We start from the raw sequence: 132,547 nt of genomic DNA, 5'->3' as shown, positions 1-132,547 counted from the left end.
AGCTACAATAAACCAATTGTACTCGGAGCAAAATAGTCACACTGTTGAGGCACAAAAGTTCAACAGTCTCTGATGATCCTTCCCAATTCACTGGCATTACTGCATACAGTGCTCTCCCAACAATAACGCGTCTGCTAAAATGGATATCCTAATCTGAGCTATCAGACAAATCAAAGTGGGAGGATGGATGTGAAAGTCACAGATTTTATTTTTTCTTCCGTTTTTGAAATGCCAGGTCCAGTTAGTTGATGCGTGGAAAGAGAGGCGAGGCAGCCTCACTGAGGGCCATGCTTCCCAGCATCCCTCCCTCTCCCTGTTCCCGCCTCGGCGTCCAAGTGCTCGGGCCTCCGGCTGTGTAGCCATGACAACCAAATGAGGTAAATGGTTGCAGGAGAATCCTCATCACGACCACCACCCTCACAGGCCTCTTCACATGTGGTGCACTTACACAGCATGTGCAAGTCTTTCTCATAATGCTGTTCACCGTCCAAATGTGGCAATTCCTGTTTGGAATCTCAAACATCTTCATTTATGATTCTATGCTTATTGTTCTCTGCCCTGACTGCTTTTTTATTTTTCGATACCCTGAGGGTGAAGTTTGGTTTCATCCTGTGATTCTTTTGATATCAGACTTCTGCAGAAAAGCACACCATCACGTTAGACCGCCTCATGTGGAGAAATGAATCATTAGCAGGAGGGAAGAATAAAGAAGCGCAGACCTCTGTCCACCGAAGAAGTGAATCCTCAGAGCAGCACCTCGTGTGAGCTGAAGAACATGACGCTGCAACAAAAACATAAAGAGACACTGGAGGCAGCCAGGAAACAAATATCCATGTGCTGAGGGATAGAATTGCGTGCCAATTCATTTAATGCAGATTGTCCTAATGCACACAACTCTTATTGTAAGACGATGTCCGTGAACAGGCCGGATAATTGTAATGCAGGCGGATAACTTTTAGATTTTTAAGTCTAATTTCTCCAACACCCCTTCCAAAAATAGTGCAGCCATTTGAATACCCGCAGTGTGATTAACAGTGTCGTGTGAAATGACACACTGAGCCGTGTTTACTGAAGAGCCTGCTCTCATTTGCTGCTGTGTCGAGACAAAAATCTGTCAGCTCCAGGAAACGAGAGGAAGAGATTCTGAATTATTATTGAGTCATTATTAACACTAAGCAGTAGATATGAAGGTATGAGAATCACATTCCCACTGTTACTGTTTCTGTCACAGTCTCTGCATGTAGGGCAGCCCTTTATTTAAATATGACTTCCAGCAGGTTGGTGTGTATCACAGGTACGTATGTGCAGGATGTATGCTGACATATCACGTTAATAATAAATGATCACGCTGCCTATTAGACACACTGATACAAGTTCAGACCAGAAGACAGAAACAAAGGATTTTATTGTAATTCTTTTTTACCAAACATCAATATATACAGCTACACATTATGGTCTGTTTGACATTTGGAAATGCATTCAGCTGCAGCAAGAACGTCACGCTCGTCTCTGTCACTTCATTTAGATTTGAGCCATTCTGACATTTATCTGACAAAACGTACGGTAACATGGATTTTGGTATTTTATTAAGCAATGTCGAGACAAGCTGCTTTCTCAGGGTGTGCAATGCCAGAACATGACTTTGGGGACTGACAGAGTAAATAAATTCTTCATTCTGAAAGGTTTAATAGAAAAATAGACATAAATCTGAAGTTGATACTGTAGATAGCTCAACAGTGCATGCTCTAATGTGCTGATATTTGTTACTTAATAAAATGAGTAAGAGAAAGAAAAAAGTGTCATGCTAACATATGCTTCAAGCTAACAGCTAAGCTGACATAACAATGTGTTGTTATACAGTAACTACACAGTAGTTGGACATGATAATGATATGTATAAAAACTTCCCCTCTGATTCCTTGACTGAAGTCTGCACCCCCAGATATCCGTTAAGAAAGCAGTTTCTCACCTGCGGAGGGGGAAACCAATACATTTCATGAATTCCCTTTAGCTATTGTTGTGGTATTTAGATTTCAAATGGTTTTCTTTTTCCAAAAATGGGAACCTGCTCCCTCTAATGCAACAACATCAATAATGGTTTTGTACCTTTTAATTGGGAGTGGAGCTGCTAAACGTCCCATCCACACCTTCATTCGCTCCATGTGCATTTCTAGGTTATTTGTCGTCATAAGAAATACTGAATGGCGGAAATGAAATTCATTAGCATCAGCCTTTAGGACTGCACTTAATTTGATGTTCAAATGTACCATTAGCTTAGCCCATAAATGTGCCTTCAAATAGATTTGTCTTCAAATCAGTAGCCGTTTGAATTCTGGCAGATCCCAAACATTCATACAGTACAACTCTTGTTTATAGGATGCGGCATTTTCAAAACAGCATGTGACGATACACATTAAAACAAACGGTGACAATACAGGAGGATGGTACCAATATGTGACGTGTCACTTAATTTAAAAGAGTGTATTAGAATCACATTAGTGTTCTGTGAAATCTTTGTGCTTTCTTGATGCTGATGCAAATGAAAAATAACAAAAATAAATATTTATTTCTCGTCATTGATGCAAAATGTGCTTCTTGATGCTACACGTTGAGTGTTATGAATTGTTCTTAACCGACACGGGCATTTGGAATTCCTTTTTATCTTTTGTTAACCACACATGAATTAGAACTCTTTTCCTGTCTTCTTGTTTGCATTTAAGGGCTTGACATTCCTTCTGGTTCATATCTCAATTTCGGTGAATTATTCATGCCTTACAAGAATGTGGGAAGTAATACAACATACCCTTTTTAAAGCTTTGAGCCTTCCAAATCCTAATGGAGGATTTAAACATACAGGATGCAAATGACAAACCGGAACCCATAATGTTCAGGGCGCAGCTTTATTTAATCTAGATTGCGCTGTACTGCCGCTCTTGTGAATGCTGATGCTGTTGATACAGATTTTTATGACACTTTTCCAGGACATCAAATCTGCATCTTCACCACAAGATATTGGAAGATATTTTCTTAAAAGGAGAAAAAGCTGACTGAGAGTCCACGATGTATCAATTCTGGATATCTTAAATTATATATTCCAAAAAGTGACAAACCTTGGATTTGCTCTGAAGTCCCTGTTGAAGGTGAAGACTCCACATGTGTGAAGCAAAGTAATACAGCTGGTTCTAGAAGGAAACGCTAATCTTTGGAGACCATGACTGTTTGAGTATAATATGTGTATACAAAGCGTGATTTGGCTATAGTGCCGCCTTCCCTACCTCACTACAATCACAGATCCACAACAAAGTCCTCGTATGCAATCTCTCCCTCACCTAAACCTACTCTTTGACAGATGAAGACAAAACCAGTCTACATAGTGTAATTAGGGGCTTGCCAATATTAGGTTCACCATATAAAGTGCGCTATTTGACGCTATATTTCTACGTAAATTCTATTTTAATACCGTATTTGCCGTAATTTAAGATTATACTTTTATTTTATCTTTCTACACAGGTCACAGATATCAATCTAAGGAACATACAGTAAATCCTTTTGATTTAAATGTTTGGTTTGAGTGTACATCGTTTTCTTTTGTACATATATTTGTGATTATATAATGAATATACTGCTGAACGAATGTGTAGACCCACTAGAAACTCTTCCTGCCTACAATATATCAGCTACCTGCAGTAACATCTTACCGACATCCAAATCCTTCTTCGACTGACACCTCTGCCCTCGTTTAATTTCACATGCAGAAGGAACAACAGTATTTGCCAACAGTAGAGTGGAATTTGAGTGAGGCTCCGAAAATAAAAAGACACTGTAAATGGCAGGATATGCCAGCATATCATGGTATAGGCAGTTAATTACTGAGGTCATTGGTCGGTATGACATCCTTTTTTTACGGGGTTACGGGTTCTGCCCCACGCAGAAAAATCTCCATGAAAATCATCTAAAACTTTGCCCTAAAACTTTGACGTCACTTTACAGGATTTCAATCTAATGTGATTACATGTTGAGAAGTTATCACCTTGTCTAATACTAATGTGAAAGCACTGCAGCAACATTTCTTTTTTTTTTGTGATCCTTCACTGTTCTATTATAAAGGTGTTGTTCTCACTATATCTATGTAGACCTACAACATTGAGCCAAGAGCCAGCAGCCATAAAAGACGACTACAGGCTGTCACAGCCAAAAATACGATCTCTATAATATCATTTTGCAAGTGGAGCAGGGCACCTGCTAATTTTTATTGGGACTTTGGCTCATGTCCTGTGTTACCATATTTCATGTGCAAAGGAAACAACTGCAACCGTACCAGGGCGAGATCCTACCGTTGAACAGTGCTGGATATGCACCAGGGAGGAGACAGCATGAAACTTGTCGCACAGTCTGCGTTGTCCTCTCATTGTTTGAAGTACCAGGACCACGCGGGGCCCTTAAAGTTCAACCCTCCTCACTCTCCTCCTCGTCACCCTTGGTGCCTTTGCTCCAGCGCTGGAAGCAATGAACGGTTGAAGCCAGGAAGAAGCTTGTCATGATGGCCACCACGGACACGGAGATGCCAGAGAAAATGATGATGAGCAGGTCTGTCAGAGTCAGTGTGGCCTGGCACTCGCGGAAGCTGTCCTTGGAGAGCTGGGTCAGGGAAACACGTCTGCCATCCATGGGGAGGGAGCACTCCATGCCCTCCACCCCTGCATTGAAACCGGAAATGCGATTAGACAGATTTACTAGACGTGCAGCGAATAATGTCACATTTATGGACATTTTAGATAAATGTGTTTGCACGGCAGCCACTCAGAAATGACATCATACAAGCACACAGTGCTGCTGCATATATGTGCTCCACAAATGTACGAAGACATTTATTTCCCTCAAGATAATTTAATGTGATGCATATGCATATATGCTCATCAGAGACGCAGCTCGCACCTGATCAGAGCTCTGGTGATTGGAGATAGAGTGCGTATTTTGTAAGGCATCTTGTTTGCGCTCAAGTATTTAATTCAGAAAGTGTTGTGTTGTAAAAGATGTGAATTCAACACGACAATGCAGTTGTTTGTCCTAAGAGTGGGAGCTGATTTAATAACGGTAAGGTCAATCAGAAGTCTTCACTTACGAGATGGAGTTGCACTGTGTATACGATACACCCACCCACAGCATGACTGCAGGTTATGTGGAAATTAAGTTGAACTACTAAGAAACTCTGAAGCGCAGTGAAACTGTAAATGTATAGTCTATTGCCAAGTACATATCTATATACAGAATATTTTAAATCACGTCATTTGTACTGTTAGAGAGGCTTTATTTGTGCCCTTATATGTCTGTAGTGCAGTGTGAGCTGCCCTGGGAGTTATTGTTTCTTTGAGAACAAGACTAATTTTTTTGCATGTTTTGTTCATAGTTTGGAAAATGGAATGAACAACCATTTAATTAATTTTAAGTTCAGCCGCACAAGGCACATCTTTGAGAATTCACTTCCCAATCAACTCCTGGTTGCATCTCAGAAATGTACTGACATATCAGTTAAAAGTCTGAGACAGGGGCACCTTGACCAGAGTCATCTCACAATGAAAGTACAATAAATCACAGAGTGCTGTTCTCCGTGTCCCGGTCACTTTCACCTAGTTTTTTGTTCGGTGATCATTTTAATGGGAGAGGATGGTGGACCTTTTGTACTTCAAGGGTGCAAGTCTTCCAGTGTGTCTTCTCCTCCAACTCATGACTACAAATGAGATGGAGCCTGGATCATTAGGTAGTTTGAACACTGCTACATGTTATAGTCTGGTCACTGATACCACCGCTGAAGCTGCAGTTGACGGAGTTCACTTTCACAAGCTTACAGACTCTTTGATTCAACTTGTTTAACTGACAATTTTGTTAACCTTCGAGTTTGATTTAAAGAGCTCATTAGAGACGCAACACCAATCTATGACGCTTACTGCACTGCAAGCACTTCACACCATAATCCATGCAGCCAGTAACTTCCTTCATATTTGCACTGACTGTATGGAAAAACTAGATATATTGATGTGAATGTTCGGTTATAGGTGGGTAGAGATGAATGTGGGTGGCTGCTTCCACTGATACTGCACATGCAAATGCACACGCTTGGCAGTACATCAATTCTGAGTCTTTGCTCAACAGTCAGCACAATTCGCAACATGCTTTGTTATAATACAAAAATGTTATGGCTTCTCTTCTCTTATTTGATTTGCTACAAAACATTCTGAATTGAAACTGTGTTTAAATGAGTCATCAGTTATTACAGCAAAGAGAATAATAGAAATATATTATGATAAATAAACTCCAAGAATAAAATAACAATGAAATAATGTGCTTGCAGTCCCTTGATATGTAAAGAAAAAAGCCTGAACCAGCTTCAAAAGTTTTAAGTGACAATGGAAAAAGAAATAATGGACATTAGTGAAGGCATGGAATTGGTTTCCATGCTCCTCCGTTTGACTCTCTACAGTATTAATTAGGGTTGTAACTGAACTCTTTAAGAGCTTGATAAAAGTGACACTAATCCCTTAATACAAGATACAGATTCTCACATTTCCTAAAACATCCAATTAGTGGACACGAGATACACACACACACACACACACACACACACACACACACACACACGCCCACATCAAAAAGCCAATTCAAGTTGTTTTTATTATATCACATTTGATCTTAACATATATCATTTTGAAATGATTCTGCCTGTTTTGTAGACTTATTTCTGATGAAGGTCTGTGTGACCAAAAGCTTTGACAATAAACTATTTGTGTATTATTACAGTAAGTATTTGCAATGGAGCGCGGGGATGTTTTGATCTCTTTTGATTCTCAATTCTTTGCATCCAGCACCTTCTTGACTTGTGGCTGTGTGCGTTGGCTCTGAACATTCGTTGCGAGACTTCAATTTCAACCATGATAAATTGCTCAGTCGAGCGTTTCAACAGAATTGCATTGCCAGGCAACAGCTTGGGTCAATGTTGTCTTCCTGTCATCAGATGTCATTCACCATAGAAATAGAATGGGAGTAGAACGGGCAGTCCCATTCAAATCAACGTAGCAAGATCGCCAGAGCGGCGGCCATGTTCATGCGTACCTTTGAGACTGTTGTAGCAGGCTAACTTCCGTATAAACTAAACCAATGTGCAGCAAGTCGTGAACTTACTGAGGTGAGGTTTTGCCAGTAATACCTGAAATAAGCAGTGGAGTAACTTTACGAAGCAGAGAGAGCCAGAGTAAATGAGTCAATAGATAGATGGTACTGATGGGGGGCCATTGTACACATTTCCTTTAACAATGTGTTCAATTCCCAAGTCATCTTCACAATTTTTGACACGAGCTGAGCTTTTGAATAAAGCAACTGCATGCTGTAAATGCTCCGCAGAAAACTCAGGCAACTTGGACTTTTCCAGAGACAAAAGCTAAAACTGGCCGCTTCAGATAGGTCAATACAGGTTTATTCAGACAGAGAGTATAAGAAGATGATGTGTTAAAACCAAAATGTAAGTATGACCCTAAATATTAGCATGTCCCTTTATACGAGATGGTTAATCTGTGACAGTTATAAAGCGAAAATGTTTTGTTTCAAATCTAATATTCAGAGAATGGTGTTGCTTACTAACCATATGGCTCACACTTTGTAGACAGCAGTGCAGTTTCCAAATCACATTTTGACTCAGCAGGGTGTTTAGGGAGAGAGTTGTTTTGTTATTTTGTTGTTTTTTTCTGCGACACTTGCAACTTCTCTCACAGCATTTTGTGGATGGTGGTTGTTGGACCTTGGGCTTTATATAAAAAAGCAACGTGTGATTATTGTTCTACTGGTTGCTATATACGGTAACTCCAGAGATATACGAGATATATCCCTCGAGAAAGTAATTCAAGTTGCAAATAGGTTATTCAGAAAGTGGCAGAAACTGACAGAATGCACTGACCTCGTTGTAATCAATTCCAGTTAGCAGTTTACGTGGAAAAAAACACAAATTTCATCTTTAGTGTCACATAATGACAAAGAAAACGTTGAATACAATATACTGGAGCTCCTATCCTGTCTTTCTGTGCCTGTGATGAATAGATGATTCATATTCACAGTCAGAGATCAGAGACAGTCCTGTCTGGTCTTGCCTGTCCGACATGCTTGATTAATAGCATCTGCGACTAAAACTATCCCGGTGAACTAAAGGATACAGGATAATTACATATATTATAATCAATACGGCGTTAGTGGTCAGGACAATGGTGGACAAAGGTTTGATTCTTTTTATTGGTAATAGTAACACAATTAGCTCGATATGAGCACACCATCCCAGAAGTTGCACTTTGGGTATCTGAAATATATATGCACATATATATTTTGTCATATATTTGTCATTTATTTGAATACAATTACACATTGACTGTACCCTATAGTAAAATACACAGGGTTTGCAGGAAGAGATAGTGGCTTTTTACTGTTGCAGTTATGAACTCAAACTGCACAATAGGGCACACCGGCTTATTACACTGCCTGACAAAAGGGGGATTACTGAACAGCTGTGGTATTTGTCCCAAAGTGGAATCCTCTGGAACAAACAGCATGATTATAGTTTCTCGGTATTACAGCTTGTCGGGGACAAGATATGCACATCTTTCACTGAGGGAGGGCATCCAGACTTAACGAATGTGACCTCAGATTAGAGACATAGGACACTAAAACTTATGGAAGTGCTTCCTTGTTTTTCTGACTGTTGGCTGCTTTTTGTCCAACAAAAATCTGTATTTAAACACAGCCTAACCTACTACAGCTCTGAAAACGCTTATGCCAGGTCAGCCTGGTATTTTTGACACTTATATCTTCCACTTAGCAAACACAATTATCAGAATGGCAACAAACTGGCAACAAAATGACTGCAGTCAAATCCATTACTGTACAATCAATTCAGCCTATTAAAAATGAGCTATTTTGATGGTTTTACAAATCACTACAAAAATATCAAACAATACAAATAGCAAATTTACGCACACTTTCCATTAACCTTGTGTAACTACAAGGCTAACAAACTGCTACTGTATCATATAATAATGTGCTCCCAAATCCAAATAAAGGGAGGTTAAACTAGTTTCCCCATCCTGCCAGTACTGTGTGAGTTAAGTATTACCATACTAAATGGCTAAAAGCCACAAAGTATATATTGACAAGTTACTTAAATGTTTCAATACATCATCTTCTGCTAATTCTAGCTCTACAACATGTGTTTTTAGTCATATGCTATTCCTCGTTCCAACTTGTGTCTTCAATACACACTGGACTTAAAGCTGCCAGTAGGACTCAAGAAATAGCAGCCCAAAGTAAGATAATAAATGTAAGCTGACTGACACATGTTAGTTTGCTAAAATGTACATCTACGACCCTCAAACACACACGTTTTTGGCGCCAACAGTTTGGGAATTTTGGCAAGGCATCCATCTCTTTTAATATTGTCAGCTGTTTACACTCAGAGAACGTTTGGTATTATAAAACGGATATAAAAGGATGGACATTTTGGTTGACTTTGAACATTTATGTAACGTGATATAGAAATAGTTTAATAGAGCAAGCTTAAGAGAGACAGGGACAACAGAAAGAGAGTTGACAGCAGTCTATAAGGTAGGAGAGACACTAACCTTGTTTGCTGCTTATACCTGTAACTTTATTTGCTACCGATTTCCTTCAATGTAATTCTGTGTGTGGAACTACAGCTGCAGGCTTGGCTCTGTGTAATGTGATGTCCAGGGATTTTATGAATGGGTCAAATGCAGGTTGAGCATGTGCTTGTAGGTTTCCTGCAAGTCCAAGTCTCTTCAGCAAAAAACCTTTAATGAAAGCTGTTAATTTGAATAATTTAGACCTCATCCCACTGACTGTGGCAGAGACAACCTTGATGCATAAACTTCAAAAAACAGAAACAGAAAATAAAACCCACTGGATAAAACATAAATAAATAAAATAAAAATAATAACAATACAAATAATTATATTTATATTAATATTAATAATGTTGTTATTATTATAATAACAATCAGCACCCACATTTTCAGCACACACATATACACGAATAAATACCACAGCTAAAAAGGACTTTATAGTTTCGTGCTCATAAAGTATCTCCGTGGACGGCAGTTTTTAATAAAAGCCAGATGTCAATATTTCGGAGTTCATAAACACCCCCAAACACCACTGTGATCACCAAAGTGTGGCCAGAGCAGCCACTGTGATGTAACACAAATCATGCCCTCACACTCTCAGGTATGTCGGCCCACACAGCTATGTTACATTCCTGGCGCGCGGGGCAGTTGATGGATTACATTCAGGATTACAGCCAGCCGAGGGGATAGGCTATCTGCCGTCTCAGCCGTGATTGATCTACCTCGCTGTGACAGTCTGATATTGGAGGCTTGTATCTCCTCCCTCCCTCAACACCACACATGTCTGTCCAGATTGATCTCTGGACCAAGGCAGAATCTCCACAATCTCACATCTGCCGACTCCTGCAGGAGTCGGCATTCATGCTTAAAGTCTTCTCTTGTTCCCAAAAACCACCAGTGTCTAGACACTAAATAATCCAGTTGGGATAATGACTCGCAGAGCTGTCCCCTCTCTGTGCCACTCAGGTCCAATTCTAAAGAACCAGGCGGACATAATTACAGAGAGATAGAAGAATTATTCAGTTTGCGATCACAGAGGAAGAAAGAGTCTGAGGGGAAATCTGAAGGGAAAATGATGTGAGATTCATACAAGAAGAGGGCAAGAGTAGGAGTCGGAGAGGAACAGAATGTGTGTTGCGAATGCACAGAATGACAAGCATCCGTGTGACAGTGAGGCGAGGGTGAATCATTCAGGAGGGAATTCCTTCTGTGTGGAGACTCACTGACATCCACGCACCATGTGGGCATGCTCAGAACGTCTCATCACCAAAGCAACAAATTCACACATATGAGCTAATTCCCAAACATGAGAGAGACATGTTAAAACGTGAATAGGTGTATATTTCACATTTTTAATCAATAAAAAACACTTAACTATTCATTATGATGAAAGTGCTAAATATGCATGTCTAAGCAAGTTGGGCCTCGCACTCGACTACACACTGGCAGAGAGGAGAGTATCCATCATCCACGACGCTGCACACTGCCTGTGAAATAAACCCTATTGGCTTTTCACCTTTTATTTCTGACACTGGCAGATTATCCCTCTCTGCTTCTGTACACGCAGCAGCTGATACTATCACACTGTGTAATTCCGTCCACCTATCCACACTCTGCTCAACCTTGCCAGCTCTCGCTCTCTCTCTCTCATCCCAACTTTAAATAAGCATCAAATTAGGTCAAGATAAAATAAGCCGTCAGCCTGTGTTAATGAAACAAAGTTTCTCATCACGCACTCGTAAAGATAGAGCAAGTAATATTACGTGGGGCTGCGTGGCATCACGTGTGTGACATGTAGTGCTGCTTGTATTTTCAGAGGCGCCCCTGCTGTGCGCTAACAGGTCTCTGGGGAGAAACTCAATAGGCTGCAAGGGTAAAAAAAAAAAAATCAGACTTTGACCCCGTCACATGAACTGCCACGTTGTAGTGACACTGTGCAGGTCATGGCAAGTGTTGATGGAAATGCCAAGCTGGGCTTCAGTCTGAGTCTCTCATGGGAGTTGGCCTGCCTTGCCCTGTAGGCAGGTCTGGCTCCAATTACCCCGGCCAGTGTGCCACAGAACTGTGTCTCTCTGAATTATGCATGGCCTTTGTTCATCCTTAACCCAAGAGCACTGGAGACAGCAGTGGATCATGTTTACACTCATTCCGCAATTGAAACATTTATGAGCCTGATTAGTGGTTTAAAAACCTATACGTCTGTCTGATCCTTCGCAGCTCAAAATAAATACCTGACGCGCAGAGGTAGATAGATATGTTCTTTCTTTACTGTCCAGAATTTTAAAGAGTTTTCCACCCACTCATCATGCTGACCTGCAGTAATCAAACTCATGCAAACAGAAGAGTGTGCAGCTTTGCGAACTTGAAATCACAGGGGAAATCAGGGAGTGAAAAATGGAATGGGAATTGGGTTTACAGCACGGGCTCTGCAGCTGCTATAATATGCAGGCCATCGCAGAGGGAACCATGGATGTGTATCTCAGGAGGACTTCTAAAATAGCAGTACAGTTCTGTCTGTGTTTTATTGACTATTTTTTAAATTAGTTTAAGATTCTGTTTAATTATTCTGCTGGTCACTGAAAGTTCTGAAATCCTGACGTCAGACAGATGAACGCTATGTTGAGGAAATCTATGTGCACCCCTTCTTTTAGCTGGTTAGATGATTCCCAATGCCTGTACTTTGTCCTAATGATGCTTTAATGGTCAAATGAAACCTGTGTCCCAAATCCATTCTACATTCATAATAAACATTTGTTACAAAGAGTATAGAAGACATGAATATAGTATTTAGTACTAAAAGGAAATGATGAAAGACGTAGGCCATACATCAGATGCTGCTTTGGAACACTACTGTCTTTTAGGTTTAATTTAACGACAGCAAAAGTTGTTGTTTTTTAAAGATTTGATTCTTACTTCTTTCGTTTTCTAAATTGCTTTTAGAGTTTATAATTATTATATACAATGTTTCCTTAGTTTTTATGTTCTTTCAACAGACATCACCAGTTTAAACGCACCGCATCCAGAATCATATTTGAATAAGCACGGAGTTAGCAGGAATACAGGGATCGTTTGTAGCAGCTTCAGCCGCTCTGTGTTTTGAAGTTAAGTGGAGCTCTTGGCTTTCAGAGAGGACACATTCACTGAATATTTAAAATGTCATTTTCTGGCGCGATCAATGATTTGTTGTATGATGAATCAGACATGAGGATGCAACACCCACACGGACGGAAAAAGCACACTGATGTACATTTTAAAGAGTAATTCATGTTTCTCCGATTGATTGCTTCTATGATGAATGAGATATTAAGCTGAAGCACCCACACTCATGGTGTCGGTTGGAGTCGATACATATTGAAAAGCTTATCAAGTCGACCCCATTCACTAATGAGTGCCCATCTGTTATTTTGTAACCACTTCCAACACAGCGTTCCAGGGAATAGGTCAACGCATTTTTCCACGATGGAGAGCTCAGTCATTCTGTTAATGAGGTCTGGCAGTACGACGCCTGAATGTGTGAACCAGCCGTGTTTGTAAGTTTGCACTTAGGGGGACGAAGGCAACGGTAGCATGCGACTTGCTCTAATCCTCCCTGATACCTTGTGTTTATTTAACAGCGGCCTGTGCAACACTACAGCACAAATGTCCCTGCAGAACTCAAAATAGTAGTGGAAGAGTCGAGTCAAAACCGCTATTTGAGAGTTGGTTAGGACGTCTTACATTTTGATCATTTTGTTTACAAACTAGAAGTCGACCGGCGGCGACAGATTGTAATATTAGCAAACAGAGATGCACCATATTCCATTGTCGATAGCTTGTTGTCATACTTTGCCTGACTGTAAAAATAGAGCAACTATTCTATATATAGTACACAAAAACTTGTTTTAAAAGATCATTTTCGGTTCATTGGTATGTTTTTGTCCTCTCTGACCTGTTACAGAACAAAGTTTCATTACCTTCGAAGAGAAGAATAATCATTATTCCTTTTGCTAAAATGTTGTTTGTCATCCAATTCCCCTGCATCATTAGCACCACAAAGTACATTCCAGACACCTTTTTTAATGGCCAATGAAAATGATACAATAACACAAAAGACTTAATGTAGACTGCTTCAGATGTCCCATACACTTCAGATGTCCCGTACAAATACGTGTGCTCTGTCAAAGCCGGTGGACTCGTCTCTGGGGTCGTAAAGCAAACGCCACTGATGGGGATGTAAGAGCTGCATATGAAGTGAGATACACATTACTGACTCAATTTCAGAATGTGTGATCGCTGGGGCCAGTTGGTAGCCGCGCCAGCAGCTTGGCCAGGCCTTTTCGGCTTCTTCTTTGTTGTTGTCTGCCTGGCCAGCGCTGCTGATGCAATTCATTATGCCTAACAGTTTGACGACACTTAGAACCTGTGATTAATGCATTTGCAGCACGTTACCAGGGGGAATTAGGTGTTCTTGCCAGTTTATCAACTTTGCTTCCTCACAGGCCCAAACTTGTCTGCTTTCGGGGGAAATGGAGGAAGCCCGTAGAGGAAAGCAGAAGCAGCATCAGTGGCATAGAACACCATGACCTAAATGTGTATAGGAAGTTTGCTTTGGAGTTGTCAGCAAAAGCTAAACAGTTTTAAAGAGAGTTGAAGTAAAGCTTTTGTGACGCAGAGTAAGATTTTAATTTAAATTTGCAAATTGGAAAAATCTTTTGCATAATGTCAATACAATAGTTTACTCCACTGCTTTTCATGCTTTGGACAAAAACTGTTCTTTGTACATACAGGTCAACATCTCACACCCCCAACAACCTTGGAACACTGTCAGATATAAACGTGCCCACTCCTAATCTGTACACCTTTATACACAACACCCGAACATTGTGTACTGTATTTACAAACTGATGCACCTTGAACAGCCATGGGCATATGTCCACAATCATATCAAATTCTCAGATTACAATAAATCACGTCATACGTCAAATCTGCACTCTGGTCTGAATATGATAACAGCACAAGCTACTCGTCATGTGTGGCTGAACCGTCCAATCTGTTTATGTGTCCTTACTCTGCTCCCACATGCTGGCTTGCACTTGAGATAAGTGCTGTCTGTGTCCTTCTGTAAGGGCACTCATGGTAATATACATATGGCTGACCTTCAGTCAAACCATGTATGGTCTCCTCTGGAAAAAACACTATAATGATTTGTGAATACATTGCTAAATAAGGTGTCTAAGATTCTCAACATGAATAATATTTGCAGAGAGTGTGAGGGTTTGTGTTTTATATCTCGCAACCTTTTTAGAATTCAACAGCTTGTGATGTTGAGACCAATCAGCTCCATGTAAGCAGATCGTACCCGCAGAAGAATACTTCTACATGGACATGGCGATCCCCTTTGTCTTGTGTTGTTCCTCAGATAAACATGCACACGTTCACTTGAGCACACCAAAACTTCAGCCCTGTTATCTAACTCTACCCTCAGGCCGAATCACAGTCTTTAGTATGGGCCTAAAAATTCACATGGATAGAGTGGAGAAGGGGTTGGATTTCCATTGGTGTAGGAAGAAAATAATTGATGATATTGCTGAATTATAGCGTCGACCAAATGGCTGATATTACATAAATACGTATTATATAAATATAAGCCGCAAATGGATCGATACAACGCAGGATAGAGGTCAATGTTTATATGCATGGTGAAACGTGGTACCAGAGAAACTGCAAGCAAAGATGCCCTAATTAATATGAGTTGATTTGTTTCTTGTTCCAGTTTAGACGACACATTTTGAATTTCCCTGCTCTGTATTTTGAAATAAATCAAATTCAAAAACAAAGCATCCTTTCACTTTAAAACCAGTGATATTGTCTCATATTACATAGTCAGTCTCACACATTATATGAGAAGGCAGGGGAGGAAGAAAGAGACAAAATTAGAACAAGGGAGGGGGAGGGGGGTTCCCTCTCCTACAGGGCAAACATAAATAGACCGGAGCAGTGTTTTTGCATTGGATTTGTAATAATACCGTTGTATGTTGTGCTCAGATACGCATTATTTGGGTTAAGCACATGGAAAGCAAATGCTTCTTAGATGCTGCTACTTACCGTTTGGAAGCTTGTGACTGTTCTCCATCAGCCATGCGAACAGGTTGGCAAAGTTGCAATTGCACACCCAGGGGTTGCCCTCTAGCCTCACCGCCCGCAGGGAGGGCAACTGACTCAGTGCCCCCACCTGTAGCGTAGACAGTGCATTACGCTCCAGTTCCAGCTCTCTCAGAGAGGTGAGGCCAAGGAAGGCATCCTCGTTCACCATGCTCAGATACGGGTTGTTGCCCAGCCGTAGTTTGATCAGGCTCCGAGACTCCCCAAAAGTCCCCTTGGGGATTTCAGTCAGGTTGTTGCTGCCCAGGTCCAGGAAGACCAGCCTGGAGGAGGTGCTGAGAGTCCCCGGTTCTATGTGGGAGAGGGAGTTGTTCCGGAGGTCCAGGTAGACCAGGTCGCTGTACAGAACCAGGAAGTCCGAGGGGATGCGGGGTATCCAGTTGTCGGCCAGCAACAGCCTGCGCACATCCAAGGGGATCTCATTGGGTAGCCGGGTCAGCCCGCGGCCGCTGCAGTCGACAGTGTGAGGATCTGGGCACTTGCAGTTTGCTGGGCAGTTTTCCCCCCGGGTCCATAAGACAGAGGACAGCAAGATGAGGATAAGTTGGAGCCAGCGGACACATGGCAACATGGTCGAGGGGGTGAAATGAATTAAGGGGGAAAGAGGCTTGGGGTAAGGGTGAATAGGAGAGGGAGGGCGGGGGTAGAGAACAAGAGGGTGAGGGTCAGAGGGCAGGAGATCAGGACAAGGGAGGGGAAGGGGAAAGTGAAGAGGGGTTGATGGGGATCAATCCTCGCGAAGGAACATCCTGCCGTTGTAGAGATGGAAATCTGGAAGGGCTCAGGAACTGTGAGGAGGCAGAGCAGCGGCAAAAACTGTTTTCCGGGAGGTCATGTAACAAGCTGCTTGGATGGAACGGCAGACTGCCCTCTTTGAAGGAGCAAAGAGAGGGAGATAGTAAGCAGTGGGGAGCGGGAGAGCAAGAAAGACGGAGCTCAACAGAGAGGGGAGGGCTCGAGAGAGGTAAATAGACACGAGCGAGCCGGGAGTGATGAGAAGCCAGGGGCACAGACAAGGGAGAGGGGGGTTGAGGAGGGGGCTCTGTCCGCCACGCTACCCCACAGTTGATCTGGCAGCAGTGACTGACGAAGACAATGAGGTCTCCGACACAAAAGGATATATGAAGCTGTGATTCAAGCATGACAAGCGAAGAGCAACATCATTGCATCCCTCCATTAGTCCCAGGTCCCTGTGCAGACGGTCTGAAACGAGAGAGAGAGAAGCTCACGCAACATCGTTCAAGTGTGCGGTAAGGTTACCCCCCCCCCCCCCCCCCTATTATTCCCTCTCTATCTCCCCAATGCCCTGCAACATGCTGTGAGAGCACAGCACGGCTCGACGTCGCTCTGTCCAGCGCCGTATCAAGGCTGTGTTGCCGTGCAGAGGGAATGCAAATGTCCAGGCAGGAGCCTCGTGGATGTAGATCGCAGTGCTGAGCTGCACACAGCCATGCCAGTCCAACGAATGCCTCCGAATGTACCACGGTTTATCTCATGCCCTCTCCCCTCTCCTTATTTCCAGGGAGGCGTGCCTGAACCATGCTGTCAACATGTGATGTCACTTCCCACAGTGTGAAGAAATGACGATTGGTTGTATCTGGAAAGATCTGAACGATGGAAGACATTTCTGATGCTGTCACTTTATTATGTCCTTAGACTACTACTTTAAGAACTGCATTCTATTCTCCTTCCATACATTTATTTTTAATCTATTCACCTGCTTGTAATCTATTGACAATAGCAAGCCGTTGCTAGTACGCCTCACTGGTTTGAGCCTGCCCTTTGGAGAAGCTTCATTAGTGTCTTCAAATGGAAAACTGTTAACTGTTAAATACGCACCATTAGCTTTTATCCCTCTGTGTTTATTTTGTATCTGCAAACCAATCATTAGCACTGTGAGGTTTGGTGTGGGGTAAAAATGCCATAACAGATCACCAGCCTGCTTCCTCTTAATATTAATTGATCTGCCTTTCCATTTATGTATTTTTATGACCTGAATATGTTAGATAGAAAAACAGCGGTGCAATTAGACTCAATCCATAATGGAGGGAAGACGATTAATTCAGAATGTGTATTAAGTTTCCCAGATGGGATTTGCTCCAACAAGTAAATGCAATTAGACCGAGGTTGTTGCAGGGGGACGGCGAATTAGACCCGTGAAGACGAAGGGAAGCGTGAAATTTCGGAGAAAGTCGCGCTGCCGTGGATGGTAATTGTGGATTTCCCCGGAAGATAACATATTCACGATGCAAATTTAATGCATTAAAAAACAAGTTTGCACACATGTTGAAGTGCACATGCGGATGAAACTGAACGCACCTGCAGCTCATAACGACCAGGCAGATGGAAACATCTAACTCACTTCATCACAGGTAATCTAATAATACCACTTCTTCCTCGAGGCGTCCACTCCAGTCCGATAAGTCTGCAGCTTCTGTGATGTTTACTTTGTGCCACAGAGAGGAGAGCAGCTCTTTAATCAGAGTCAGCATATATCATCTAAACAATGTCTTCAATTGTTTCCTGCAAACACAGATTACATCCTATTATAATAATTCAATATTGAGCTGCTGTTTTACAAATAACATTTGAATATTTGCTGTCTCATGGACGGTTTGATGTTTTTCTAAAAATAAAAACCATCCTTTTCATGCAGTTTGGTTTGGTGTAACTGATCTCTAGAGAATGTTTTCTGATGTGCCGATGTGAAGGAGAGTCTCTTACTTTATAAAACAGAAGACAATAAATCATTTTCAGAGCCCACTTGAATCTCTGCCCGTCCTGGCATCACTGCTGCAATATAGATTCATCTCTGATCAACCTTTTTCTGTGGTGATTGGCAAAGATGTCAGTGTATTTACAATAAAGATATGGGATTATTTATTTACTTGTTTCATGTGTGTTTGCTTGGTTGAACTTATTGTATCTGCTCTGTGTATCAACTACAATATAATGCTTATAAATGCTAAGCAGGGGGGTTATAATGAAGCGTTACCATTTGTTTCTTTAAAACCCTTTTTTATTTTTGACACAGAAAATATTTTAGCAAATATAGTGGTCTTCAATCAGTTACGATTGTAAATGTGGATTACTATTGCGACCTATCATATGGTGACAAGTATCTCAGTGTTTTTCCCCTTTATGTCTTTATGTGATTAACGTTTGTTGTGCATACAAACCACTTATTAATTCAGACATGCACACCTGCCCACCAGGCGTCAGTACCGAGTTTCCCGCCTCATTCACCTGACCCAGGTCATCTACAAAAGCCGCTTCTCATTTACAACCGGCACAACCATATTGTGTTCTCTCCGTCTGTACCTGGTCTGATTACCATTACACCTCCTCATTATTACCCCTTCTGATTCATTTGTCTGGTCAGACTCCTTTCTTGTTGCTCGATGTTGCCAAGTAAACACACCTGTCCCGCCTCCCGAGTCTGCTTCTGGGTACCAGATCTATGATCCAGTGTTACAACACTGTAAGATGAGATGTCCATCCTACATCCTACTGCAGCAGACTGAGTCATGCTAAGGTGTAAACAGAACTGTTTTAAACGACACAGCAACATAGATCGTTGTTGAAATAAGGGACGTGAAGGTGGGCATGCAAAATGTACAGTTCAGGTCCCGTTGTCATTGTAGATCTGGTTCAGTCACTAATGTCACTCAGTTAATTCGTCATTCAGCCGAAAGTTTTTTTCCCTTGTTGTATTTATACCTCACAGCTGCAAGGCCAGAACAACAGGGAAATATTTTCTTGGAAAAAAAGGGTACATTTCCTCTGCCCTGTTTCTGTCAGCTGATTAACCGCTAAGCAGCTCGGATGAAATGGACTTAGAGATGCTTAAAATGGAGATGCCTCACATTGAAATGCAACTAGAGCAGTGCCACTGGCGCACATAATGGCCACTTTGTTGCTAAGGGTAGTCATGCAGATGTCCAATCCCCAAATGTGATCCGGAAAAAGTCTCTTGACAGCAAATCTGTCAGCGTAAAAAGCCCTAAAAAATGTGTTTGTATGGGGGTAGTAGACCTTTTAGTCTGCCGGCTAGTTAGTCATCCAGGCATATCAGAGCTGCATTGACAAATACTTGGAAATAAAACTCTACCCTGTAGGATGTTTAGCCTTTGTACATTCTTAATCATGACATCGTGCACAATCAAAACAGGATGAATTCAGAGACGTTTGATTATTTCTGATGACACATTGTTCCATCATTATTTAACCAATATTTGCACATTGCACATTTTCTTTTTATGTGAAGTTTTGCCCAAAAATGAACCTCTCACATCAGAAAATGTTTTTACAAGCTGTGACTGTTTTTTAGTAATTATCAGTTCTACTTTCATTACAAACAACTTTAACATTGCGTTGAAAGCTAGTTAACCAGATACTCTCCAACTTAACCAGAATGTAACCTTAGGTGTTGAACTTGTTTGACTGTTCTCTAACCTCTTCAGGTGATGCTGGTGAAAAGAGGTCACTATTTGGTTGTTTCAAACATTTAAATTGATTTAAAAAAAGGTTTTCTAGAATATCTATACAGAGAATTAAGGTGAAATTGACTCAACTGATTTATGAAGCCATTGAAGAACAGGATGGACTGTGTATGTTGTGCACTGTGTGGCTGAGCAAAAAGTAAACCAGGATGTCCAACCCGGCTGGCTTGAACCCAATGTCTGTTTTTCAGCTACAGAGCTTCAGGGCAAAGAAAAACCTATTCTGAAAGCAACATCACCCTCCTGTTTTACCCAGGTTTTACAAATAACGTGTGGCCCCAAAGTGTCCGGAGATGAGAAGACTGAGAATTCCTTGTTTTCCTTCAGTTTGTTGTCTATCTTGAAAGCCAGGGGAAAACAACTTTACAGTACAACAGGAACAGAGTATTGCTCTCTCAACAGTCGCTTGCACAAATCGATTTTTCTAGTCTTTGCAGCAATGGCATGTCACTGAAGCGTTAAAAGTGTTGTAAATGTGCAATGAGGGGGAAACAAGCCAGTGCTGGAGGGTTTAGTCACCTTGTCAGTGGGGACACAGCATCAATTTAGGTTTACCCAACTGATGTGTCCTCAGGATATCATCTGGGTTCAGCAACAATCAGAGCAGCCTGAGATGCTGCCTCATTTATTACTGAAACTTGCAAATCGTGGTTTACATCTTAAAACAGATAAACTATTTTTATCTAATCTTTATTTTATCTTCTATGCGGCGAAGAAATGGAGAGTAGGTTTTAGACAGTGTGAGAGTTCATAGAATCAATATACTCAACACACAGCTGGTTCTACAGAATCTTGATATATTTTGTGACAAAAGCAGTTAGCAGATTCACAAGTGAGATGCCATCATTCTAATGGGGACTTGTTTACTTCCTCACATTTCCAAGGATAAGTAAAAGAAGTTGCACACATGAACATACAGTATACATACAGTATAGGCCTTTTACCTGTGCCATGCCATGTATCCCTGTAAGAAAGCATTTCATTGACGTCACAGGAAAATGTTAGATTTTCATTAGAAATGGTGACCATCACAGCTCAATCACTGCCCTCTTTCAGCTCAAATTAACCAGCTGCAGCTGCATATGGAGGCAAATTAATCCCATGCCAGATTCAGATTATATGAGAACGGGGATATAGTCCTGTGTGAGTGGTTGCAGGATGAAACACATGAAGGGATTTGTTTAGGTTTACAAGACAGGGTTCAGACTATTTTGATGAGTTATGTTTAAATGCACAACAAACGTGGATAAACAAACTGTGGTTTCACTGCATTTCCCTTCCCATAACACATCTCTGTATAGTAGATTTGTTGCAGTCAGCTGCATATTCCGGTTAAGAAGCTCTGATGAGCTCTCTTTCACTCCCTTTATGAGCTCTCTTTCACTCCGCTTCCATTATTTTATTTCTGCCTCTAGAGCAAGAATGGAAGAAGAAGTGTAAGCAGAGAGTGAAATGCTCACAAAATGGAAAGAGGACTAAAAAAAAACACCCTGCAAGTTATTCTTTGTGTGTCACAACCATTATAAGTCAACAGCGGTGCACCCAGCACGCCGAGTAAATGTGGGCCCTCAGTGGGAGAGCCCTCCCCATGGATCAGCCAGTGTGAGAGCAGAGAAGCCAAGCACTCTCCCGCTGCAAATGAAGAGCAGCCAATCAATAAATGATGAATGTCAAACACAGCATGATGTTTGGCCTGGTAAGCAGACTAGTATCCTATGTAGATTCATGGGCACAGCAGGGCAGGAAACATGGCATGGTGGAAACACAGTGGGTGGAGACAAGAGGATGTTCAGAGAACCTTGCTGCAAATGTCACTTCGTCCTTTTCAACACTTCTCGGAATGTGGCGGCGGACATTCAAGATGCAGCGGCAGCTGTCATTTCTTAAGCCATCCGCTGACATTTGGGATTCTAAGCAGCCGGCACAGGAAGCAGGATGGAGGACAGGGGGTGTCCTTTATCAGCCAAGGGCACAGTGGAAGGTATAGGGCTCGGCACGATCGCTGCGGCCACATCGTCGCAGTAACACCAGACCGTATTACTGTAACTTAACACAGTGTTTTCCGCATTAAGGTAGGACTTGAACTCTCGCAACCTTCTCATGACCTAACCTCAAAGGTTAAATGAAAGGGCAGAACACCTGAGAACAATCTGACAAAGCCACACTTTATATTCCCTCTCCTCATCTGACATGTGCCACCATGTCAGCCACATAACTGTGTTTTAGCTCTGTTTACAATTGTGCTACACTGCCAAATATCAGCAATATTGGTATCACTATTGCATGACTAACTGGCCCTCTCAAGGCTGTGGGAAGGGTTCCTTTTCCTGCCAATTTTACCAGCTGGAGCTGAGTGAGAGTGAGTCAGAGTTATTATTGTTTCAGAAGCTCTCTGAGTGTAGTCAAAGCCCACAGTGGTCCGCGCTCACTGGGTAGTGTTACTTCCTGCTCGGTCCAACAATCAAAACACTCTGTCCACTTAGATTACACAGTCAGCGTGCACATCACTGCACACACGCAGTCTTTAATATCAGCTTTTCATGAACCTCAAACCACATTGATACGGGGGTACCTATGGTTCATTATATTTAGTCCCCCGAACCCTATCACTCCCATTAAAAGTGCCCTTGGCCCCATGACCGTTAACATAAAGTCCACTGCCAGAACCTTAGTACTGTACAACTTTTGGGATTTGTGGTTTGAAGCTTAAATTTGAATCAAAAACTACTCCTGTTTTCTTCAAATAAGAACCATCGCCAAAATCGAAAGAATGCTCTCTCCCCCCGACCTGGAAAAAGTCATTCATGCATTCATCTTTTTTAAGACTCGACTACTGTAACTCCCTTCTTTCTGGCATCAACCAAAAGTCCCTCTCTCGCCTCCAACTAGTTCAGAATGCAGCAGCTCGGCTTCTCACTGGTTTTAACAGACGACGTCACATCGCTCCAATCCTGGCTTCTCTTCACAGGCTCCCCGTAGAATTGATTGTACTGATCACTTTTAAAGCACGTATGGGTCAGGCCCCAACATATATAGAGGAAATGTTGACCCCCTGTGAGCCAGCTCACAGCCTTAGATCCTCAGGTGGGGCCCTTCTGGCTGTTCCAAAGTCGAAGCTGAAAACTAAAGGTGACCGTGCTTTTTCCATCAGGGCCCCTCGGCTTTGGAACGACCTGCCTGAGGAGATAAGGCTCGCAGAATCAGTAATCTCTTCTGGACCCTAGCCCTATTTTTAGGCCTCTGCTCGAAAATTGCATACCCATACTAAAAAGAGTGTATTTCTGCAACTACAAGATCGATTTTAATAATTATGATGTTATAATAAAGGTAACACTTGTGAGATTTGTTTGAATGTGTAAATATCAGTGTATATGTTACTGGTTAAGAGTAAATGAAGATGGCACACAGCTCAAATTGAAAAGTTTCAGGTTCGCCTGAAAAAAAGCACTTTTATTGTTATTATTTCTTTGGAAAAAAATGGAGGTGGTCATTTGACTAGTACAAAAAAGAAAATGTTGATTGTTGTTAGTTGTTATGGTGACAACACATGTCAGTGGGGCTGTATACTGTTGTTGCAGCTCACCGGGATGAGGAGACGGATGGCTGGCTAGGTAGCGTGTCCTTCTCTGGAGCAGCGGGGAGTAAGGTGAAGGGACTGTTAGACCCAGCGCTGCTGCAGGCCACCAGCCCGTTGTTTGGCACATTTTTTTGTACCCGGGGTAACATTTAAAACATGGCGGAATTCGTAAGCTAGCTAACTGAGAGACACCAGACCCAACAATGCAGACAAGCTGAAGGCCCCTATCAAAGCAACCTGGGCTTCCATAACTCCTCAGCAGTGCCACAGTCTCATCTCCTCCGTGCCACGCCGCATTGATGCAGTAATTCATGCAAAAGGAGCCCCGACCAAGTGTTGAGTGCATACTGTATACTGTACATGGACATACTTTTCAGTAGGCCAACATAGTTTGAGTGTAATCCACACCTTGGGTGACTCATCAGTCATGTCTCATCTTGCACTGAGGAAAGTCCAACATGGACCGAAACGTTTGCACTCTATGCACTTTTGCACATTTTTCCACTGTCTTGAAAGCCCTGTAATGAATCAAATATGAAATATATAAAATCCAGACTCTAGTCCGACTCTCTTTTCTGTTCTCTGTGTGCGAGTCCTTACTTGCTGCACCCGATGGTAACATAATTACCATCCGTAATGACAGTGTGTGGCTGGTGTTGTTTTCACCCTGTGTGTGAGTCATCAGGGCAAAAAGTGGTCCTAGAGTCACCTACTGTTGCAGGAACTACAATACAGGCGGTTTTGAGTACTTTGTCAGGTGTTTATACGTCGGTCTGTGGATAGATCTTGTCAACGTGATAGCGTCACAGCTGATGGCTTCTTCCCCACTTAAATATGCACTGAATACAAGTGAAACTTTATAAATAATTTTTTTACTGTGAAAATTGAATTTCAAGTCAGATAAAACTCCCTCTTCAAAGTGTTTTTTAATGCTGTGATTAGAATGCTAAAACGGTGGCAGTGCATAAAACTCAGCAGGTATTAAGAAGGTGAAAGTGTTTTCCACCCTAACTGCAGATACATTTAATATTTAATATGTATAAAAACACTCACCATTTGGTTCATTGTGCCGCTTTGCCATTTGTTGCTGCACCATTGGGTGTTTGGCTGGAAATTTACTGTCAGATCAACTTTGACATTATCGCTCTCTGATGTCTCTAATAATTTAAATTGAAAAGTGGCATGATCTCATTCCCCTTAGACAAAGCCATGAGGCTTCAGTTCATATTGTGCATTGTATAAAAGTGAAATCAGTCAGAGCACCATTTCAAGTGTTGTTGCCCTTATCAAGATAGAAGCAACTATCTTTAGAAACACGGTGAAGTAGCAGACAGACAGAAACTATTTTCAGTAAGGCCCCGCCTCTGGTGTTTGTCATATCCATGTTCAAGCACAAAGTTAGTAGTCAAAGTAAGTTAAGAACTGGTCAATTAAAATGTTGGTCCTAAAAGATAAACAAGGTCCTTTGAGCTGTCATTCACAAACAGCTGCAGCTGAGGGACAAAAACAATGACATGTCTTATGTCATTCTGTTTGTCCCAAAGTCCTAAATCTTGCAACATCCACAGTGTCATAGATCTAGAATATCAGTACCAGCTGTAAGCTTTTGGGCCATTAAAAAAATAGAGGTCATACATAAAACACTGCATTTACTATTATAACATGTCAGGGTAAAAATTGTGGCTCTGAAATATTCATTATGCAGTGTTTTACGCTAGGAGCACTATGGAACATGGAATATCTTATGCATATGGGCAATGCAACATGAGGAATGATTCCATAACTTTGTTTACAAAAATAAACCGTCCTAACACATATTTCTGGTAAATCAATAAAGCTATCAAATACTTCCTCATTTTGGAGACCCTGCAGAGCCCCTCCAGTGATGGGCCCCAAGCCCATTGCTGAAGAACCAGCTGTTACCATGTGTGCCTGTGGGTCTATTGACAGGGGTGTTATGAAACAGCAATGTGAGATTTAAGATGTCACTGTTGCTTCATCCACTGTGTCCCTGTCAGCTGTCAGTGGTTCAGGGGGAACAGAACCATGACTGAAGACTAACAAACTGAATCAAAGCTCTGTGCGCTGGATTGACCGACAGCTTTAAACACCCTCGAGCAACAACTCTGGGGTGTGACGTGCATGCAAGCTCGATAGACACAAAACCACTGCCAGTTCACTCTAAGTTACCAGTGAAGTGTGCTGATTTGGGACACTAGAAGAGTTTTTAAAAAGTTTTCAAAAAATAATTACACCCTATCGATGTCTTTACAAATGCATATGCAATAGCTGCATAAACTTGCCTTTTGATTATGTACTTTCTACGGACACCGGTGGGACCCAAACGCAGGACAAGGACATGGGTGGTGGTTAGAAAAGAGGTTTTATTTTGCAGATGATGAGTGAAATGACCCAGAAGCATCTAAGTGGCAGATGAATGCTGTTTGAGTTCCCTAATGCTAAGGAAAGCATTAGCATAGCACATTTAGCATAGACAACACTGGACCATCCTTTACTAAAGGAGAAAATACCGTTCCACAATTCAATTTCTATGTGGGATAAATAGTTATTAAGTAGATAAAACTTGCTTTGAATAAAATAAAACATCCGTTCGCTGTCGTGTAAGCACAGAGAATTAGTAAGGACTTAGGAAAAGACATCCACAGTGCTAAGAGAATCAGACTGTCACAAATGTCTTTGGCCTCATGATGATGTTTTCCATCGAGGTCGAGGAAAAGTGGTTTGGAAAAGACATGGGACGTACATTTTTTGACTGTTTGTTGTGTGTCGCCCACGCCGGCACACACTAACAAACATAAACACAGAGGGAGACAGACAGGGAAAGACAAGGAAACACTATGGCTCTTAAGGGGACACAGCCACAGCCATAACACCTTGTTATAAATCTTAGGCGTGAAATGTCATATCGTGTGGGATGATGGAGCTACATTATTAACTGCAGGCTGTTTTTCAATATGTAATCTGTAAAAAAGTTAATTGAACCCAACCCTGGCGGCACACCCGATGACTTATTACTCTCCATCAACTCATCAAAGGGTCTCCATCCCTCATGGCTATTTCAGAACGAGTCCAGCGCTGCAGAAATCCAAGACGGTGTATGAAACCATATAAACCAGGCAGCTATCCTTCCTCCCCCGAAGATAAGCTCTGATTAACCACGGCCTCCGAAGAGTGTCATCTCTCAGCACGAGGGAAAGCAGGTGAGAATAAAAGGAAAACAAAGCACAAAGAGAGAGGGAATCCTAAATATGTCTGTAGCGCCACATAATGGAGAATAAAACCATAGACGCACAACTTTGAGACAACTTTCCCTCGCTTTTTCCACTCACGTTGTTTGCCATTGGACGAGGAGTGTGCCCCGTCAACCCAGGACTCTCCCCTGACTTGTCAACTGCCAACACACACACACACACACACACCTCCCTAGCCTTGCCAACTGCCACGGCAAATGAGATGGTCGGTTGATCTCGAGGAGGGTTTGTATTACCCTCATGCAACTGAGAAGCTCACTCTGCGCTGCGCTATTGAGGGAAGTGTTAATGTGACGATCAGGGTTTAACTGTGCCCTCAGATGCCTGAATTCGTGTAACTCTCTCGCCACCAGATGTAGCTGCCATCCGTATGGCTCAGTTGGGACTTTTTCTGCCGTGTCATTGTTAACAGTGGCAGCCTAGGAAGTTTATCCAGGCATCTGGGCATGTGTAAAAGGTAACTAGAATGGTCAGTTACACAGAAGCCCCTTAAATTGCTTACTGGCCAATCATTTAGGCCTTTGGCTTTTTGGAAAAGCTAAGCCTTGACTAGTCAATTTCCTGCTTCCACATCTTCTCTGCAGTGTGTCGTTGATCCTTCCGACTAGTGCTTTTGCTGGATAGGCCCTCCACGTCTCGTGGGCTCATCTGCCCTTGTATGACACCAGCTGCAGACATGCACGCAGTTGGAAAATACTTTGTGAATGAAGAGGAAACCGGTGGCTCAATATGTTCAAATGATAAACTGTGGTTAAACACTGCTCTGTAGAACATTGAACTGTCGTTTGTCTCATGATTCAGTTTTTTTGCAAATTAGTTTCTTCTGGTCATATAAAATGTCTTAAAACATAAAATACACTGTTGTAGCCTGTTACGCTAACCTTTCTCTAGTTATGCTGTCAATTGGCAGCCATATAACCTAGTTACTGAAACATTATATCGCTGTCAAGTGACAACAGCTAGGGGAAAGCAGCAATTAATAGTTGTAGATTGCAGATACATATGTGGTTATGACGTAACTGTAACTTGATCAGAACCTTTTTTTTTGTTCTCCTGTCATTAGGTATGCTAGAGGGCCCATGGGGGTGAACATGCCTTGGCTCTATGATGCCACGGGTCTGTAAAGCAGGCAGCACTGCTACAATCTGCACCAATCACTGCTTGCTTTTGGTGCTGGCCTGCAAGCAACAGACCGGGCACACATGTCAATCATCCTTGTCATCTTACTGGCACCCAAACTACAGCAAGAGAAGATGCAGATGAAATGTTTTTACTTCTGGAACTGTGCAATTAAAATACAACTGTACCAGCAAAGAGGAGTGCTTGAAGACCCCTTCAACAATTGCACAATAAATGGTGAAAAAATGTCAATAAACAGCCCAATCTTTGATCGTGCTTTCCACGTCTGTGCTTAGCTTGGCAACTTGGCTAAAGAATTATAATTTAGTAGAAGTCGCTCACTTTTTGGTTCTTGCCGTCATTTCCATTTTCTCAATTCACTTTAGTGGAAAGTCACAATTCCCCTGAGTTGATTGGAGGGTTATTCCGATGGCCTGTTGTGCAGGGTGTGGAGACGGCTCCTAGTTAAGAATTGAGAGCAGCTTGGTGCATTTCCCCTCTTGGCCAATCAGGGTGTGACGACGCCCTTTCTTTAGGGCTTTATAGAGGCCGGGGACTGCACACCCAGGGCTTTCTGATCCTTCCTTGACTTAATGCAGACCTCATTTTAGCATATGCAGCCAGACACTCTGGTCTTTAAGCCCTTTTGAGAATTATTTTCCGTCTTTTTATTTTCTGATTGAGGTTGATTTTGACCGTTCTGAAACACAGCTTGAGTGAATACTAAAGAACACTTTTCCATAGGTTACCTGCATCAGGGCAGATCTTGGTGCTATTTTGTAAGAGCGTGTGCTTGCTTAATGCCGGCAGGCTTTGTTTGTTTATTTTACCTAAACCCCCCTTTATACACTCACTTCTATTAAAAAGGCATTCAATGATTAAAGGATTTTTTTCTTCATTATTAAGGAGGCATTTTTGTCATTGTGATTAGAGCTGGGGAATCATATCTAATTGGCAACAGCAATAGGGCGCAAGGCCTAATCTTTTAAAATAAAGAGAATTAGTGTCCCATCTTATGTTGAGGATTAAAAAGCAGTGGACTGGCAGTGTGAATGGCTGTTTGCAAAGGGCATACGTATCGATGAGGCTCTCAGTGAAATGGCAAATGTGGTGGAGATAACCAACTGACCTTTTTTAATAATTACTGTAGAGATAAAGATAGATGGTGTACCCATCACTTAAGTCTCTAGTAAACGGGTTTTAGTGTTCTTGTAGACGAAGAGCTTAGTTGGACATTGCAACATTTAGACTGAGAATCTCTCTTTTATTTATTTATTTATATATATATATCTATATATATATAGATATATATATCTATATATATTTATTTATATATATTTATTTATATATCTATATCTATATCTATATATATCTATATCTATATATATATCTATATCTATATCTATATCTATCTATCTATCTATCTATCTATCTATCTATCTATCTATCTATCTATCTATATATATATATATATATATATATATATATATATATATATAGATATATATATATAGATATAGATATAGATATATATATCTTTCCTATTGTCTTGGCCAACGCTTATCGGGTTCATCAAGCCACTCTTGGAAAAACAACTCATGAATCCGAAGATTTTTAGTTTTTTTTTTCAAAATAGTACATTTTTCTATTCGTTGTGGGGTACCCGTGATTAGGCTTATGGCCACCCTTGCATATTTTCTTTTCTTTAATTTGCTTTTACATTGACTAAATAAAATGTGAAAAAACCTGTGCTGAGATGGAGTCTCCGGAGAGCGAAACTGTCATGACAGTGACACTAGTGATCAGGATGAATTTTTTTTTTTTCTTTTCTTTTTTGACATGGTGTAAAAACTAGGATATGTGTAAAACACCAACTCTATTATATGGGGGGCAGAGTATAGCAGTCCCTTTTTCTACTTGCTGTGCTGGGTGGGGGGACTAGCTCCTAATTTTAAGTGAGAGCAAATTGGTGTCCTCTCTCTGGTCTTTTTGGCCCTTTTTTGAGAATTTTTGCCGATCTTTTGTTTTTCTGATTGAGGGTGTTTTTTCTTGTTTTTTTGTGCTTCATGTTGTGACACCTTACCAGGTTTATGTAGTAACCCTTCTAAAAAAAAAAAAAAGGCAATAAGCCACTTGAGGCTGTGATTTATTTTTTTCATCTTCTGGAGATCATAACTGTCCGCACAAAATATCATGGCAATCCATCCAGTAGTTGTCGAGACATTTCACGGTCAGCTCATGGTGATGCCAGAGGGAAGTGGTGACCGAGCAAAAGTGCTTTTTCTAACGGGGCCACACCGGGCGTTAGTGGCTTAGTGGTAGAGCAGGGTCGTCCCGATTGGGTATGAATGTTGGATAGTTCTGATGGGCAGGTGGCATCTTGCATGGTAGCCCCTGCCATCAGTGTATGAATGAGTGAATGATGACATGTACACGCTTTCCCCAGTCTCATCTCATTTAGCAATGGTGCAATCCCTTTTTAATTTTGGGACACAAATATGAGTGCCCTAGCAGTGTTCCACCCATTTTCTCTCCCTCCCGCACTACACACTCTCACTCAGAGACGTACACAAACGCACAATGGATTTGCAGAGGAACAGAAACCAAGGACAGCCTCTTGCACCCAGCAGCCCTCGGGCTCTGTGGAGCAGTGCTAGTGGAAGCGTAGTCTCTGCCGTTCTGCCCTCGGTCTGGCTACTGTGAGCATGTTGGAAACAAAAAAAGAAAAGTGCCGCTCATGACGGAGGACAATACTACAGGAGGCACAGATGGAGCCGTGAGGCTAAGATTAAGTGAGCATCTGTTTGTCATGTAACTATTTGCCTGGAAACAACACAACTACTGCAAAGCTGACCTTCCAACATTATGTAGTGGTTGTACATTTTTACAGGAATGCAGGCGTTCGAACATAATGTCTGATATAATTGTTTTTGCCAATAATTTAACTGCTTTTAAAGGAAATGCATTTCAATCTCAATTTAAGTATTTCACTTTCATCAAATGTCTGTCAGCTGTCCCTCTCTGTCATACATATCCATACATTGTCATTATGAAGGCTGTCAAATTTAAATCAAGTTGTTTTTTTTTCTTTTGTTTTGTTTTTTACTGCTGCAAAAACGTCTCAAGTAGGAGGTAAGTGGCTTTAACAGCAGAGACTCCGGTCTGCATCTCATCAGTCAGTAAAACACTCAACATACAGATTGTCACAGGTTGCTTTGACAAGCGGCCTATTTTTTTCATTTAGGTTTGGGGATTTATTGTTTCTCGTGCTATTGCAGCAGAACATAAAAATCTAACTGTCAGAGGTGTGTGTGTGTGTGTGTGTGTGTGTGTGTGTGTGTGTGTGTGTGAAATTAATCTTACTGGAAATGCTGCCTTGCATGCGTTGAGGGAGCTAAATCTGAACAGAATTGACATGCATTTTGAAAATGGTCCTCCGTTGAATTATTTGAAAGCACGGCATGTCTCCATTATGAATAATGAAGTTCATATTGATGCATTGAGATCAGTTTAGCACAAGGTTCATCTGTTTTACTCCGACTGAGGATCTGCTGGGAAAGTGGGTCTAAAATCCTCAGCGGATTGGCCACGTAATACAAGAAGGGATTTCCATCATATTTAAGAAGGAGCTCGCCCTGTGAATGGCTGGTTTACCTTTTCATGATGGTATAAAGTGAGGCGGAAACGGCAGTAAAAACAGTCGGGAATGTTAATTTACTCACAAATTTGCAGTGATTTTATAGATAAAGCCTACTGTGAATTTGGTCACAATGGTTTGTCATTTTTAAAAAGCGGGTCCCCAGAGAATAAAGTTTGGGAAACACTCCTCTACAGCATGTACAGCTCTTACAAGACAAACAGTCAGTGCAGCTGTATCCCACAGAGTTTATGAGGATACGTAAACATGGGGAGTAATCCGTAGATGGAAGTCACGTGACACCCAATGACCTTGTCAGTTGCCACAGGGACAGGTTGATTGACGGTCGTTTCTCTCTTGACGGCCAAAACCTAGCAGCAGGAGCAAAAATAATGTCTCTCCTGGATCGGAACGAGAAATGTCCCGGCGTATTTCATCATCACAAAAGGGTGTTTTTGAGGATGTGAGGGGACAGCCCACAAGATGTTGCTGTGGACCAGTCACCACTCGCATCACAGGAAACCGCCACGCTTTTGTGTTGTGTCAAGCCAAAGACAAATCACAGCTATTACATCAAAGGTCAGCTCCTCCTGGCCATATCCGCTACGTCTGAGGCCAGGGAGTAAGTTGTGTTTTAACCCAGCTATACATCATCAGCTATGTTTTGATTTGTGTCTCAGGCGGCAAATATGAAGCCCTTTCCCCCTGAGCTCGGAGCAGACCAATGCTTAAGTTTTTCAGTTTTTGTCAAAAAGCCTCCACGGCAAGCGGTTCCAACGTCGATCATGACGACTATACTCCACTCTTATTTTGCAGGGATTCTCCAACATCTCCACAGCTGCCCACCACACATCATCACTAATGCATCCCTGGCACAAGCTCGTGGGGTCAAGAGGTCCAGCTGAGAAGATGGCTTGAAATGATGACATCATTAGCTCAGTGCCACTGGGCAGCGTGATGGCAGTGAGAGGGCACTGCAGGGTGGAGGGCCAAAAATAACAGCAGTGTGAATTTCTGCCTCCTCCTCTCGGCCAACGGAAACACGCTCTCGCTCCGTCTAGCACTTCGCCATCACGTCTTGTCTGGCCCGATCCCGCCAAACGCATTCGGTTATGTCCAAGGGGGATGTTGTTGAAATCCAAGGTTGCCAGTGTTTGCTGCTTCATGAGTTCTGTGCTTCTGTTTTTAAAGTCTGTCCAAAAGGAAGATGAAATTAAGACGGGCACTCAGACAGAATGCATCATTTCATTCAAAGGCATATTAACTTTGAGAAAGCTAATGAAAGAGACGAAAACATGGAGATGGAGACCATTTCAATTGAAGGCGGAGATAGTTGCCAAGGAGATAAGTCCTGTGAGCATGAGGTGTGACTTCTGCGTCACGGCCTGTGTTTTTTTTTTTTTTTCATTTAGTATCCCTCCCTCCTCTCCTCCAATGCATCTCAGTCCTTCATTCCTGTAACGTCAGACATCATGTTTCAGCACCCCCACCATCACAGAGGAGACGTAGGTGAGGGGGGGGGGGGGGGCCTCGCCTGTTTTCCCTTTTTTTCAAGGTCACCGTCAAAGTCACGGCTTCACTGACGAGTGGAGGAAAATATTTCTGACTGTCACCAAAGACATCTCCCTCTTGTTCACAGCTAGTCAGCAAGTGTAAGGACATTCTGTCAGCACATGTCACTGTGAACACAACACACACACACACACACACACACACACACACACACACACACACACTGGAGGAGAGTGATGACATTTGAGCTTTGTGTGGCATGTCACCGTTTCCCTAAATCAGCCAAGGAAGCCATATTTTGTGGCAATGGATGGATTCGGAGTGACATTTAGAGACGCTACTTCATTTGGTAGATGGGTGTTGCACGCACACACACACACACACACATGCTCTAACCGGACTGTGTCCTCCCCCGCTGACTGGTGCTGCAGAGTTACACAATAAAGGACACAAACTTATTTGACCCTATAGATCAGTCATTGTATCCATGAAATGACTTGTAACTGAATGGACAGATTCTAGAAAAACAACCTGCACATTAATATCTACCTCGTCATATTTTTGCCACGTGATTGACTTTGCGATACGGTTTACGTGGTGACACGTTGTCAAAGCGGTAGCGACAAGAATTGGGCAACAAAACAACTTCAATAAAATGTTTACGCTTGTAATGTAACCTGAGCTACGGAAGTAGGTGATCGGGTGACTCTGTGGCGTAGCGTCACATGACATACATCCTGTAACATCACTCCGGACATGAACCCTGTCTCCTGAGATTGCTCGACCAGCCCTTAGAGCAACGGACTAACACTATGTTGGGCGTGAGAAGTCCTCTGAGCGTCTAGTAATGATGCACATGGGTTTGTGTTGGAGTTCCTTGAAAGTCTGGTGCATCTCATCCAGACACTAAAGGGTGCCTTGTGCATCGGTGTCAGGACGGTCACTGCGTCTGTATCTAACGGCCTGAGGAGTGAGACCGGGTTGCTAGAGGCAGATCCACCACATTATAATATCCCGGCCACTTGACCTTGTATGTTATGATTCATTTTCTTATAGATATATAATTTGATAATCACAACACATTGACATGTAGGCTGTTAATGTTGTGGGGATAGACCTGTCTGACCGGAGTAGACATCGATATTGACTTTATTAAGCAGATGATATAATTGGCCACAGGTGACCGTTTCTCTTTTTTCACTTGCCGTGGTGAGCTAATGCTAATGCTAATGCAGTGAGCCTCCACTGCTGTGTATGCTCCACAATAAATGCATTTTACCACAAAGGCAGGTAGTTCAGTGTTGACAATGCCATTCAAACACTAATATTACGAAAGATTTAGTCCATTTATTTATTTTTTATTTAGCATTTTGGGGGCATATTTAAACATGAAATATCCAGATTTTAATCCATGTTTAACAAAGCTTGACAGAGCAGAAAACAATGACTGACATTACATCATCTTATTAATGTCAAACGTATCTTAAGAAAACAGTGCTACAGATTTAAACAAACTTATTATCTAATCAGTAATGGCAGACACTCTTGTGGATATAAACGTTTATATCCAAACTGCAGAAGAGGCACATTTATGTCAAGACGTTACATCCTACAAGGACAGGGCAGGAAACCAAGGACACAGGACAGGAAGAGACTCAGCAGAGAGCCTCCTTAAGAGATAAGTCGGTGAACTACACGGGCTGAGATGCTGCACACACAGGACAGGACATGTCTAACCCCTGCTGCTCTCTCCTCTGAAAGTCCACATGATTTGAGCTCCAACAAAGAAAAACCTCAGTTCAGAAAGACAAATGTCCCCATCAATTCTCCTCCAATCTAATGGATGTCTCCGAGGGAGCCACAGTAAGGCGTTTTGCAATCACTCCTGCCTCCCTCCCTTATCATTCACAACAACCTTCCTGCCTGGCAAATGTCAGCGTGTCATAGCCTAAACAGACGCTGCAGTGTGTGTGTGTGTGTGTGTGTGTGTGTGTGTGTGTGTGTGTGTGTGTGTGTGTGTGTGTGTGTGTGTGTGTGTGTGTGTGTGTGTGTGTGTGTGTGTGTGTGTGTGTGTGTGTGTGTGTGTGTGTGTGTGTGAATAGGGGGCATTGAGACATCTGAGTGTGAGATGGATTGAAGCGGTGATTTGGAGGCAGCAGGATGGCGATGGTGGAGAGGACGGCCACCGTGAAACGTGTCCCTCTGCCCGTATTAGTCAAAGCAATTCAATCTGTCATCCTCCTCGCCCCCTCCACTCAGTATGCCATTCTGCCCTCAAGAGTGTGATGGATGGACTCCACTTGCTGTTTATTCCTACTCCATGAAAGACGCAGTCCTGAGTGGAAACGTGGAGTACCAGGAGGGCGGGGTTTAGCCCAGCAGCACATTCCAGAGAATAATTCAAACAGAATTATTTGCAAATACTTAAATAAAGGTGCTCAATATGAAATTCATAGCATGTCTATTGCCTCCGCACGGCTCTCAGCTAACGGTAACAGTGCTACCGTATGAGCGGCGGCCGTTAACTAGCCAGTGGTGCACGCTCACGTGCACTACAAAGGAAGCACGGAGAAACTCTAACAACACACTGCTCATTCTCTCCTCGGGTAGCCATTACTCCACATAACAAATATTTGTTTGCTGCCATATTAATGCTCTGAATATCATCAAGAGAGCCTTAACTTTCAGATTTGTATTTGGAGGTGGTGAGAAGTGGATTTCTGACTGAGAGTATGTTCAGTATGCTGCTATGTAACCCACCTTGTATACAGTAAGTAAAGGTCAACATGGCAACAATCAATATTTTTTATATTAGCAAAGGAGCACGTACTGTACTTCTGTTTGAAAGAGGTCACTCAGTCACAATCCTACAGAAAATGATCAACTAACTCCTCAGTTCCTCTCAGCTGCTTGGAGCTTTACAGCTTGTTGTTTTGGTTCACTCTTAGTGTCATTTTCCGTCGCAGCAGGCAGTTAGTATAAGCACTTGTTTTATCTCAAACTATTATCTTTCGCTAAGCCTGACTGAGTACTTTTGTTGCCTAAACCTAATAAAGTAGTTTTGTTGGAAGTTTATTTTGAAATAAGACTGCATGCATGTGACAAGCGAGCAAACATAACGTGCGGTACACTGGAGTGTCCCGGTGTGTGGGGTCGATATTAGGCTCACCCAACATGCACTAAAAGGCACACGCGACAGGCTATGCAAACAAAACTTTGATTACAACACTCACTGAGAGGAAGATTGACTTCATTCTCTGCTCAGGACACTATACTCCACTACATCTTTACATAGCAAATAGCTGTTTACTGCTATATTAACACTCTGAAAGAGAACATTTGAATGAGTATGAGTCATGTGCTGCATTTACCAGTTTAACATGGTTGTGGTACGACTTCCTTCTGTCAGTCTTTATTTGCTATAACTCTGTAACTGAGGCGGGAAACAAAAGTTAGCTATCACTTGCGAGGCCTTCTCAGCTAAGATGTCACTCATCTGGAGTCCATCCTGAGCAGATGAGTGTGACTGCCATGTTAATAATGTCCTCCAATCAATCATTTGAGGAAGTGTAGTGATAACGGCTCGTGCAATGTCACATGGGAGGAGATTAAAGGCGACCTACGACCTTTCCTGGATTACAGACGGACTCGATAATCTCCTGAGACTGGAGGACACACCTCGCTGCATCTTAAAATGTTATTTCAATGTCTCCACCTGACCAGAAAGAGAGAAGATAGTGCGTCGCTGACATTTATCACCGCGCTTTTGACGGATGTCCCGTTTGCCTCTTGTTTCTCCTTGAAGCCCAATTTCCGTTTGTTGACAAATTTCATCAACTCAGACAAGACAACCGCGGATAAGCTGGGAAGTTGTCTGTTTTTAAAGCATTCAGGTCGACATGTTCACGCTCTTTTCGCTTGCTCTCATAAAATTGCACGTTGTCTAGACAGGCAGAGAGACCTTGGAGGGGAATTTGTCCTCTGGATTGTGACAACTGGGCGACCAGTTGTCAAACACTGCCCCCCTGTGGTGAAACATGTTGACTGTGCAACTTGATCTCCTTCGTTTATGCCGGTTTCATAACCCTTTAACATGAAGTTTTCACATTTTTTTGTTTCCTCTCAAGTAGCATTAAATAGTTATATTTATCATGTATTTCTTTATACAATATTTTTTGGGTAAATTGTTCAAACCCAAGACTGATGCTTTTTGTGGCTGCGCCACTCCAACAAATGGAAATATTCCCCCAAATTGAATCTGACATTTTTGGTAGATCAGAAATTAGTTTTATGGTTGAGACCATGTTCGGCTGCACAGCATCAAGAAAACACTTTGGATATTAAAAAAAAAGATCCGATTTGGGATTTCTGCCATGTAATTCTTTAAACTTCTAACCATAAAACACTTGAATCCATATTTGAGTAAGTTTACTGGATCAACAACCATCCTCAAAGCAGGCGCAATTGCCCGATTGTGGCCTGTAGTGCGTCATGTTTTTAGCCAACAGATACAGTAAGTCATATCTGGTTTGTTAGTGCGTTTGGATGTAAAAAGCTTAGCATTAGCAGAGGCTTGAAGCAAATATCTTTGTTTTCCACGAATCTGATCCAGTGTCCAGTGAGAGAAAAATAAGTTTATTTCAAACTCTTTTCTGTATTTCCAGGAAAGCGTCAGAGAAGAATTAAGAGAAAAAGCCTTGAAGGCACTTGTTAATCATCCACCCTGCTGGATGGGCTTCATTGGGGGATCTCCAGAAATGCCTGGATGGAATATGGCTGCCAAATGAAGTGTTTGTGTGAATCAAGGGAAGAAATATCCCCCTTCTCGCTTTGCAGGGAACTATACAAACTCACTTACAGCATACAATGTGCTTTATTTATATGGTTGTCAGAAAGAGGAGAGAAGCACTTTTTATTGATTTTTAGCAAAAGACCAGTTCGTTATGGGAACACTGTAAAGAGACTTTACGGGTCACTTGAGTAAAAATCCAGAGGAGCTCACCTCTTGTTTATAATAAACCTTGCCACCAGGGGGCTCACTGAGCAACCAGAGACCAAAATGTGCGAGTGACTTCCGACTCGGTAACCTTAATTAAATAGTAGCGGTTGGAAGCCATTCGAAAGTTCCCTTCACGTTTCTGTATCTTCCGTATTTCTTGGCTTCTCTTTGAGTTTGGTGTTCCACTCTCTGCCATCATTTGTTAATGTGAATATAGTGTCAGGTGTTAAAGGCCCAACCGGTAATGGGGACGGATCCAAAAGCAGCGAGACACAGTGAAACAGAGGGTTGATTTATGGTGGCTTTAATTACCAAGAAAAATGTTAACAAAAATGTCCAAGAAAACGAAACTACTAATCAGAAAACATGGCCGGGATCAAATCAGGGACATACCAGGAATCATTGTCCAAAAAAAACCCAGGGAGCAGAACAGGTAACACCACGGACCAGGATACACCACAAGGAACACACAGGGTTTAAAGACACAGGGAAGGTGCAGGTGATGAGACACAGCAGGGTTCAATTAAGGGCAGGGCAGACCATCACCAAGGCGGGAAACAGACAAGGACAGGAAATGAAGTTCACACAAGAGGCAGGGGAAGTCAAAATAAAACAGAAGAAACGAACAAAAACCCAAAACCGTGACACATAGCGGTTTATGAGCGCTGTGTGGTGTGAAGATGTCATTTCTTAATTGCGTCAGAACTTTTGAAATCATCTGTGTAATTAATGAGTTAGTGGAGCATTATGTAGCATTTGAATATAGTATCCATAACTACATTGTATTTGTTTATAATCACCTGAAAGTAAGAATAGTTGTGTTTTTGTTACTATAGTGTCACAGCTCAGAGACTGAGACAAGACGGGGAGACAAGCGAGCTGGCTGCTAATAAAAGCATTTTATTTCTCCATTATATCAGTTGTCAGTTCTGAAGTGCATGTTCGGATGCGTGTGGCAGTGTATAGCGATAAACAGAACATAAACCCAAAAGAACAGTGTAACGCTGGTGGCTGAAAGGATCTCCTCTCCCAGAGAGCGAGGCTGCCAAATGAAGACTGAAGGCAGAGCCACTCATCCAGCTGACGACCCTCCAATCAGTACCTGCAACAGATAACCAAACACAACAGGGACACCTAGTGTATGGGAGGAGGAGGGTCCTCACAATACAAATCAACATGGGGAATGGGTCCTCTTCAGAATCCGCCATGTTGTTACAGTAGCCCAGAATGGACAAACTAGTCAAAGGCTTTCTAGAGGCAGTGTTGTCTTGGAAAGGGAGTAGAGAGCAGCATATTTCTTGTATTTCTACTTTAGATAAACCTCAGATTATGAAATATGATTTGAAATTAATTTGTCACGCTTCTTCTTCTTTAACTCTCACCTGCGGCGTTCATGTAATGTAAAACAGTTAAAGGCTCTCTTTCGAGCGAGCGTTTGGTTTGTCCGTTCTGGGCTTCTGTAGAAACATGGCTGACACCATGAAGAGGACCGGCTCCCTATGCAGACATGTCATGTCATGTTGACGGACTGGATTGGCATTTTCTGCGGGCTAAATATCTCTAAATAAGGTTGTAGACGCATCTCTTTAGAAACTGATCGTTAAAATGAAACTCCTCAAATCTTTTTACTGTACGAATCCATTAAATAAAACCTGTGCCAGAGCTTTCTTATTTTTTGTGGATTACATTTTGTCTTTCCTCTCCCATCAACCGTGGAGGCGTGGGAGGCTGCAGCTCTTCATTACAGCAGCTGATTTCACTCACACACACACACACACAGAGGGACGCGTAATCACCGAAATCTGCTGTTTCAGGTCTCTGTGACACATGGAGATGAACAACTGCAGTGCCTTCGCACTGACTTTGCTGGATGCTGAGCCTTGGGGAAAGTAAAGGAAACTGTCAAAATACTTGTCAGAAAAGGAAGTTGAACTTTATAAATCAAGAAAAAGATTTGAAAATCAGTAGTGTTCAAACTCTGACTGAAAGTGGAAAATGTGTGTTTCTGTTAATAGCAAGCCACGGTCAGGTAGACCAAGATGCACAATGAGGATGAAAGTCGTTACTGCTCCAACACTACGAACCAGCCCTGCTCACAAGCACCGAGACAAGCCTCACAACTTCTGGAACAACTCATTCGGAGGGATGAGACCAAATTTGAATTGACTTCACAGGGAATTTAGTCCAACTTGATGGCAACATGAATGCAGCGTGTTATCAGAAAATATTGGAGGACAATTTGCTTTCATCAGCTCGGAAGCTGCAAATGAGACACGCGTGGACTTTCCAACATGACTGATCCAAAACACGAGGCCAAGATGGCCACCGTACTCTCCTGACCTCAGTACCATTGAGCCACTTTGGGGAGATCTACATTTACTTAAGTACTGGGCTTAAATACAATTTTGACATACTTGTAAATTAGTGAAATATTTCCATTTTCTGCTAACATCTACCGCTACAACCTTTCAGAGGGAAATATTGTACTTTTTGCTCCACTAAATGTGTTTGAGTAGTACTAGTTTACTTTTTACATAAAACACATGTTTACATATTATGTACTTTTAATTAATACACCTATTAGTACATAAAGTATCTCAAACTGGCTCCTACATGTATTCGCAAAACCAGAATTCTACAACACACTGAAAGGAGCAAGTCAGCATGAGGAGTCATTTTGAAGTAATCTTGCTGATAATACTAATGTACTTTTACTTGAGTAACGTGTACAGATGGTAAAGCTCTTTGTGAATTTTAAATAAAGTTGACTTGATTTGAAAATGTACAGTCGAAGGAGAAGATAAGAGACATGCGGTAATGCTGTATCTTTGCCACTAGATGGCGATCAAGATCTATTGAAGCCTCCGAGTTGCACCGATTTATTTGGACCGCACAAACTCAAACGTGCAAAACCAAGTTATACACAGATAATGCTAAATTCCATTTTATGTTGCATTATCAGATTATTGCACTTCTTTTACTCTAAATATGTTTTGAGAGTTTTAGTTACAAGTTACTTGTCAGAGTCTGATTATGAATACAAACAAAATATAATCAACAAAAATAATTGATGATGCATTTTTATGTAGAGAGCCACCCGGCAGTGAAGTAGTTTAAAAAAAACATTAAAGTGATACACACATTAATACATCAATAAATATAATGTATATTATTCTGATACGGGACATTCTGCATGATGAGTACTTTTGGTACATTCCTAAAGTGTGTTCTTGCCACTTTTACTCCCAGTGAGTGAAAGATGACTTCTTCCACCACTGCACAGATGAGCTGCATGCCTCCCCATCCATCTCACCGCCTCTCGCTGAGTCTTGCCTCCATGCTTTGCCGCCCTCCTGCTGCTCGAGGCAGATATGGAGCTCGGCCTAAAAACCCAGTGAGCGCTTCGCCTCGAGATGGGGAAAGATATCCCCCTTTGGGTTCTGCCCGACACGATGTGGCATATGTGGGTTTGTGTAACTCAAGTGGAAGGGAATTAAGAAGGGCAGAGGTTTGGGGACTAACGGTCACGGAGAGTTCACATGTCTCTCTGCATCACAGTGCAAATGTTTATTCTGCACTTTGATGGTTGTGCTCTTAGTCTGACAGCAAGACAGTAGTTATTGTCTCCACATGTGTAGCACAAATGTCCCTTGTTTTAGTCATATTGAGCACTAATTATAATCTGTTTCTTTGCAATTATCTCTGCGTATAAACACTCCTCACCTGCAGTGCAACATATTTTTTCCTGAAAGTTCTTGAGGAAAGAACTTGGCAATAAATGATCATTAACACGATAACGAAGCTGCTGTCTGTCCTTGAGTGACGGCTTCTGTTTACAAGTGTCTTTTGATTTTCCTGCCAAGCCCTGAACAGTGTGGATCAAACATGGTTATTATTTACAACCGAGGCCCCTGTGAGGCCCGCGTTAACCTCTCAGTCTTATTTACTGTTGCTGCTGGGCTGTATTAAGCGCTTTCAGAGACCAGTTAGACTTGGATGTAATTCTCCGTACCCCAAGCCCAGATGTCCAGATTTCTCGGACGCATTAATTCACCGATCCAGGCAAACTTTTAGCAGTCTGTGCTGCATTAGCCACTGTCTCGTAACTCTCTTTAAAATCTGGCTCCTGGGGTCGAACTTTTGAGCTTCTTGCCAATTAAGGGCAGCCGTACGGTAAGCAGATCCATTCCTCCAGTGCCCGGAGAAATCACGCCGCCTTATTTCATTCTAATTCCACTTTCCATCATGTTTCGGGAGCGGGACATGATGGGAATGGCTTCTGACAGTTCTGACCCATTTGGAGGTCTTTCCACACAGCGTGAGCCCACGTCGCTCACGTTGGCCTTAATGTCCTCGTGGGCCACGTACAGTTTCTCATCTCACAGCCGCCATTTTGGAAACTGTGCAGCGACCCTCCTCCCTCCCAGACAGAGCGGTGAACGAGGGCTAAACATGTATGATATTTTCTAACGAGGCATGTTTGTTGTTTACTCATTGTTTGATTAACGTCTATATAAGTTTATAATCTATACATTTGTAATATCTTTTAAGTTGTTTTAGTCATGTTAATTTGCATTTATTAAAGGTTCATAAATCTGTAATAAGGCCTTTGTATGAACATCTGTTTGGGTTGCCAGAAATAAAAAGAAATGTTTTGTTTATCCTCCTCCAGCTTAACTTATCTTGTTTTTTAGCTGCTTTTAAATTCATAAGAGAGAAGCATCTAACGGACCATTTATCTTCTGGGAAATGGCTGCAGACCATCTGGACAATAAATAAATAAAGAAATCCATATTTACAACTAATTAACATTTCCAACTGCTGACTGGGTGGTTTATTAGAGAGTGAGAAACCCATAACTCTTTATTATTGGATTACTCATGTTTGAGTTGTTTTGGTCCAGATGCTCTGCAGACGCTTTGCAGAAGAGGTACGACTGACGGTAAATGAGTCGGTGGTTTACCACCAATTACTGCTATCAAACGGTACATTGACAGTGTTGCTAAGGCATTTCTAAATAGTCACATCAGCTCAGTGTTTTGGGGATTTTCTGTTCAATTTACTTTAAAGAGTCACTTAATTCTTCATCGGTGATGGCTGGAAATTCTTAGAGTCTTTATCTAATAAATACAAAATACATTTAGCAAATTGAGGACTTTATTCATGTATGACAGTCGGCTATAACTGAACATTGTAAAATAACAATACTAATAAATTAGTTTTCAAAGTATATTCTAGGGGGCAAAATAAAAAATTGCATGCTGATGACATTTTTGAAAGGAAATATCACTTTATTCAACCATAAACAAATAAATATAGCCAGCCACTGTTTATTGTGTTGTAAGAGCTTATCAATTACATCACAGCATACACTGAGGCATATGAATATTTTTACATGGGCGAATGAGTATGAATATATCAGCATAAGCTTGTATAACTCTGTTTTATCCTTAAATGAATAAAGAAAAAAGAGGCTCGTGGTTGAATAAGCTGCCAGGATGCTCCAATCACTGAATCATCTTCATACCGAAGAGTTTGACCATAACATTTTATAGCATATTTGTTTCCACTCTTCGGGCTCAAAGGAGGGCAGAATGAGATGGTCACAGGGCCGTAGCTATGAATCGTGGGCCGTGTGCAGAGGAGGTGACTGCAGGCACCTCTACACCTCCCTCTGATCCAGCACCATTCAAACCACCACAGTGCAGTCTTTGTCTACCTGCCTGCAACTCAAACCAACCGCTCATCAGACATGATGACGTTCTGGGCCTTTCCTCAAAATATTGCCACTGTTTGACATTTAATCAGTCACATGACACTCTGTAACCTCTCCCCCTCCACACACACACACACACACACACACACACTCTTCCTCCCCCACTTGTACATTATGACCCTCAAAGCTCAGATGACGAGCTTCTCCATGTTGGTTCCCATGGAGGCCTCCCCGGATCAAGGTGTAAGGTGTGTGTGTGGGGGGGGGGGGACATACGGGTGGTTGGGACTGGAAGTAAGAAAGGGTTTGGTGTGCCAGCGGGGGTCCACCCCCTCCACTGAACTCCTGAACCCCCCCCCTCCTGCTTCACGGGGTAAACCTTTTAACACGCGCCATTCTCCGCCGGGTCAGGCCGAGGTCTCCAGCCTTTCACACGTCAGCCGCTAATGAGGTTTCAGAATCTCCGAGCAAGGTGACGGGAGTCTGACCTCCACTCTAGAAGCTGAGCCGCGTTGAGACGGCAGCACTGTTGGTCAAATCACTTCTGACATTAAACCGCAGAACAATGTGCAGCAGTCTGGACGCGAGGATACACTGAGAGAAGTGACGCTCGCTCAAAGGCTCAGTCTGATCTCAAACATTATCTACGTTGCTTTTTGGTAAGTCCACCGATTCAATAAATGATCTACTCGAGAAATGTGTTAACTCTAGCCTACTTTTAGCTTTCAGTTCTTAAGGCACCAGAATAGAACAAAGATCGGAGAGCTGCAGCATCTTTAACTGTTTCTCAAATGTTGTTTACTTTCAGAGAAGTTGGATTGTTTCTTGAGTCATTTTTGGAACTCTTTAGTTTGATGTGAGCTGAAAACAAATAGGCTGATTGTCAAGAACTTTAAAAGATGTCCTATTCTTTCTTTCTCTTTAGACATAGACTAGACTGGAAGCTGGGTATTTAGAAATGATAGGAATCTCAACTAGCATAGGTTTAAAGTATCCCGGTTGTCGAACTAAAGTTGCCTTAATTTTAGGCCTTTAAAGGTTTATTCTTCACCAAAAATAACTGTTAAAAAACAGATGCTGCATTTCCCCTTATAATCCTAAGAAAATGTACAATAAACAAAATGTGTTCTGTCAGCTTTCTTTCATATTTCAACTGGTTTTTTAATAGCTTTTTAAATATTTTTATTCTTTACAGCAAGTAGTTCATGGGAATTAAATCTCTTATGCAGTCTGTCTGTCTCTATATTCAAAAACAAGATCACTATATCAATAAGACACATTTATTCACAATTGAATACATTTAAATATGTAAAATAAAGCTTTAACCACACCAGCCAAAAGCTGAAATGGCAGCTACTGTCAGTGGCCTGTTAGCTTTAGAAGGAGCGTAGCTGTTTTTTCTCTCCGTCCTGATTTGATTTGACAACAATAACATTTAGTTAAGATCTACAATTAGTTTTTACCAAGATGCCACTTCATCAAAAAGTACATTTACAGATAATAACGAGGAAAGACAAGAAACTTTAACGAAGGCTAACCAGCGAGCTTGGATGCAGTACAGCCCTCTAACATCAGCTGTTTCTCTGTGGCAGAGTTCCATTAGTGTGATTTCTAGTGCGCAGATTGATAAACATTACTGAACTCTGGTTTGTTATTCTGTTTTGTAAGGCAGTTTTCGCAAACATAACATTTTAATTTATTTAAAAACAATAAAGCAGTTAATACTTAACACAATTTAAGGAGTTTTTGCATCTTGGCTATTACTAAAAATAATGTTACATTTACTTACATTTGTATCATTATCATTAGGTAATTTAAAATGAAATTACAAAAAAGCTTATTAACAACATTTATTAATGGTCCCCTTTTTGATATTAAAATGTCAGTTAGGTCCGACTGTAATGTAGATATGTTTTGGTTCTTTAAGAATAAACATTAGTCACCAGTTATGTGAATGGTGCTGAACATAAGCAGTGGCTACACTATCATCATAAAAAAAAGTTTAAATGAACAACGAATAAACAGACTACCCATCACTGTTTTATAACAGATCTTATTTTTTATTGAGGAGAGTCAAGTTCGGCTTTCCATTTTTAGAAAATAAACCAATGACAATATTACAAATAATGAAATTGTTACATCATTCACAGGGTTACAGTCAATATACATTTATACAGAAATACAGGATCTCCCACATCAGTCACAGTGGTCTGAACCGGCACTGGTTTACTATGTGGGCTTTAGAGGACCGGGGAACAGCGGCGATCCCCTGCCTGTACTTGCCAACAGCCAGAGTGGTAGTGGGAGGGGGTGTTCGGGGGGGGGGGGGCAACAGAGGGAGACACGGGGTCATGTTGGGGGGGGGGGGGGGGGGGGGCAGGCAGTGTCCTGGACTCTCTGCACCTGAACATATCAACCCAACGAGCTGCATCCGACCACCGCAGCAGCAGAGGGCGCTCTGGCGCTTCGTGCTGCACCCGGGGAGAGAAAACAAAAAACGCGGGAGCCATTTTCTGTCCGCCACAACAGGAGGCAGACCTCTCGCTCTGACCGTGCTGTCGTTGGGCGGCGTTCAAACGCGGCCCGGTGGGCACGAGCTGGCACGGCTCGTGTTTATGCACACTATCATGTAACAGGAACGCTGAGACTTAACGGTTTTCCTCCGGCCTTCACAAAATTGGCACGCTGGCGGCGAGGGCAGGACTGAGTGGTGTTCACGGTGCTTCACGGATGTAAGAGGAGAGAGTAGACGGTAGATTCTGCTGAAAGTTGCAGTTGGCAAACGCTGCGCGAAACCCTCACGAGCGTCACGACCACACGGCATCTACTTCAGTTTCCAGAGGAAAAAAACCTTTCAAAACTTAGTTTTTTAAACTAGAGTAGCTGCAGTCAGCATATGTGGATGGCAGATTTTTGGTGCTTTTAAAAATGTACAATAAAACTGCATCAGAAAAGTTAAATAATACATATCGTTTGTGGTAAAGTGAACTGCATTGAAGGGGAGATAAGCAAGTGAATGTAACCTAAAGAGCAATAATACCTTTCTGTATGTACAGATCTTGAATAGCTGTAATATTTGGCACCTTCTGTGCCCGTCAAATATTTTTGAAAAGATTATATTCTAGCTTTCATGGTCCCAACGGAGAACAAGTATAACTGAACTAAGAAATGTATCAGTGGATTTACATTTCCCACTGATCCAATGTTCAGTTCCTTACTGTGAAAGACATAAATGGAAAATAATTTAACTTGAATGAAATATTGAGTTTGATTTCACGGAGGCAATAAAAGAAACATCACCATATTGAGTATAATTTCTGTTAGGAATATGCCCTCCATATAAACGTAACCAGATGATATTCATTTAAATCTCTATACAATTTTCTAAAGTCTACAATTTGGACATCTGGGCTTTTTTTTTCACAGCTTGAGCTTCGGTGGAGTCAGAACCACTTGAAACACTTGACATAAGTGAGTCAACTACTTGTCCCGCTGTCATTGCTCGGCTCAAAGAAAAAAAAAAAAGACATTGCTGCAGTTCAAGCTATCAAAATCATAAGATACATAAATACTTAATGCACACTCCACATTCAATCAAAAGGTTTTCTGACAACTCCTTCAGATAAAAAATGGACAACAAGCTCACCCTTCACAAGGAGTTTTAAATACTGACAGTATGCAACATGAAGCCAACTTCAGCACTATTTTATGTCTAGCAATAAGCATGCCCGCCCTGTTTTTAAAGTAGTTCCTTGAAGCAAAAGTTCAAGGATAATTGCTTGATTAATAACAATGTCCTGGCAGCGTACGTGGACGAGCATCCGAATGAGCTTTAATGGGGCCGGAGCAGGAACTCCCCGGCCTTCTGTATACTTTAGATCCACTTCCTGAACAACATTAAGCGTTTTTCCTGACGGTGGAGTATTTGCCGTACCGTGAGAAGACGCGCAGCCTCGGCCTGGCGAAATAAAACTGATGAGCTGTGAAGTATTGAGAAATGGAAAAAGGAAGACGGGTCTAAAGCTCAGTTTGTAAAGTAAAACTGCATGTTGGCATCGGTGGCATCACTTCTCGGCTATGACCAGCAGCTCGTGAGCGTCCTCTTCCCAGTTTCATATTTTAGAAAAGCTTCCAGGGAAATATTCGTTGTCATGTGTTGCACTAGGGATGGAAATAACCAAGGAGAGGATTGTGGGTGCAGAAAGAGAACAAAGAATCCCTCCACTCATGTCCTTGAATCCTCTGGAAGGCCGGGGAAAATGACAGGTAACTCTCTTCAACCAGGGCTTTGGAGCGAAAGCTCTGTAGAGACGCCACAAAAACTCAGGTCAAGTCTGAGGATTTGGTTCAAGCAAACATGGAAGCATTGTCGAGTCTCTTTTTCTTTTTTCTTTTTTTGACATGCAGCATCAGGACAAGACAAGACACAACTGCCCCACTGATGACCGTCAGTTCGCCTGCTGCTGTGGATGCTTATAAAGTCGCAGAGACGAAACCAGACAACTGCTGGAAGCCGGCTGTGTGGAGATCAGTGGGAGCGGCAGACAGGTGGCTGACAGGCATTAATGTGATCAAGGGGAGAGGGAGAGGGAGGGAGAATCGGTGCCTGGACAGAGCGGCTGTGATCGGGGGTGCGGCCGCCCCGCTGTGACCGGACACATCTGACCGATAGCTCACAGCTGGACGTCCATGTCTGCCTGTCAGGTCTCGGAGCGGAGCCCAGTAGGAACTCTGCACTGCTGATATCATTTAATGGCTGTGTACACAACCCCACGCCTGCTTCACTGTCTCCAGGGAATCCCGGCATTACGCCAGGTTACAGATGATGACGTAAACGATGATTGACAGCTGTGTACTCGTGAGACGGTGTTGCTCACAGGGGACGGGGGACGGGGGCGTACAGTAAGAGTGGTGTTCTGTCTGCAAAATGAAATCAAAACCGGTCACAGGGAAATGCTGTTTATCTACACAGTTCATGTTTCATAATAAATGTATAAGCATTGATGGAAGATCCAGAGTGTTTGTTGGAGTCAAACAATAGACTCGGTGCAGAAAAACAACAAACCCTAAAGGTAATAATAATAACTCAATAATATCCATACAGAAATTGCAAAAATATAACACGTTTTGTTTTTTTAATTCGACAAACGCCTGATTGTAAAGTCTATTGATGACTGCGTGTGGTATCAAAACTTGAATACTTTAAACGTAAAAATGTCTTTTCAAAAGGAAAACTGGAAGAAGAAGAAGAAGAAGAAGAAACACGGGATATAATGCAGGAACATTATACTCTGTAAAGTGTGTCAAATCCAAGCTCTTACCAAACACAGTTCTAGTAACTGCAGCAAATCAAAGCACTGTGAAATTAACCACTCACTCAGCATGCTATCAAACACCAGCCCTGGTGCTTCGGGAGCCACTGCTTCTTTGTGCACGTCTGTGTGTGTGTGTGTGTGTGTGTGTGTGTGTGCGACATGTGCACGTATGCACAGACGGCGTCGGGGATGGAGGAGGATGCTATAACGGGACGTAATGTGTGTGTGTGTGAACTCTGATGTAAACAGTAGAACCTGTTTCTTTTTCTGTGAATCTATGTAGGATGTTGTTTTATTGTTTTTTTCGCCCTCTTTCTCCGCAAGCTTTTTTTCACAAAAGAAAGGAAAGAAAGTGATGTTGAAAACAACTTAAATCCTCCCTGTGTTCAGTCCCGACTGTTTCCGAGTCCTCTTGTAATGGCAGGTCAAGTGCATCTGATATGTACAGTACAGGATCCATGATCGGGGTGCAAAAAGGGGAAGAGTTCTATTTGGCAGGCTGTGAATACTTCACTCTGGAAGAAAAAATGAAACAAACTTGTCCTTTTGTCCGTGGTGAGAGGAAGCATGGTGAGACGGAATTCTTCATCACAAAAATTTCACACAATATAGAAAATTACTTGCAATTTTTTTTGTTGATTTCACTGTGTGAACTGTCAGTCTGAATGAATGTGTGTTTTGACATCAGTCTATGCCACATGTTGTCCATTTCATGTTGAGGAGGGCCCCGTCGGGCCCCTCACTCGCCTCTCTGCTTTGCCTTTCAGGAGGCCGCCGAGAGCCGTTTCCTCATGATGTCCAAAATTAAAAAAAGATGCAAAGACAATATCCACACCTTGTTGAGGACGGCCTCGTCTCCCCGGCTCTTTCTTCTTTTCTTTTTCTTTTTTCTTTTCCCTTTTAAAGGGAAGCTTTCCTACTCACTCCGTCTAGTGTACAAGCTGATGTCATCTATACATTTAGATAAACTCCTTGCCTTTTCTCTGTTTTCTTTTTTTTTCTTTTAAAAAATTCTTTACAAAGTTATCAGAAGAAACCAACAAAAAAAAAGAAATAAAAGAAAGTTCAACGTCAAATAAAAAACTGGTGGAAGATTGAAAAATGTGTTGCTGGCTCCATAGATGGGTCCGCTGTGTCCCTCTGATGTCACTTTGACTTTAGTTTCCACGACTCCACAGCTGATCCCAAAGATGCAGCGAGGCAGAGTCGCGGTGAGGGGGACCAGAGGACAGAGGGAAGTGGAGAGGGGAACGAGGGGGGGGGGGGTGAATGGTAGTCTGGTGGGAAGACCAGATACACTGTAACGCAGAAAAAAACCAAAAAGCATCCACACTATCCTCCGCTCCGCCCCCCCCCCTCCTGTGCTCCGCTCTGGAGGGTCAGACCTCCACTGACTGGATCTGGTTCATCTGTGCCCGCATCATCTGGACGCTGTTGAGGATCTTCTTTTGATGGCCTGCTAACGTCACACCGACCCCGAGGATGTCCCTGTGAGGAGAGACAGATGTCAGGCTTGTGTTACCACAGACTATAAACACTCCTGCCCAATATATCTACGGTATAGTAGCCATGCATTCTGTCCATCATCAACATCGTATCGCAACACACGGCATGACGAGAAGGGAGAGAGCAGCTGAAAAGTGGAGACGACGGCAATGTAACGGGCAGGACACAGCTGCGTGTTCATCCGACTATAAGGCCAGCAAGCTTTTCTAATCACAGAAAAATGTTTGGATTACCAGTTTAGTGTATTTTTCTGACTACTGACTCATGCTGACTACTGACTACCCCCCCCCCCCCCCCATGTTATACCACCAGAACAAAAGCAAAGAATTACAAATTCACATCTCATTAACTCGAGTGTGTTGTAGACGCAACATCAAAGCGGCAAAAATAAACAGCAAGTTCCCGTCTGTATCAAGGCGGCGGCTTTCTTATCCATTATTCTCCGAATGCTGAATCTCAACAGTAACCACGCTTATTGGATAACACATTACAATCTGTTTTGTTCTAAGAATTGAAGCTCAACATCTCCGCGGGTTAATCGCTTTTATCCAGAGACAGGAAATGATTTTTATCGGTTTCTCTACAGGTGGCACTCTTAACAAGATTATATCTCATGTGTGTAAAGGAGGATTGTTCTCCGAGCATTTTGGCTAACCGACCGCATATCATGGTGGTTCCTCTCGATCCTTAAACCGAGGTCAGAGAGAGGCCTGCTGAACACATGGCAGAGAATAAAGGGCGATGTTATGGCTTTGAGCTATTGTGCCCGCTGTTCAGCCTCGTAACTGCAGCGTTACGATCCGCTAATTACATGCAGTGCAGCTAGCGTCTTTTAATAACAAGCCAGAGGCAGAGTCTGGTGCTTGTTCAGGTTTTAGGGACATAAACGAGACTCGGCGAACTATCATGCGATAGTTTTCCTCGCGGTTATCAGAGCCAGAACGGCAGGAGTCATCAGCACTTACTCCATGGTCATCTGGGACACCACATCAAATGTGGAGTAGTCAGCGCCGGCGAAATTGTCTTTGTACTGGCCCATCTTGATGGCATCCAGCCACTCGTCCACAGTGCTGAAGCTGGAGAAGTCTGGGATGCTGCGGTCCAGGAGAGGGAGGTGAACACTGAGGGGGGACACAAGCAGGGGCCATTAAGAATAATGATAATACAAAATGGCAGGTTTCAAGTCGTAGACAGCCCCGGACCACCTGCATGTAATTCAATCGTGAATTATTACATTATATTTTTCAAAAGCACAGAACTCAGAGGATCCCACTGGCCTCATCCATGAACCAATATTTTCCAAACGGATTCCTCATAAAGTGTGTTTTCCAAATGAAGTGATAGGCTTTAAGGGGCCAATATATCCACTCAGTGTCTGTGGAAAATCTGGCTCTCGGTCCTGCCCGCCACCACAAATGAAAGTACAGACGGGGGATAATGGAGATCAGTAAGCCCCTCGCTCTCAAAGGAAACTAACACCCAGAGCAGAAACGCTGCAGAATGTTTTGTTTTTCGAGCAACGCACAACTGCTTCAAATCCAGGTTTCGCCCGAAGCATTCGTGGAAAGGATTTGATCTATCGAACCGAAAGGCTTTCATTTACATAACCGCTCGGCGCCACGGGAAACAAGAGACACTGCGATCGAGGGGAGGGGGGGGGGCAACCGTGTCACGGATGACACTTTTGGCAGGAGCATGGATTTCCTGTTAGGAAGAGGAAAGGCTTCACATTGAGCATCAGATGCATTATATTGTTCAAGATGTTATCCACATCAATGTGAAATGATGCTAAAACCAGAGGCCTGTCTTGCGGAGACGAGATAAAACACACATGGCGATCTCGCACACAGAGCAGGGGGATGATGAAGAACACACTTTTTTAACACTAGCCTGCTCCGTGTGTTATGACTACGAGTGAGGCCGACGGACAAAAAGCGAACACAAGTAAATCACACGACAACACATTTGATCGCCAGCCTGCCTGCCGCTCACCCTGAAGATAACGGGGTCATGGCCTTCAGCGTGTTGGGATTGCGGATCATCTTGTCGAGGTTGTTCACAATCTGACTGAACTTGGGCCGGTTGTTGCGGTCCTTCTGCCAGCAGTCCAGCATGAGCTGGTGCAGCGCGCTGGGACAGTCCATGGGCGGGGGCAGCCGGTAGTCCTGCTCTATGGCGTTGATGACCTGCAGGGGGAGACAAAGATCTCTAACGGTTGCTATGAGGCTCTACAAAGAGGGGACGGATTGATGAAGAGGAGAGAGACGGTACGATCCAGTGGTGGAAGAAGTACTCGTTCTTTACTTCAGTAAAAGTACAAATACAGTCCTCAACTCTAAATCCTTCTGAAGTAAAAAGTACAAAAGCATTTGCAACAATTTTTTAATTGTAATGAAGCAGAAGTAGCTGCTTTAGATGGAGCTCATTATAACTACTTTTATACACTGTTAGGTTGCTCCAAAGGTTCACAAGATAAATCGGAGGGGTCGTGAGATGATTTATGCAAGAAAAAAAGTGTTTAATACTGAGACTCGTATCTAGGCTCTGTTTTTTTTTTTACATCTGTGAAATATTGAACAATTTTACTTTGTAAAACTGGAACCATGTGAGAAGTTTAGAGGGTGGAATGTGACGAGGGGCCTCACGAAGATACTTTATAAAGAGTCACAAACCAAAAATAACTGAGAACCACTGGTTTAATCTTTAACAATTAAGTGTTTTTATAATCGTAACCTGAAAGACAATTCACTGTAGCTGTCAGAAAGAAGTGTAATGAAGTGAAATGTAAATACTGAAGTAAAGTACAGGTACCTCAAACTACGTACATATATACACAGTATGAATAACTGTGCTGAGTTTCTTGCCATAACTCAAGCGGTCCGATTGATAAACATCCTCTCTTCTTGTATAGAAGTCACGGGGATATAATAAACATGCTGTGATGGAGTGAACGGTCTTCTGATGAACTTATAACTGGAGCATCTGTTCCTCTCACCATGTGGTAGAAACTACTGCTTTAGTCATTACTGTGTGTTACCGCCGAACAGTCAAAACTGTTAAATTAACGTTATTACTTAAACACATATAAATGTATAACTGCATCTATTTGTGCACAAATCACCGCGTTAGTTCTCCCTGTGTGGAGTTGTTAAACAGCAGTTAGGTCATTAGGAACATAAACCTTATTCCACCAACTCCACATTCCTGCCAGATGTGACCTCACGTCTGGCCTTCACAAAGTATTTAATGCTCTCTCTCTGTGCAAAGCCACATTAAAAATGTGGCCGGCTTGGACCGGTGATGTTGTTGGTCGAGGGCCACACGGAGGTGGTGCACGGTTAACAGAGTGAAACAACCCGGAGGACACTTGTGAGGAGGACGCACAATCCCCTGCTCATTACCGGGGCCATTAAAGGAGCTCCATTCAGACTCGGATTAATCTCATTCATGAGACCTCCAAACGGGGACCCCGATGGAGCAGAAACACTATCTGGAGCTGCTAATAAGATAACCGTTGAGGTCCTCGGTCCCTCTCAGCACATTAGTGTTCTCACTTTCAATTTGAAACTATTTTCATTATCTCTCTCCCCATAATTTGCTCTCTCCTGCGCTACCCAGAGGGAGATAGGAAATGGAGGCTCCAGTCAAGAGCAGAAATTGTCCGCTGAGCACTGCCGTGCATTTCCAATGATCTGATTATGTCTCTGTGGTGAGTGTGGGGGAATTTTCATATAAAACCCATGAGTGAAAGCTGCTGTTTAGCTGCGGGAGAGCAGATACAATGACAACCCGTTTCTCTGAGGAGTCTGAGGCTGTAATGAAACTCAGCCAGCAGATGATGTATGTGTGTCGTGAGGCCTTGTTTCAAAAAATGTTTAAGGGGGGGGGGGGGGATTTGACTGAAGAACCAACAGCAATTTTAAAAACGAAATGACTAAAGGCAAGGTAAATACATACGTCTTGATTGGTCATGTCCCAGTAAGGCCTCTCTCCGTACGACATGACTTCCCACATGACGATCCCGTAGCTCCACACGTCACTGGCGGAGGTGAACTTCCTGTACTGGATAGCTTCGGGTGCAGTCCATCGGATAGGAATCTTCCCTCCCTGCGAACACAAAGAGCACAACCTCAAGAGCGGGAAGCGAGACCGAAACTCGACCGACACGGTGTCCCGGCTCCGGAGAGAGAGAAACACCGTTCACGGCAACAATGACGACGGTAATCCAAACTGGGAGGTGGATGTAACGAAAACCCCTGAGAGTAAAGTGGTGAACATGAAATACTGGAGGAGGAGGAAGGGATGATGTTTGTATCGATAGGGAGGGCACTGTGGTGGACGTCAGATGAATGGCATTCTCAATCGGGGCAGTTAGTCATTCATAACATAATTCAACAAACGTATATGAGAAGGCTGTTTGACTCTGTTGTAGTCGGGCGAGACTCGGATGTTTCTCACCAGAGCGCTAGTGTAGGTGGGGTCCGATGTATCGTCCTCCAGGAAGCGCGAGAGACCAAAGTCGGACACCTTGCACACCAGGTTGCTGTTGACCAGGATGTTGCGGGCAGCGAGGTCGCGGTGCACATAGTTCATGTCGGCCAGGTATTTCATGCCTGAGGCGATGCCGCGCAGCATACCGACGAGCTGGATCACCGTGAACTGCCCGTCGTTTTGCTGCAAAACAGACATATTGTGTTACAAAAAGAGGAGGTGCTCCTACAAATACTGGGTCGCCTGACAATATGTGCATACAATTTAATATTCTAGTTTATGTCAAAAGACACACAAACGGTGGACTTTAGTGTTCCGCAATAGTGTAAGGCATCACAGACGGGCAAAAGAAATATGGCGTATGAAATTGAACAAAGTGGCTTTCAGCAAAATATCTCAAATACTTTCTTTGTTTGACTCAATAAAATGTCATGACTTTCTTTCTTGTGAATATTCTTTAGAACTCTACGCACCCCCTCTTAACAAAAGGCGCCATTATTAATACAAAATGATTCCCTTTTTGTCAAATTGTAAATCTTTCTTTTCGACATGTCTGCTTGTAACCCAACCGTGTGTGTGGCTGATGTAGAAAGGTTACTTTGCAGTATTAGTTTCTGTGAAGAGGCCCTGCAGGACACTAACAGCCAGGTTTGGGCTGGGCTCAACTGGCCTCGGCAGGACTAAGCTGGGCCTGGCTGTCTACAGCTGTTCCCCCTCCACGGTTTGGTGAGGGCTTTACCCCATGCATGGGGAGCGTCTGGAGCTGTGGTGCAGCTGTGCCTCCAACTGTGCACACCTGCAGTCTCCCCACCACCCACCACGACGCCCGGAGAACACAGGGTTCCAGAGAACGGGGCTCTGGAGCTCGGGGGTCGGGTGTGGACAGACGGAACGGCCACGAGAGGGAAGTGGAAGGGCAGGCGAGCAGCGCCCCCGAGGACAGCCATGTGAACGGTGTGCACGACCGCTCCACCGACCTATTTCCTCTTCAAACGCTCTGCTGCTCATTAACGGAGCGGATGCTTCTCCTCACGTCAAGCTGCTGTTCCTCGTGTAACGCAGCAATTAAGCAGAATGCATTATTCATCAAACCGTCCTCCCTAATACACATTGCAACCTGGAGTAATCTGTGTGCTGTGTTTGCATTTCTTTTAATTGGAAAGATTTTTCCAAAGTCTTTGAGGTCAAGTTAAGTGGAAGAAAAAAACCTAGGAATTTGTAGAGCAGTGTGAATACAGGTCTAGCATGATTTATTTGTATGTCGATAGTGTTTTATTTCAAAGACGGACTTCCGTTAGGGTTTAAGCCCCAAAGGGGCAGAACCCTATTGCATTTGTGTTGCTTCATTATTATCTGTTGTGTTCTGCAGCGGCTCAAATTGTCGTGAGCTGGAAGGAGCTAAAGGCATGAAACTTGGCCCAATAACTGGAAATAATGTGCAAGAAATAGGACTCCACTCGGCCATGTGGTGGCGCTGTAATTAACGAGCAAAAACACTTGTAAATAAGGCGTAAACAAGATTTTCATGGCTTTTGATTTGTCAAGTCATACAACCATTGGACCAATCATCACAAAACAAAACCCTGAGAGTTTTATTCAAAACCACTAGGGGCGCCACAGATACAAAACGTTAGTGTGGCACAACACACAGACTATAAATCATAAATTGTTTGTCCAATCAATGCAAAGCTAACAGGATATGTTTCATGACAACGTTGACCCACGTGTGTGAAACTATTTTGAAATCTCTCAATAGGGGGCCGCCACTCGTTCCAAACATGTACTTAGGTCTGGCACAAATTTAACCACAACTCTGTGACAGTTTGTCCAAACATCTCCAAACTTGCTGGATATTATTAATTAAGCTGTTGAAACATTTCATACATTGTGATGATGAAGCATGTTTGTGACTGGTCTCACTCCTTCTTTAGACAGAATTAAACCAGCTTAAGGAGCTTTGTGAAGCCGCTTCCTTCTGCCTTTGTATTTTGGGAATAGAACGAGGGCTTGAACCCGCAGCTCTATTTCTCTGTCGCTGCTTCTCGTCGGTTCCAGAGAGCAGTTCAGCTCCCATCGATCTATTCTCTTTGTACCCAGCAGGTCTTTCTGCAGGAGGCAGCAGGGGGAGACGATCCTTCGGCAGGCAGCTCAGGCACAGACTCTAGTGACCATTTTAAACAACCGCCCACCAATCACCTCAGAGAAGACACAAACCCTGTTCAGAGGCTTCGACACTGTCAGCAATTGTTGTCATAAACTGTCACCGTGAGGTGCCGCAGAGGTTCCCCCGTTGTTTTGAATACAATGTGCTGTCAAATATGCTTAGCAAACATCTACATATACACAAACACCCTTCACCGCCAGATCAAATTCCAAAAAAGAGCTGATGCTTTGTGTCTCTGAGGTCGGAGGCAGAATGCAAATAAAGACGGAGAGTCTGAACAGTGTGCTGACGGGAGCTTGCATGTCTTCTTCTGGAGGATGGTTTTGATGTAGGCTTGCAGCAGAGGGCTTAAACCGACTATCACGGTGGGTATTAAACTGGGGGAAATCATTGAAAGAGGTAGAGACTGTAATTGAAGAACTGAACAGCATCATTAAATCGCCTGAAAACAGTAATTCGCATGAAATGTAATGGTTCTTATTCACTGTCTGCTACATACGTGGCCAAAATCAAGAACTTTCTATTGTACTATAATTCATAATGCAGCATAACATTCTTTTTTTTTTTACTTCAGGAAAGCCAATGGCTTCAGTTAATTTATAATGTGGTATTCTCACTGCACTACACTGGCATGCAGTACTCTACTCTCCTTGTCACATTAAGTCGAGAGTTCACATCATTTACAGTTGAAATAAAAATAGACCTATTTTTGCCAGAGATACTAAATCCCCAATTCCCATAAATCAGAGGCCCTTTTCTGCTCCTTCCAAACATGTGAAGAGAGCAATTAGTGAGCATGAAAGCATACCAACAAGTCATATAAGAAAAAAAAAATAAAGTTTATATTTCTCTAACATCCCAAGACGGATGGTGAAAGGCCGTGTGACATCTCATCTTATAGCCAGATTCATTTTTAAACATCTGACATCTCATTTTAAATTATTTAAATTATTTATGCGGGTCATAAATGGAGGGAGCATGGTGGCTTCACTGTAATATCTCTCTCTGGTTAGATTAGGAAAATTAAAAATCCTATGAACTTCTGATCTCTGCATATTTCTTGTCAGGGGGAAAACGAGTGTGTGTTTCCTACATGCATCCATATCCAGTGCTGCATAATCAGCAGTGGACGAAATGTGCAGGGAAACAAAACAAGGGAAACATCAAAGAGAATCATAAGTCCTGGACTCTAACGAGCAAACGAGGATGAAAATATGAAATATACAGAGAACATGAAATAAATCAATACAAGGGGATAACAGACATCTGAGTGTTAATAGAGAAGCATTACTGCATAGACCGAGAACACCTCTGAGGAACTCATGATTGACAAGACTCTGTGAATAATGTTTCCTTGAAGTGGGATTACTGTGCATGAGTGTATAAACCAAGTCAAATTACTGGACAAATATGTGTGTGTGTATACGCAAGAGTGTGTCTGTGTGCAACGAGGAGATGAATCCATGTTTGTCAGCTGTCCTAATAACTAAAGGTAAGTGCTGCTCTGGCGGAACAATTCATCTCTTTTATGTCAAAATTGCACTTTGAAAGAGTCTTCAGACTCTATCGAAGAAACCAAATGAGTTTGAGTTTATTCTTAATCAGATCTTGTTAGTAGACCACCGCAAATTAAAACTGCACAATTGGTTGTAAGATGTTTTCTACAATAGGTCGTGTTCTAGGTGAGACTTATCAAAACATGTGGTTGCTCACTCTGAGGAAGGAGTCCAGAGACCCGTTCTCCATGAACTCGGTGGTGATCATGACAGGACTGCTCTTGGTGACCACGCCCTCCAGGTGGATGATGTTCGGGTGGTCGAACTGGCCCATGATGCTGGCCTCGCTGAGGAAGTCCCGCCTTTGCTTTTCAGTGTAGCCAGACTTCAGGGTCTTTATGGCCACAAACATCTCCCTTTTACCCGGGAGCTTCAGGTTACCGCTGCACACCTCTCCGAATTCTCCTGTGGAGAGCAATGGTGCTGTTAAATTCAAAGCGATATGAGTGAGTACCATAAGCAGTTTGTGTTCATCCATTTGTATTTAGAAATCAACTAAGACCCGAGCTACTTTACAGTGTTACATTCCGTCCACGTCTCGGTGAGATTTTTCCATTACCTGCACCAATGACCTGTTCAATCTTCACACAGGATATATCAATCTCCTTGGCAAACTCCCTCACAGCCTCGTTGGGGTCCTCATATGTGAACGGATCAATATAAATCTTCATTCCTGGAGTCACTTGGAAAAAAGGAAAGTGCCTCTGTAATATTTGATTTTTTGTGGTCACGCTTATATACACTCCTGCGGGCTTGACGGTCCAAAGCATTCCGCCACATTAACAATCAACTCACCTTGCATTCACACATTACTGTTACAATTATGTGACTTTCTCGCGTGACATTCAGACGGTGAAGGTTGAGAGATGGAGGAGGAGGTGGTGTGGTTACAGTTGTGAGTAGTGCCTCGTGGCTACTGTGTGTAGCCAGCAAGGACATGGTACCTGCAGTGTTCTTAGCTGTGATAAGGCACGTTAATATATATAGATATATTGTCTGCTGTGAGTCATAGTGCCATTAACACTCAGGAGAGAATCCTGGACCCTATATCAGCATCGCTCAGCTCCACTCCAAGAAATAAATTGGCTCTCCTAAGCCCTGATGCCAGGTAAATTGGCTTAAGGTGGCCTTTAAGTGTTCGGGGACTTAAGTGTCCTGAGTTTTAAATCCGATTATTCGGCTCTCACCTCCACATCAGGCCTGAGGCCATTTCAATGGATACTAAACACATGGCCAGGCTGCTGCAGAGCCAGAGGAGCATGCGCACCGTCTGAAAACCTGGCACGCTAACGCTGAAGAAACGTGCCGCAGAGATGAACAGATGGAGAGGATCTGACCAGGCAACCCCCCCCCCATTACTAAAACCCTAAAATCTCTTCCCAAGCCGAAGCACTGTTCAACAGACCACCCTCCTATGATGGCAAAGACCACCAAACACAAGGGCAGAAGCCTGAACTGAGACGGGATGCTAATAGCTGTGAAATAGCAGAATGTCTTACTGGCACACGTCTCACCGGATCACAGACTGGACTTCTTTGCACAGCGTGATGGGATTATATTGGGGAAGCTCTCACCTTTTTAGAAGGGGAATTAACATAAAAAGGATGAAGCGGGGTGGTAATTACGCAATGAAATAAACAAATTAACAAGGGGTCATAAACTTGAGGTGGGATCTGCGTTTCTTCCAATCATGCAGGAGAAAGATGGATTAGCTTTAATATCTTAGGCGGAGCCACGGTGAAACGACTCCTCTGCACTTCATGTCTGCATTATTGTCATTTCATCTCTCTACACACTACTGTACTCTAAGAAGACAGAACATCATTGAGGGATTCCATTCAGCCACCGAGTCTTTTCACATATTTTAACAATGGCAAATGACTCATGTGGCATTAGCATGCTAATGGCGTTAACGGGAGTGACGACTGACCTATTTCCACCACAATGGATTTAGTTGACTATGAAATGTGATGATGCACAGAACACACACTTGAACATTGGTTTTTGATGTGGCTAAATCCAGGCTCCGAGTGAGCAGAGTCAGACAACAGGCAGGATTACTAGTAAGTAGGGGGGGCGCTGTGCTGGGCCGTAGCCAAGGACACCAGCGTGCAAGGTGGTAGCCATGGAGACAGGTGTGTGTGAGGCAGCGGAGACAACTGTGTGAGATGGTCGTTATGGAGACAGGTGTGCGTGATGCTGAGGGGAGGGGCCAGCGGTGAGAGGATGGGAATGGTGGTTTACTCACTGTGGCCGCTGGTGTAGTGCTGCAGTTTGTCTGTGTACTCTGAGTCAGTCCGGTCAAAGCCACGCCTCCTGGGGGGAAAGACAAAGAACTCTAGCTCCGGTTCAAAAAGAGAGAGAGAGCAGGGAGGGGCAGCAGCACAGATCAAACAGCCCCCCCAGGTCTACCTGCACTAAAGATACACCGACAAGGATCAAATGGAGAGCCGGGAAAAGCATCTTTCTGTTTTCCTTCTTTGGAAAAGGAAGAAAGCCACACAACACAAACATGCCTTTTTCCTTTCCGGTGCACAACAACTGGTTACATCTCACAAATTCATACTAAACATGGTGAGCAAGTAATTATTACCAGTTTTGATTTGGATGGGATTTTGTGTGATGCATTGTGGTACAGTCTGGCAACATTACTGTCAAAATAATGTGTGTAAAATACACAATTTGTCAGCTAAGCTTGAACTGGCGAGCAGCCTGACGAGGACATATTAAAATATCTTTTGAACTTGTGCGATACGGCCATCACAGTGCATTAGGAGCTTTTTATTTCCTTGACTGTCCGACTGGCTCTCAAAACTCTCAATCACACACTCTTTCATTTTGTCCTGGCGACGTTCCCAAACGATCCCACGATGCAGCGCACAACCTATGTCATTAAGCCGTCACTGTCCACCAAACAAATCTACTGTTCTGCTAGTAGTCAGAAATTCATCTGGTACAATCTCTTGTGTGAATCAGAAGACTGTAAAGGAGCTGCGCTGCTGTTATTAGCAGTGGCCCCGGTGGGAAGTGAAACTCTGACCTTGGCAGAGCTACACACATTTGACACCCGCTGAGCAGGAGCACCTACAGAACTTTCATGTTAGCAATGTTGACTTTTAGATATTATTTCTTCTGCTGAAAGACTGGAATTTATTAAGAATGAATATCTTTGAAACCAGATGCTTTCATCTCTACAACTCGCATCTACAGTTTTAATAAGAATCTGCTTTGTTGGCCAAGAATGTGTACACATACGAGGAATTTTGACTTTCTTCTTTGCTCTCAGTGGAGTTGCACGCAGCTCCAAGAGCAATGTTCGGAGGATGGATGGCAATAGACTGACAGCTACCAACAAGAACAATCGTTTAACTTTTGAATATGCACATTCAAGCAGGTAACGTCTGCAAACTGTAAACGAGAATACAAAAGTGCAAGCCAACAGACCTGAACACTGAATAAAAGCACAGCAGCTAAAGAGTGAGAGGAGTCCTCTCTACCAGCTAGTGCAGCTGCTTTATTGGCTCAAATGCTCGTTTTGAAAAGACTGGGACAGGACTGACTCACCGGTTACAGACGATGATGAGGACGACCACAGCGATGAGGAAGACCAGGCCGGCAGCTGCCGAGCCAATGATGAGCGGTAGCTTCTCCTGAATACTGGTGTTGTATTCCTCTATAGAAAGGACAAAATAAACGCGTACATTAACAAAGTACCATGCGCACGCGCACACACACACACACACACACACACACACACACACAGAAACATATGGGGAAGCATCTGAGCCACTACATAAGGAGGGAGCAATGGGTGACAGACAGACATACGGCTGGATGAACCACTGATCATCTTGGCATCTTGACTGGCAGCATGGACCCTTTTTCCAAAGCCCACCGAATGTGCTCAGACGCCGCGGATATGGACAAATCATCTGGCAGAAAGCGTGTGAAGTGAGCGGAGAGAGCATGTTTGGGTGAGACCCAGACTGAGCGGGCAGCCAAGAGCAGGAATCCAGCTACTGAATGGGCACACGGAGGCAGAGCCAGGCTCTTCTCTTGAGCTCTGCACATGACACACGACTGCACAATGTTTGCCAGATACGGGCCAGTGAGATGCCCGTGGTTCTATGTGCTTGTGGATGGTGTAAATAAGCATGGTAGGAACATTCAGTGTTTGAATACTCAATAATATTGTTTTCCTTTAAAGACTTATTATATACAATTACAACTGTGTTTTACGATGTTAAATTACTATTTGTTTATACACCAGAATCCACTTGAGGGGCCCACAGAAAGAGTCTTAGTATTTGACAAATACGTAAATATATATTTTATTATTATTCATGATATATTGATATAGTGCTATTAAAGCGTCTTCAACCAAAGCACGAAGCTCTGTTGAGGACTGTTGGTTTATCACACGCCTGTTCAGCTGTACTGTTTATAACCCTGAAATACTGCAGGCCTGAAGCACCAGCAGCACAGTACTTCAAAAGAAATAGGGGAAATGATGAGTCATGAGGAGTAACAGTGAACATTGGGTAAAAAAAACATACAAATCCGTTGAATACTGTAATCAGATTCTTTTTGTAATTATAGTGCAAAGACTGTAGTTCAACCTAGTAATTCCCAAAGACTAGGTCGCAGCCCACAGGTGATTTTATTAGAGACAGTAAAGTAAATGGCAGTAATAAAAAAATGTATAGATGAGGCCTATTATGAATTGGGTCGCGATGGTTTGTCATTTTTAAAAAGTGGGTCCCCAAAAGAAAAGTTTGGAAAACACTGGTTTGACCTTTTCTTTTTTTTACTTTAGTGAAAGGGACTTATTTTCACTTTCTGCTAACTTTTTCCTTCCTTCACGTCAGCATTTTCAGAGCTGTGCTCATTACAAAGGTGCATTGTTTACATCAAACTAATCAGTGTCTTCTTTCAGCAGGAAACTACTTTTTGGCTGCATAGGCACATCACATCCAGGTGAAAATCCCTCTGGACTGGTCAACTTTTCTTTAAAAAAAGAAACAATTATCGGCACAAACTGAAAACACTGAGCCTGATGCACGGTGGGTTTACTGAATATTTACAGCTGTGAGTCAGTTGTGATGTATCTTTAGTGCTGGGATCTGTGCATGTGGCAGCATCAGGGATGTTGGTACAAAGGTTCAGGCTAATGATGGCCCTGGGCGCTGCAGGCTGAAGGAAATGAGATGTTCAGAGGGGGGGAAAACCCAGGCCTTAGCTCTAACATTAACCTCCATGACTGGTGTTTACTGAATGTTACTTCTTCTACCAAAGACAAGACAAGTTCCACCTCATCCTTGAATTCAAGGCAAACCAGCAAACAGCTCATTGGCAACGGAAAATGGGACATTTGTGAACCACAGAAAGGAAAGAAATCATGAATGCTGAAATATGAATAAAGACATAATTACGAGTATAATGCGTGGGATGTTTCCCACTCGTCTGCTTTTGGAGTGCCGTAACTGTTTACGCCACAACAAGATTTCCTTTCATTCCCGCAGCTGTCTGCATCCATGCTACACTACAGGGCGTGTCGATGGGCCCGGGCACGAGAGGCGTTAACAGCTCTGCGTGCTCCGGGGAACATTAGCTGAATTCTCACCCTCAGTCATGGTCTGGAAGTACAGTTTGCCACTGTAGCGTCCAAAGCCGGCTACGGTGCGGGCCCGGACCTGGAACACGTAGATGCTGCCTGGCTTGAGGCCGCGGATGACCACCGTGTTGGTCTGGCTCCGGATGGCGGTAGCGTTGTATTCCGACTGGTCCTGGGAGAGGAAAAAAAGACGACATGTTGAATTTGTGCACATTAGTAATTACAGTCCAATTGCAAAGGCTAGCAATTATGAAGTGCCACGTGAATAAATTACATAGTAGATCAGGAAGAACGAATGATGCAACAGTATCAGCAAACACAGCACTTTATTTAAGTATTTAGTCATTTTATAGATCATTTAGCCATTTATAAGTAAATAATACTTTAAGTGCCTTGTTACTAAGCAGAAAATGCACCAAACAGCACACGGATCAAACCTTCGATTGGGATCTTGTTCTGCACTGTAACTGAAATATTGAGATTCATGGTACCGAGAAAAAGCAGCGACACTCATCTCGACATTTATCTTTCAAACGCCAACAGTAACCACAATGGAATAATCTGAATGATGTTCCAGCATTGTGTTTGATGAATCTGCAGGGCTGGGAGAGGCACACATCCGGCACAGATGCAGTTTAAAAAAAAAGGTAGATTTGGTGGCAGTTTCAGGTCAGGCGGCGTTTGTGAGCCGCGCCTTCTGATGATCAGAGCTACATTTCACTGCCGCACACTCCTGACAGGTCTGAGAGCAGCGGAGGACCGAGACTCTCTTTTTTAGCTGCTCCCTTCAACCCGCCGCACTTCTGAGCCGCAGCAGGGGCCGGGACATTTGTTTTGACAGCTCTCTCCAGCAGTGTCAGAAAAGGGAATTAGACTCAAAAGTGGAACGGCTCAGCGTGTAGACGAAAGCTCGTCAAACGCTGTGTGTGTGTGTGTGTGTGTGTGTGTGTGATTGTGTTCTTACGTCTGCCAATGGCTGTGTGCGTTTGTTGTTTTTGTAGTGATCACTGTGCATCGAGTCAACACGGTATTTGCGACTGCGAGTGTTCTTGTGAGAAAGTGCGCCGATTCGGCGGGAGCTTGCCCTTTCCAATACTATTTTTACAGCAGTCGGCGCACCATTGTTGCAACCGCAAGTCTCTGCTCATCAATCCCCGGCGGCCCCGCTGCAGGGCTGAGAGCGGTTTCCTTCTCCAGTGACTGACCGTGATTATAATTGGAAGAGAACGAGCAGAAGTTCTAAGCAATGTTCAGAAGCTCTGTCTGCACGCCTCCCAGGATATAACTCCTGTTATGCAAACGAGCGTGAGGGGATACTCTGAATTTAAATGTACGACTTAACAAAAGAGTACCATTAGCGCATCGTTTATTCCGGAAAGTTGTGTTAGTATGGATCAGTGAGGGCTCGGAGGACGAACTTGTTGCTGCATCGCTGGTACCTTTTCATAATACTGCAGCTCATAGTCCAGGATGACTCCATTGGGCTGGTCAGGCTGGGACCAGGAGAGGGTGATGCTGTCCACCGTGCGACTGATCTGGTGCATTATGGACACTGTGGATGGGGCTGCAGGAGAGAAGACAAAGAGAGTTTGTTAATGGACGAGGCCAATCAATCACTACAGACTCCACAAGTCACGCACAGAGAGTTTTACAGCATCTTTAATGTCAGAGACAAACACCGGGTTCTGCAAAGGTGTACTACGTAATGCCATAAAGTCGATGTAATATGCTGCAGTCTCACGGCATAGACGTGCACTCACAACTTCCCAGTGTCGACTGTGATCTTCACGTGATTAATTTACGCTTGACAAACCCGCTGATAACAGACCGCCGTCTCCAAATAAATCATGTTGAAATCACCAGACCACCGTGCATTACATGCAGGAAGCCCATTTTATGGGCCGCACAAACTAAACAAAACGAATTGCGCAAGTCACAAAATGCAACACATCATTTCGGTGCGGTGTTTTTGTCCTCCGCTTTCTAATTTGACTTTGCGAGTTGTTTATGAACGTAAGATGACAGCTTAAAGGACCGTAGCAGAGGTTTTCTATGCTACAAACCACATGTTTTAAATCACTGCCAACATTTATTTTTTTCCAATTTCACTTCCCAGGCACACGCTGGTTTCCTTTGCCTTTTTGAGAAAGATATAAAAGTCAACACGTTGAACTTTCAACTGGCTCTGTATGGATAGGCCAACACAACAGCGTTATTTACGTCCACAGGTGACATTGACTTGGGCTCTGAACATCAAGTTAACAATGCTGTGACATTTTAAGGTTTGTGAGACAACTGGTGAACCGCAACCTTTACAGTGAATATATCTTTACCTCACAGCCATTTGCCTGCTGATAGTTACCATTTGAAGTTTGCAGCATCCCAAACTACACCATCCGCTTTTGTCAGCATATGCAGTACCACTCACGGATAACGCAACTTCACAATAAAACCAGCCGTGAGTCTGTAATGGATTTCCTTACAAATCAACTTTGAAGTCTCTGCAAGTTGATTCTTAATGCAACGGAGACAATCTCTCTCTCAAAGACGGAACATCAAACTAAAGACAAATGGAAAACTGTGGGCTGCAACGTGAAGAAAACATTTTTTGTGACATTATTGGTAAAATCTAACACCATTAGTATGGTCCTGTTAACAAAAGCCAACAGATTACTTTCACTATATCTGTCTAAAAATAATGAATAATAAATAAAAAGCTTTTCAGTTAGCTTTTCCTTTAGTATTGGGTGACTTTATATTGGTCATACATTTTCTTAAAACAAGAGAAAACAAGAAAAATTCAGGATTTTGTTACTTTTTTCCTTTTTTTGTATCAAAACAAGTAAAAATAATTGAACCCCATTGCTTTAATTTATTCCCCTATATGCAAGTGAACACAATTGTTCAGACTTGTTACGTCATGGGTGGCCCACACTAGCCCTGGGACCTAAAACTTGGTACATTCTTTTCAGCACAACACTAAGGTCAGGGGAGCGTGATCACCTCACGTCCTCCAACAACCATTAAGATTAGTTCAGGGTGCCGGGGGTCAGTGTAGAGCTAAGAGAGGCTGAAGATAAAAAGCTCTGTCTGGGGAGCCTGGCAAGGCCTGCAGGCCTCTATGTCTGAGCCGCTCTGTGTGTGTGTGTGTGTGTGTGTGTGTGTGTGAGAGGGTAGGGTGGGCTGTGGAGTCGGAGTGCTGGCCAGGATTTATGAACACCCAGCCCCACACTCATCCCCTACAGGCCCGTGCTGCACACACATGCAGCCCCTCAGCCAGCAGCACAGTGGCTCCCATGAGTCCCAGCAATAAAGAGAGAAGTCTCTCCGCCGGCACGCGTTCTCTACGGAAAATCCACTGACTGGGAAATTACAAACGGCCACGCCTCTATAATGAGAGATTCTAAGGCTGCATGTGTGTGTGCCTTTAAAATCCTCTGTATGTAATGCGGACGCTGTTCATGCAACTACTGTCCTTCAGCAGGGGAGAAAACATAGCTTGTAAGTGACCACGGTGAGTCAGAGCCAATGATTCAAAAAAAAAGTGCTTCATTCTCATCAGCTAATCAGCACTGCCTTGCATGCCCTGTGACCCAAACAGAAGCGTCCACCTCAGGCAACAAATTATGATGTCTCATATAAACTGTGATGGTCAAGAGACTGAGCATGTCCTCGTGTGCTGCTGCCAGCAGATAATAAATACACGTTCCATATTTCATCTCAGCAAAGCACTTACAGCACGATGGCCTGCGACTCTGCAGTAGAACATACATCACGGTGCTGTCCTGGAGCCGGAGGTACGGTAATGTATACAGTATCCAGTCGGCACGCCGGCCTCAGGAATCCCCTCCATCTCACTGAGCACACTAGTTTGTTTGCAGTCGCAGGACGACAGCCTAATAAGGCAAACAGTTACTCTAAGAGGAGCTCACGAGTATCCCATTACGGATGTACATATATCCAAGACTGCCACATGGCCTTTTCCTGCATAGCATTTCCATTAAACACACGGCGCAGCCATGCCTAGTAACCTGATACAGAGCCAGGGAAACAAAGGCAGCTCATGTACTCATGTGCAGAGGATGGACGCATGCCAACATGAAAAGCTGTTGGAGGAGAACACTGTGGTTTTCTTCTGCTAGAGAACAACTTCCAGACAGCGGGGTGGCAGTCGCCATGTCCCGATAAGGTTTTGGTGCGACGGAAAAACTAACTGGGATTAAATTAAAACGAAGACATGGGTTTTTATTTTAGTGCAAAGTAAATACTCAGTAACAACACGACGTGTTGAAAGATTCGGCTTGTAGAGTAAATCGCAATCCAGCTGTGTTGAGTATTTCAAGTCAATTCAGCACATGCATTTGAAGCTAAGCTGACATTCCACCAATTGGCTGTGGAATGCAGTGGTACGCCGAGTCAACGTCTCACATATGAAAACCATTTTCGTACATCTAATTTGAGTAATCTACAGCTCTCCATTGTACTCCAAGACTTCCAAGTGCAGCTAACATCCCCCCCCAACTTAATCTATAATTTACAGGCTCGAGTAAACACTTGGTTTTCATTGTGTCAACATTATTCACCGAGTTATGCCGCTGAATGCATGCTTTAGTTGTTTCAAGACATTTTCTCTGTTGTTACAATGATTATTTTAAACCGCGTGGTGGATTGCACCCCATTAAAGACAATTAGAAATTAAAAACAAAGATGTAAGAAAGTTTCCCCGTCATTTATATACTGGAGACCGACTAATCATAAAGTATGTCAAGTCAGATACATTTGTTGAAAGTGGGCGAGCTCCACTTTCACCGGGACGCTGTATTTATAGGTTTCCTCAATGAATGCTCCATTCATGTCCTTAAACCCAATGAAGCGGTTATGATGACAAAGACAGGGATTGTAAGTTTACCTAATTAAATTAGATGGCTGAATTGGAAAGATAAATGGCCTTGATGAACATGTCTGTAACAGGAGTTTCCCATATACCACCAGGAGAGAGAGAGAGAGCGGAGGAGGAGGAGGAGTCGCAGCCATAATTTCTCATGTCAAAGCTGGAGATGCATCACTGATGATTATTGATGTTTCATACAAGGTGTTTCATTATCCCCGTTCCCCCAGACACACGGTGCTCAACACAGTGGGATTGTGTGTTCAACATCAGTCCAACTACGAAAAGATTGTGTTTGATTTCTTTTCTCCAATATATCCATGTCTGCAAAGACAATAAATACTTTTCATATGCCCGGGGCCCCAGGAGGGGGGCCTTGGTGTCCATCTGAAACTTTCAAGGTTGTGTATCGCATGGCTTGATTGTGAGAGGATGGGAGGCCCCAGCTGTTGTCAAAGAATTAGGTTTCGGACCCCACATCATTACCCAGCCTGGGATCTGATATGAAAGGCTGCTTTGGAGTCTATTCTAGCATGTCGCTCTGGCCTTGGCCCAACAACACAGAACATAACGGGCTCTGTTTTGCTCAGCATCTCTAATAGATGTCTCCGTGTTGCGTTTGAACACCTAGTGACTTCCCTAATCAATTAAAGATGGAGTGTACGGGCATATTTCATTTAAATCCAAGCCGATTTAATGGGCCGTGCTTCTGCTTAACGGGAGCGAAGGCTTTCATCCGTCCCATTCATTTATGCCTCTTATCTTTTATTACACGACACTCTTTTGGTGGGCTTTTCCACTTCCTCTTTGACCGTTCCTGTGTTTGGCTGGAGTTCTACTGTTAAGCCTCATTACTAAGTAGCACTGCTATGAGCATGATGGGCATATTCATTAAGCGAGGCCGGTGAAGTGAGACCATTGTGGCTGGATGCCAGCAGAGGGAGCTCAGTCATGGGTGCCCATGTTCAAAACACCCTTTTTGGACAGACTTCCAGGAGTGGGTCGGGGGGGCGTTCAGGTGCTCCAGGACCTGAAGACACCAACAGTAACCGTCACATCGAGCCGTGCTCGGAGGAGCAGCGGTGGGGAGTTACGGCAATCCAAATAGTGTCTTTTATTCTCTGCAGGTGAGACAACACCACCTCATGATTAGAAACCTTTTGCTCTGTTAAAAAAAAAGAAGGAATAACCACCAACTTTTGCTGTCGCATGCATCACCTGCTTCTGAGAAAGTCTATGTTTAAGGCCTTTAATCTGTCTCTTTCTAACATCCTAATGTGTCTCCAACCATGTGGTTCTGATGATTAGACGTTCTGGTGCAGAGAGCAACGCTATGATTTGGAGAAGATGGGGGAGGTAGCGAGAGCAGGTCAGGGCTCGTAAATCCCCTTTTCATTGTGAAAACCGGTTCCCCCACAGCGCAGTCTCTCCCGAAGGGCCCAAACCAGCTGGTTCTCCACCAGGCAGCCTCCCAAACAGGCTGCCGCTGCTCCGCTCTCCCCGACCGACGTCCATTTATGAGCGGCACATCGAGCTGCCTTAAAGGGAGAGGCCTGTATTTGTATGCACTTTTAGCATGCTGGCAGCCTGCCCTGTTTCCCCAGCTGCAAGGGATTGTGGGTTTTTACATCTATGAAGATTTTCCAGTGCAGTAAAGCTAGAAAAGTGAGATTTCAGTTCATCAAGCTTTAAACCATCTGCACTGGAAAAGATTGGGGACTATAATACACTCGTATACACACCATAAGCTAATTATAAAATAGGCACTTCAGGGGCTTGAAGAGTTTTCAGATGCTTGCAGAGGTTAGGGCTTAAATCTAAACCATGATAAGTATGTATGGAGACAACGCTGCAGAGAGAGTTACTCTGCAGCAACTGAGCCGTCATGCAATCCAGAAACATACGCTTCCTTCGAGGTTCTGTTGGTGGATGCTGCTGAATACAACCCTCAGTATGTGAGCCACTTTGAGCTTATCTTTGAATAATTGAATAGTACATGTCGTTCTTTATTGCAGTGAATGCTATCGGGGCTTCCACACAAAAACACATGGTTCTTGTGGTCAAAACGTCTAGCAAGAACCTGCACAGTGTCTACAGCTTGATAAAAGACTTCTGTCCATCTGTCCATCCCGTCCATATGTTGTATTTAATATATATCAGTTTTCAATAAACCAAACCAAAAAAAATGTTGTGATTGTCTAACATGGACCAGATTATAGTTCTTGAAAAGCTTATTTTAATACAATAAAGTTAGTAAATTCTCAAAAACCCCTTGTGAAAGACAGATTGTTACAAAGACACAACAATCTGCTGTAGTCTTTTAGTCTCTCGGGGCTGAACAGACACAATGTTTGAGCTGATGTGGAATGAGGATTTTTACTCACACAGCTCTGGGGGAGACTGGATTCTGTTTAATATGCAAGCTGTTTTTCTGCATTTAAACTACTTCCAAAACTGGCATCTGCGAGCAGAAGGAAACTCTTTCCAACAATATTTTACATTGTTGGAAAGACGAGTGCGGGCCACAGCTTTCTTTTTTCTCTGATTTGGTCATTGGCACGCGAAAAACATGTTGACTTTTATCGAGTTAAGAACTGGTCGAGGAAAAGAAAAAGTAGAATGCTGACAAGAGCAGAACAGAGCTGAATAGCTGTTTCATAATTGTGGATGGACTTGATTCAGTCCATGGTAACATGACGATTAGATCGAAGCGAACAAGAATATGGGCTGCTACATAAAAGTGTGTGGAACACAATTCATGTGTGGCGTTGCCTCGATCTCAAAGCTTCTAATATGAACAGTTGCTGACGGTTACTTTAAAATACACACCTCATTACACAGCGTATTATACTTAGTGATGTCATATCTAGGAGTCCCACCACCTCCTACTGTCGCTACCGAGCAGCTCCAGAGTAACATCAAGACGTGGAAGGTGCCTGTAGCACATCTGCTCCAGTTCGATGTTAGTTAGCTCGTCGTGTTCAAACCAGAAAAAAACCCGGACAATGACGTCCGTCTTGCATCCGCCTTAAAAGGAATACTTGATCTGTATGTCACCACAGGAACTTGAACTTCAAGAGTGTGTTTGGCAGAGAGAGAGAGAGAGAGAGAGAGAGAGAGAGAGAGAGAGAGAGAGAGAGAGAGAGAGAGAGAGAGAGAGAGAGAGAGAGAGGTGCCATTGTGTTTATCACAGATCCATTTTCCAATTGGTGAAGTTAACTCCATAAATTCATATACAAATCTATAAATGTAACACCACCGTGCTGATTGGGTCGAGACCCCTTTTTGCTTCATCACCTTTATTTATTATCTCTTTTTCATTTCTTTGATCGTCGTTATCCTCTTGTATGCAAAGAGTAAATAAATGACTGCGTCGAAGCGCGGTCAATTATTCAGGCTTCTAAATCCACAGCTAATACACTCAACTATAATTAAATGTAGGTTCACATCATGTTCCCTCTTGTAGCCCACTGGGGTGAGAGATCGTGGCCTTTTAACCTAGATTAGTACGCAGGCGATGTGCATACTCTATTCCTCTCCTCCCTGCCTGAGCCCGCAGATCACATCCTGGAGGAAGAGATCCATATAATGTGCACAGGAAGTAAGGTTACTGAATGATTTATCAGTGATCAATTAGTTAACTCATTTTGACAATCCGTGTGCTAATTGTCTCGTGGGGAGTCGTGATTAAATTCATATTGCATGCGTAGGTTACTTAAAGTCATCTGATGAGCCGCACTGTCAAACCCCGTCAGGCTGCTTACGGCACACTTCACCGCTGAGCTTATCTCACTCTCTCTGCTGCAGCGCTCCTCTGGCCGTGTCTTTGTAAACAGGTTGCTTCGTATCGACGGCAGCCTGAAGGTGGTGTGTGTGTGTGTATGTGTGTGTGTGTGTGTGTGTGTGTGTGTGTGACTGGCTGATTACCAGTGCGGCCTCGTCTCAAGGCTCCGTCAGTGCTGGGCTCCAGGTGCATGCTGGGGCCTTCTGTCTGTCTGCCATGGCTGACCTACACCGGCACCCACCATATGTGTCCTTCTTAACGCCTTCTGTCACTGCCACACCGCACGTCATGTACACTGGTGGTCCCGGTCTGACTCTCCGTCTCTCAACCCTCTTTATCGCTCTCACGCATTGAGAGCTGAATGCTGCTGTACCATTGAGTTTGTTCATGTCGCTTTATTTCAAAAGTCTATATATATATTCACTCACAATAGGTCAAATTCATCTTTTTCCATAATGATCTTTTACCAATGGCTTCATGTAATGAGAGAATGCACTTGTTTTAAGTGGATGCCTTTCTTAGGCTGTAGTACAGGGAACAGCTCTTTCTATGGGTCGATATTTTCGCCCCTGTATTCGTTGCCATGAATGTGCCATTGCACCACATAATAATCTGCTCTTTTTTCAACCGGTGACACTGGCCTGAAGTCAACAGTGTAGTAGCCACATTTGGCTGGCTGGTGTGTGGACACATTCTGGCAGTCCCACCTGGCTCGGCACCACGGCCCGGTGGAGCGGCAGAGCCCCCGGTAGGCCTGGTTACTCTGGACCTGGGCAATTTGGCCGGTAATTAAGTCATAAATCCCCCCCCCCCCCCGTCGACCACATGAAAAGGGCCGCATCCGACTCCACCGCGCGCACCCTATGAGTAATGCGGTTCACTTCCACAATTGGCCAGTTCAGTTGATAAGAAACCAATTCAGTCCGTCTGCTTCTCGACGGCATTAGCAGCAGACTCACCTTGAGTTAATGAAATGCCTCCACAGATCCGTCCTCTGGAATCGAATACACCCGACCACTACAGAATGCAATATGGCATGAGCATATAGAGAGATCTAACTCATCTGTTGTGCAATTCAGAATTATCTCACCTCTGTGCACTGAAATTGATTATACAGCAGCTCCGGAGTAAGCTAGCAAATAACTGGCAGTCCCGCTATGAGTTAGCTAGTATGTGTTTGTCTTCTTCATTTAAAGCAACAGACTTAAATTAGTTATTTTGTAATCTATAAAAAACTAAAAGTCTTAAATAGACTCTACTGCCTTCATATATGTACACATGAATGATATTTAGCGATAAACACAATTAGCATCTAAGCTTATTCTAACATAAGTGTTTACTCAGTGTTTCACACATGACCTCATTAAAACTGCTTCCACCACACAAGCTAGTTTTTATACAGAGATTAGATCTTACTAAATATTTGCAAACCATATAGGTCAGGTGTAACTGTTACATATAGAACTGAACCGAGTGACAAAAGAAATGCTAGCTTGCAAATGTTTGCGCCGTTTAGAGTGAAGAGATGAGACGGAGAGAATCAGAATATCTGAGCTGCAACTTGACGAATGAAGTCGAGATGTAAATCTTGACAATTTTAAATTACATTTCACAAAAGTAACACAAAGTACCTCAATGTATCGAAACTGTACTCCAATTTAACTCAAATAAAATGATTGTATGAATGCAGGTGTGGTTACAGACTCTCCCTCTAGTATTGTATTGTATATCGTGGCGGCGTTATTTCCTAGCACTCCGGTGTACAAAGACCTCGGGAAGGACCTTACATAGAACTTGTGCGTTCTTGTGTGTGTTTGTAGGCTGTCCATCCAGCCACGTGTCTCAGACTGTGTGAAGACAAAATCACATACTGCCGCTCATCTGTCAGAGAGGTTGGATTAAACCTCTGGGTGGGAATGTGGTCTTCATACATTAATAACGAATGCACTGCAGGACGACTAAGGTTAGGGGACGGGGAGAACGAGGGAGGACATCGCAGGAATTGGGTTGAAAAGGTAAAGTGGTTAGAAAGGGGCGAATGTGTGCTCTGAGATGACGTAGGTGTTTCAGGCTCTTCAAGCACAGAGAGGGGTACTCTACGCTGTTTCAATGACCAGACCTGAACACGCTGCTAGACAAGAGCCTCACTCGACAGTGAGTCACCTTGACAGGAGTTCCGAGGCTGTAATGTGGCGACTTTTTCATTAAATGTCCGTTGCAATGTTGTTTAATACTTTAAATAGGATCGTTCCTAAATGATCACCATGAAGCCACTGAGCTGAAGAACATTTTTAGACACACGTTTGTAATGCATCGCTGCAATAATATATTTAAATGTGCCCCCTCCTCTGTAGTGTGACCACACGCCTACTGTTTGTGACACTTGTGTTGAGTCACCACTCTCTCACCTGTCAGACCAGTTAAATCATTGCAATACCTAGACACACACACACACACACACACACACACACACACACACACACACACACCCTATGGTTATCACCCTCAGTCCCTAACAGAAAGCACCCTCCGCTCATTAAATATCATGCAAAGAGAAACATTTTATAGACAGCTCAAAGCCAAAGGCTTACTTGTGACTCATTATTATATATATATATAAAAAAGGCTTGGAGGGGCATTTCAAGGCTTCTACATAATCAACACAGCACAAGCTTTGGGGAGTTAGTCATATGCTTATAAAACGGGCTGGAGCGCCATTCAGCGCGGCATCTGCCTTTGTGTGGCACTACAGTGTGTAATCAAGCGCCGCACTTTCCAGGGCAATCACGTCCTTTTATCGCAGAGGAATTGTCGGCAGCCACCTACGGAGTGGGAGGATAAGCCCTGTGGGTAATAGAGTGTGGTGGGTGCTTGATTGGGTATGGTGGCGAGTGAGAAGTTCTGCTCCCGTCTCGCACCCCCCCCCCCTCCCCTCCCCCCTCCTGCACACCAACGAGTCATAGCTGAGGACGGACGTCCACATAAGATGTGGGACTTACTTTCTATTCACGTGTTTATTCGTTGCTTTCATGGAGCGCTTCAGCCTCTGGCCACAGCCTACTGAGGGATTGATTAACACAACATACAGCATTTCAAACACTTTCTGTTTTACTTTGTATTTTTTACTTCATCTAACTCACTCTCAGTGTAAGAGCGAGGCACAGAACTGCCTGAGGTAATTAGTGGTGACATGATGTTTATGTAACCTCCAAGCCTAACAAACCAGATGCAATTATGGGCTCCTGGTCCCCATGACCCCAGCCCCGCCAAACTGCAATGCCGTGTCCCAGGGGTGAGCCTGGTTTCGCGGGGTGATGGGGGGGGGGGGGGGGGAAGGTGGGACGGCGGAGTGGGTGCAGGCAAGAGTTGAGTTCTTTTCACAGCTCCCTCTGACGGGAGCCCTCGCTGCCTAATCCAAAGTGACGGGCACTTCAGTGGAGAGGGCGCAGAGCCCCCCAATTTCCGCCAGGACCCCACGGCAGGGGGAAGCAGGAGAAGCCAAAGGGTTGGGGTGGCAGACTTATTGTGGCCCAGCGAGAAAGAGCGGGGCAGGGGCCTCATTACAACGCTTAACTGCACTCACAGGCCCTCATTAACCCACCACACCAGTGACTCAAATCAAAACAGACAATAAAAAGAGGTCGCCGTTTGAATAAAGGCCCTCCATTCTAGCGCGACTTGGAGCTCCGGCATTGTAAACGAGTGCTTTATGGAGCTCTTACACACACACATTTCCGTAAACATTGAAGTTTGCAACAATGGGTCATTTTAAGTGTAGAAACCTCCTCTTAAATGTTGTCATCCAACTTGTATACCCTTTCCATTTGACGGCTTGTATGTAGGCATCTGGACATCTGGCAATTCCAGAGGAAAGTAATGAGAGAGGGAGAGTGTAGTAAAACCAAACCCAACATGTACGCTGCAACGAAACCACAGCAACAGTTCCTTTAGGTAGCTCAGTCGTAGCAGTCTGCCCTCAGTGGAGGGGAATGGATGATGCGACATGACAGGCACTTACGTACGTCGCTAATGGGATGCAAAGCCAGTGCAAAGATAAAGCCCCCCACCCCCATCCCACCCCCGCTCATCAGCGCTTGGGAAGAAAAGCTTGGCACGCCAAATGATGCGTTTCATAGAGACAATTAAAGAGCAAATCAATGCCGCTGCCTCTGTGAAATAATTAGAGATGTGGCCGACTTCGACCGCGGTCACATGGTGGAAAGAATGCAAAGCTCCGAAAGTTGTAGAAGAAATATCGAAGGAGATTTTGAGTTGTATTTCTTGAAGATCCTGCAGATTAAAAAAGGAGCTGGTTTCCATTATAACTCGGAACAAACTGGAACACTAGCTTCTTTAAAGTAGTGTTTACTTTACAAGGCAGCGCATACCCTGCATATACCTATATATACTATGCTTATGTTTTTAAATCTCCTAATGCACTGTAGCACTATTGTACAATCAAGTAGGTGGATGGAAATGGAGCTGTAATCACTGAACAGCAGATGAAGTGGAGGAGAGGCAGCACCTAGCCTGTGTGATGAGGTCACTCTGTTGAGACCAGCAGGCCATCACATTCTGTCTGTCACATCATCAGCGGCACTCTGCCTCCCATTTTAGAGCCCTCAATCTGCATACATCACCATGCAGGAGAGGAGAGAAGCCAACTCAGCGGAGGTCTATGCGCTGTGCATTATGTGCTCAGAGAGGAACGAGTGAGATGAAGAGGGGCATCAGCGGCAGAGGAGCAACACAGAAATAGATATGGGAAAAAAACGAGAGAGAGGAGAAGAGGAGAGGAGGAGAGGAGACCACATGGGGAACATAAAGTGTAGAAAAAGACAGATGGGCCCACTTACCAGCCTGGTTAGTGGTGATGTTGACTGAGGCGTACTGAGGGGAGTAGGGGCTCTGGTCTGACACCCCGTTGACAGCCTGCACCTCAAACGTGTACTGCGTGTGGGCCAACAGGTCGCTGATGTAGACCCGGGGTTCTATCAGGCCCAGCTGACGGGGCAGAAACTGAACGTTGTCCCCACAGCGGGTGCAGCCTCCCCGGCCGCCGCCGCAGCTCTTGCAGATGATGTTGAAGACGACGTCCTCGCGGCCCCCCGAGTCCCGGGGAGGCATCCACTCCAGCATCACGGAGGTTTCGTTCACGCTGGAGATGACGGTCTGTGGAGCTGAGGGGACGGCTGGAAAGACACAAGAGACGTTCTGCAGTTAGCTCTTGAGTGATTCAAACGGTACACAGATACTTTGGGAAGTAAGCTCCTTGGTCAATTTGATAATTCCCTTGTGGGTTCGTCACTACAAGGGACCCCCTATCACATAGTCGCAGTCATGTGATCTATTGTTAAGTTATACACTTAGATTAAAGCTGCTTTAAATGTGTATATAAAGGAAGCATCAACTACATGACGCTGTGTTGCGTACTTAATGACAGAGCGGGCATGATTGCCACCTCTACTCAAATTACACAGGTAAAGAGAAACTCCACACGCTCGCTAAAAGGCTTCTTACAGACGTGTGAGCTTCCCTCGGGACGCCCCGTTCACACTCTCTCATTCTCCACGCTGGTGTCACTCTGTTTTCTTAGCATCTACTCCTGACAGCCTTCTCATGGAGCGTCGTGTAGAGTTACTGCAGCGGAGGGGAACCTAGCGTTTCTCCCACTGAGAACCATTCTGAGCGGCTGTAGGCATTGCAGAGTGGAAACTTCCCACATGGTGCAGCATGTTGAGTGACGGGCCCAACAAACAAACAATGAGAAGTGTTTATCCTTTACAGACCATGTGCGCCTAATTATGGAAGTCGTAGCCTCCAGGACTAATGGGATAAACAGCTCCACTCCGCCCACCACATCCGAAATCTGAATCGATCACTTCTTAGTTAACCTCCTCTTTAATTGGCAGCAATTAACAGATCTCCGGCTCTGGAAAGGAGGCCCGTTTAGAGTGCCCTTCTTGGTGTCTCCCATACATGGAAACATAACTCCTCCTTGGCATCTCCTTCATGGGGGGATGAGCTGGCCCCCCATGAGCTGGCGGGCTCTGATGGGCCCATTCCCTTGCTTTAATCAGGCCTGGGCCCTGCTGCGCTTAATACCAGTGACGTGACGCTGCTGCTTTCTCATTCACAACAGCTGCTCGACTCCCAGAGCCAGGCTTATGCAAATCTCCTTTGTTGGAGACCATCAAATCTTTTCCCTCCTCACTCCCTTTCAACAGGCAGAGAGGGAGAGTGAGGGAAAAAACACGACCCAAACGTTGAAAGGAGCTTTTTTTTCTCTCTCTCTCACTCACCCCTGTTTTGTTTTAGTAAGACCACACTCTATGCACTGATCCTTTTGTCTTTCTCACATACACACATCCCCTCTCCATCCCTCTCAAATTGCTTCTCCTTCATTCCTTTTCCCTCATGCTTCACCCCCCCCCCCCCCCCCCCCTCCCCCTTCACTCACTTTTGCTTTGGTCTATCCTTCCGCCTCTCTCTCTCTCTCTCTCTCTCTCTCTGAACTTCGGTGTCAGCCTCAAATTCAAATTCAAATTCAAACAGCTTCATTGGCATGACAAGAGAGCTTCTCGGCCGGGCTCATTCGGCGAGGCTGCCCCCTCACAGAACAACGCGCCCTGGCCCAGTAACCTCTGGTCTGGCTGGGAGCGCGGGCTGTGTGATGTTGAGGAGGGGCAGCCGAGCCCTGTGTGTCGGGTCGGATCTGTGGACAGCCACACTATGGGCATGTCAGCGTCGCGTTCGTGTGAGGGACATCTCTGACAGGATTTCTCTGTTTGGAGTTACACAGACTACCACTGTCCTTTGATCTCCGGGGCCTCTTCTGCTTGCGGGTGTGAAATGTGTATGTGCCAAAAGAAGTTCATATTTGAAATCAAAGACTTTGTGGGTACGTATTCATGTCCGTGTACTTTGTGGGTTGTATTTCTATTTTCTTCGAAGTGCAAGTTAAAGTTCACACTTAAGAGCCTGAGCGCTACTACGTACTTGTGCACGGCATCTGGAGAGGATCTGAGTCGGTGCGGTAGAATCCGTTGCGGCAGACGCAGTTCATGGCGCCTTCGCTGGTGGTGCGGCTGTTGATGGGACACTGCATGCAGGGTTCGTCTTTCTGAGTCGGCTTGAAAAAGCCCGACGGACAGGCTGAAAGAAAGAGGAGGACACGCGTGAGAATTCTGAATAAAGCACAGAGAATGTCAATGAATTTCTACATATGATCTTCTGTTTATTTTAAGTGCCCATCCCCCAGAGAGTCTCTGTACACTGAACAACTCAGTAGGGAAATAAAACAAATGATATTACATATAAAAGTACACGCACACATACACAGAAAGTAATGCTAACATGACAACAAGGATGAGGTTAGTTCATCTTTTTAAACAGATACTGTATGAGCTCTGTCTGTATTGGGGTAGCATTGTCATTGTGAACAGAAAGCAGTGTTTTCAAAGTATCACCTTTGTGCAGCGGGAGATTGTTCCAGAGAAGTGGAGCTCAGTGGACAAAGTCTTATGAAATGGAGGGATGGTTAAGTACCAAGGCAACGTAAAGGGTGCTGTGTGAGGATATAAGATGCTATGAGGTCAACCACGAGAATGTCAGCGTCAGATTGCAATCAAATCAAAAACAAACAACATAATTCATAGCACGACAGCAGCTGCACAATACAATGTAAAGGTATCAGGGCTTCAACTGCTGTTTCTTTTCTGATTAATCGCCCTCCTGTCTTCATCAGGACATTATTTTCCTTCAGAAAAGACAATCGACGAATAATTTATTTGAGAAAATAAGTGAGAACCCGAGGAGACGTCTCTAAATTCCTTGTTATTTGAGCAACAATCCAAAACCCAAATATATTGAATTTATACAAAATAAAAAACTGAGACATTTTCTGTTGAGCTGTCTGTCAATTAACTGATGAATTACTCATTTATGAGGAATAATAAAAAGGCTCATTCTCTAGTGGAAAATGGGAAAATAAACATAAACAGTCAGCAGGTTAAATGTGGTAACTTGTGTGTATTCACACTGTATGAGAAAAGCACGAGAAATGTAAAGTTTGACATTCTTTCCATTATTTCATTTTTCCTGGTGACATGTCCAACATGTACATCAGCGCAGGCCGTCATATAAATACACAGCAGTGAAGCCTTGCATGTGAGGCAACTCTGCGACGTGGCAACATGTTGTCAGTTTGCTGTGAATTATTCACCATGCTCCACTTGCTGGAGATATCTCGATGTACCCTTCATTCTGTTAAGAGCCCTTTTAAAGGCAACTGTGGAAACCTGGGAGGGAAGTTACATTCATGCTAGAGACACGCCGCAGCTGCCATTAAATGCTGTACATGCATCTGCCAGCGTGTGGGGGAGTCGCGGGCTGTGTATGAGGAGAACCTGTTTGTACGTCTGCCATGAGCGTCCATCAGTGCAGCGATAAACAAACTAGCTTAGCTGTGCGTGAAATCCCCTCATCTTCTCCTGAGTCACATACCGCCTCAACCTTCACTGCCAAAGAAGTAACTGTTTTTCAGCATTTGCACCTGCACCATGTCAAGAGCTTTTTTTAAATTTTATCCATCTTGGGCCAAAGCAGCTATGGTTTTGCCCGAGGTAACGCGGCTTACACACCTGCCCCGCACCGATAAAAGGTGTTGGAAGTACAGTAACACGAAACATTCACACACGGGACCCACTGCGTATATCTGAGAATAAAACCCCTCAGGTCTGTTGTTTTTCTTCAGTAACAGTGGAGTGTATTGCGTTCAATAAAAGGAAACAAAATGGAGCCACTCTCCCATGATTTTATGGTACTTCTCCAAATACATTTCTATTATGTTTATTAAGTTAAAGCTGGTAGCTTCATAGGAATATATTTTTAAGCAGATTTAGAGAATTGTGGGAACAGTCCCGTCCCGTCACCCCCCCCCCCCCCCCCCCCCCCATTTTCTGTACATTTCTAAAAACTTACTATGACCGCAGTGTTCTACATCGTAAAGTAATAAAAACACAGACACTATTTCATTCTGAGGCTGCACAGGCAATTACAACTTAACTGTAGCATCTGGAATATGGAAACATCTGCAGCTGCAACTCCCATTTAAAGGAGGCCAAATCACAAAGCAGAATTAATCCAGGTCCAATCCCAATGTTTATATTAGACGGACACATCACTGAACTACAGGCCAGGGATTAATGCTCTTTTTCCCCCTTTGTAACTCAAAGCACATGACTCAGCGCCATCACCTTCTAAATCTATCCATTACAATGATCCCAAAGCTGTGCACACACTCTCTTTTTAAAGAAAGCAATGAGCCGATATGTTTCTGCAGTTTTGTAAATTCCATTAGTCCAGCTGTCTTTCTATGCAGTGGGTCAATGTGATACTACTGGAGAGTGGGTTTGTTAAGAACAGCTTCACTAATGTAGTTTGGTTAGTTTTCATTAAAGGCACATTATATCAAACATCTTTGACTTCAGCACAAGGAAAAGAAGAGATGACATATCTGCAGTTGTGTGCTCTGAAATGTTACTTCTATTCATGCAACACATAAAGGTGTGCATCTGCTATCTCTGTTATATCATCACAAATGTCTACAGCTGCAGATTTATCGATTAGTGTTCGATTATCAAATGAATGGCCAACTATTTTGATAATAGATGAATCGGTTTGAGTCATTTTTCCTTCTTAAATGTGTTTGCTGGTGCCTTCTCTCGTCTGTAACAGTAACCTTCGAGCTGTGGACTGAACAAGAAAATTTGATGATGTTATTTTTCACCATTTTCTGACATTTCACGGACCAAACAACTAATCGACTCATTTTGGGGAAAAAACGTCGTCGTCAGTGGCAGAAAGAGTTATTCTGAAATAAAACTAAAGTAATCTTACAGATCACCTCACTAAGTATTCGCTTTGACATGTTTTTCTTCTCCCATGATTGATGGAGCAAAAGGTTTTGGGCGCAGAGCGAAACATGAGGCCTGGACATTCACAGTGCCCGTCAACGGGGGTCTGTGAAAGAGGCCCAGGCAACAGCTCCGATCGGACCTCTGCGGCGCAGTGAGGTCTGTGGGAGTGCGAGGAGGCAGCATAAAGACGTGGTGAGGGGAGGGGAGAAGTGTAAAGATGGGAACAAAGAGACGAGAGGGGTGAGGCGGAGAGTGGCTGTGTTTGGGAGAGGTTTTGTTTTTGTTTTTTGCAGCGGAGGAATTCGGCGTGTTCCTGTGCCCACAGTGGATGTATGTGCTGCAAACAGTAGGCAGACCGTGCACAACAACACAGCAGTCACTTCAAACTCTGCGTGGGGAGGAAAAGGAATGAATAACATTGATAAGCGCCTATAAAGCCCCACGATGCCTTGCTACCGCAGTGGTTGTATTGAAACATGCTGTGGTAATTGTTGGAGGGCACAATGAGAACATTTTTCCACCACGAACTAGAACATCCCAAGACGCACATTTATTGTCTACTACGATTAATTTCGTGTAAAAATGAATCAAGAAATAAAAATAGTTGTTTTATATCGAATGGGATTGTTGAACGCTTGGTGCCACATTTGGACAATCTTTTACTACTTTCACTTTTACTACGCTTTGTAAATGCTGCTCATACGTGCAAAATTCAATAAATAATGGAAAGTGGTGAATCCCACCGATATCTCTCCATTGTTCTATTAGTACTTGGTGGTTTGTTTTGTCCAACATGAGTTGTGCTCACAGTATCGAGTACAGAGTTCCTTAGAGAGAAGTAAACAGCATTATCATTCAGCTTTTCAAAGCTCCGAGGGATTTATGGCATTCGAGGCGTTTCCCTTTGTGACAAAGCTTTCTGGAACCTCACGAAGATAAAACAACAAAAGGTATTTGTGAAAACCATCCGGTTCAACAGGATCCTATATACGTCTTGGCATGCCCTCTCTGCCCGGCCACGGTCATTACTTTTGGGGAAATATTTGGGGGATTTCCACTTCATAACCCCAGATGACAGATTTTAAGAGTTGCAAAGTTGTCTGGTGTCGGATGTGGAGAGCAGTGATTAAAAAAACAGATCAGAGCTCTAATTCCCTACCTCCCTGCCTGCCCAGATTGCTGCTGTTGAGCTGTTTGATCACCATCCTGGCAGTCTTGCTCAACATGCGAGAGCTGAGTGCTGTTTTTTTTTGGATGTTTCCTCTAACGTCAGAAATCCTTCTGGCAAGAAGAGTTAATTACGGCACGAATATTCATTGGCAACAGCTCCTCTGTTGTTCCTGCTTCTCATACTTGAAATATAAAAACGCACAAACACACGCGCTGCTATTAATAACATTAATATCATCAAACAAACGTGCCACCATCTCTGGGGACTAAAGACGTGGATACTGGGACAAACAATGAAATGTGGCAATAGGTCAAGAACAAATGCCTCACAGAAAGAGAATTTATAAAGACTTCACAATCAATTTAGTGGTAGTCGTGTCAAAAGGTCCAGATCACCTCAAATAGGTTCCAGAGACACTGCAGGCATATTCACTCTTAAATGTCATATTTGGAAAACGAATGAAAACTTCAGCCTCGCGCGGCGAGTCGGGTTTGCTCCCAATGTTTTTTTGATCGTTTAAGAACCATTACTTTAATCTAACACCTTCAACTCAATCTGAATATCACCTCGCACATTCCAAAGCCCCAGCTGCTTGTGTCTGTCTAATGTTTACGACTTTTAATAATATACAGTGACATAAAAGCTTTAATTAGAGGTTTAACTAGACTCGCTGAATAAAAATAGTACCGCGAGAGGCGAGTCGCTGCGCAAGGGTGCTAGTCAGCTTTTACAGCAGGTAATTTGCTGGTTGTTTCAAAGGTTTCCTGAATATTACTGCCGGAGAGATTTATAGCACGTCGAAGACGAGACCTGCAGCTTAAAAAAACATCTGAATCCTGCAAAGCAAGTGCGACTGTGTGCTATTTATGTGTGTGTGTGTGTGTGTGAAGAGAAGAGGAGCGCACAAAGAGACAGATGAAAGAGACAGAGAGACAGAGAGACAGAGAGAGAAGCAGGGAGGTTTTTTTCTTCTTTTTTTTCCCGATGTGACCAGCTACTGGAAACACTCCCTGTGATTCTGGCTCCTCTGACCAAAATCAGCAGTCACACGCACACAAATAACACACAGAGCGAGGGCAAACAAAGACTGGGCATTTGACATTTCCATCATGGCTGCCTGGGCAGTTTTGGACGCTGTGCGAGCACAACCAGACAATCAGCCGGCTGATACCAGGTAATCCAGCCTGAGGCCACACCTATTGAGGAAAAGGGGCAGAACCCCCCCTCCCCTCCCAAAAAAAACAGCCCAACACTCATCCAGTCTCTTTCACCCACCATCTGCATCTACACCGCCCGACAAAGAGACTCTTTGTCCAGCAGTCTGGGGCATCACAGCAACAACAACCCCATGATCAAACCTGCCCTCCCCCCAAAACTATTAAATGAACACATCATTACAGAAGAGCCAAGGGAGACAAAGACGGGCAAGGTGTGTGTGTGTGTGTGTGTGTGTGTGTGTGTGTGTGTGTGTGTGGGAGTGTGGTGTGAAAGAGAAAAGGCTGGAGGGGTACAAAAAAAAAAAAAAAAAATCAGAGGTGCTAGGTTTTGTGAGCACAGCAGGAAAAAGTGCTGAAAGCGGTGAAAATGGCCAGCGTCAGAGGGATCGTGTGTGTGTGTGTGTGTGTGTGTGCGTGTGTGTGCGGATGCTGGGTGTTTCCCTGTATTCCATTGTGACCAAAGAGGCCGCTACAGCGTACAAGTTCGGGCCTCTATTTCCTTTGGTGCCGCCTGTTAAAAGTTATTTATACTAACCACCGCGGGGACGGATCAGAGGCTATCGTGACGCGATGCATTTCTTTTACGAGATGGACCGCTGTTCCTCGGGGGGGGGGGGGGAGATAAATCAGATTGAGACAACCTGTTAGCTTTTTGTAGTTGCTGTCGATTTACCTCCGCCATACGCCACCACAACTACACACCCCCAGCCTTTGAGCCGGTCACATCTAAGTAGAGCGTAACCTTGTGAAACGGTCATGGTCACAGATTAACCAGAGGAGAGCAGCCACGAGTTGTATGTGTGCACCCCCCCCCCCCCCCCCCATCTGCCTCAGCACTTCCATAGGGAACACAAGCTAGCACTGTTTGCAACACAGTGTCCCCGCAATTCAATTAGGACCGCGGTCCTCCTCGCCATCTAATTCAATCAGGCTTGTGTGAAAGCTATTAGACAACTGGCATTTGCTTCACCCCGCACAATACACGGGCACACAAATGAGATATTAATTTCTCCCTCTAGGTTTCCATGTCTGGTGCAATTAACAGGTCTGGGACTCTAGTGTGGCTCCTCCCGCGCTGTAAGCCAGGACAGTGCCAGCGAGCGAGGGTGACCAGTGATGACCTACAAGGTGTAAATCGGGCTCCTCTCAGACTCAAGGAGAACCCGGGGTCATTAAAGTGGTTCTTTTCTAGGAAATGTTCGACATTTGTAACTGAGACGCAGCACTGCATTACCAGATCACTTTAATAAGTAACTAAAAAAAAAGGACCCAGCCACTTTCACGATCTTACCCAATGAAAGGAAAAACACTGCAGATACTTAATGATTAGTTTCCATTCTTTACTCCATTAACTTTAGTGGCCAATCTCCGACTTCAAGCTGGGAAAAATGCCCAAAATCAATTCTGAAAGACTGCCGGACTCGCCCAGAAGTCAGCTTTCCACACACACACACACACACTTACTGACCCAGACGTGCGTCACTGTGTGAACGCGTGTTGGTGTACGGTAAGGGACTTGTGTGGAGGGACAGGGAGATGATCGGGGAGGTGACTTTTCCCTCGGTGTCCCTCAGCATTTTCTGCTCTAAGCTGCATCTCTTCTGCAGTCGTCCCAGAGCTCACATCCCCCCCCCCCCCTCCCCCCAAATCCGCCCCCAGCAGGCTCCTCCGAGACAGATTAGGAGCCAAAGTGAGCAGCGGATTAGCCGGAAATGTGGGACACCTGGGAAATGAGCTCCGAGGGCGCAGGGTCCTCGGGAGGGCTCAGGCTCACAGCAAACACACAAACAAGACGCGCACACTGTGCACACGCCCGAAAACACATTGCACTGCACACGTCACACGCTGGCACCTAGAGCTCATTTAATTCCATCTTCTTCCGATACAGGTACATCAACACATAAATAAGCACCATAAAGGAGGAGGCTGCAAATAAACCCCATCTGGCTGCTGGCCAGAGGACAATTTCAGCTCATACAGCAGAGGCTTAAGCTCATATACGTGGCACATATACAAGCTTTGGTATTTACAAGGACAACGAGAAGTGTGGAGCAGTAGCGGCTAAAAATACTCTGTAAGGGAAATATTAGTCATGTAACAACTGGTGTAAATTAATTTCCCACTAACTGACCTTATTCCTTCTTATCTCCTTAACGCTGGCCGTAAATAACACCAGCGAGCAACGGGGCAAACAAAAAGCACATGTATGCAACTCAGGCTGCAAGCAACCATATTTATATTCACTATTGTTGTTAGATTGAGATTGAAACGGCGATTAGAGTTTCCCAAAGCTAAGCGAGTCTTCAAACTGCTTGTCCAACAGTCCAAAACTCCCAAAAGATTCAGTTTCAAATGATTTGAAACAGAAAAAAAATTTTCACATTTGAGGAGCTGCAGGTGGTGTACGTTTGGCATGTCTGCTTGATAAATGCCTGAAGCGATTAAGGCAATTAATGTGCTGTTGATCGAGTAATCAGTTAATCCCCGTAGTCATACGTCAGCACTCTGGTGCGTTACAGTACATTGAAGCAGGCATACGCGCAGCGAGCGGCCGCGCCACCCGAACACTCTCGCTGCCCGGAGATAGTGCGTCATTCCTCCCATGTGGCAAACGTTACCCTCTTGATTCAAACAACGCTGGCAGAGCGGCCCTCTGTTCAAGACCACAGCGCTCTCGTGATGATCATCAGGTCATAAATACCAAAGAAAAAAGAATCAGTGAAAACTATCTTAACCACAGTATTTCCATACTGTCTGATAACTACCATCTGTCAATAGAGGAGGAAACGGAGATGAAAGGAGAGCATCACTGGAGCCATGCATGCAGCACAGTAATAACCTCTGGAATTTTCACTGCGCTCCCTTTTTTCTTCTTCTTTTCCAGCACAAAGGGGGGAGGGGGGGGGGGGGGGGGCAGTAATGTGGAATGGTGAAATTACAGGCTTCTGAGCCAACACATACACGCACAGGGCAGGAACATGGACGAGGCCGGTGGGCGGTAGTGGGGAATAAAGCGGAAAGGGTCATTTGGTGCGGGCCGACCACTTGACAGCTTGCTCTCCAGAGGATGTGGGGGTCCAATCAGGTTGCCGGCGGACCCCCTTTCCGTACACCGGGCTGCAGATGGCCGGGGTGTGGCAGGAGGCAGGTCTCTTTGTCGGGATTAATCTCCATTTGAGACGCCTTGTCAACCTTCGGGAACCGCAGCGCGTTGGGGACTAGCTACACTGTATTCCATTATTTGTGATGACAGATCGTTACCGGAGCCGGGCAAAATGTAAATTAATGAATTTGAAATTATGGCATGGTCCTGCCTAATCTGGCCTCCAAATGAGGCTCTGTCCTCAGAGGGGGTAATTAATTCAGTCGCAATTCTGTGGCCGCTTGCATAAGGGTCGGAATTAGCAGACGTATGCGTGGTGTTCAGTGGTTACAAAATAGCCTAATTCAAATTAATTCAGCTCAATAACTTTGTGTAACGATTAAGAATTAATTGCCTTGCGGACCTAATTTAGCACGGCTTGATTAAAGCACATCGCATGTTGTTTTAAAATCTGTTTCAACAATAACAGCCTCTTGTTCACCCTTCCACCACCAAACATGTCCCCCGTCTTTGTGGGACTTCATGCTGTTACGTAAAAGATCTTCGCCACCAGACAAAAGGCAGTTTGGCCTTATTTAACATTGCAAGCGAGCTGAAAGCCGAGACCGGTGCTGAACTTTCACTGTCACGTGACACCGAGTGTCAGCTATTGTGCTCGGAGGGCTACAATGTTTCCCATGGTGGGAAACGCTGTCTTTTCATGTACAGCAGTGCCTGAAGGGGCGTACACCGTGTTGAGATTGAAACAGGTTAGGAAATGAGGAGACTCCGATGTCAGAGTGTTAAGCTGTCATTGTTGAGGCGAACAAAAGAATGTGTGCAGCCTCCACCCACCCTCACGCTCACGCAAACACATCACCTGCTGCACCACAGGATGCGCCAAATAGCACAGCAACCCTGGCAACACCCACCCACTTACCGCAAGATTGTACTGAGGGTGCAATGATGAGTTCTTCCCCTTGAAAAACATCCAATTTCCCCCCCCGTGGACGGTTGCTCACGTACATTCCACATCATTCATACTCTCTCTCAGCCTCTTGATTCATGCATGTATTTTAAGGCACAGAGGGCTGCACGTTCTCTCCTAGACGCGCACATCGATGTGTCTCTACTCTTCATGAGTTTTGACTGGGGGGCTGTCATTGCCTCGGCCTCCCCGACCCCCGAATGCGCCCTTTTTTTCTTCTTCTCAAGGACAGCTAGTTGCTAGGGCAACAGGAGCCATTGCCATGTGAGGCAGCTTCACCGCTCCGTTCCGCAGGCTGCACCCGGACCTCGCAGCCCTGATCACAGCCTCAGACTGCTGATGACAGGGGGGGGGGGGGGGCTGCATGGCTGGAGAGCGCTCGATGAGACGAGGTGGAGGGTATAGGTAGAGAGGGAGGAGGGAAGCGAGACGAAACGGAGAGGACGGATGACCCCAGTGACCCGCTGTTGGTCTGGAATCCACAAGCTCGTCTTAGCAGAGATAGGAAGCAATGCAGGATGAATTACACTGCCCAGTCCGTGAAATACACACACCCGGTAGAGTTGCCCTCACTGTTTCGGAGCTTGCTGGAAAAATGTGTACAAAAATCATCAGCTTCATGCTGATTTCAATCTTCCCTATCTGGTTCAACAGCCGGCATTTCGCGGCCAACACGACAGCCCTTGCAGCTGGCATCCAGGCCTATACAGGTGAGACGCAAGCAGGGAGAGGGGTGGTGGTGGAGGCAGGGTGGGGTCTTTTGTGCCTGGAGGCAGATGTAGGAAATAGCTGACGGAGGCAATCACTTGTCTGTATGTGTGTGTCTGTATTTGTAAAGGACAGCACAGAGAGCAGAAGAGAGCAAGACAGAGTGAGAGAGAGAGTGGGGGAGAGAGGGAGAGGAAGGGGGTCTCTACCAGAGTCCAAACAAAGGCAGCAAGCGGCAGCTCCAAGCTCGGCGACAGAGGCTCCCTAAGGTGCAGTGTGGCTGATGGACAGGTGGCATAAAGGGGCTGCATGTTGTCCAGTCAGTAGGGACAAGCGGGGTGTCACAGGAAAGGGGGTGTCAGAGGGGAGGAAGGAAGGGAGAAGTGTGGGGGGGTTGCGAGGAGCAGCTGGTGCTGAATCCTGTCATTGTCCCTGTGTAACCCTCTAATGCACATACAGTATACAAACACACACACACACACACACACACACACACACACCTCAAACAGAGCTGAGAAGATAAACAGTAACCTGAGCTGGACTGCGTGAGTAGTTCATGTTCACAGGACGGATTTTATATCTCCGGCCATCTCACCCTGGAGTCTATTTATTAAAGATGATATCTTTAATAAATAGATGATATTCTGACCACAAGCATTTAATGAGGCAGCAGGGATTCTGTTATCCATCCACAAGACAGCTGTAATGCGCCAATTTCACATGCATGCATGCAACCAAGAAACACTCACGCATGCTTGGAATGTGTTTGCACACAAACTTAAGAAATATTAAAGTGTATCTTCTGGTTAAAACTGGACATTGGGAGTTCGGTTCCCTCTTGGTTTCCTACTTAAATAACATAACTTCTATAACTTCATAACTTGAGCCTTTTGTGTTTTATTAACTGTCCCGCAACTACGACAGATGTTGTGAGCACGAGCAAAGTGCTCTGAATGAAACTAGGTGAAAGTGTGCCACTCAGGCGGGTGTAAACTCTCTGATCATGTGACCTGAATCAGGCTTCCTTGTCAGATGGATAATAAGCTCATTCAAACCATGACAAGCCACGGAAGACTTAAACCACCAAAAGAGGATTGCACCCGATATCTACACTCAAAGATGCAACCTGAAGGGATTAAAACACACACACACACACACACAAATACTACTTCGCTTCACTATTACACCTGCGCCTGAAAAGGCTGGTATTGTTGGGAGGAGATTCATTTGAAGGCTTTAATGGCTGCTATTTAGAGGTGGAATACATTAGATAGCCCAATCATGGCTGCAGAGTGAGGTGGTGGCCCCGGCAAATGTAAAGTGAGTGAATAGATCGACTAATTAGCCTTTAAATGTGTCATTGATTCATCTAAAACAAGGGATCCCTGAGCTATTCATCTGCCCGCTCTGCGTCTCCTCCTCCTCTATGACCACGTCCTTAACCCTGATAGAGGAGGGGCTTGGCTGGCTGCTCTCCCTTCCATTTGTCCTAATCAATGGAGGCTGTTCAGCGCAGACCCAGGGGGTCAGTGAAATTAAGTACCCAGCTCACACGGCGAGGGATAGGGCCAAGGCTGGGGGGGGGGGGGGGGTAGGCAAAGCCCTCTGTTACCTTGGCAACTCGGCTGCTGCTGAGTTTTGCCCAATATTTTCCTCGAGTCCAACTCCCCCCCCGAGGATGGTTCGTGCCAAAATGGCTGCCCTATAAGAATATTGCTTTGTGTGCAGTGCAGTCATTCCTCTCCATGTACACATTCCAGGTATTGATTCATACTTAGCACTGACATGACTCATACATTATTCTCTACTGCTGAAGACACTTTATCGCCGTGATAAAGTTTCACAGGCTTCATGGAACTGCAAATACATTTAAAACAATGAAACCAGAGAGGAAGGAGGATGTTGACATGAAGTCATATTTCCAATAGTTTAAGTGTAGATGAAGTAGTGACAAGGAGCAGGAATGTGTCATTGGACTGTGTGGATGTGAGGTATCTGTAGTTATATGAGGGGGGGGGGGGGGGGGGGGTGATGCCGTCGCCCTTGTAGCAAAATGGCCAAAATGCATCTCCCTTGTTTCCCTGCCATACCCAGGTATGCTGTGTCATAGTAGCAGAGAGAGTGCAGGTGCAAGGCCACTTTATTTATGTAGCATGATTCATACGCTACTGCAATTCAAAGAGCTTTACAAATGAGCAGATGAAAGAATCATCAAAGGATAACCATAAAAACATGGATCTGTATTATAGTCTAGGCTGCCTGCAACCATGTCTCTTACAAAATCACCATACAAGTAAACTGCACTCTCAACTGCATCACAAGGAAGAACGTGTTTTGTCCCGGATACGGCTGCTGTTTCAAACACTTTGTTTGGCTTAAAATTACTACAAAATTGAAACAAAACAAAAAAAAAGAAAAAGTACTTTGTTCCAAAGGACCACGAGCAGCAGTCTCCGAGGTGAACCTAAAGTTGCCGCACTATGCCGTTGTTTAAAATGACAAAATGCTTTCAACTTCAACTGTTTCGCATTGATTTCTAATCAGTAGTTTCTGTGAGTTCCCCTCTCTGCTGGGGAATTGTTGCCTCGTGTTCTACCAGGTGTTTGTAATCTGTACTTAACCAACTGGGATTTGAAGGAGGGAGGAAGCAACTGTTTATTTTTCTGTATATTTCGGATTTTCTCTTTTTTTTTTCTTGCCAGTCCAAAAGATTCACTTCAGCCTTAATGTGATGTTAAACGTATTCTACAGTTAAACCCTTAATGAACAACTTCACGTAGTAAACTTACTTGACAGTTTGAATTGTTTGTTTTGTCACACCCCCGCTAATAGCTTGGTGGTTTTAAGCAGAGTATATGTAAACCTTAGGAAAGTGCTCTTTGTTGAGTTTGTCGGCTGCTTGATGGGGTCATTAATCCACACTTAATAAGTGCTGCAGAGTCTCTGGTGAGGCCGACATGTCAATCACTCTCAGTCAGACTGGATTAGTCGTATGACTAAAATTCACGCGTCATACATGTCACACACATACGCATATAACCTTAATGCAACCCACCTAGCCTGAAGGCATAGCTCTACCCTCGGCACGCCTCGGCACATTCCTGTACAGCATATCTGACATATCCATACAGGCCGGCACATATCATCTTTGATGGTAATGCTGAGGTGCTGAAAAGGTCATTGTAAAAATATAATGGTTGAAGAGACGCCTCTACCTTCTGGGGAAAGCTACCGTATTTACTCATAAACTGGAAGGGATGCGAGTCATCACAACTATATCTGTGTGTGCCCTCTGCAGACCAGCAATGTAAAACAGAGGAGGGCAGAGAGGAGCTATTCGACTGTAAACAAACACAAATCGGCGGCCAAATGTTTGTGAAGGTTTTATAGAAATTGAAGGCAGCTTGGAATGAGTGAGGGCTTGCAAAAACGGAGACTGGCAGATTAGTCTTGGGTTCCTGGAGGCAGCAGGATTATCCCAGGGAGGCTAGCGGGGGTCATGTCAGTTGCACTCCGACTAAAATCCCCATCCGAAGCAGACCTGGATGAAATGCCTTGTGCAAAACAAAATAATCATTACACGTGTTTCAACCTGGCTGCAAATACCAGGTATTGTTTTCAGGAAAGAGCCAGACAGGACTTTAGTTCATTTGTGGAACATGTGTATTCTTAATGGTTTGGGTTTCCTCAACCCCGATCATCCGCTGCTGCAAACAGATCAGAACAAATTGGGGAAAATGATGTGCAAAAACTATTTCCGCAGGTTCTGGCACAGATGATGATAGAGGAGGGGCACGGTGAGTCTTGCTTTGCTGCCTGGAAGTTTGATGAGGAAATGGGAAGGGCATCCATCCAAGACCTTCGATTCGTGGACCTCTGCCAACCCCCCTTAACCGGAGGCATAAGCAATCGATCAAAGAGTAAGGAGAGTCTCACTTGCAGTCCTGCATGGTGGTGATTTTTACGGGCTCTTTCCTTAGACTGCAACAACAGCCTTTGATGAGTGTATCAGAGGTCCGATCTAACTGGCACCATGAGAATCTGCCCCACCACGCCCTAATATCTACCGTCAATATGGTGTCTGAATGCCAGATTAATATTAACGTGCCCAACTCACCGTTCCGGTACCAACAGACCAGGTGTTTTATAAGAGGCAATAAAAAAACAAAACAAGCATAGACAGAGATGGTTTTTATGGTCTACCCTCTGGCTGAGAATGAACCAACGGAATATGTTCCATAGAGAACCACCAGCGGCCTCCGAAGGGGTCAAATACCTTCTTATCAGCACGCTAGCAGGTTCTGGCTTGACAAGCTCAATTAGCCGGCGCTTGGTGCAGTGTATGAGGGAGAGCGCGCTCTCAGCACGAGGCCCATATCAACAGAACCAGGGAGATGACAGACAAGCCGAGCCCACAAAGGCCTGATTGTGGCGGTGCCTGGAAGGTCGGTGAATGGGCGAAGAGGGATGAAGGACTTGTGTTCTCGGGGGTTTTGTGATGTGGCCGATAAGAATCTCAATGAAAGTCTTCTGGATACATTACTTCCATTGAGGTCAAAATCCTTGAATGAGCATAACAAAAGAGATAAATGAGTTTTAAATGAGAGATTGTTCCATTGAAATCCAGGAGATACTGTCTCTAATACATAGCTTCTTTTTGCATACTCTAGCTAGCATTGACTGACAAGGCCAGACAGCTCGCAGCACGCCTTTGACGGGGCGGCTGTACTTTTCTTTTTTTAAATGGGCAAAAAGATACATGTTGAGTTGTTTAGGCTTGTTCACTCGACTGTTTTCACAGAAACACGGCAGTATTTCTGGATCTCAGCTGTCTTGAGTAGCGCCACAGTGATCCTGTTGATGCCCATGCCTCTCGCAACACTATACTGACAGATAACGAAAGCCATCAAAGCTATGATTTCAATCACACAACAGTCATTCCATAATGGGAGGCCTGCCTGCTGGCAAAGTAATCACACAGATGGAATTCAAGCTGTCTTCTGCCAAGCTTTCATTGGCCCTTTCCCCCATCGCAGCACTTTAATAGCAATGAGGTACAATACTGTGAGTAATCCGTACTTAATCACGCTGCTTGCAGGCCCAGCTGATTCTCGTGATCTCGCGACCGTGTTGAGATAATAATGAATGAAGATAATGATGAAAATAAAAACAAAAATCAATGCTTTAATATGTACAGAGTTCCTGCATAAACGATACACACACATGTGCTCATGTTGCCAAGATATGTTGTGTCTAGCTGGGCTCAGAACATGTGGCTGTGTCTTTCCTCCTCCTGCAGCCTCGAGACAAAGAGCGCACCAAAAAAAAGAAAGTACTTAACTACAAGCAATCTGTTGAAATAGGTCATTATGGAGGAGGCATGCTGTGAATGCACCGCGTCCCCAAATCAATACGTGAATTGCTATATTTAGTAAGAAGGTCGCAAGGAGGAGTTATCGAGGCTGTACGTGGAATGAGAGACGTCAACGAATGTGCTCGAGTCGGGCCTGCTGATTTCAGATGCAGATGGCTCCAAAATGGCTTCTCTGGTGAGGGTTTCTCTCTGCGGAGAGGGGAGAGGTCCCTCGCGGTGCCTGAAAATGTCACATTCTGCTCAGTGTCAATGTCATAACATTACTTTTCAAGGTGCTACACTGGGCAAAGTAATCTGAAATGTCTTGGGGGGGGGGGGGGCATTGTTATTCTCTACTGCAGGGGTGTCAAACTCATTTTCACTCCGGGCCACATCAGTGTCATGGTCGCCCTCAAAGGGCCGGTTGTAAATGTAAGACTGTATAACTGTAACGACTCCCTAACATATTGGTAAATAACTGTCTCTGCATTTGATTATTGTTTATTCAAGTGTTAAAATATTGTACATGCAGTTATATAAATGAAAAATTATATTTAAACACATTTCTGTTATTATAACATAAATCATTTTAATTTAGGGTTAACAAACCCACATTACTCTGTCAAAGATCAAACTTTTAAAGAAAATAACAAAGACAAATATCATCAAACACAAGTTATGACATTAACTTTGTTCAAAGCTATTTTTGTCACCTCTCTGCATCACTAATGTCCCTCTCTGCCGTCGTCCCGTGCATGGCAGCTACATCCAAGAGCTCCTCACTGAGAGTCCGGTCTTATAAACACTGATAGATGCGCTGTGTCCGTGTTGTCTGTGCTTTCATCAACAGCTAATGAAGAAGACGAGTACCTGCTCGTCTCTTCGGCTAGCTGTGTTGTTAGATTGCTGCTAGTTCCTGAACTCGGTCTGCGATGGTGTTTCTTCACAAACTGACATTTGTTAAAGTCTGTATCTGGTCGGGGCTCACCTGCTCACATACCTTTAGCAGCACTGGGCTGTAGCTTCTGTAAATATATTCTGCTGTGATTGCAGTCTGCCTTTTAATTCTTGGACAATTTTATGTTTTTCTTGGAGGCTAAATTTAGCTCCGTGTTTGGTGTCAAAATGCCGACGTGAATTGTATCCTTCATCACCGACACGCATCATAACACAGAAGACAGACCCATTTTTCTCCTTGAAGAACAAACATGTATTCACTTTCCCATCTTTCATGACATTTTCTTCCCTCTGCATCAATTTTTCTCTTCGTGGACATTTTGGGATTATTTGTCGATCTTTTTCAACCCAATCACTTGTTGGAAAACCTCGTTACGGGCTGTTCCCTCTCCTGTCCACCTGTTGTGATAGTTTTAATGTCGGTATACAGACAACATGCTGTCTCATAATTTCAACGTTCTATCTCATAATTTCGACCATGGGGATACTTTTATTTTCAAGTCTAACTTTTAATTTATTTTCCAAAATTAAAAAAATAAATCTTTTTTTTTTTTTTTGCTGGCGGATTCGCGGGCCACATTAAATGACGTGGCGGGCCGGATTTGAGTTTGACACGTGTGCTCTACTGCATCAATACAATAAACCATACTGAATCAATTAGAATACGTTTTGTGTCTCATCTTTAGAAAAACACTCACTAGACCATTCATCACTTTGACTTTTTTAACCTCAATTCCAGAACGGTGTGAAGAGATTTTACAAAACAAATACATTGAATATATTTGATTATTTTCACACTAAATCTTTAGATAGAGTTTCCCCAGTATCATCTTGTGAAAGGTAACTCCTGCCGCTGCTTTCAAAAATCTACTTAAAAAAGCTTCACTTCTGCACTAAAAGGTTACAAGGTTCATTTATTGTCATTGTTCACTGTCACTGGGGTGAGTGTTGTCTTTTAATGTTCTTCCGGCACTTCGCAGGCACCTCTTGTCACCAATATCCCCGATGCTCGGTAGATGGGTACCAATGATGTTCTGGGCAATTCTAACAAACACAATCCATACGTGTAAGTGACACCTGCCATTGACAATTCATATCGTACTGTAAGAGGACAGGAATCCACTCCTTTGCTAAGTGCATAACATCATGTAGCGTGGTTAAGACAGACATAGTATAGGTCTACACTGTATCATGATCTCTTCCTCTAAATCTCTCCTTTCTGTCTTGCTTTAAGTACATCTTACTCCCTGTGAGCTTACAAGGTCTGTCTTTTTGTTTCAGCCAAAATCCTCAACATCGTCGTGACTTTGCACGGTGGAAAAAAAAGAAGCAAAGACAAGGGGGAGAGCAGCATCAAAACAACCTCATTAATAACTGTGACTAATGCATTCCAGACGGCTCTTTAAGCCTGTTACTTCACAGAGAAGAGGTGCATGCATTGGGAGGGGGGGGTGGGGGCCCTGCGTCGAGGGACGGTGTCGTACTGAAAACGGCGCTGATCTCTCCCCCACCTAAACCGCCAAAATAAATCTGGGGAGACCACACAGCCTTGAGATGGCCACAATACACCAGAACACTGGTCCCAGCACGCACTGAGCAGTTCCCAGGCATCAATGCGCTGCAAGGCCAATCCAGGCTTTGTAGTAAACACTGGCGGGTGGTTAATGTACGTGACTTTGTCTGTTGACTGAATCTCACTGTTTCTGTCTTTCCTAACTCTCTCTTTGAGTCCGATACATTCCAGACATGGCTTTGCTGTGCAGCAGCTCCATGTTTTCAGTAAATAAGAAATCAAATCCAAACCCAAAGTACCTCATACTATTTTTCACGTCAATCCTTAAAACCCATTACTTGAAGGTGATGGATCTTCAACAACCTACTTGAAGAGTTCTGCCTTGTTATGAACTATAGTTTAAGATACTGGACTTGTATATAGAACCATGTGCTCAATAAAACAACAATGAACACATTGATCTCTCCTTTGGGTAAATAAAGTATCAGCTAAGTCTTCTCCTGGAAATAATTCTATTTTTGCAAGTGACCACTCTGAATGCAAGGAAACCACCTGGTTGTACGATTCACAGAGCACAGTTAATGGTGATAGAATTACCCGGAATTGAAAGAATATACTTTGGCCAATCGAAAAGTAATTACGCCGTGATTACCGTCTAATTTTCAAACCTGATGGGGACATAAAAACATTATGATATCCCAGTACTGTACTTTAACTCATGCTGTGAGGTGCACAGGAAGCAATTGTTATTTTTTCCACAATAGAGCAGCCTTCTCATTAGCTTGTTGTTTACAGTCTCACCTCCTCCTCCTCCTCTTCCATATGAATCCAGTACAAACAGGAGAATCCCCAACAGGCTTTACAGTATAAACTGTGGGAAAATATCTCTAATCACGATGCAAAGACGTAGAGGTGGAAGAGAAGAACAGGGGGGAGAGGAGTAACGCGGTGGGATTATTCTCACCCATAAACCACTGGTACAGAGTACAATGCACTGGTATGAATATTCTAACTGACTAGATACGGATTAGCCTGGCGGATTGTGCTACGCCTTTCATCTCCCAAAGCGTGGGTAAAAAAGAAAAGCCGTATCCTTTAGATGAACCCGGTTCTCTATAAGAATGAGAGAAAGCGTGTCGAACCGTACCTTTCAGCCGAGAGCTCGGGAATTCCACAGGAGAGTGGAACGGCTCATTATAGTGAGTAATATATTTGCTTAGCAGCTGCCCAAGGGGAAGTAAAAAGTTTTAACATCCAGAAAATTCTGTAAGTCGTCCATTTGCAAAGCTTTGCTGTCCCCCGCAGCAAATGAACACCATCCCCCTAAACCAGGCTTCCACAATTAAACCAGGCCACTAGAGCCAAGACTGCTCTCCTGCCCGCCATCAAGTAAAGTACGCTCATCCCCCCCACTGACTGTGATGAGCCGTAGTAGGGAGGGAGAATATTCAATACTGACAATTAGACTGCAACAAAAAACATATGGAGCACTGAGAAAAGTGTTTTTGTCAACCAAAGGATTATTGTCTTTCCTGGCTTAAATCATTTTTAACCATACTAGCAACACGGCTCTGGGGATTGCACCACGGGGGATCCAGAACCGTAATATTTCAACAATCACTGGAGGGAATGCCGTGATATTTGGTACAGATATTCCTGGTTCCCAGACGACGCCTTCTAATTACGTTGGCGCTCCACTGCCTCCTCTCTCCTCTGGCACCAGGTTGGCATGTGGTTTTGAGTGAAATGTTTTATTAACTATCGGATGAATTGGCCTGAAGTTCCGTTTTAACATTCATGCCATTTACAGGATGAACTGTAATCTCTTTGGGCTTTGACCTGATGATGATCTAAACTTTGTGTGTTCAAACTCATTTGTGGTATGAAGTCAAGGTGCAGGTGTTACTCTTTCATCAATATCCTCTGGGCCTTGACACTCAATATAGTGAACGACATAATCAATACGTCTTATTCGCATGGATTCTCTCAGGAGTCAGAAGGTAGAGTAACCTGGCAAGGAAAACAAAGTAGAACGGTGTAGCGGTGGCTGTCGACAGGGGAGAGCTTAGCTTTACATTGAAGGGGGCTTTAGAGGCATGTGTTCAATTTCAAACTCAAACACCACTCGGAAACCTCCCGGGGAGCCTGATGACAGAAAACTTGGCTGTGGCGGGTCCAACTTTTGAGTTGACATTAGCCCGGTGGATTTCTAAACAATTCGGAATTAAATCCCAAAGTAAAATAAATCTCAATATAAACGGCTTGATTCGGCTGTTGGTTTTGCTCACACACTGCAGAGGCCCCGGCGGGGAGGTGAAGCTGGTGTGATCACCTCGTAGAGATCCTTTGAGATTAACAGACATGTTGCCCTTCAATCCAAGGATACTTCTCTGTTTGTTGCTTTTTCTTATTTGGTCTCAGGAATGAACCGTTAATTGAACTCAGCCGCTTTGTTTTCCTTGGAGAGCGGCGGGGTGCACTTTCTGAATCTCAATCACTTTGATTGCGCAGTAATTAAATGCACAGGACTTTGTCTTCATGACACTGCCAGAGAGATACATTGACGACTGAGAGATTTACAGTGCCATGCTGACTCATGGCCCCAAGCTAAGTGGACCTGGCAGTGTCCAGCAGATGTATATCTGTGTATATATATATATTCATGAGTATCCACTCCCTGTTTTAAGGACTGTAAGCCATTTTTGTATGTTTAAAGAGATAAAGAGCGACTTTCTCACAGAACACAATCAAAATGTGTACAAAACGTTCTTGTTTTCAAGAACTGAGGAAAGCAGCCTTATTTGTAGCTTGATAAACACACTTTTTACAAAATCATAAAACATGTTTTGAAAGACGCAGTACCAGGAAACCTAAGTAATCCCAGAGTTGAAGTCAAAACACTGGCATCCCAGAATGCTGGGGTAAGGACGTCCATAGCGTTAATATTCTGTGATGTCTGCTCAAAGGAGACCATCTCTCGTGGTTATTAGTGCAGTATTTCTGATGGGCAGTGAGGCATATCACACTGATAAGAGAAGGACGAGAGGAGAAAGAGAAGCAAGCTCTTTGTGCGTCTTTGTGAATATCCCCCCCCATTGCCTTTCCATTCTTATCCATCTCTACCCTCCCATCTCGCGGCCTCGCCCGTGCAGCCGTTTAATCTTTCATCACCTGAAGTTTAACAGGCGAGAGATCTTTGCTGTTGGGTGATGTTACTTATTTTAGAATCCATTATACTTCTGGAGTCAGGATGAAATGCCTGTTCTCTGTTTAACTGTACTGGGTCAGAGTGAGGGCTGACTGCACACTGCAGTTGTACAGTTACATAAGTCGCTGTTGTCAAAGGTCTTCTCAGAGCAAACGACTGTCAAATAATCCAAAATAAACTGAGCAGCAATAAAATGAATAGCCGGCGAGTTACATAACCAGCAGATGTTTTAGTCATTTCTAGGGGCACACATTCAGGTTGAGCACCTCTATGCTATGATGTCGTATGAGATGGAATGACCGTCCGGTGCGAAGCTGAATATAGACTCAATCCTTTCTGCCTCTTAGTGAGTGACCGAGGGGTTAACTGTGTGCGAACAACTGTGCTCATCTCTGGGGCGAGGCGGGCCGCGGAGAAACACGTGGCACGTCCCGCCGATGTCGGGGACGGATAAGCTTCCTGCCCGCTCTCACTTTGAGAATAGCTCTAATGTAGGTCAACGGCACACAACACAAGACGCCGCGGTTTCTCTCTCGGTGTTGACCGAGTTCTAATACATCAGTGGAAAACAAGGTCACCGATACTCGAGAGGGACTCCGGTCTTTAACGGCGAGCGCGGTTGATTCTCATCTTTTTATCCAGACAGATGCTCGATCCATCAGTCTCCCTGAGCCCGGGAGAGCTCTAACGGGACACGAGTCGAGGACATCAGTGAGAGAGAGCACATGGTGAGATGTTTTGACAAAGCCCCGGCCTTGTACCCTGATGAAAAAAGAGAGGCACATGTGGAAAGATCTCAACACAATACAGAGCACAGCTCCTATTTCCTCAGAGTGAGGACAGTCTGTCCAAAGGAGGAATTCATCATGAGCAAAAACCCACGAGGTCTCAGGGTTGTCACCCAACTTCGCTCTGGTGGAGGAACACCAGGATGCTGTCTGTGGTCATCGGGCTCTCCGGTATCTCGGGGCTCAGCGTGAGACATGAATAGGTGTTACAAGCAAGAACCAGAGCAGCAGGAAGCCTCTGCAGTATAGTGGAAAAGGGGGGGGGGAAAGAAGTAGTGGGATTATAAGAGGTCGTACGGTCCTGAATTTGAGATTCAAAAGATGGTGTGGGATAATGAGGAATGTGACAGAGGGGGCATATGGAGGAGGGGCCGACATGTGCTAAAACATGTGGAAAACGTTTACGGGCTTAGGGGGGCCGTGATCTTTGAGTTCGGGGAGATTCGCGGCGATCGCAGGTCACGTTATCACGTCGGCGTATGATGAATGTGCTGTGAAAAATGAGGATGATGAAGTGGATGTGGGCACACAGCCGTGCGTATATACATGTGCCCATGCACTGTAACGTGATCCGTGCACTCGCTGTACTGTAATGTATATTAGAAGGGCTGTATTGTACAGTGGTCTTTTTTCATTAGACTTTTCCCTTCCTCTCATTAGAGCCCACCCACCACACACTCTTTTTATTCCCTCTCTCCTGCTGCATGGATGAGTGCAGGGTGCAGAACAGACAGAGAAAAGGAAGACTGGTGGAAAAAAAACAAAAAGCACCTGGCCATACTGAAATCCTATCACAGTGGGGAAGAGGGAATAGAGGCCCCTGAATGCTCCCTGAGGCCTCTGCGGACAGAATGACACGTCTTACAGCTCGCCTGTTTGCATCCTGCTGTTACATCAGCCACACATCATAGAGCCTTTATTGGGTCTAAATGAAAAGATCAGTAATGGAAATCTAGTGATATTGCCTATGGTTCAGAAATGAAGGCCTATTGTCTGCGATGCCATTTAACAGACAAATGTTGCAGCGATGAACATCTGCTCAGACGATAATTTGTATTCCTTGTGCTCGACGAAACGGCCCCTAACGGCAGCCATCAATCTAAGGGAATAAGTGTGGCTTTTACTTTAACATAATATTGTGTGGAGGCCTATTGTGTAGGCAGGCAGACTGTTGACATTTTGCTCTCCCTCTCTTTCTCATTTTCTCCCACTCACTTTCTCCCCTCTCTCTCGCTCTGTTGCTGCAGCCCAATGTGAACCTGGCTTCATCTTTGTTTGCACAATGCAGCAAAAAGCCTTGAGGGGGGGTGGTGGTGGTGGTGTTTGTTTTGTTTTGCTTTGCGTCTTGTTTTCCGGGCACAGAGGACAGTCGTCCAGTCATCAGCGTGGTTGCCCCCCGTGCGCCGTTAGTCAATTAGAGCTGCCATTAAAGACAGCGGCACCCTGGGAAATAAAGGCAGCGCCGTGGATTTGTCTGCGCTACGCTGATTTCCACCCGTAAACCCTCTCCAGGCGAAGAGATTGCAATAATTGGGATTCTGACAGTGGGTTAGGGGGACTCATTGCCTTCCTCTCCTCCCCTCCTCTTTGCCATGCAATCATGTCTATCCTTCCCGGCACCCACCTTTTGTACTTGATCCTCCCCCCTCTCTTTATCTACAACCACATTTAGCCAAAGAATTACTGATGCTTTTCCTCCTTAATCTAATTGCTCTGGGTGCAACTGCGGGAGCCTCGCTTCCTAAGCAGCCGCTTCCCACCGCTGACTGTCTGACTGTTCTTCCAAATCATACACACTGTGACCCAAAAATGCTTTTCAATCACGTGACTTACTGACTTGCTGTGGGGCCTGTCCAGCATGTTCTGTACAACTAGCCGTGTCCCTTTTACAGTACATGCGGTTCATTGTTAACAGAAACACTCGGTATTCCTTAACAGCGAGTTAGAATGATGCACTGGAGTCGATTCTAAAAATGTGAATACAGACGGTGGGAATTTATGTTTATGGGATACTTTTTAAAAGTCTCTTGCTTCTCTTTACACCGTAAGAACGCTAAGAGTTCCTCTCTCTCAGGCTGTTGGTCTCACAGTCAACGATCATTCCTCACATTGTTTCCACTGGACTCCAGAAGTGGAGGAGCGTGCAGAATATGTAACAGTTGCACTTTATTTATTTATTTTAACCGCTGTCATGCTGTGTGATGTTCCATGTTGACTATTCTGCCTAAGAGTCCCAGGCACAAGCTTTTCTTTTCCTTTACCGAACTCCGTCATAACAAAACAAAAGAAGCACGACAACAAAGATCGTCTCCGTCTGAACCGTCGCTGCTCTTTAACACGAGCCACGCTCCCGCCGACGAGACCCCTTGAACTCACAATAGCGTGGGGGTTAGATGATCACATTACTGTGAGGCGCACACATGGGTGTTGTTAAGGGAACATGGCTCTCATTGTGCCCCGCTGGAGAGAGGGCTTTTCCTTCTGGGGCATCTCTCTCTTCAAGGCCGTCTCTGCATGAACAGCCCTGGTGCGGTTCCTCCACTCCCAGCACATCTTACTGAAACTGAATCTCACTTGTGAGACAATCGCAGGACCACAAAAAGGCCTCAGCAATTTGATGGAAGCACCCCCCCCCCCCCCCCCCCCCCCCTTTTGCTGTCAATATTTTGACACATTTCATGACAGCGTAATTATTTGCCCGGGATCCCTGCCAAGGATTTAATTGTTACATGCGTAATTACACGTTTAGTTGCGGGGATGTTGGAACAAAGCGCCGGTTGCGTCCTTAATATCACGACACAAATAGCCTCTTTCATCTTGGGTGCTTTAACGCTGTCTCTGTGGCTCCATAATCCGGCTATGAAAGAGGATATTCCACAAACCCTCTGAGGGCACCTCTCACAAATCAATTCATCACCCCATAATATCGGCAGGCAAAGGCGCATCTTTCATAGATCAATTCATTATCCGACTTCTGGCAGTTGAAAGGCGGCGGCTGACCACAGTTTCAAGTGGCGATATCAGCTTTCAGTGTTTAGGAAGATGACTATAGCTTAGCGAGCAGTCCAACTGGTGGCGGCCTTCCGTCAAAGAGAAGGGCTTCTGAACAACGGGGTAACCGTAGAATGATATCCTCTTTAACGGTAATGCTTTTATTTTCCTTCTGGGTAAAATACACACTTTGTTTGCGCTGAGGCTCATAACTATTGTATGGAGCCATAAAATCCATCTCCGTGCGTAGCGTTGTGCTGCATTCCACGGCTGCACTCTCTGATAATGCATTCTTTCTCATGAAACTTTAATATTCAGTCGGCGTGTCACGTGAACGGGGAAGACCGAGTGACGGAGAGAGAGCTCCGTGTTCACCGATACGTGCTTCCCTCAGGGTCCATGAGCCCTGCAGCGCTGTGCCTGATGCAGAGGGGACAGAGCTTCTCTTCTGGTGGACTTTGGGTAACAAAGCCAGTGTACAGCAGGTGAGAAGATATGAGCCTGATGGCGGTCAGAAACAGAAGGTGACTTCCCATGCCCAGCTGCGCGAGGATATAAACGAATCGACATGCTTTCCCCGTTAATCTGACAGCATTCAATTGTATAATCCCGTTTAGCACAAAAACACCGTGACCGAGAGGACACCCCCGAGGTGTTCCAATCCACCATACGCATTGAATTACACGTGGGTCAAAAAACACAGGCAGATTTGTGTAATAACGCAGCGCAGCGCGCTACAGCAGAGTAGCCGTCTTCACGCGGCCTCCCGTTGGCCTGTAGTCCTTCAGGAGGAGCCGGCGTCTGTCCTCATTAGCAGTCATTGAACGGAGCCTGGCAAGTGTTTGGGAGGCAGCACCCATCACGCTGCATCTCCTCCCAGCGCACACACACACACACACACACACACACACACTGGGGGACGTGTTGTAATTACAGGCGCACATAGGAGAGGCAGCGATGAAACGCAGGTGGGTGGTTTGTTGTAGAGGGCTGGAGCAGCACGGCTCCAGTCGGCAGGCGACGCGCTGCCGTGCTGTTTCCCTGTGATCGAGATCCCTGAGCACGTTGGCCAAATACCACCTGCCAGACGGCGGATAGGGCACGGCACAGGTAACCGCTGGGCACATTGATGTTTTGAAAAGCCCAAATCGATTTTGCCAGTGAGGGATTCCAATCTATGGGAAAATGCGGGCAATTTTGCAAAAAGATCCTCTTTGTCCTCTTGGGTGGAAGGAGGCATTCTATTAACAAAAGATCAGCGCGGACATTTTACAGGTCCAAAATTGCTGCTCTTATTTTCTTTTGAATTTCTGTTAAGCATGGGTTCCTCTGTAGGCTGAAACATTTTTTCTTTTTTTACGATGAAAACAAGTGCCGCTACCAAGTACGCGCATCTACGTCATGCATGCTTTCACACATACGCACATCCTCACAGACCCTGAACCTTTAAAACAAGGACCTCTCTGCTGAGCCCAATGATGCCTCTCACGAGAGTCTACGAGAAGTGGTTGACTAGTTATGGAGGGAGGCGTGGTTTAAGTATAGGGGCAGGGCTAAACCACATCAATGAAAGAGGTTGTCTACGACAAACGGCTCATGAGTTATGACAGAGGGCGGGGCAATCTGTCGCTAATGAAAGAGCAACTTTATGTAACTTTTTGTTACAGGCCACTCTCTCTGCCTCAGCCCCTTTTTGCCAGTTGGCATGAACACAGGCACACACCTCCAATCACACATCGACCTGAAGAAGGAGCCTCTGGGGGCAAGATGCAATATATCTGGGGTTCTGGTGTATCCGTGCACAGATCACGCTCTACAGTCCGATTAGCAACTTGAGATGTGAGCAACAATATGTACGACCGAGTTGTTTCACCAGTAGCCAGTATACACGCTAATTTGAAACCAGTGAAAAGCAAAATCATCGTCCAGATTGCATTTCGGCCAATGCGTTCCGCACAGACCTGCATTTGACCAAAGCCTGCTCGGGCTACAAACGGACACCAGAATGTAGTCCCTTTGTCTACAGACTCTACATACGAGTGCAGAATGTGTGGAGACGGGCTATGGAGCTGCCGGTTGCATATTATTGACTGGGCTGGAGGTTCAATTGTAGATGTGCTACAAGGTTCACGTGAAGGAAAGTAATAAATCAAATAAATATTTTTGAGCGACTCCCATCCGTTTATGACGGATGTTCTGCAATCACAACTTCAAAAGGCAGCTGTATATTTTTCAGATCAAATTATCATGTGAATTGCCATATTCAGCAGTGGAAGATAAACAGAAAGGGGTGCTGATCATCTTTTATGGAAATATGGCAGCTCCAGTTAAATAATCTATGCACAGAATGTATATACCTTTCCATCATGTTTCTTTGAATACATGACCATGGATCGCTGGCTTAAACCATCAATTGAATGGGATTGAATAGCTGCCTGCAGTTTACAGTGAGGAATAAACACTGTGTGGATGGTATCCTTGAGTGTTTGGATCAGAGCGGACTGACTCATAAGGATTAGCAGATCTGATGAAAACATTACGAGAGCAAAACATACCTCGACAAACAGTCCCGTTCTCCACGGCCTCGTTCCCAGCCTTGCACATACAGCGCCCGATGGGTACCATCCACTCTCCGTCTCCGTTGCAGTACAGCTTAATGGGCACGTCCACCTCCTCTGCGTTGGGGATGCAAACTCCTCTCGCGGCCACCAGGGAGGTGCTCTCCGCTCCGGAGAGCGTCTCCTGGAACGAGGCACCGTTGGTGATGATGCGAGGGCACTTCCGGTAAAAGACGCGGACGGCGATGAGCGACATGCAGCCGCCGTAGTCCTGGAAGGCCAGGTAGAAGCCGTTTCGTGACACGGGGCCGAAGCTCCGGACTTCGGTGTTGATCTTCATCACTCGGCCCCCGAGGTCCACCTGGGAGAAGCTCTCGTCCGCTGCAATGGTGTCCACTTTGATCCAGGGGTTCTCCATCCAAGCCGGCGAGGTTCTGGTGGCCGTGTCGGCGTCGGATTCGTAGTAATAGAGGTTGAACGTCTCTTTGCAGGACCCCGGCACGTTGGGAATGCTGCTGCAGTCCCTCACCGAGAACTTCATCTCCACGTGGATCCGCTGAGCGCCGCGGCGCCGGATGTACTTTGTCCGTACCCAGTTGTTCTGATTGTTGTCGAAAACATTGCAAACCTGGTACGTCCGGATGGTGTTCATGTTTTCATCGTACCCGCTCACCTCCTCCCACTGTTGGAAAGACAGAAACCAGGAGTTAACACTTCACTATTTTGTAATAGACTTAAATATAGAATTTAATAAAAATAATTGGTAATTGCGGCACAAAGTTAACCCGATTCACTCAATTAGGTGCAATTCAGCTGTAAAGCAGTAAATGGTCTGTGTGAGTTTTCTATTAATACAAACTGCCATAAATCCCCCGCTGGTACCTATTTTTTCAGCAATAACGAGAATGTTTTCATGCATATTTTGTAATACTTTGATTACTGGGAGTAAGCAGCTCAAGCAATGTTTTGATTGATTTGATTACATGGTGCAAAGACACAAAATATCTCCACTAAACCAATTTACATGGATGAATTAGACGAGTCTAAAGGAACAAATGAGAAGCAGCCTTCCAGCATGTCCTTCCATGTCTTAGAGTAGTACTTGTATTATACCAACTCTACTCACATGTTACTTACTCTTCCAGTTAAATATGGTGTTTTTACATATCCATAATAGTCAGAGGAGTGGTGTATTTTAGTGAGATGTAACACATTAGGGTTCACTATTTGTGGATTATGTGTAAAATGACTTCCAAGAGGTACATTTATCCGTGAACAGCTGCTCTGTGATTACACAATGAGTGGGTGTCTGAACTGTGTGCCATCTGTTACCTGACACGTTGTACCGTGTATTACTGTGACAGGTAAGGCTGGCATTATGAAGTCACTTCAGACCCGACTTATAGCATCAATCACATTGACTTTTTTTCCGATCCTCTAAGATGTGCAGCTGCAATAATGGTTACATGACGTTTTCACCATAGACTGTACACAAGAAGTGGACAGTCACAGCGACGTCACCCATTGGTTTGTGGACTACTGTTTTGAAGCCTCGAGATCGCCATTTTGTCCGTCGCCATCTTGTTTTTTGGCTGTCGCAATCTTGACTTTTTACAAACAGAAGTGGCACAAGAGGGTGGAGCTAAGGACAACCGAACCCTGAATAAGACATTTTTAGGCGACCGAAAAAGTTCAATTATTTTTCATTGACTTTAAACACACTGTGTTGGGGTTAAAGTTGTAAGACGAAAAGATTGCACAGCTCCCAGAACGGACATAGCTGCCTGTCAATCACAAAGTAGCCCCGCCCTAAATCATACTCTGCTTTATGGTCTATTTGACTCTAAATGGACCATAACTTACTAGATGAACATCATGCTGTATTGAAGAAGACTTGGAACTGGAGATTGAGACCATAAACTCATGTTTACAATGTTTACTGAGGTAATAAATCAAGAGAGAAGTAGAGTCATTTTCTCATAGACTTCTATACAACCAGAGGAGTCGCCCCCTGATGGTCATTAGAGAGAATGCAAGTTTAAGGCACTTCTGCATTGGCTTCCCTTTTCAGACCCGGAGGCTGCCGCCTGGTTTATTGCATTTTGGTATGTTACAAAATGTAACCCCAGCTTTGTAGAGTCAGAGAGCTCTGATGTTTACCCTCTCACTGAGGAAAACATTCACATCTTGTAATGCTTTATGGAAAACTGGAGAAACGTGACAATGAGTCACTTGAACAGAGCAGAGAGGTTTTCTGGTCTTATTAGGACACATTGATAGCACACACTGTAATGGGTTACTGACATGCTAGTGAAAGCTCCTCTCACTGCAGTGAAGCACTGAGGAAACACGACGTGAATGTTCCACAATCAAAGTCACACTAAACAGACATAATCATATCACACAGGTCGTCATGTAAAGAACAATCAAGGGGCAAATTTCAATCCAGATTTTCGGAGCATGCTATTCAACTTCAAAGTGCACGTATTGCACACTAACGTGAGCGCTCGCTCTGACTGCAGATGCAGCCTCTGTGGCTTCCCTGCCCCTTGGCCACGGATCAAACCAGCTTTAAACACCATGCGCTCTAACCACCGAGCAGGTCAGGACCTTGACCTCGGCATCTCAGCCAAGATAAAAAAAAAATAAAAAACTGTTCTCAACTCCCGAGAGCCACTTTGCATCAGCTGCACCCTCTGCTGCCTCTACAAATCTACCCCCCCCCCCCCCTTCACTCTTCACTTCACAGCTGATATAATTTCTCAAATTAGTGCCCACTTAGAGAGGATTTTGACAGGTTGGGAGAAGAAAGTCACCCTTTCTGTTACAAACCGACGTTCCATCAAACACTTTCTGACTAATTAGAACAGCTTTGGTCCTTAATTCCCATGTCCTAATTAATCAGTGCTATAGTGTGACGCTCGGCTTGACCCAAACTCAAATTCAAACCACCACAAGAGCCAACCAAAACAGAAAAGACTGATGTGCAGCCAAAAATAATAATAATGAGAGTAAATAGAAAGAAGCGTTTTATCTGCATCTCACTTATCAATACTGGGCTTGTCTTCCTAATGACCACAGTTGAAGATTGCAAAAACACCATAGAGAGTATTTTCTATGTTGTATCAGAGTGCAGTGCAGTGAAGTAGCTTTAAAATCATACTAGTAAATGTGTGCAAGCGACAGCTTATTGGTGGTGTGCTTTAAGGATGGATCTGTCTTTTGGCCCGTACTGGCAGACGTCATCATCGCAGGTCAGGAGCAGCCATTGACCTTCCCACTTGTTGAGGAGCAGTGGGGGGGGGCAGGGGGCCAATTAAACAAGAGCGGGCAGTCCGCTCCCACTGAGCGCGGAGGGGTCGGACAATCGCAGTTTAATAAAATGAATGCGGAGACAGGTGGGGGTTGCTGCTAATGAGGGACGCAGACAGGGGGAAGTGTTGGCAGTGATGTGGGGGGGGGAAGGGTTGATCCAGGCTAAAAAAGACCCCAAACAAAATGTGTTTTGATGGAGGGCCCCTTTTTGTCCTGTCATGGCCTCTTTGCCCCGCTTTCATCACGGCCAGTGGAGGGAAGCAAATGGGACATAATAAGAGCCCAACGATCAAGCGCCAAGTGTGAAATTAGAAGAAACGTCTTCATTTTCACAGCTCTTTCCCCCGGTTCTTTACTGAGAGTGCTGCAAAAAGGGTGGTCATGTGTTTTAAGTATAGGAGGTGGAGGTAACCCTGGTGGTGGATGTCAAGATGGATTAGTCAAAGGCGACGAGCTGCCCTCGGATGACGACGGAAACAAAAAGCTCTCCTGATCCTGTTACATTTGGCATAATGCTGTTTTTCTTGTTCTCTGAGTGTGGAAATCAACAGCCATAGGGCTGAGTGCACTGAGTAGTGCCCCACCATAACACAAAATAAATAAGATGTTTAATGGCAGGATGATCAAAAGGAATTTTCTTCAGAACCAAAAGGCATTCCAAATATTATCAAAAGCTAATTTGCATTTGGGAAAGTTCCCGAGACATAAGACTTCAAGGTAAATAAGAAGAAATGTGTTTTTCATGGTACACTGAATGCGCCTCCTTCCTCTGGGGAACACAGAAACAAACTCTTACGATAAATACAAAATAAATCGATGGTGTGAAACCGAACGCGCGACTGGCTCCAAACAAAAAGACATTGTTTCATGATTTAATTGCTCTCCTTGGGCTCCAATAAGCCTGGGTCCAATAGTGTCGGCAAACGATTGCCAGTGTGTGGTTTAACCTGCGGGGTGTTACAAACACTGGGAACGCACCTGCATGTGATGTTTAATGCCGTACCTACACAAGCCATTTGGAAAGAACCGTCATTGGATAGTAATGCTGTCCGATGGTTTCCATAGACAATGCACTCTGAATCTCTCTAAGAGTGCACACCTGCTGTTTAGATCAAGCATGTTAGATATAGATCAAGCAGGAACATGCAGCTGCCCTTCATTGTTCACAAAACTAATTCCTGCACCTTGATCGTCTTGCCAATTCAACCGATTCCTAACCGTTACAGATGTTGCCACACCATCTCTTCTTAATGAAACTACTTTCTCACACCAGCCTTGGGTCCTCTGTGGTGTGTCTATAGTTTACATTACGCTGAGAGACAAAGACAGCCTGTCCGATGTGAGTATAGATCGTGGTGGTTAGACTACGACCATATGTCAAGCTGCTCCTCTCTTCCTCTGGAGTTGTGCGAGGAGGCGCTACAGTTCAGCGACGCTCACTGAGAATGAGCTTCGGAATCGATATCTCCTCTGCCGCTCCGGGAGAGAGAGAGGAAAGTTCAGCTGACCTGCAATCCATACGTCTCCATGACAGTATGGTCTCTGCTTTATCTGTAAAGCCCGTCGAGCCGCACCGTCGAGCCTGAATTATAGACTGGAGTTACCTCTATCGCTGAGGCCACTCTCCGAAGACTGATTTTTGCCAACATTAGGTACGATTTTTAACCAATATCTTAATCCTAATTGGTACACGGTTAGGAACAACACATCATTCATGCATTTGTATATGGACTCTAACTATAGTTAGAGCCTTAACAGCCACTTCCAACCGTTAATCCAGATAAAAACGTAAAACAAATCCTCATTTAAAACTGAGAAAGAAACCTTGATATTGACTTCATGTCGAACGATATCCACTGTCAAGGACGGTCATGCGAGCATCAGCAGCCAACAGTCTGCAGACAGATGTGTGTGTGTATGGATTTTGATGTGTAATCCGTTATATTGCTCTGTTGGGACTACTGTGCTCTTACTGCATGCAACACAATCAAGCTGTCAGAATTCTCAATTTTCTGTGCATCTGTGCGACCAGCAAAACTGCAGCCAGCGAGCAGACGGTCAACAAGTTCGTTGGCTGCAAATGGTCGACCACAATTACACTCTTCATGGACGCTGGTTTTCAACGACCTGTCAATTTTATTTTTCGTAAATAGATCTGTTTGGCAAGCGCAAGTGGAAGAGTTGTTGACGGACGTTACTGTTTGAATGACTGTTGAAAACTTAAGGGATGATCAAACTAAACAGAGAACTGTAAACAAATATTATAATATGGCAGCCAATAGACTAAGGGTCTGTAGCCATCGGCATCAAAATGTTGGCAACGGAAGTGGCGATTTAGCAAGCTTTAAATATTGACAACAAATGCCTGGTTGTTGCATGTTCGCTTGTCAGAATCAATATTCCAACAGCAGACTCAAGTTCTGCAGAACTCCGAGAGGATCCCGACCGTTTCCGAGCACTGAGTCTGGTTCAACGAGTGACTGTCAGCCAAATGCATCCGTGGTTGCTCGTAGAAACTTATATAACTGGTTGGCGTACATTTGAGGTAGGCAGGCTGAGGCACGCATGCCTGTGGCAGCTTAACCAATGGCACGCTAGCAATAAGTGTATCAGAGAGTTTTTGAAAATGTTGAAGTGTGCTCTCATCTGCATGCCAAATGACTTTGTTCACAGCCATTGGCAGTTTTGTTATTTATGGTGGTTTAATTGATTTTTTTCCACAAAGACCCGCCTTACTCTACCTCTGACTGGCTAGTACGTTTTTGCCTTATTCGCAGATTTTGTTAAGTTTATTGCTAATGAGCAATATTGGTGGAAGATAGATAGATAGACAGACTTTATTTCAGACTCAGGGTCCATAGAGACAAATACATAAAAAGACAGACACAAACAATAAAAGTATATCGGCCTAGCAATGCCCTACAAAGAGACAGCTGTACCAATGTCGCCACAGCTGGGACTGGTAGCATGTGGTGCTAAACCTTATATTGGTTAAAACAACTATGATCTATATATAAATATATAAATACAATGTCCACATTTTGGGAGAAAATAGTTTTTTTAAATGTTGCTGTATGGAATAAATTTGCAGATCGGTTGGAGAATAAAATTTTGATGTGATGTGACCACTAAAGGTGGTTTCAAATTGATTGAAGGCTTTTACACGGACGCCTATGTTCTGTTGGTGTTATCGACAGCTGAGAGTCACCGGTTAACACGGTCACCTGTTAAACCAAAACACCGTCTGCATCTACGGCAGCAAGCTATTAAACACGTTGAGTACCGCTGGACTAATTGCTTGTGTTTGTAGCGGCCATTTTCAAACTGAATGAACTCAAACCTCGTGTTTGACCACAGATAACGTAGGTGTAGGCGTCTAGTGAGTTGTATGCCTGTAATGTCTGGTTGGTGTAACGGTACACGCTATGTGTACATATCTGGCCACATTGGACTACTTGCCAATGTATTCTACCCGCTCACTATTTGTTTAGGTTGCCGTGCTTACATTGCCAAACTGCGTGCGCACACTTACATACGTCATCAAACTGTAAAAGGGTCTACTACAACAAAGAAGTAGGAAACAGCCGGTCCTACGACCCACAACCGGTCAGAACATTGCGAGACGCGTCAGTCGAGTAGCGGTGTAAACACGCTGTCAGAACGCTCCGAGATTTCATTGTTTTGACATGCCATGAACTGAGTACTTATCACGTCGTGTCATCACAGTGTTTGAGTTAACCTGAACTAGCTTCACGGTCCGGAGCCGCGTTGTGAATCGCCGCTCCGTCACTGACACAAGTAAATAAATTATTCACAGGAAAGCGGGGAGTGAGAGCCGGTGGAAAACTCCCGGCGGCACAGTCGCCCCATTTGCAGTTGTGGGAAATCTGTCAAGAGCAAGAGAGCCTCCCCGAGAGGGACAGAGGACAAATGACACCCCGCTCTCTGCATTCAATTACTGCGAGAGAGAGAGAGGCCATGGGAGCCGAATCCTGCTGGAGACCGGTTCTATCGTGGAGAGGAGAGACTCTCTCTCACACACACACACACAGACACACACACACACACACACACAGACTTAAGTAGAACTGTCTGTTGCAGTCAGCTCCAATTACCACTGTCCACTACTAATGCACAACATGTGAAACTAGAAGAACAATTCAATACTTTACCCCCCCCCCCCCCATTCCACAAAGTTCCATATGGATTATGTTTGTGTGTTTCTTTGCGTTTAATTGTGAATCAATGTCACGGTCACAAATTAGTGGTCACTTTAAGCCCCAGCGAGTCCAATGCAATGAAATAGGTTCAACAAATGGCTTGTAAAGAACAAGAAAGGCTACGGGAACAAATAAGCATGCAGCATGCTGTGGGTCTGCCGCACAACCCCACGCTTACACGTAAACAACCTCAATCTTATTCCAGAGGAATTTAAACACAATATGCAGTAACTTCGTTCCATCACGAGGAAGTGATTTGCAGTGTTTTTGCCTTCCTGCAGAACTTCTGCTGCATGGCGTGTCCCCAAGTGACACAAGCTATATCCTGGTACAGCACATTATGACACATCCATAATGATAACACACACCACCTCATTATGTCCGCCGCATATGCAGGAGACCTCGTTTTTTTCCCTGCGCGGTATAGCTCCTTGTGCTCCCTGTGGCCGTGAGTCTATTTCTGCTGTTGTCAGTACTTCAGGTCAGGAGGTCCGACCTGATGTTCACACGTTTCTCAGCTCCACTCGAGAGGGACTCGTTGACCACTTAACCCCCGCTCTAGCTAGCCGGCATGCATTAGAGTGTGCTCCAGTTTCTTTGCAAATATGCCGAGCAGCAGTAGTTTTTTCTCCTCTTAAAACTACTTCTTCAAAGGATTCTGCTGGTCGATGGCTGTAGAACCAGAATGTGAGCTTCTCCACATATCAGCATTGTTATATAATTATTGTGTATGCATGCAAATGGGGTTGAGTCGCCCTGAGACGCACATCTAAATGCTGGTCCGACTGCACCGGTTCCCCTGTGTGGGTGGAGTGGGCCATGCGATACGTGAGTTCTCACAACGTTCAGGCAGCAAACTTCCTGAAGCGCCCCGGGTTAAGACTCTGCTTTGGTAAATATTACGTTGCTTGTCTGTGTTGTCGGCTGCGCTATCGAGAGTAATGAAGACGTCTTGCTTGTCTCAGGGACAACGCGAGTCTGGCTGTCATTGCGCATGATTAAAAGGAAGGAACTGCCTCGCTGTACACACGGAGGGTTATACAAGTTGATTTACAGCAGTTTAACTGGATCCCGTCTGAAAAGCTGCTGTAGGAGGTTGATTTTACAGCTGTGCTCTAAGGGGTTCCACTTGCCTGCTTGCCATTGGCAAACACTAATTGGCCACCGATTCTTGTGTTTCTGTAACATAGGGGCAAAAAGCTAAATGTGTACCCCAGAAATCTATAAATTGGGAAGTGTTGGGCATCTATAAATTAAGCTGGGCTGGAAAGGATACTGTTGGGTTTGTTCAGTTACTGTAATAAAGCTGTTATTTTACAGTGCAGTTTCATTATTAATATATAACTGCATAGCATCCCAACAACTCAAAATAACCATATTTCAGCGACCGAAGGCTGATGCCTGGCCGCCCCTCTTAAGTTAGTGATGAGACCTGTAGGCGATATTAAAATAATAGAGTGGAATAACACCAACTGCCATAACATTTCTGACTTAATATCACACTGTTACTCGACTGGCCTTCCATCGTGTCTCAAAGTATCGCGTGTCGAGTTAGGATATATTTCATGAAGCTGCACAGAGCAGTGAAAGCCAACTGCTGGTTGGGCGCTCTGCTGGACGTCACTGATCCACCAGCTAAGCCCACGAAGCCGCGCATATATGTGTGTGTAAGACAATAGCTTCTGTAAAGCACCTCTCGCTGTTCTACCGAGAGGCAGAGCGAGCTCTGTTTCCACACCTGTTGCCCCGGGGCCACCAGGGACCAGCTATCTCCACTCTGCACTTTCTGCCGTGTCGTCGTAAAAAACTCCAGCGCCCATGCTGATAAGACCCGACCTATACCTGACTAAAGCCGCCGGCTTAGGGACTTGTTTGCATTTCACTGCACCCCAAAGAGAAGGATATATATCGCAACCGCATGTGTTTTTTTCGGAACGGAGCACGGAAATAAGAAAGTCCTCGAAGATAAGCCTTTCAGTCAAACTAAATGTGAATGTATTTGATTTGGAGGAGGACTACCACACGGAACCAAGATCATCCTTGAAGAGGCCTTCAGTTTGACGTTGAGCGGGGCTTTTTCACTGCACAACAGTGACCTTTCTGGATTCCTGCGTGCATTCAACTGTATTTTGGTCTGAAGTTTCCACTTAGTATTAAATCCGATTATGAAATATGGTTTGAGTGTTTTTGCTGAATCGAAGGTTTTCTGCAGAGATGAAAGGAGGACGTGCTGTAAACTGTCTCTCTGTGTAAATTGTGAGTCTCTCTGTGTAAATTGGATCCAGAGCTGGCGAGAGGGGAGGAAAGCAGGCGTCCTTTAGCTTTGCTATTGATTGTAAGGAATTAGCAGGGAGGAGACAACATGCCCTCAGGTTGGGAGGGATGGGAGTTATTCTAAATTATCGCTGAGCAACTTTGAAGTTGTATCACAGAGCCGTCGGAGGGCAGCTGCGAGTTTCTGCTTTCTTTTTTTTTTCAGCGCAAAAAAGACACAGCATGATGAAGTATAACTCGAACCATCTTTAACGCCGACCACAGAAGCATAAATAATTGAATAAAATCGGCGGCGTTTTTTTTTTTTTTTTAATGCACCAGCAAATAAGTCTACAACATTTTTTCTCTCTCTCTCTCTTTTGGGCTCGCTCTAAGAAGTCTAACTCTTGTGGTGAGGACAGAAGTGAAGGAGACTGAGACTCTGGTTTTGGCCGACTTTAAGTGGGCCTGGCTTGCATGTGGCGAGGAGGAGCCGATGCCCTGGCACACCGTGTGGAAATACTGTGCATCAAACACCAACGGGGCCCATATAACACAGAGCTTCAAGCCTGGCATGTGAACACACGCATTGAGCTTCAGCTTTACGATTGTTCTTTATTACTGTGTTTGTAGTGAAGCAGAAAGTTCACATGAGGTTAAAAATGTACAAAATAGGGATCATTTTTTTGGAGTGAATATTTATATATTTTGGGGTAAAAATGCATGAGCTTTTGTGGAAGTACGGTAATATGCAAAAAGAGAGAAAGTGGTAGTATCGGCAAATTCGACACCAATTTAAAAAAGTGTTCTTCATGTTGAGATCACGTCTGACTTTGCAGTTTGATTTTCCCCCTTCAGTTTTTTTGAGAGGAATAATTGAGCTCAGTCCCCCAGGGAACGAAACCGGCTCATTAGTCGATCTCTGACCTAAGAGTGAGAAAACCAAACCACCGGCTACCAGCAGAAATAAAGTCATCATGGGGGACTGAACACATTTACACATTAGCTGCACTTACATGTGGAACAAAAGAGACGGCCGTCGCACACCTCACCTTTGTCGCGGTGAAAAAAAATTCTAAAATGACTCGCAATTATGTTATTACTTAGATAATAATTCAATTAAATCTGCATTATCAGAAGCAGATGGTTGTGAATGTAGAGGCCGTCACTTACGCTGTTGTCGCTGGACCCTGACACGGGGTAGACCGTCCAGCCGAGCTCCGCCGTGGCCGTGGTGGAGTCCATAAGTGTCTCTGTGGGAAGAAGCAGAGAGACACCGAGGTCAGATCATCCACAACAACAAGACAACGTCGCTGTTGTCACAAATATTTTGAGCGGCAGAATAAAGGTTTACTTTATGAATTGTCAGAAAAATAGTGCAATGTTTATTGAGCATTCAGTGTCCATCTTCACATTTTGTCTGACCAACAGCTGAGGGCTCAAGTTAAAAAAAATAATAAATAATAGCATTTTATGAATATAAGCAGACGGGCTTTTTTTTAAAAAGTTATTTATTAAGCAGACATGCTGGTTCAAGCTTCGCCAATGAGATCATTTGCTGTTTTTTTGTTATTTTATATCATTTAAAAACGTTTTAGATTTTTGTACTGTTCTCTCTGGGAAGTTTCAATAGAAATTCCTCAATATTTTATAACCTAAATGATTTTTTTGAAGAAAAAAAAAAAGTATTGACATAGCAATCGATGATGAAAAATGATCATTAGCTACACTACACAAAAAGACCCACGGGATACAATTCATATGGTACTGTACGGAAAGATTGCTCATAGTTTCACAAAAAGTCCGCAGAGCTATGCCATCGTCCGTATGACTCGTGGGGGAAACAACAGGCCAGTGCAGAGGAGGGGCCACCCTGTGATCCACGGATTAGCTGGTGGAAAGAAACACCTCTGGTAATTGGGGTCAAAGAGAATGTGCCTCCTGTCCGTCACGATGAGGCCTCTCCGCGCCACGCATTCCGCCCAGTCCGACCCAAACGTCTGTCATGGGCTTACTGAACCATTCTGTCACCTTCCTCTCTTCCTCTCTGCTTCTCCCTGTGTGCATCACAGAGGGCAGGTCTAATGAATTTCCCCCCGCTGATGAGGCCCTGTGTCAGTCCCTGTGCTCCGGCGTTGAAGAGCAGCAGATGGAGAGAGCGTTCATCGGGAGGCGTCAGCTGCAACTCCGAAATGCCACGGAGGGATTTAGAAACCCCCCAAACACGGCTCCTAAACTCAGCATAAGTCACAGCCAGCAGAGTCTGCTGAGACATTACCCTCTGCTGCAGGCTCGTCTTTAATATTGTGGTATGAACAGAGTGAAGTGGGACAGAGCCCCCTGAAATCAGATAATATGTAAAAGGCTTTTTGGAGAAATGTATCACCGGCAGTGAGTGAAGGGAATCAAAGATAGAGGATCTGAAGTTCCGCCTCACAGGATTTTGTTTAACGCTCGCGTGCGTTCGCCGCTCGGTACCAGCTTGAAGGGTATTTTAGAGACTTCCAGTTGTTTCACAAGCCTGGATTTCCTCTGATTTATATTCCAGCAAAAAGCCTCGGCATTTAATTAACAGGCTCCACACGCACCCGGTTATTTCGGGGGCCTTCTGCTGACTTCTCCTGCGTCTCAACAGCGCTACACTCGCAGAGCATATAATACTAGATTCCACATCCTTTTCAGTTATCGCCGAGCCCAAATCGTATAATTAGGCAGACGAGGCTGCAGTGGAGCAGCTATTGATAACCTTGTGTGTGACTCAGAGCCGAGCAGCCTGCATGGGCGTTAGGCAGCGAGATGGTAATTATCCTCCATAATGATAACGATAATTAGTGGAGGAGCAAAGTGAGAATAATGAACCCCCTCTGTGGTGGTTTAAGGAGTGTTGTGGGCGACCGGCGACACCCGGCCTTCTTTTTATCTCTTTTATGCCCGAAGCCGACCTTTTCCTTCTGCTTCTACCTGCTGCCTCTTCCTATCCACCTTCCTGTACTTCTCAATAACTCCCCCTTCACTCTTTCTCCTCTTTGACCCCGTGTCCCCTCTTTCTCCTTACGTCTTCTCTCTCCCCCGTATGCTCCGTCTCTCCCCCCCGCTATCAGCGGCCCACACGCCGGACAAGCAGTATACCTCACCCCCTGAAAGACGGATCACTTTACTTCCTCCCGCTGTCTCCACTTCGGTCCGGGCGGCCACACCGATTCATTAACTCCCGTGGAGCAGAGCGGCACATATCTCACCGCCGTCGGCCCACCTGCTCGTTCACAGTCCGAACCCCAGAGCACGGCCGCTCAGCGAGACGCGCCCGGCCATTAATCAGTCTGAAGACGGGGACGCGGAGCCGCTCGCCTGATTCCAACCGCATGAATCACTTGCTTCTCGTTTCGTGGGTGTGGATTTTAGTTTTCGCTCATGTGTACGGACACACTGTCCCTACTGCGCCTCCACTACATGCTGTACTGTGTGTGCACAATAGACAATACACTGCGTGTTGGTACAGAGGAACAGATGTCATCGATCTGTATTGTTTAGGCTCGATGGAAGGCCGTGTGAGGTTCAACCCGTTACACCAGACACAATAAAGGCTTTGAGGGCTTTTCTCCGGGCTCTGCCCAACGCCGAAAACACACGAGGCGCCATGTTTTCAATTCTTTGTAACGTAGGTCAATAACGTCTCATGGGTCACAGGACTCTGTGTACCGGTTAGCTGCTGGTACTGTCTGGCCGCACTTTGCCGCCAAAAGTTAAACTATCCCCAACTTCAAACGCACTTAGTCGTGGATTACGTTTGCTTTTGAGTATCATGAATCGGTTTAAAATGAGTCTGTGGAGGTCTGTGTAGAGAGGAGGTCGAAGGGGTGGATGGGTCAAAAGTACTTTTGTTTAACAGTGTTAACTGTGTTTCAAACTATTTCAAACTTTAAGCACTTCTCTGGTGTGTTTTCGGCTTTTGAGTGTCTAAAAGAAGTTTTTATTTTTGGTGAGCAGCTTTTGCAGCGTCACGAGCGTTCAAGACTTGCTGCATGTAAAATTGATTCAGCATTCGGCCTGCAAATAGTTTCGGGGATTTCGAGGACTTGCAAAAGTTTTGACAAACTTCAGTCTTGATAATGTTTTATATTATTTTCACCAAAAAAAAATGTGTTTTTGCAAAAGACAGTCAATTAGTAATACATAATAACAAGTACAAATCATATCCTTTTTATTAACTGATGCAATATCAGCAACGTATTTTATGAGCTGCGCTCTACAAAAGACAACCTATTTACCGGTGATTAGTTTCTTCTTTTGGAAAGACAATCATCGTGTTACCAATATAAAAACATCTTGCAGTTTGCTCACGTGCTATATGAAGTGTGTGTGTGTGTGTGTGTGTGTGTGTGTGTGTGTGGCGCTGTGTGAACCTGTTTGTACTGTAATGGATTTGCGTGTGACACTCAGGAGGACACATCAAGGGCTCTCAGCTCTGATGACAAACTGCAGCCTCTCAATGTCCAACTTGCAGTAGTGAAGTGTCTGCATTATTGGTGCGGCGCTGGAGAGCGATGCATGAAAGTGTTTTAACTGTTGGAGCTCGTGGGAAAACGGCCTCCGTGCATGGCGCTCAAAGGCAGCAGCAATACTTTACACACAAACAGCTGTCCTAAATATGAAACTCTCAGGTGCAAACCTTCATAGAATTGTTTTGCGGAGAGTTCGGACAACATTACAGTGAGTAATTACAGCTTGTGTGTTGTAGACGTGATACCCTGGAGGGGGCTATGAATATGCAATGAGACCTGGGAGTGTAAGGAAAGCCTGCTAGACAGAGAGTGCTTCCTCCAACACTTCCTGAGACTGAGGAGAGAGTTTAGAGCCGATCTGAGAGAGAGCTCTCCAGTGAGAGGCTGTCTGAAGTGACAGGGGGGGGGGGGGGGGTGGGTCCTACAACAACACTCCTCTTCTCTAAGAGGGGTCAGTGCTGCATCTCGGCCTTCTGAACAACGCAACCGCATTCTCGTTGAGGGGAACAAAGAAGGAGCTGTTCACGGGGAAATTTATTTCAACTCAAACAACCGCAGCGAGAGAGAAAATAAACGTTTTTACGCAGACGGACAAAGACTGAAAGGGCTTGAAGTTATCTACAAGCTGTCGTGTTGCGGAATGAATAACTGAGCGAGCATCTCTACCTAACGTGCTCTGGTTCACTGTGTTCATACATTCACTTTCTCTGTCTGCTGGTGGTTATGTCCTTTATTTTTCTGTTTTTGTTGGTTTACGATGGCGACTGACCGGGAAATGAGGGCTGTGACAGATGGCCAATTAGTTAGAGTGAATAGATTTAAGATATATATGAGATAAGATAATAAGATTTCTGAAGTGCACTGCCTTGACTAATCCCTTTAACTATACACCTTCCAGCTTGGACACCTTTTTTTCCTGGACAGGGACTTCAACAAGTGCCTGAATCTCAAACAAAGAAACCCTTTCTATCACAAGTGCAGAGCTGGTACCTACTTTTATGGAGCCTAATCATATTATTAAATGGCTGATTTGAGACTCTCTTTTTCTCAGCATGAAGAATCCAATTCGACAAATTGCTCTGCAACTTATTGCATCACCGTTGAGGGAAAAACCCCTGCCTGCAAATTACCTTGGCATGGCAGTTCAAACCGGAAACAACGGGAATTAACCAATTCTCTAACAAACTAGCCTGTATGTGGGACATGCAGTTTAATGAGTTGACCTCCAAAACAGCTCGCAGGCATGACTTCTTTTTTTTTATCTTTCTCACCAGCGGGACTGTAGCCTCCGCTCTGTACGTAACAAATCCCTCAACATCAACACAAACCACATATGGTGCTTTCCACGCTCGTGATAATGTCAGCTAGCAGGGCTAAAAAGCAGCTAAACGTTCTCCCCATAAAACCCACGCTGGGTCCGTTTAACCGCTGCTGAAGGGCGCATGTGCATTTACTCGCCTTTCACTAAACACCTGAAACCAAAGCATTTGACGGCAAATGTGGGAAGATTGTGGTCCGCATGAGTAACACGAGCAAGCTGTTCTTTGTGCTTGAAGACAGAACCCACGTATGGTGGACCCGGCACGGAAATCTGCCCAGATTAAGGGGCAAGGCAATGATATCCCCCTGAGGGAGCCGGTGCAAGTCCAGAGATGTGATTCATAGCTTTAACGACGGACGGGGCTACTGTATGGCCGGCTGGAAAGAATAACATTCTGTTGCATTGAAAGGGAAGAAGTGGATGGAGCCCCCCCGGTCCGGAGGAACTCAGCTCAACTTATCTGTCAACGCAAGCTGGGCCCATTAAGGTGCAGTAGAGCTCCCAGCACTGTCACGGAACAGCATATCCCTGTGTGTTAAATGCATCTTTAATCCCGCTTTTACAATGAAACAGAGGGCTTTGTGGACCATGTGGCACTGGCCCAAACCCAAGAAGCATGGCTTTTTTCTTTGTTCAGAGGCAGGCTGGCTTTGCAGCCCTGGGTATCTGGGGCCGCTACCCGGTGTGCCACTGGTGAGACATCACTCTGTCAGGGAGATTTATGTGGTGTGGGGGGGGGGGGGGGTTACCTTGGTTCTGGACTTTGGGCTCCAATGTGGGTGTTTTTTCTTCAAAGTCTGCCCCTACCTCATCAGGGCTGCAGAGTGGTGTGCTTTCCAAGGCAAGGAAAGATGAGGTAGGAAGCTGGGTAGGTTGGTTTTGGCAGAGGACGGAGCGGTGTGAAATATGGCCCCGCACACACAAACTAAGTAAAGTCGAGCACTCTCGGAGCACTAACTGTTGACAGAATGATACAGCGCGGCGCTCCCAGGGGCCTGCAGCAGGATATACAACAGTAATCCCTACACAGCCGAGCTGTGTTATCAGTCACTGTAATTTAACTTGTCAGCAGGGCCAGGGAGGCAAAAGGGACTAAAACTAATGTAAGAAAGCAAAAAATTCTACTTGACTTATGACTGTCGCATCAGGGACCCGGATCCGAGTGCACCTAACCCCAAAGTCCGGTTCATTTCAGATGAGTCTAAACACAATGCACCGCACTGAGGCCCAGTTCGTCAATCCGTGCCCTCGGTCCACTCGAAGATGTGGTCTTCAATGCGGTTCATGCGTACTCGGGTACAATTTGCATCAGGTGGGAACACCAACTGTACCAAAACACGTGGAAGTGGAGTGTGATCTAAAGCAGGTAGCAGTCAATGAGTAGTTTTGACAAGGCCGGCTTTTTTTCCAACACCGCAGGATGTTGAAACAACTGGACTGTTACTGCCTCTAAGTCCGTATCTCTGAAGAAGCAGATACTGGATCTGTTGCGGCATTTCCCGACATTTAATGTCTTTGTTCGGAGCTGTTTAATTGCAGCCAACGTTAAAACAGGGGCATGACAATGGTGTGGCGGATGCCCTCTCCCATGTAGCTCAGGATGACACCAGCATAGAGTGCTGCAGGAAGGAAATGAGTTATGCAGCCGTGGTGCAGTTCATTTATAGCCTCACGTTAGCTTTTTACTTCTGCCGATTGCGTTCATGCCTCAAAAATGATATAAATCATGGTGTTCATTCGTGAAGAACGTTTAAGTATCATAAACCTGTGTTCTCCACACAGCTTATTTTCTGCAATAATCCGAAACGGAAGAATCCCATCGGCTTTCTTCCGAGGGAAACCAGTGTGATGCTTGAGAACTTCCAGAGTTGGCCTACAACCTTCAATTCTCTCTCTCTTTTTTTTAAACATCTTCCCCTTTCTAACACTGATTTTTATGAGCTGCCATTTTCTACAATAGACAAGGATACTTGACCATAAATACAACGTATTAACTTCCAAGTTATTAACGTCTGCTTAGGTCAGCATCCATGTGCACTCTCTGTTTGAGGGTTTTAGAAGACACTTCCAGCTATAGTTGGTTTGGGGTGTCACATGTTATTACCTTTGTTTTATCCCTTTTGTCTTTCTTTAAATAAAAGCTGCACACACAAAAAACGGAATAACAGCTGTGTAAAATACAAGTTAGCCCACAAGCTAGCAGGAACACTTCTTTTTCCACATTCCACTTCTAAATGGAAGGCTGCAAATCCTGTTTCAGTAAACTGTCACTGTCTTATCTCACCTGTGATTACAACAGCCCATTGTCACGCCAATCATCCCAAAGTATCGCTTTTCTTTCCACCGAAGCGTGATGTGTTTTTGCCATTAGCAGCACCTGTGGGTGTATCATTAGTGCCGTTTCACCATTAAAATGTAGTTAGTTCTGAGTGACACCATATTTCACAGCAGAGAGACATCAATGTACGCAATAAATTGCGAGCGGGGACCGGTCACCTGGCCAATCACGAGCTGTGTGAAAGAAACCTGGCTAATAACACAGGCTACAGGATTTATAAGCACACTTTCCATATTTCCCCCAAGTCCCCGACAACCCACCGAGACCTGTTTAACCGATCGGTACCTTTCAAATTCTGCGGTGGAAAATTCTGTAAAAAAGAGGGTCCCTTATTTTTATAAGCAGCAGCTAAAGAGTACATGCGCATGACTGAGGGGGGGGGGGAAAGAGGCCGCACATATGACATTCATCCGTCCGTCCAATCATTTTAAGTGCCGCATGAGCACGGTGATGTGCGCTGGAAATACCTGCAACAAAGCTCGTGTACAAATCGCTTTTCATCAGAGTGACAGCTCTTCAGATACCGCTACTAATTCACTTGATGGAAGTAATCATCGCGGGGCCCTCCCACGCCTTGCCTACAAGCCATTAGTTAAAAGTGGATGATTAAATAAATGTACACAGCGAGCTCATGCAAGAACATGAAGCAATCCTTTATTTCACGGATGTGTGGTCCCCGACTTCTCTAGAGTCTAGACTGTCCTTCTGATTTTCTTAAGTCTCTTCCTCACACTCGCCCTGATCCTTGATCAGGCATTGTGGGTAATAACGGGCCCTGTAGGAGCAGTACGACCAGGATGCGCTCGTGTTAGCCCAAAAAGACAAGATGCCCCCCCCCCCAGCTTCAAATACACTCATCTGGCACTATGGTTGCAAAGGGACTCATTCCCCCTCCTGATTTGTCCTACATGAGACGATGTCTGAGGTAGTCAAGGGAGCAGCTGTCGCCATGGCAACAGTGTTGATTGGCAGCTCTGGCAAAATTTTGGGTTAATTGAGGAGGTGGGTGACACCAACTGAGAAGCGTGAGGGAGAAAAAAAGCACTTTGCAGATGAATAAAGTGAAGACTCGTACGAGCTCAACTTTGGCTTGAAAAACAAGTGTTGAGGTTTGTTTGTGTGTGTTTGTGTTGAATCACTGCGCCGGCCTATCCTTGGCTGACAGAAGGATTCGCCCTCTTTTCGATATCTCGCCGGACTACATCCTCTCACATTATTTGTGCCAATTCAAGCGGTTGGAGTCTGACAAACAGATCTGGTTTACGGCCTATTCTACATCCTTTATAAAGAGCCTTTCATCCTCTGCGAGATCCTTTAAAACCCTGCTGTAAATTCCTGCGCAGAGGCCCCCGGGTGCTCGTCATTTTCAAGTTTCGGTGATAAGGTTGAACTGTTGACCTGCGAGCGCCCTGGTCTTCAGAGACATTTAAGAAGCCCACAATGTCCCGACAAATCAGAGAACCGGTCTAATGGAGAAACGTTGAGACGAAAAGAAAGGAAAGGATATTCTACAGCGGCCCTGTGATGCCCCACAGCTGTCGGCTCGACCGAGAATATTCACAAAATAGAAAAGCGTCTCTCTAAACGATAATGCAGGTAAATAGCATCTTTTAAAGCAAGTAAAACATATTAAAAAATGAAATAAACATCCTTTTTGTATAAACAAAGACTAAATAAGAAGCACTATAGTTCTGCATGATCCACAGTGGCGTTGGTGATATCTAACTGGCAAAGCAACACATTTAGAAAACACCTTTTCGGTACCTGAGACGTGAAACCAGTCATATAAATCTAGCTGCATTTAATCCATTTAAAGCTCAACTTTCAAGCTCCTCACATTGAACCAGACGTGTATATTTAGCTGTATTGCAGCCTTCAACTTTCAGCCGCTCTACTTGAGAGCCATGAAGACTGTTCAAAGATTTACCAACACCCCGCTGCTGCTAATGACAACTGAAGACCGCAGCGTGTGCTTGACAAATTAGTTTTGCATCTCATCATATATCAAACAAATCTGTCTCAAAAACACTTCACAGTGTTTTCTTTTCTTTTTTCTGCCTCCGATTGAGTTTCTGGGTCGAGTGCTCGGGGGGAAAGAGAGTGAGAAAGGTCCTCAGACTTCCTCGTGTTTAATGATAAATGTGACTCATCTGGAGCTGTAAATGTTTCACGCAGTCTAAATAAATGAGGAGCGTTCTCCTCGCTTCTCACTCCAAAACTGTTTGTCTCCGGCTTAGTTTTGATTACAGAGACACAGTGAGGCGAACCCGCCATATACTCGTGAAGGAATAATCAGCTGTAATAGAATGTACGGCAACTTCACTGACTGCAGTCAGGAAATATGACACACACACACATCTGTGTATTGGGGACCATGTGTGTGTGACTCTACCTGGAACTTAACGTATTGTACTTAGAGGTATTGATAAACTATATAACTGCCACAGCCACAATAGTGCTTTCCAATGGATGGAAATAATAAAACATAATGTTTGTTTCATTTTGGCCTGAGAATAAATGCATTATGTTGTGTCTGACCAGGTCTGTCAGGGAAGGATTATGAATATTCATTTATTAGTGTGATGATGTGTTGATTTCCTCTGGTGTGGTTGGTTTAAAAGTGACATCATCTTGTTAAAGATTATAAACACAAATGTGGAAAAATATCTCTCTTTCCTTTCACTTTAAATACACCGAAAATGGAAATAAAATCAAGAAGTCCATATGTGTTCAAGCATATCTGCAATGTGAGCTGTGCTGCAGGATTTCCCCACCACTGTTGCAATGCATTCTGTGAAATAAAATTTAATATTTAATTTAATTAAATTTGCCTCCGCAAAAAGACACCACAAACAAATCAAATGCACGCCGAGCAGAGGAACTTGGCAATAATTCACCCGTGCTGCTTATAAGCCGGTAATGACTAGTTGTGTGTTCCGTCTCCAGGTGCAACACTTCCTGCCTCTGTGTCATGCCGAGGAATGTGAACAGTTATTGATGTGGGAGAGAACATCACGGGGTCGATGCCGCCGATCTGCCAAGAAAGTCACCAGATCGGTTGTTTTCTCTGTCTGGGCTGATATCCCCCCCCCCCACACACACACACACACACACACACACACACACACACACACCTCTGGCTAGTTAATCAATGGCGTGACGTACTCAGCAAATATATTTCCTCACTTCCCCGTCGCTTGACTTTAGGCGCAGAGTCATACTTAAGACGAGGGGCCATAAATTAGGCGCGCGCACTAAAAAGCTAAGAGGTAGGTGCTGTACGCGCTTCAGCGACTTGCAATAAAATAGTGCTGTTACGGATGATGCGGTATTATTACGTAGAGAGAGAGGAGGCTAGATGTCGGGGTGTAATAATGTGTATTAATGGGTTTGGTTATGTGTGTTTTACAATGCCTGCAGTCATGTAGGAATGGTGGAAGAGGAGTAATGATTTATTGTCACTTAGCAGTACACTACAGACACCGTGTCTGGCCTCTTCTTTACCTAATTTATCTCTTCTCCTCCCCCCGTTCCGTCTCCCCTGTTTCATCCTTCCCTTTTCCTTTCCTTGGTGTTACCTCTGCTGTGGCTCATTCGTATTGTTTCCTCCCTGCCACCCCTTCACATTGTTTTATTACACTGACAAGACTCCCCATTTCCAGCCCTCGCCCCCTGTACTCCCTGACCCGAGGAGGAGGCGAGCGTACCTCCCACCGGCCGTGACCGTTTAACCATCACCACCGCTGTCCGTCGTCCCCACCATGCCTCTCCTGATGGAGACCACACATTTCACGGAGGAGCTTTGGTGGGATTCCAGGCCCGTGAGCTAGCTCCTCTCCTCTCTCTCTGTGGATTTGGAAGAGTTATGGGGGAGAAGGGGGTGTGTGTGTGGGGGGTCATGACCCCCTGGAGGTCTATAAAGCAGGGAATGGGAGGCAGTGGAAGGCAGTACCCCGGCCACATGCCTGCCTGGTGCACTGCTGGGACCATTACTGCATCCAATCCCACGGAACAGCAGCAACAACAGGCCTCAGCGTGACCCAAATATCACTTACACTACACGGGCCCTGCTGCAATCAACATGCTCTTAATCACCGGCTGCACGGCACAGTGGAGATCGTGTGGGCCGGTCCTTAAAGCACTTTAAGGACCTTCTCTTAGTCAAACTTACATAAAGCGGGAGATATCGGATACCAGTGGAAGCACAAACAGAGAGAGCTAATGGTTTCATGGTGGTCAGCTGCGAACGAGTGGACGACAGCAACCGAATGAGAGAGGATGGATGGGGGGGGGAGACTTAAACAAAGACTGTTTATGAGAGGGGGGGGGACAGCAGACTGGTTTCTATGTCCTGTGTCTGTCCTCACAGGCTTACACCTCAAGTCAACGTTTTCTAAGTGTATTTCCAAAGACATTTAAAGTCTTCAGGGACAGAATGAGGTCGTTCAATGACTTGAATTACTGAGAGCACAAACAAAAACACAATGGGACATTTTACGAATGGTTTTGAATTATGATGATCAACTCGCGTCCTTGTTTCACTAAATCACAACACTTTTACAAGCTCATCAATATTTCATAGATAGGGCACTGCAGCAAAACTGTTCCCTGTGTCTATGAGAAAGTGCCGCGCAATCACAAATCCATATATTTCCTACTGGGAGCAAATACAGATGTGGGGGTGGAAGCAGCTCTCAAAACAATAGAGTTCAATAGAGAGATGCAGGTATGAGTCCTAAAAGCTGCAAATGATTTAGCATTTTTTTTGCACTTCCGGTTCCCTCGTCTAGAAGTCAATGTTTGTTTGTTTTTAATGTGTTTGGTTAGATGCCTGAAAAAAGGTCTTTGGTCAACGAAAGCTTAAGGGAGTTAAACGGTTTGCTCTACAATATAAAATACATCTATGAATACCCCACTCATGTGTTTTAAAGCTTTCACAAGGTGGTTGCTAGCAAGTGGCTAAATGAGGCTAAGAAACGGCATCACGCCGACTACTTCTTCACAGCCTCGTGAATGTCGTCATGTGACCGTGGTGCAGTGTGTTTATAGGCTAACGTTAGCTTTTTACTCTCGCCGTTTGCATTCAAGCTTCAAATCATAAAAGTGTTCATTGCTGTAGATTCTTGCTGAACGTGTTAAACTTATTGTCTGCAATGATTCAAAATCCAACAGAAAAACATGTCATTTGGTTTTGGGAATCGGGCGATGCTAAATTTCAGGTTTGGCCTACAAGAAATATGTCATCTCTGCGACACTTAATGTGTTGTGAAAGCGTACTTCGCTGTGAGAATGTCTTGTTCAGGGACATTCTTTCAAGCTGCACAAAGAAATAGCACAAGGCATTGTGAGGAAAGTGAAGATGAAGAAGAAGAAGCGAGGACTTCTCTGCGTGTTTGGCCTTGTCCTTTTACACAGATAACAATGTGCGCCAGGCCAGCTCTGACTAAACTGAAGATTCCAAACGACAAGCATTTCCTGTATTAGGATGCTGTCCTGTGCAACATCAGGCACCACTAGTTGCCTCGTGTGGCATCATGTCTGCAGCAGGAAGGTGTAGACCGACTCAGCTAAATGTTTGCATTACAACCTGCGAGGTAAACCAACAGTGTCTGGCTTTAGTTAAGTCCAGAGGCGCTTTGTGGTCCTCTGTGGAATGCAAAGTCCTTCTTTGCTCCAAAGCAACCGGCCCTCCGTCTGTTTGTTTTGTAGCCATTACAGCCATACAGCCACTTAGCTTGACAGAGCACTTTGTTTCCCTTATCTCCTGAGCAGCTAAAAACGTATAAGTGTTCTTCAGCGTCTGTTCAACCTTGGGTTTAACTCCTATCACCACTGTTTACTCGTGACACAGATCAAAGACCGATTGCTTTTGACTGAGCGCTCGTAAAAAAAAAAAAAACACAGCAAACGTCTGTCTGCGAAGGACTTTATGGTTTCATTCCAACGGGGGGAAAATAAACGTCATATTTCAGCACCTTCTGACAGGAGGAAGACATCCAAACAGAGCAGGGTGGAGAGTAATAGCAGGAGATAGTGCAGAGGAGACCAATATCTATCCGTCTGACTGATTCGCCCGGTGCGGCTCAAAGTCGGCACTCGGTAAGCAAAAAACAGACTTGTCGACATAGCGGAGCGACTGCTTGTTGCTACGGCAACCGGTCAGCGGGGTGCTGAGGTGTGATGGACAGCGTGTCGTTAACAATGAGAGATGAGTCCATCCCCCCCCCCCCCCCCCAAGTGGAGATATCGCTGCCCTGTAGGAGTAGGAAGCTGGTTATCAGCGGGGGAGATAAACCTGTTGAGACTGTCTCACCATCCAGGTATTCAACGCTCTGGGGTCTGATTTACTTTACAAACACGGCCATCTTTGTTGCATTGCAGTCAACAGCAAAACAAAAGAAACTATAACTAAAATCAGATCTCGTTCTGCAGTTAAAAACCAAATACCAAAAACCTCTTTTTTTTTCTTAAAGCATCCTGAAGCCCATCTGAAGAGCATGGCTGCATCCGAAATTCCACGCTACAACAATATGAGAGATCTTTGGTATTAAACCTAAGTACTAATTGTACGTGAAGTTATTCCACAACATTTTTGCAAATAATTAGACACGCATAAAAATCAGTAAACAGTTTTAGGAACATGCAGAGGGGTGTTTCTTTTAAAAAGTACAAATCTTCA

The 132,547-nt window shown here is 44.3% G+C and overlaps 2 protein-coding genes across 4 annotated transcripts; both read right to left on the bottom strand.

Moving 5' to 3' along the window:
• Positions 1-4,445: 4,445 nt before the first annotated feature.
• On the bottom strand, positions 4,446-16,384 carry lrrc38b (leucine rich repeat containing 38b). Its single transcript, XM_076096717.1, has 2 exons — positions 15,757-16,384; positions 4,446-4,696 (listed from the first exon to the last, which is right to left on the bottom strand). The coding sequence occupies exons 1-2, from the start codon at positions 16,382-16,384 to the stop codon at positions 4,446-4,448; spliced, it is 879 nt and encodes a 292-aa protein (XP_075952832.1).
• A 34,067-nt stretch (positions 16,385-50,451) lies between these two features.
• Positions 50,452-118,960, bottom strand: ephb2b (eph receptor B2b). 3 transcript variants are annotated; one of them, XM_076096983.1, is made up of 15 exons: positions 118,881-118,960; positions 107,917-108,601; positions 80,465-80,620; positions 78,322-78,657; positions 66,233-66,357; positions 64,803-64,965; positions 62,744-62,852; positions 61,428-61,495; positions 59,739-59,861; positions 59,337-59,584; positions 55,427-55,642; positions 54,926-55,075; positions 52,961-53,154; positions 51,934-52,089; positions 50,452-50,950 (listed from the first exon to the last, which is right to left on the bottom strand). In XM_076096983.1, exons 1-15 carry the CDS (start codon positions 118,950-118,952, stop codon positions 50,842-50,844), a joined length of 2,910 nt encoding a protein of 969 aa, XP_075953098.1. In that variant the 5' UTR covers positions 118,953-118,960; the 3' UTR covers positions 50,452-50,841. The 3 variants fall into 3 exon arrangements, with proteins under 3 accessions (XP_075953098.1, XP_075953099.1, XP_075953100.1); XM_076096984.1 differs by having other exon boundaries at positions 61,428-61,492; positions 118,881-118,955; XM_076096985.1 differs by lacking the exons at positions 61,428-61,495; positions 62,744-62,852 and having other exon boundaries at positions 118,881-118,955.
• Between the last annotated feature and the right edge of the window lie 13,587 nt (positions 118,961-132,547).

Source organism: Anarhichas minor, unplaced genomic scaffold (assembly GCF_050575085.1).
Source record: "Anarhichas minor isolate MPS153535 unplaced genomic scaffold, ASM5057508v1 ptg000023l, whole genome shotgun sequence".
In the NCBI taxonomy this organism is placed as follows: Eukaryota; Metazoa; Chordata; class Actinopteri; order Perciformes; family Anarhichadidae; genus Anarhichas; species Anarhichas minor.
This window is presented reverse-complemented; position numbering and strand designations above follow the sequence as displayed.

What these genes read in the sequence shown, in the direction of transcription:
- lrrc38b (XM_076096717.1), bottom strand. Translation starts at nt 16,384, where the DNA reads ATGTTGCCATGTGTCCGCTGGCTCCAACTTATCCTCATCTTGCTGTCC. An exon ending in CAGTCACAAGCTTCCAAACG is followed by an intron (nt 4,697 to 15,756) that starts GTAAGTAGCAGC and finishes GTTTCAATGCAG; the next exon opens with GGGTGGAGGGCATGGAGTGC.
- ephb2b (XM_076096983.1), bottom strand. Translation starts at nt 118,952, where the DNA reads ATGGACTCCACCACGGCCACGGCGGAGCTCGGCTGGACGGTCTACCCC. An exon ending in CAGGGTCCAGCGACAACAGC is followed by an intron (nt 108,602 to 118,880) that starts GTAAGTGACGGC and finishes TCTTTCCAACAG; the next exon opens with TGGGAGGAGGTGAGCGGGTA. An exon ending in ATGACCCCGTTATCTTCAGG is followed by an intron (nt 52,090 to 52,960) that starts GTGAGCGGCAGG and finishes GTCCCCCCTCAG; the next exon opens with TGTTCACCTCCCTCTCCTGG.